The sequence below is a fragment of the Gymnoscopelus braueri genome (genome assembly GCF_963280865.1).
Source record: "Gymnoscopelus braueri genome assembly, chromosome: 21".
Taxonomy (NCBI): domain Eukaryota; kingdom Metazoa; phylum Chordata; class Actinopteri; order Myctophiformes; family Myctophidae; genus Gymnoscopelus; species Gymnoscopelus braueri.
This window is the reverse complement of record NC_137623.1, coordinates 9,747,861-9,892,039: the sequence shown is the minus strand read 5'-3', so window position 1 is coordinate 9,892,039 and position 144,179 is coordinate 9,747,861. Positions and strand designations below refer to the sequence as shown.

The following is a 144,179-nucleotide window of genomic DNA, read 5'->3' as shown; positions in this document are numbered from 1 at the left end:
TCCCTCTCCCCATCCGATCTGCCCAGTCCATTGGGGTTTTCTGATCCCTCCTTAAAACCCACCTATTCTCTCTGGCTTTTAATTGCCCTTGATCCACTATTGTGTCTTAACAATGTACTGTATTTGTCTGTGCGCCAATGGGCGCTTATTGATGCGTTGATGCTTTGTTTGTCTCAACCTTGTACAGCACTTTGGTCAGCTTCCGTTGTTTTAAATGTGCTTTATAAATAAAGTTTGATTTGATTTGATTTGATATAATCATTCGGATACTGCACAAAAACACAGGATAGGATATTAGAATAAACATTTACAATATGATTCAATACAATACGTTTGTCAAATCTAGCCTGAAACATCACATACATAATTACTTATAGCTACACTTGGAGCAACATAACGCTAAGTGATGCAACGGCATTCGTCACATAATGGCAACAGTAGCCAATCAACTTCCTGCAGTCATGTCAGCTGTGAGGAATAATTTGAAGCTTAATCACTTTCTGGTGTCCATATTTTGGGCATCATTATAGGCCAAATTGCTGTTTACATCTCTAAGCGTTGCTCCAAGTGTGGCTTCAAATATTTATGTGATGTTTCAGACTACATTTGACAAATGTATTGTATCTTCTTTTAGTGATCAAGTGATTGGCTAAGCGAATCGCTTAGCTAAAGTAAGTTCCTGATTCACCAACATGACTCATTCCGTGTCACCAATGTTAAGTGGCACTGTGTGCATGCAATAGAACAGAAAGTATGAGAGCTGTGGTCATGTGTGAAGGAAGTGAACGAAACATTAAAGCCAACCAAAAAATACAAAATATATAGATAAGTGGATATTGTGTGAAAAAGTGTCAGTATCAGGAAGAAAATGTTGTGTTGGTGACAGGTTGCATTCAGCTGAAACATATATTGTACCAGCGGTACAGTGGTAAAGAAAGTACGAGAGCTACTAATCAGTGGATAACTAATCAGAAGTGATAGTGCGTGTCTTCAGGAGAAGAGGCAGAAGCTCACCTGGCCCAGGGTACACTCCAGCTCCCCAAGGAAGTCATCATCACTCAGGTCTACGGTCTGGTTGTCAATGTCATAGAGGCCAAACTTCAACTTTTGGACGATCTCAAAGTAGTAATCGACCACAAACTTTTTGGCAAACTTTGGACTGAGGCAGTTCTGCACTTTCTCTGTGCGGCCCAGCTGTTGGGAAAGGACAGAACTTTTCATGTTATGGTTTCAAAACACACAGACGGGGGACACCCGTTGCAACATCAGCACATGTATTAGTCAACAAGTCCAGGCAGTATCTCATCATGATCTTAACTTCCGTTCCGTTGTTTATTATGCACTGACAAACTCAAGCAGTGCAACTCACTTTCGATTCACAGTGTCAAATTTTCCATTAAAAGGTTAATGTTTAGCAATCCTCGTGATCACAGCAGGGGCAACTAGTGTCCTAGCAGCAACGGTTAAGAGAAAATGACTGATTTCACACAGCCCACCTGTTCTATTCGAATAGTTGTTTGAGTTGCGCTCATAATAGGATCAGCGTTGGTATTCCATATTGACAGTCAGTCTAATAGTTTTTATTAGGGATATATTCCAGAGTAGCTTTCAAGTATGTAGGATTAGCTTTGGGATTCCAAATGGTTTTGAGGTAGTACCCCGCCCCAGTGGACAATGGAGAACAGCCGGAGACGTGTCATTGCTGCATCTGCCTCCCTCCCTCTCTCTCTCTCTAAATACAGTACACAAACTACTAACACAGTCATCTTTAAAACAAAACAAACTCATTCAACATTGCACTGATACTATGTTTCAAATCAGAAATCCCATAATAATGTTTCGATCCCTCCTCACCTCATACCACTGGGACTGTGAGCTGCTGGTGAGCAACACGCACAGAGGGTCAGACTTCGAGCCAATGTCTTTATCCAGCAGATTGTCACAGGTGACAGTCAGCTCCACCTTAGTTACACACTGGGCAGCCATGTCTGTTAACACAGAAACACCCACGCACACACACAACCAACACAGTCAGGGAGATCTTTCACATAGGAAATGAGTACAGGAAAGCCCCGTTTCCTGTACTCACTACAAGCACTAGGCCTGTCACAATTATTACATAATCGCCTAATCGCAATTATTTTGCATAATCGTTTCCATGTAGAAAAATGTTCATACATTTTCCAAAAATAGCAGAAATAGCAGATCTACATGCTTACAACACGTGACGTGTTGTAAGCTTGTAGATACAGTACTATTTCCGCTATTTCAAAACATTTTTGTATGTTTACATTATTTGTCATATCGGCCCTGAGCAATTTGTGATTATGAAGCCTAAAAAAAAACAAATTTATTAAATGTTCAATGCCAATAACACAATTAAATCGTTAATCGAAATTATTTTGTGTGACGATTAATAGTCAATTTAAATTTGTAATCGTGACAGCCCTAACAAGCACACTTGTACTAGGGACTATAGAGCATTGGTTCTCAAAGTGGGGTCCGGGGACCCCCAGGGGTCCTTGAGGGTGTTCCAGGGGGTACCCAGAACAAAATTGTAAATATAGCATCAGAATAATTATGACCTTTTATACTTTGGCTATTCAAAAATAGCAGATATACAAGCTCATAGCGAGGCACCGAGTGCCGCGCTATGAGCTTGTAGATCTGCTATTTTTGAAAAATCTTGAAAATTTGTGCAAATCTTTGAATGTATATTTTTTAAAGAGAACATTTGTAACTCAAATCTTTGCTTCTGGGGGGTCCCTGGAACAAAATATTTTTAGATGGGGATCCGCGGCCAAATACATATCATTTTGGGGGTCCTTGGCATGAAAAAGTTTGAGAACCACTGCTATAGAGGAGTAAAAAGCAGGTTCAAGTGAGGCTGATAGATACTACTATCTGCCGCATGCATCACACCTCGGATGATCTGACTGCAGTGGTGGAAAAAGTACTCAAATTCTTTACTTAGGTAAAAGTACCAATACTGCAATATAAAAATACTCTGTTACAAGTAAAAGTCCAGAATAAAAAATGTACTTGAGTAAAAGTACAAAAGTACTGGCATCAAAATGTACTTAAAGTACCAAAAGTAAAAGTACTAGATATTTGAAAATAACGGATCTACAAGCTCACAACGCGTCGCGATGCGACACGTTGTGAGCTTGTAGATCGGCTATTTTCAAATAGCCTAGGTATAAAATAGGTTTAAAGTGGTTTAATGTATGTTTCATTATATCATAATTTATATCTGAAAAGTAACTAGCAACTAAAGTCTTCAAGTAAATGTAGTGGAGTAAAAGTACAATATTTGCCTCTGAGATGTAGTGGAGTAGAAGTAAAAGTATTGGAAATTGGAAATACTCAAGTAAAGTACAAATACCTCAAAATTGTACTTAAGTACAGTACTTAAGTAAATGTACTTAGTTACTTTCCACCACTGACTGTGATGCATGCAGCAGAAAGTAGTATCAGCGCAGGACTGTGTTTGATGTATTAGTCTGCAACTTTTTTTTGTTTTGTTTTAAGTTTATTTAGACGGGACACCGCATATTAATGAACATTACATGACAATGCAACATAAATACACCGTATTTAGCAAATATGCTAATTTAAATCCGCAGTACCCACAGAAAACACATAAACAAAAACAGGCAGACGGTCACGGTGGGAGTACATCACATTCACATTACACAGCCTGGGAAACAGAGCATACAACATAAATACAAGAAGAAAGGTACAAAGTAAATCTATTTTAAGGCTAAAGACCTAATCAAGTTCCACTTGGCTCGTGTAGTATTACACTGGGAAATTAGCAGCGTTTTTAGAGGGCAATTTGTATACTAAAGTGAGTTGTGTATAAAGCGCAGCATTGCTTTCGAGTAGTAGGACGCGTTGTCAAATAAAGTGTATGATTATAAATGGTCGCAAGTTTGGTTATCAAGAAACCTTTTTTTTTAAGATTGTACAAAAAGGATCCATAATATTATACGTATTACGTACCAAGAAAGATGGACACCGCTGTTTGTCGTAAACACACACACACACGGCTCTGTGAGTCAGTTACAATCTACGCGGAGGCAGAGCCATTCAAAGGGTCTAATTTACGAGCTTATTTCCCTGGTTCTGTCATGGAAACAATGATGAGGTAAATAACGTACAGTCATAACACGGTACTCAACAAGCACCCTATAGGCCGGAAGGACAGTGGCGCGGTGATTGGCTAGTTGGTGGCCAGAGCCTCGAGCGCTACTGTGCCAGACCAGTGGTTCTCAAACTTTTTCATGTCAAGGACCCCCAAATGTACACTTATTAGCCCGAGGACCCCCATTTCAAAAGATATGCCAGGGAAGGCCAATAAGAGAAGATTTTTACGGCTCAACCATTTTAATTTCAAGGACCCCCAGTTTGACATGCATTTGGCTACGGTGGCGGGGACAGCGACGACGTCATGACTCCCCCCTTCCCCCCGCCCCCCACCCACTGCGTTGCGGGCATGTACGCGCGCGTTTCGATTTTTTTTGCTTAATTAATTCATGAAATGACCATAAAACAGTTAACAACACTCTACCCATCCCAGTGTGTCCCATCCTCAAATGTTTTACTTAAGTAAAAGTATCAAGGGTTAGAAAACTTTTTTTTCACATTTGAAAACTTGTGAAATGGGACCTTCTGCATAATGAGTAGCCTACTTTTACTTTTGGTACTTTAAATACATTTTGATACCAATACTCTTCTACTTTTACTCAAGTACATTTTGAATACCTTACTTTTACTTGTAACAGAGTATTTTTACTTCGCAGAATTGATACTTTTGTTTAAGTAAAACATTTGAGTACTTTTTCCACCACTGGTATTCAGTGCATGCAGTGAGTGACTGTTAGTGCACACAGGACGAGGGAGTTGAGGGACACAGCATAGCGACCCTTCATTTCAATAATGACAATAATGACACCCTCCCCAAAACCTGCAGAACATGTTTAGCACAGCCACAGTGATCAATACTTGTTTATTAGAGGCAATTAGCATGTCTGGCTGGGGCCGCTTGACAATGCGAACGGTGGGGTGGGCGGAGGCTGCGGAGCTACTGCGCCGGTAGAGAAAAAAAAAGACAGTTTTTTTTTATTTTTTATTTTTAAGTTTTTTTTATATATAAAAAAAAGAAGTCGATAGCTGAAAAGTGGGGGGACACAGAGGACCCCCATTTAATGGCATTTCTATCTCTGGGACCCCAATTTAAGATTCTCAGAGTTACAGACCCATAAGGGTCCATTTGGTTAATAAAATCATTTAGCTGGGGACCCCCTGGAACTCCCTCAAGGACCACTGGGGGTCCCCGGACCCCACTTTGAGAACCAAGGTGCTAGACAATCTAGACATAATGTTATTTATTTTACAAAACTGTCTTAATACGTAATGCCATCATGTTAGCCTTAAAATTGTGTTGCAGATACAACTTTTTAATATCAACTCTACAAAAATCCATTGGAGAGTTACCACAAATATTTGGCAGACCCCCTGTAATTACTCTGAGGACCCCCAGTTGAAGACACCTGGATTACATGATAACATTTTCTTGAACGACAGAGCCTACTACAGTAAACTGGTTGCCATGCGCCGTTGCCTGACAACCAGAAGTAATCACAGCGTCCCTCTGGGCTATGGGATCTAAAGCCTCCCAAGTAACATAAAGTGGGTGTGGTTAGAGAACCGTTGATACATACAGCTATGGTCCGAATCATACTACTACTACTAATAATAATAATAATAATAATAATAATAATACAAATAACGTTGAAATAACACTCAAACTCACCCGTCGGAAGAGGTCTTTGTTTAATTCAATCGTTACATAGGTAGTATAATGAAGACTAACTACAGCGCAGTTCTTCAGAGACTTCCAGGCAGCTGGGCCGAGATGAGAATGTGTGGGGCGGAGCTAGATGACGTATGGGGGTGCGCTCGTTTATGATTACGTCATGGATCTCCCCGTTTCTCCTGCAGCGCACCTGATTGATTGAATACTCTATTCAATCAATCAGTTCTATCTAATCATTTCTAATCAATCTAATCTAATCAGTTTGCAAAGACAAACACAGGGAAGTACAGTTCAATGCAAGGTCTGTTTAGAGGATTTTAAACCCAAGAAAGCACTGTGTGGCTTGTTTCCATTGGGGTCCACTCCTTTCTCCTTTGTACTCAATAGACCATATTCACACGGCGGCCATGTTTCTATGAAGTCAATGAAAGTAGCCACCCCGGGTGGCGGCACTTTCAATGTTAAATTCCAATATGGCCGCCGTGTGAATATGGTCTATTCAAGAAGAAGTTTAACAGGTACATGGGTGTCTTTGTGGTGTAGTGTATCTTGTAGACCAGTCATCAGGCCCATTGCAAGTTGCTGTACTCTGTACTCTGTCCTCTACCCTTAGCCTGGTAAAGCCCCTCCCTCCGGAATTCTCATTTCCATTAAATAAAATACAAATGAGATTTCTGGAGGGAGGGTTTACCAGGCTACTCTACCCTGACCAGTTTGTTTTGGGTGTTGTTTGTAACCTTTTTAAGGCCTTTTTGGTGGTATGGTACCATGAGGTGCATACATAGTCGAAGTGATATTGAATGCATGCTCGTGACATTGAATGCATGCCCCTGCTAGAGTCCTCTATGCATTCTTACTGACCAGTAACTAGTAACTAAAGTTGTCAAATAATTGTAGTGGCGTAAAAGTACATGTAGTGGAGTAGAAGTAAAAGTACAGAAATTTGGAAATACTCCAGTAAAGTAAAACATACCTCAACATTGTACTTATACAGTACTTGAGTAAATGTACTTTGTTACTTTATACAACTGACCTGGACTTTGCCTTCTTTATATTATACTTCAAAAATAATATTATTCTTTTGGTGTAAACCCCTGCATATACAGCCTTATATATTATGCTTTATACATTATCATGATTATTATTATACTAATAGACTTATGCTGTATCAAATTCAATACACAGGACCTCAATGGAAATAAGCCCTGGGCTTGTTGGGTTATCCGTTTAGCATCCTTTTGTATAAATATGTACCACTGACTGTACCCTTTTTTTTGTTGCAAAATGTTAATTAAGTATTCAATGTAACCTCTCCCATAGGGTGTAAACCTCTGCCTACACATCCTTACACAGTATTTATGCTTTATACCTCAGCTTTCATTCTCATATACATGTATTATTATATACACATTCGAAACCTCTGCCTACATATTTTTCTTAATATATTTTGTTTACAGCAAACCTCAGCCTACATATATTATGCTTTATACCTTACCTTACACACACACACACACACACACACACAGTATATTATCATTCTTCTCCTCGCATAAGAGAATAGTCTGCAACAGCAAGGACACCCCAGGATGAGATAAACAATTTTATTGATGCATTAGATAGTGCAGTAGACTTTGAAAGTTTGTGTTCATTTCAGAACAGGCATACTGTACTGTACATTGAATAGGAGAACACAAGAAGCAGCAAAACTAATTAGCAAGCAATAAGAGTTACTTTTTTCCCGCAACAATACTGAAATAAATAAATAAAAGAAATTACTATAAATCCAGTTTAACTTCCCAAACTGGAAGGGTTAGACATGGGTTACTATGCATACAATAAAGAAATTAATAATGCAATGTAATTGGCACAGTGGTAATATTTGCACAAATAACAGCCTCATTGCACAAAGATACAAGGTGTTACACCATAACACCAACAGTCATTTATTTGCAAATCTATTTGCATTTGTACTTTTGTACAAAACAAAAGTCTAATTAATTTGTTAATAATAAATCTAACAAAGTGTAATAACATATTCTTTTGTCTCTGTTAAAAGGTTTTTTAATATAATCGTAATGATGCCTTTACAGTTTGAATGATCAGTTTGAATTTACAAAAAAAAAAGTAACACGGTATTCAACAATGCTGTATAAACTAACATGGCAAAGGCATACCGCTATTTCTAAAACAAAAGGGCACCAGCTACCATTCAGATATGCTAGTAGCACCCAGGGGACATTAAATGTCACAAATAACCAAATACATGTAAGAGTAATATTGTTCAGCAGCAGAGGTACAAAATAGCATTCTGTATACTAACAAAAATGGCACCGTTATGTGTAAAATAAATGTTCTTAAAAAGCGCATTATTATCAAAGTCCTGTTAATTGTAAACATTGTTTAAGGCTAGTTAGTGTATTTGGTCCAGCCTTACTGGATCAACGTGTGGTAATTACAAATCATCTTCATGCTGTGAAATTAACAATTTTAAACAAGAACACTAAAATAACATTGCTGGCACTTAAGTCACATGAATTGTATCGAATTACTCATGTTAATAAATGAAAGTGGCTTTATATTATGATTAGTATACTAAACACTACCATGCTCAGCTTAGATGAAGACAAAAAGTGGACTGAAACGTGACTTTTACATTTAAAGGCTAACACATGTGGAATGTGACCATGCCTGACAGATTCTCTGGTGACTTCTAGATGCGGTAATATGAAAAACTAAAAAGATTGTCAGACCAAAGGGGGGAGTGATATGGAAAACATGCCAGTTTTCTGAGGATGCAGGTCCTTTGTCTGGGGGTAACATGCTTGGCTGGGGACGTGGAGTTGCTTGAAGCCAAGATGGGGCACCTGAGCTAAGAGTTCCAGACAGACAGATGTGGATTTCTAGTATTATGGTAGAAAGATTAACTGATTTGCAGACAGGATGAAAAGTGCAGTCCATTGGCTGGATATGGGATGCTTGGATGGATATGTGCAAAATGGAAAAAAAAAAGAAACCACAACTAACAATTGCATGTTTCATTATATACAAACATAGGACAAAAAAGCAGACAATGTTTTCAGTGTCCAAAATAAATCCAAGATATATGTCAGAACATGGATTTCCTGATTCCAAAAGATATTTTGAAATAACATTTTTGGCCAATTATTAGTACATTTTCAAATGTAGATTTGAGATACTTGCATTAGTTTCACGGGTACTGACATGGATATGCTTGACTAATGATGTGTGGGTCAACTTGTGACCCCGCGGGTCTCATGGGTAAACCCAGAATTAGTCCACAATTTGGACAGATTCGGATCAGACTTTTTCTCTCCGTTTTGAGATGTTGGGTGGGTGAATAGTTGGGTGAGCACCGGGCACCATGTTGGGTGGGTAAATAGTTTGGCAGGCACCACATTGGGTGGGAATATTGTTAGAGACGATGTAGTTACTTGAAGTAGGAGTGTTCAGGACACCACGGGAGGGGCTGTTGCGGAGGGGCTGACGCCCGGTGGCTTCAGCTTCATGGTGTTGAAGAAACCCATTACCTGACCTGGAACCTCAGCCAAGACATTCTGAGCCAGTGCTTCTTGAGGACCCTGTAGAGACAGAGACAGACAGAGAGAGAGAGAGAGAGAGAGGGTGTGTGTGAGTGAGGTGGAGGGTGGCATGTCGTAATATTTGACGGTTTAGACACCAGTAGCTTGGAAAACTGCAACCATGGAAACAGGCCAACTGTGAGATAGCAGATAGCAGCCATCTACAAGCAACACGTTGTTTAAGAGTTCTTTCCAAACATACAGCATATCACACATCACAGTGACAAAGATCAGGCAAACTCCTAAAACACTATACAAACAGATCTGTTTGCTGCATATACTAATGAAAGTGCACATATAGAATGAGATAACAGATGGTTAAAGAGTGATTAAACATTAAGAAGAAAATTATGAGGCTGCTGCATTCTACTACTTATGTTCGTCCAAAGTTTGTCGATTATGACATATATGCTGGGGTTAATGTGGTTAAGCCATGCAGCCTTGCATACAGGCAGAGCAGGGAGGGTTTGGGGGGTTGGGCACTGAAGCTGACTCATAGCGGGATGGTCCTACTGTACATTTCTAAGAAGGCCTGGGATCGTTGGGGGGCTTCAGCCGAAATATATTGAAGAAGGAAGCCACTTGGTCAGGCAGCTCTGCCAGTACACTCTGGGCAAGAGCTGCAGTGCCTGCCTGCAATGAGATATAGATATGTGTGACAAGATGCGTGCATTACATTCAAACATCAATATAGGCCTTGCAACTTGGAACGATACTATAAGTAGGTGGTGGATGTACAGTGAAAGATTTAGGCCTCTAGCAGACGTTCTTATCCAGAGCGACTTATAATTTGTTGCTGTCGGGCAGAAACCAGCTAACTAAATTTTTCCGCTTCTGCATTTGTTTTCCATAAATCAGTGCTAATGAAGCAATGAAAAGTATTAAAAAAGTGCTTCTGACAAAACCAGCTAACTCCATTGGATCCTCAAACATTCTGCTAAACCAGCTAAGTCCACCAAAGGGGGGTGGAGTTAGCTGGTTTTGCTGACTCCAGGCTCCACCCCCTTTTGACCTCCAACCTCATCGCGAGCTTGGAGGTCCATTTAGCTGTTCTTATCATAGCTCCGACGGAACCTCTCCCTCCGCTATGTAGCTCCGAGACGAGGTTCCTCGTTATTTCCTGCCGTTTGCGGTCGACATTGTCGCACATTTTCCACTTTACATGTTTCTTACCCCTTTCTGCACATCGTATCCAAAAAGTAAAGCATTTCCGCCACTCTCTCAGATGTTTTAAGTTCTAGCGGACCATAAAAGCTATCCAACGAGTTGAAGAAAGTATTTAATTTGCCTCGGTTTTCATCCGGTTACATGTTTTTAAGACATTGCGCAAGAGTTGCGCCCGTAGAGATAACATTACTGATTCGCCTACTGGTCAAATGTTGAATTGCATCTTCTAATGCAAAATTTTATGGAACGGGATGAAGACCGAGGCAAATTAAATACTTTCTTCAACTCGTTGGATAGCTTTTATGGTCCGTTAAAATTTTAAACATCTGAGAGAGTGGCGGAAATGCTTTACTTTTTGGATACGATGTGCAGAAAGGGGTAAGAAACATGTAAAGTGGAAAATGTGCGACAATGTCGACCGCAAATGGCAGGAAATAACGAGGAACCTCATCTCGGAGCTACATAGCGGAGGGAGAGGTTCCGTAGGGGCTATTCTTATCAATGATGAACAAAACCTCCTAACTTTTGTTTTTGTCATATCCTGAAAAAGGAACATTTTGGAGTTAGCTGGAGTCTGCCCGACAGCAGAGAATTGCAAGATCAGAGTATGAATCCTAGTCAACATATGACAGGGTAAATGGTCAAGTAAGTAAAAGTAGAGTGCAAAGAAACACAATGGAGTGCTTCTAGTAACTACGGTAGTATACCGGGTTAACATCAAACCTAGCATCTGTCTAAACAACATGCTATCTGAATAACATACATAGTATCTGGAGGTCAAGCAAACAGTATACATCCAAATAAACCAGCGGTTCTCAAACTATGGTCTGCGACCCAAAGTGGGGTCGTGGGAAGGTGCCGTTGGGGTCGTGCCTTGGCAACCAAAAAAATCACACCCAGTGTGAAGAGAGTGGTGCCTTTCATGAGTTCATTTCATTAGTTGCTTTTTACAGACTTTGATGACTTCAAGTAAGACTTTAAGTACTTTAAAATGTTTTTACAGATTTGTACGTGTTTTTACTCATTTTAACATCTTTTAAGTATTTTTACTCATTTTAAGTATTTTTACTCATTTTAAGTATTTTTACTCAGTTTAGGAACTTTAAAGTATCTTTACTAATATTTAAGTATTTTTACTCACTTTAAGTATTTTTACTCATTTTAAGTATTTTTACTCAAAGGTGTGTGTGTGTGTGTGTGTGTGTGTGTGTGTGTGTGTGTGTGTGTGTGTGTGTGTGTGTGTGTGTGTGTGTGTGTGTGTGTGTGTGTGTGTAATTACTGGTTGCATCTTTGTGTTGCAATCAGCCGCAGCTGGCAACATACAGAGAGGCCGTGCTCATACACACAGACACACAGACAGACACACAGACGGACACCAGGACAAAGTCAAGAGTAGGAGTGGTTGGCACCACTCAAAAAAGCGACCAACATGAAGGGGACTGTGATGAATGCAATTAGTGTTCATTGAGTACACCCATGCAGTAGCCTAGTCAGGCAGGGTTGTTATATAAGCCTGACCAGCTATACCCCCGAGAACTGTGAGAGTTCATGACAGGGACGGCAATTTGACTCCTCATACACAGGGGGGGGAGATGGGGTCCCTCATAATATGGGTGGATATGTCGTGTTATAAAAAAGTTTGAGAACCCCTGATATAAACAACAGTGAACAAGTAACCAGTCCAACAAATCTGCATAGTATAACTAGCATCTATCAAAAACATAGGCGTCGTGGAGGGATACAAGGAAAGAGTTGCCACTTAAGTGAGGTTAGCTTTAGACACAAGCCATATCAAGAAGCCACAGCACTCGTGCAGTACGTGTAAATGCAGAAGCCTGTGATGTTTAATGCTGTTGCTTACGTTCTGGAACTGTCTAAAGGGAACAAACTGGACGATGTCTCGCATCGCGGCTTCGCCCGTCGGCGAGCGCAGGTTACCATCGTCTCCGTCCAAGACATCCATGGCTTCAAAGTCGGCCCCGCCCACCCCGACGATGATGATGGACATGGGCAGGCGCGACGCGTTGACGATGGCACTGCGTGTTTGGTCCATGTCTGTGATCACTCCATCAGTTATGATGAGCAGAACGAAGTATTGCTGCAAACAGAGGAGAACAGTTAGGTGAGAGGGGGGAAACATTAGTATTTTCTTTTTATACATTTAGAGTAGCCGATTATTTCTAATTTTTTTCTCCCCAATTTAGTCCTTATGCCAATTATTTCCTCCCTGTACACTACTGTTGTAACCAACTGGCTCACTTGCCAGTGAGGAGACCCCACCGGGAGGACCTAGCACCTTCGTCCTACTCCTCCCGCCCAACACTCCCTGCTGACGGGTGCCGCCGCAGCCCGTAGGAGTATGCAGTAACAAATATCACCCTTCCCGCCTGGCTTCCTTCCCCCGAACATGGACCAATTCAATTTGTATTACAGTAGATGTTCGACAAATCCGGATGCACTGTGGTGGATTCGTCCCCTAGACTCTGTGGTGGTGGGCAGGTACTTTACATCCCCAATTCCCCACCCACACACACACACACACACACACAACCCCCCCACCCATCCATCCATCCATCCATCCATTTATCCATCGTCCGTCCGTCCGTCCGTCTATCTATCCATCTATCCATCATCACCCATTTGTCATTCACATTATATCCCAGTATTAACTCATACTGTAGTTGTTGCTTAGATGTGTGAAATGAGTTTAGGCACAAACAGGACTATTTCCCTCTACTTGAGCTACTCACAGAGGCGGTCTCCTGCTGGATAGCCTGCTTGCCAAACTGGGCTACGTGGTTGATGATTGGAGCAAAGTTTGTTGGACCGTACAGCTTGATCTGGGGCAGACATTGCTGGTAGGCAGCCACAACCCCTTCTATACCTGAAACACATCACAAAATATACCTATTTTAATATTTATCCATGTATGATAGGTGCTTCAAAAATATTATTCTATTATTAAATTTGCACACGTATATTTAAACCAGAAAAACAAAATGTGTCTGGCTGCTGGCTTTGATTTAACCTACCTGCACAGAATGGATTTGACGGATTGAAGTTGACGGGAAACTCATGAGAAACCTGTAAAGTCGCAAATGAGCCTTAGGCATCTACAACAGACCAAAGCATCCTAAATGAACAGAGTCGGCAGGATTGTGGAAGAAATAACTAATTTAATTCACAAGATTCATTGAAAAGTAACTCATGAAATTGGAGTAAATACTACATACATATCTTCAGTACTTATACGGGAAACTCAGTATTTGCACAAAGATTTAGCATTTCAGTACCTGCCCTGTGGGAGGGATCTGGGCTCCAAAGCCGAAGACAGGGAACATCTTGTCGCTACACAGGCAAGACAGAGTTAGGTAGTTAGTTAGGTACAAGCCAACAACCTAACTGCTTGTATATCTAAATCAATAAGCTACTACAATGAAAACTGATATCATGACAAAATAGAGTTTTACCACAATGCTTTTTAATCACTTGATAGGGTGCATCACTGAGCTTAAAAACTATGCTACAGTATCTTACTATCTTAGACAACATACACTCTGCACCCATTGTTTTAATTTGTTCAATCATTCACAGAATAAAATGTTCAATAGTCAAACTATGGTCAGTCCTGTATGGGAAACAAATAGGAAACTGTGGTACAGTGATTGAGATCAAAGTTTCAAAAAGGAAGTAGCACAACTTGTAGACAAATGCTACAATATTTTAAAAGGCACAAACTGCACACAGACTTCTTCTGGGTATATAGGAGGAATATATTTTTTGAGTAACCAAAATATGTATATTTTCTACTTTCTGGAATACATTTTAATTGAACTAATGTTCTGGCCAATATTGTATGAACCAGGGACTATTTATTGGACATAGAACACCACTTCAGTTACCTGTCATAGTCCTGGATAACACTGCCCACGGCCCAGATAGCCGACAGGTACTCATTATAGCCCTGGGGGTTGATGTAGTGGAGAGACCTGGGGGTTCTGGGGTCGCCGTTGGAGCCGGTGAAGTCTATGGCGATCTGGTGAGGGGTTGATTTGAAATGGTTTAGAAGTTTTAGAAAGCAGCTGTTTGTTTGGTATAGATAACAGGTATGTTACTCTATGGGGTGATCACACCGAGACATGTTGCAACAGGCGCTTCAAAAACGCCCTCGCAAAACAGCACATGGGACAAGAAATGATTGAAATCAAAAAATAATCTAATATCAAACTTGTCTACATTTCCACTGTTCCTACCACACCAACCTGCATCAAAACAGGAAGGAGGGGCACTTATGAAGCACTGACTGTAATAGACACTTTTTGTTTTTGACATTCGTATAGCGTTGCTCTGTATAGTTGATGCTTCATGTTTTTCTTTTTGCCTTGTATTGCTGTACAAAACACAGTTTTGTTGGCAACCCGTTTATAGCGACGAATCTCTGTGTGATCATCAATGAGATTCAGTACATAAGCAAAGCACATAAGCCCCATTTCAAAAACAGCAAAAATAGCTGCTATACAAGTATTTAACAGCTCCCAGCTGTGTATGTGTGTTAAACAGGGTGATTCCGTATGCAAGCACCAATGCACTATCAAGGTTTAAAACTGCATTGTGTAAATGTTTTTGACAATCAAACAGCTTGAAAATAATATATGCCGTATGAAGTTTTCATTGAGACATAACATTAATGAGCAACATGTTCAAGCAGCCATGCTGTTTTGTTCACGTCCTTTCTAAAGCATGTTGTTGCCAAAATAAAAAACAGCCCAACTCTAAGCTCCTCAGGGCTCCCGTCCCACACATTCTCATGAAATTAAATGGCTATAGTGTGGGGTGACAGGTGTAATACTGGTGTAGGGCTGGTGTAGTGCCCAGGATCACTTAGGAAATTGGCACCGGGTGAAAAAAAAATGGGTTACTGTTTAACGTAATCCGCTCTAACTCAAACATGGATGCCCCGTTTGACACGTGGTTTTCACTGGGAGATACAGGGAGATCGCGCGGATGTAAACAGACCGTGTAGCGCTCAATCTTAAGGATTTTAACAAGATCTATGGCGACATGAAAAAAACAAAAAAACAACAAAAACACCTTGGCACTGGTGAGTACATTATGAGATTAGCCCTTGGCAGTGGATGTGTTAATGAGCAACATGTTCAAGCAGCCATGCTGTTTTGTTCACGTCCTTTCTAAAGCATGTTGTTGCCAAAATAAAAAACAGCCCAACTCTAAGCTCCTCAGGGCTCCCGTCCCACACATTCTCATGAAATTAAATGGCTATAGTGTGGGGTGACAGGTGTAATACTGGTGTAGGGCTGGTGTAGTGCCCAGGATCACTTAGGAAATTGGCACCGGGTGAAAAAAAAATGGGTTACAAAAATCGTGGGATAAAAATTTAGAAAAAAAAAAATTAAATGGCTATAGGGTCCAATGGGAAGCAGACACATCCCAACAAAAATGTACATTGGAGAAAGAAGGGAAGTCCACACCCAAGACCCGCTTGGGTTGAAACGTTGTCAACAAATACATTTTCTACTGGGAGCTAAGACACCCGTCCCTTCCTTCTCTATTATCAGACGTAATCAGGACCATAGATTCAAGTCAGTAGGGACCTACTCAATTGCTCCGTAGGTAGTTATCCATTCATTAATTTGATCATGGCTTATTTCTCTGCTGCACATAGTACCGTTTTAAAATCATTCAGTCGGCCGTTATCATCTCCTTGATGTGTACCTTATACGCAGTCATCCTTTACCATTATGGAACACTTTTAGACCCCATTCCCCCCATAAAGTTTATACCAACCAGAAAACAGAAATAAAATACAGATTTCTTGCTAGAAATGTTATCATAACACATTGTAGTGGTGACAGTGACACTATCATAAAAAACTGTATATTCCTCTGAGAATAAAAGTTATAGCTGCTTTGTTTTTTTTCCGCTGCAGATAAATTGACCAGTCACGTGACGTGTCTGATCAAACGAATAGATGAGACGATAACGAGCGACTGAATGATTTATCCTATTCCCTGCCTAGAACGACTAAACGACTTTTTTTTCACCCAAAGACCAAGGAGATATGATTTTTCGAAGATCTAGACTCCCATCCACTTCCTTGTTAACTTAAAACTTAAAAATGTTGTATCTCGGCTACTGAGTACTTTTTTTTTTCAATGAAAAATCTCTGGCAGTGGGCAAACGCGGCCAGAAATAATTCAGGCAGTGAATGAGTTAAGACCCGTTCAAAAATAGCAGATGTACAAGCTTGTATAACTGCTATTTTTAAACAGCCAACACTTAAATCTAAGATGACACAGATGACAATGAAACGGTAATAAGGGCAGACTGTGGGAAACAAGCCATGATCAAATGAATGATAACTACCTACTGAGCCATTGAATAGATAGAGTATGTCAATACTGACTTCAATCTATGGTCCTGATTACAGCTGACAATGGCCATTTAATGTGCTGATAACATTCAAAGTGGGTGGTGTATCCACGTTAATCTTGCTTTGGCTGCTATAATAATAATACTTTGCGTGTGTGTGTGTTTGCACACGTGTGTGTGTGTGTGTGTGTGTGTGTGTGTGTGTGTGTGTGTGTGTGTGTGTGTGTGTGTGTGTGTGTGTGTGTGTGTGTGTGTGTGTGTGTGTGTGTGTGAGAATAGCAGAAGGCGAATTGACACACAATGCCATAATAGTGGGTAGAGAGGCCGTCTGCTAGCCCAGTAATACATGACAAAGTGTCCCTTAGCAAGACACTTAATCCATTACAGCTCTCCCCAAGCACTCATCATCACCATCTGCTGGGTGAAGCTGAAACTGAATTTCCCCTGTGGGATTAATAAAGGTCTACCATCTCCTTCTTTATGGGTCAGTAGTGGCAATCGCACAATGGGGCTTTAAAACCAAGGAAGACTAAAACATAAAGAATCAAAATAGTCTGTCCCTATTCTGGTCATAAATAATAGGCGAACATTCAGTGAATTTGACTAACATTCGCCAAACATAGCATTTTTACAAGCTCATAAGCTCACAGCATGTTGTGTGTAGTTGTGTGTGAACGCAGCACTCACCGTGAAGTTGATCTGACAGCCTCCCATGATGTAATCCAGAAAAGAATACTCCTTCACCACCTACATTAATGTAAAGGACACATAAGAAACAAGCTTACATTCAAACCATAATTAATATGCAAGTCTCAGTCTCATAGAACTAAACTAGATTCAACTGACCAAACCAGTTGTCTTCCTTAACTGGTACACTGGTAATCAAAGCTGCAATCCATAACTTTTGAATGAATACAATTATTATTTTAACCAATCTGAATAGTAGAAGATGTTAATAAAACATAACTAACACAACTGCGGAATTATTTCATGAACGAAACACTGACAGCCAAATCAAAATCCGCCAGAAGGCCATCTTCTGCAGTATCAGTGGTAGTTTTGTCACTAGGGTGCATCACTGAGCTAATAAACTATTCTACAGTATCTTACTATCTTAGACTCTTGTCAACATACACTCCGCACCCATTGTTTTAATTTGTTCACTGAGTGCCAAGCCAATCATTCACAGAATAAAATGTTCAATAGTCAAACTATGTTCAATCCTGTATGGGAAACAAACAGGAAACTGTGGTACAATGAGTAAGATCAAAGTTTCAAAAAAGAAGTAGCACAGCAAACCAATGTTTCCACCACACGAACCAGGGACATTGCATTGATATTGTATGTTGTTGCTTTGTTAGTTAGTTTTGCCACCAGTTTGCACAACACCAGCTGTGTATTTAGTGGACATAGAACAACACAGTTACCTGTCATAGCCCTGGATAACACTGCCCACGGCATTATTAACAGATATGAGGAGAAGACTATGAATAGCTAGCGATGGCTGGTAGGGTATCTGGCATTATGTCAGGGAGCCTACAACTATGGGGAGCCTCCTTATAATTCATAATCAGAGTCAGTTTATCCATATAGCCTAAAGCCTATTGCCTGTGTCTTTCAGCACCACGCAGGAGATCTCTCTCTGTCTCTCTTACACAACTGGACTGTTTGACTGTTTGTTGCCACTGTTCACAGAACTTGCCGTTCATCAGTGTGGAAGCCAACATACATTTCGTTATCGTTATAGTTATTGTGCTTGGTGCGAACGACCCTTTCAAGGCAAGTGACACTTAAGCTTACCTGACACCGTTTTATAATGATAACACCAGAGTTTTTATACGACTTCTTCTTCTGCTTCTTTTTACTGTTGACGCACTCATACTCTGCCTGAAAGTTAGAGAGGTTTGTTATGACACAGGTGGCACATGAATCGTTGATTGACATACCTTTACTATGTAAAATACATAAAGTATACACACTCATACTGTACATGTATTACATGCACACACAACTCACCGCGTATTCCCGTGATGCCTCCTCTATTTGGGTGAATGAGGTCTCAAATGCTCCTATGATGTCGTGAGACCCACTGCTGTTGTAGTCGTAACACTCCACCTGAGTACAGAAACAGAACATTTTGATCCTTTCCACTGGATCTCCGAGAGGCTTGAACTATGAAATGCACTCCATTTTCACTCATCGAGTCACTATCAATAAAAAAAATAAAGCATGCTAATAGGAGAGCAGCTTAAAATCGAATGTAATCCTACTAAAATGCATTGCCAGTGGACCAGTGAGAGAGACAAAACCAAATCTAGATCTGGAAACACACACGCCACGCTAAACAGAAAATGGGTATAGGCACGAAGAACCCATTATCTAGAATACACAGATCCCCATTCAGATTATGTGAAACAACCATAGTCCTTTTAGATTTAATTTGAAGATTAATTTCTCATTAGTCTGGTACAGATCTGTGTGATGGAGTACACACTTGCGCTTATACAGCAACGTTGTACAGTATATCCCAAAGGGGGGCTGGATGTCCAATTTGAATGGGTTTTGTGCATCCTGTACAATTTATGGCACGTTTTCACTGCTTAGTTGGTACCGGCTCAACTCCACTCAACTCTACTGGTCATTTTGGTTTTCCATTAGGCAAAAGTACCTGACACTTTTCTGGTATCACCTACTACACTGATGTTTCAAGCGAGCTGAAGTCAAACCAAAGCTGACATGTAAACACTGCAGACTACTGATTGGTCAGACAGAATCGCCACTAGCGTGATTGCGTCATCATGGCGGACTCCCCAAGCTGCATGGGAGCGCACAAATACATTTACAACGCGAGCCGTTGTAAACGTGACATGAATAAATATTGAGCAACTGCATGGGCTATTTATCGGCAAGTAAAAATTTTCTCAGAAATTTTTTTTTATTGGACTGTACAGATGAAGACAGCATTAGCGTTAGCTTTAATTTTAGCATTGTTCAGCACTCTGCTATGCAGAGGGTTGGATGCTGCTATGACAACCAGCTACATTGAGGTATCTGCAGTCTGCAGTTGAAAAATCAATAAAGCGAGTAGAGTTGAGCTGAGCTGAACCATGGTACCATCACTTGGGAAGCAACATTAGGAGTAATGTCTAACTAACTAGCCCAGCCTGGGACTGAGTTGCATGGAGACCATATGGTGACAACAAACAAACAGGATAAAAGACAAAATAGGTCAGCACACATCTGGAGGCAAACTGCATTAGGAACAGAGAAGACTAATTCTCTGATGACTAAGCAGTCATTCTGCGTGGAGTCGCTGCCGAATGCAGACTCAACAATACAAGCTCATGGGGGATGGCTGACAGTGACCCATCTACACAGTAAACATGGGTGCGGTTGCTGGATGCGGCTTAAACTCAAGTCGTTGATTCTATCACAGACACAGCATCCTTCATGTGAACGACAGACACAGACTGAGGATGGGTTGACTCACTTGTGCCGTCGCTTGGGAAGCATCCCTTCCTCACAAGCATGCTTTAAGAAGGGTGTTAAAAAGGGTGAAAACACATCAACTAATTATGCCGGTATTCATTGGCTTATTTGTCCTAAGGACACTTAATTCACAGAAGCCAATGCACCAGTGGCACCAGACACAACCCCTATATAAGACTAGGCACGAGATATAAAGGACCAACTTTATAGATTGTTACAAATCACAAAAAGAAAAATGATGGAAGCTCGTTTTTTCCCATGAATGTATATTGATGTCATTTTTGTAATTTGTCATTTAAATCCACTTAAAACAAAGTTTGTAGAAAAAACTAAACCGGTTTTGAACATTCAAGCAGTGTGTGTGTGTGTGTGTGTGTGTGTGTGTGTGTGTGTGTGTGTGTGTGTGTGTGTGTGTGTGTGTGTGTGTGTGTGTGTGTGTGTGTGTGTGTGTGTGTGTGTGTGTGTGTGTGTGTGTGTGTGTGTGTGTGTGTGTGCGTGTGTGTGCGTGTGCGTGCGTATGTGGTGTGTGTGTGTGTCTGTACCTTTATTGGACTCTCCGGGTCTCCTCCACAGAGAGATTGCAGGCGGACAGTGAAGGGTTTCCATGTTGGATTCAGGTTGTACATCACCACCTATACAACAGGACAGGTTGTATCACAGTGATTAATGCACACCACAATGGTTAATGTAACGTTTCTTTATGAAGGACCCAAATGTCACTTTAATAGAACCAAAATGTCCATGTGGGATGTTTTTTTAAGGTAGAAAGAATGCGAGCACCATTCAATCAACTATTTACCGGATGCCTGGCTCAGAAGAGTTCAATAATAGCAAAAGAATGGCAGCACTCTCACGGAAATGCAAACCACATTCCTGTGCCTTATCTGAATAAAAGTACCTGAAGGCTACTTCCGTGAGTGCTGCCAATGTTTCGCTGATGGATTTTAGGGGCCAGGTGCCCGCCCGGTAGCCTGGCATTGGCCAGACTGATAACGTGGATTCACTCTCACGTTCCTCCCCGGTATCAGTCTGGACTTAGGCCCATAGGGAGCGTCACTAAAAATACATTTTCACTGTCTGGCAATGGTAGATATTGACTGGCTTGGAAGAGGGCAAAGGGATCTTGTGCCCAAAACGATTGCCCACCCCTGCTGCAGAGCTTGAATAGACACAGCTGCACAAATGTGTCGCTGCACATTTTTCATACACTGGCACAACACTTTCTAGCTATCACATTTCTTCACTGTGTTAAATTAATTATGCATAGGCTCTGTGAAATGTACTAGTCTATGATGCGGTTGTCCACCTCTGTCCTGTGAGCCAGCTGCCACGTCGTTCCAGTCTGCCTGTAGATTTCCAGAAAAGGGTCAGACTTTCCAAAGAAGTCCTACAAATAAAAACAAGAAGTTGATATCAAATATTATTTGATTATTCACTAAAGAGATTTTCAAGATCAGATACAAGTACAATAGTTCCTTCATAGAATCTAAAAAACAAGACAGATTTCAAACACACTATAGTATACTCCAATACCAGAAAACACAACACTTGTGAGTGTTAAACAGAATCCACAAAGGTACCAAAGAGTGTACCTTTTTATCCAGTTTCCTTGCTGCCATTTCAAAATGCACCACTCTGTTGTCTGTTCTCTCTTCAGCACAGATCTACAAAACAAAACAATTCAATTAGATATGTAATCAACATGCACATACAGTAAAGATGCAGCTAAGTTAAAAGTGTCACTCATGTGCCATAATGTACTAAAATTAAATGGTAAATGGTTATGTTGAGCTTTTCTCCGTTCCAAAACGCTTTACCCTGTGTATTACATTCACCCATTCACACACTGATGGCAGAGGAAACTTGCTCATAAGGAGCAGTTAGGTGTTCAGTATCTTGCTCAAGGACACATCGACACTAACCCAGGGGATTGAACCAGCAACTTTCCATTCCCCAACCGGCCGCTCTACCTCCTGAGCGACTGCCGCTCCAATTCAGTAAATGCAAATGATTTGACAGTGGATTGGATCACAAAATATCACAGCTTGCTGCCATGTTTATTTTGCGGCATCTGTAAGTATTATCAGATCCAACAACTCACCAAGCACCAACCTGGCAACACAATGAATATGAAACGAAAAGCTACTTACAGTTATGGTGCCTTTGCCTGCAGGCGACTTGTTCTTCAGGAGCAGAGGCCTGGTCAGTTTACAATTGGACACAATCTGAACAAACAAACGAATACAAATAAAACAACGAAATAAAACACTAGGAACTGCTATCAATACTTCTAATACAGGTTATGACAGCTGTTTTAATTTGATGCTTTGCCCTGATATCGTTCATTGTTGCGTAAAAGCGTGTTTCTTTATGAGATGGAGCAACACATTTATATGGAGCATTCATGCATGGTCTTTACATGTTTTGCAGAATAACAAGATTATAACTCTGCTGTCCGGCAGGAACCAGCTAACTCCAAAATGTTTTTCAGGAAATGAAAAAAACTAAACAAAAATGGAGTTAGGAGGTTTTGTTCATCATTGATAAGAACAGCTGAATGGACCTCTTAGCTCACAATGAGGTTGGAGGTCAAAAGGGGGTGGAGCCTGGAGTCAGCAAAACCAGCTAACTCCACCCCCCTTTGATGGACTTAGCTGGTTTAACAGAAAGTTTGAGGATTCAATGGAGTTAGCTGCTTTTGTCAGAAGCACTTTTTAATACCTTTCATTGGTTCAATATTTTTTACCAACACACAGACGTAAAGGGTGTTCAATAGCACTGATTTATGGAAAAAAATGCAAAAGCCGAAAAATGGAGTTAGCTGGTTCCTGCCGGACAGCAACGAATTAAGCTCTATTAGAAACCCCTAGAATGCCATGCTGCTCCTCACAGCCCATGTAGTTTTCACTGTACAGACAAGTTTTCATGGCAATCCGCCCATTACATTTTGAGATATTGTGTGCAATGTGGAAATTGTGACCCATGTGTGGCACTAGAGGAAAGGGGTCATGGGGTCACCAAATGTCATCCTCCAGGGAGCACGAAGTTGCAACGCAAATCCCACGGCAGAGCTATGTTGTTGGGGACCAACATGATAAGATTTCTGACAAAATTAGTGGAGCTAAAAATAACCAAGAACTGGTGAAGAACAAATACAACCTTTATGTTATGCAGTGGTGGAAAGTAACTAAGTACATTTACTTAAGTACTGTACTTAAGTACAATTTTGAGGTATTTGTACTTTACTTGAGTATTTCCAATTTCCAATACTTTTACTTCTACTCCACTACATCTCAGAGGCAAATATTGTACTTTTACTCCACTACAATTATTTGAAAACTTTAGTTACTAGTTACTTTTCAGATATAAATGATTACATTATAAAATATACATTAACCACTTTAGCCCTATTTTATACCTAGGCTATTTGAAAATAGCCGATCTACAAGCTCACAACGCGTCGCATCGCGACGCGTTGTGAGCTTGTAGATCTGCTATTTTCAAATATTTTAGTACTTTTACTTTTGGTATTTTAAGTACATTTTGATGCCAATACTTTTGTACTTTTACTCAAGTAAATTTTGAATTCTGGATTTTTACTTGTAACAGAGTATTTTTATATTGCAGTATTGGTACTTTTACTTAAGTAAAAAAATTGAGTACTTTTTCCACCACTGATGTTATGTATACAATAGCTCACCTGGCCCAAGGTACACTCCAGCTCCCCCAGGAAGTCATCGTCACCGAGGTCGTAGGTGGCGTTGTCGATGTCGTAAAGGCAGAACTTCAGCTTCTGCACCATCTCAAAGTAGTAGTCGACGACAAACGTCTTTGTAAACTTTGGGCTGAGGCAGTTGTCGATTCTCTCTGTGCGGCCCAACTGATGCAAGCAGAAGTACAGCATCAGAGTCAATGCTTTGTTTTTCTTCAAACATCTTTTCTCCCTTTGGATCCTTTTGACTTTATGGTGTTTATGATATGACACTTTGGATTAATTTTTAAGCCAGGCCGATTTATAACCATGTTAAAGTTTAACCACTTTCAACCTGTCTTAAAGGACGACTTCACCGCTTTTCAACCTATCTTCATATAATTGGTCCTCACTAATACTCATGATAAAATGGTACAATTTTTTTCTACTTGGTCTGTGTCTCATAGGAGGCCTGTGGACAGTCCAGAAACCTGTCTACCAGTGACATCATCGTTAGGCATGATTTTTTTTTCCAACAAGATTTCAAATTTTGTATTTAGATTTGTATTAACACGAGAACAATGGCTTATTTTATTGCATTGCAAGTTTCCAGGAATAGAAAGCCTGCAGTTTCTATTAGCTTGGATTCCCCATTGATGATGTCACTGGTAGACGGGACTCTGAACTGTCCACAGCCCTCCTCTGAGACACAAACCGAGTAGAAAGAAATTGTACCATTTTATCATGAGTATTAGTGAGGACCTATTATATGAAGATAGGTTGAAAAGCGGTGAAGTCGTCCTTTAACTATTTTGGGCACATCATTTATAGGTGAAATTCTTCCAAAAATGTAATGTCAAGTGGGTCAGTGACAACTACGTACAGTATGTCACTGACCCATTTGAAAAATATTTGGGAAAATAATGGCAGCGTGCTTGTGAAATATGATGCTGATGATTGGCCTAGTAGTAGTAAGACTAGGTGCGGACAGACACACAGGGCCAAATGCATGAATCTCCTGGCGGAGATTTATCACGTGATACTGCAGTACAGTATGTTTATGTGATACTGCACAGCAGTATACACAGTATAATTAGTCATACAACAAAGCATAAATCAGGCTCAAGTGTTTAAAGCATTTGAATTAAACGGTACCTTAAGAGACGACTTTGGTCTTTCAATAAATACAGTAAAGACAGTAATAATCTCATTTAGAGACTACAGTACATAATAGCAATGGTGGTCATTACAAAGGGGAAACTTAATTGAGTAGCCTTCTCAAGCTAAGCAAGGCCAAGGGTTTCTGAATTTGCATGTGTTTTGTGTGTGTGTGTTTTCCGCAGTGTCGCGTTGGGCTATTTCTGCCAGCGTATTCTGACCTACTGACCTCATACCACTGGGACCCAGACGTGTTCATCAAAAGGACGCACAGAGGGTCTGACTTAGAGAACACGTCCATGTCCAGAAGGTTCTCGCAGGACACCGTCAGCTCCACCTTGGTCATACACTGCCCCACGCCCTCTGGGCCTGCAAACTGAGGCCCACCCGCTGCCATGACTCTCTGTAGATAGGACACACAGAGACACAAGCAGCCCACGTACACCGACGGTTACACCTGCAACAAGGGCAGACAAAACAAATACCCACGAGTCAGACAACAGGTTATACACTGTAACCACACAGGTTTGTTGTTTGTTTTACAAGCAGAGATAAACAGAGCTGCATCTTTCAGGCCCTAGTTAACTATGACTCTAGTATTCACCAATATTTCAGGTGTGGACGCCATACACAAAAGAAAATTAACAATATATTTAGAGTTATAGCTATAGTAATAGTGCTTGTTGTAGATGGCCCATTACTCAGTTCATCATTCTCTATACCAAGAATACAATAGTGGCCAAAACATATACACTTTGATCATTTGTATTTATAAAAGAGCAGAAGATATTTTGAGAACAATGGAAGAAAAAAACATCAATCACGTTATGCTAAAACCCTTGTGCTGCCTCCTTGACGGAAAACAAAAGGCCAAGCGCAAATATGAAAGAAAAACAGTCTAGTGCCTCTGATACATACAATAATCTAGTTGGAATTACTGACTTCTTGGTTAGTTACTAGTACATGTGAAATGGTGTATAATCTACAGAATAGCACTTTATAACATGCATTACGTCATGCATGGAAAGTATGCATGGAAAGTATTAGTAACCATGTAAGGCACAACCTGCTCTTCAGGAGCTGTTAGGGTTAAGGGTCACATTGATACTAAGCCAGGAAGAGTCTTGAAATAGTTCCAATTGCAAGTTGGCCGCTCATACATCCTTTGCCAGTGGTTATAACCACTGGGTAACTATAGTTAATCTGAAGTGACATTTTGAACCACATAATTATAAAGTAAATTGTAATATAAATTGGGTGCAGTGACATGAAGTCTCCTGTAATCTCCTGAATCCTATTTAGACACACACCACCATGCTTCATTCAGTCTTTCAGCATAAGCTGTGCATGTTGTTCATGGACTATAGCCTGCCCTGGATTGATTCATGGGTGAATACAGTGGTTTCATGTTGAGTCAACCAGAGTCTTGAACTAGTCTCATTTCCCCTTCTATGAATGACCTAACCATTTTTTGAGTGTTTTTGTGTCATGTGGTAGCAGTGGTGGTGGAAAGTAACAGGTACATTTACTCAAGTACTGTACTAAAGTAACATTTTGGGGTATTTTTTACTTTACTGGGGTATTTCCAATTTTCGGTACTTTTGCTTCTACTCCACTACATCTCAGAGGCAAATATTACTCCACTACAATTATTTGAAAACTTTAGTTACTTTTGTAGATTTTGATCATTATTACAAAACATACATTAAAGGGGAAATCCACCCATTTTCAATATTTAACTATGTCATTAATATAGCATAAAGGAGTTGTGTGGAAATAAGAAAAAAATTTAAAAAAAAATAACATTACAAAAAAAATTAACATTGCAAAAAAATTAACATTGCAAATTACACCATGATGAGTCATCACAGTGTAATTTGCAATGTTAATTTTTTTGCAATGTTAAATTTTTTTGCAATGTTAATTTTTTTTTAATTTTTTTCTTATTTCCACACAACTCCTTTATGCTATATTAATGACATAGTTAAATATTGAAAATGGGTGGATTTCCCCTTTAACCACTTCAGCTCTATATACATCTCAGCCATTTCATTATAGCAGATCTACAAGCTCACAATGCATGCACATTTTTTTATTTTTTAAATACATTTGAAGTACTTACTTTTTTTGTACTTTCACTCAAGTAAATTTTGAAATCCGGACTTTTACTTGTAACAGAGTATTTCTACATTTCAGTACGTATTGATACTTTTACTTGAGTAAAAAATGTGAGTACTTTTTCCACCACTATTTGGTAGGCCTATCACAAATACCACAATAATATATATAAAAATATAAATTAATTCAGCTGTGGAAGATAACATATAAACACACACACACACACACACACACACACACACACACACACACACACACACACACACGTAACGGCCAACTAATTGGTTGGTTGGATGAATTACTTTACTCTTTTTTCTTTCAATACATTTCAACCAAGACAACATGCAATTTCCACCAGTTTCTGTCAAACAAACTAGTAACAAAATACATATAAACCAGTATCTGTAAATCGAGTGATTTCGTAACGATGATGATGGATCATTTCGTCATTTAGAATAACGTTAACATCGTTAGGAGATCTGGCACCTTTGGCAAGTAGTAGAAGTAAAAAAAAACACACACACCCATAAAAACAATAACGTTACGTTATCCAAAAACACTGTTTAGGGTAACATTACACAAAGACACACAAAACACACATTACAAATATTCTTTGAATGAGTCATATTGACAATAATACCAAAGATTTGTTTATATTTGGAAGTCTGCCCACAAAACGCATTCAGACAGTTTAGGCGTTGCGTTAGTCTGGTTAGAGTATGATCACGACAAAAACATACATTCACAATGTCACTCGAGACACAATAACACAATCAATTGTAACAAACTAAGCTAAAATGTCACCAAAAAAGCATGGAAAATAAGAAAATCTCACCCTCTTCAGTCTCTGTGAGTTCAGTTGTTAGCAACACCCATGACAGGAAGACTGGTATGTGGTGGGCGGGGCCTTTAGGGTGCGTTTGTTGAACGTTACAGGGACACCCGGCCTCTGAAGAAGCCATATTGGAAAGAAATTGGGCCTCTCTGGCTTACTTCCCTCCCAGGTCTTACCAATTATACTAATTAAGGCTCTGTTCCATTTAGTGTGACACAGTGGTTCTCACACTTATTAATTTCAAGGACCTCCATAAACTGAGTGTACAAATGGAACCAAATGGACCCGTAAAGCAGTGGTTCTCAAACTTTTTCATGTCAAGGACCCCCAAATTGACACTTAATAGCCCGCGGACCCCCATTTCAAAAGATATGCCATAAGAGAAGATTTTTTTATGGCTCTAGCAGTGGTTCTCAACCATTTTAATTTCAAGGACCCCCAGTTTGACATGCATTAGGGCTACAGACCCCCATTTAATGGCATTTCTATCACTTGGACTGCAATTTATATTGTAAAATCTATGTCAATTTAACTCTGAGAGTGTACAAATGGAACCAAATGGACCTGTTAGGGTCCATTTGGTTCCATTTGTACACTCTCAGAGTTACAGACCCATAAGGGTCCATTTGGTGCCTAATCTATCATTTAGCTGGGGACCCCCTGGAACTCCCTCAAGGACCCCTGGGGGTCCCCGGACCCCACTTTGAGAACCAATGCCGTAAAGGTCCATTTGGTTCCATTTGTACACTCTCAGAGTTACACACTCATAAGGGGTTATTTGGAACCCCTTCAAGCAACCATGAGGGTCCCTGGACCACACTTTGAGAGTGACCACACTTTTGTAGCAGTGTTTCCAGTGAGCCAACATGCACAATATCAGCACCCTGACTCTGTTTGACCATAATGGAACAGAGCCTTAATTTGTATAATTGGTAAAACCTGGGAGGGAAGAAAGGAAGAGGCCCAATATTTTTCCAATATGGCTGCTGTGCATAGAGCCTAATAGACCAATTCTTTGTTTACCAACATTGAGACTGGACGCACAGGTGATTGTTTCATGCAATCAATTTCCAACTTATTGTTTCAGTTCATTCAACCTCCTCTTGTGTGTTGGCTAGTGAGGCGCGTCCTCCTAGCGAGACATGACAGAATGGGTTTCATTTGGTGCCGGCCTGCGCGCGCATACTGGTTCTTATCAGTGTGACGTCGTCTGTTAAGGGGGTCTATACCGCAAGGCTACAGACATTCAAGCATTGGGTCAGACTACAAATGTAGTCAGCTACTGAATAATACAAATTACATGGCCATTACATGGCCAACTTAATCCTCTGGATTATAATATCTATATAAAAAAAAAATCTAAACTGAATATTTCAAACATTGGAAATATTGCACCTTGCATGAGAACAAAAATTGCCATATTTGAAAGACAATCAAAAATGTAATCAAGCTTCCTTGACAATGTAACTATAATCTAATTAGACATTTGTCTGTATGAAATGTGGCCGGATTATGGTTACTTAAAAAAAAGTAATGTAGTCAACCCAACCCTGAGAACATGTACAGTATATTTAAACAATTACAAAGCAACAAAGCAAGCAAAACAATTAAATCATTGTCTTGTCATAAAATGTTTTGTGTGTACATACACAAAAAGGATAATATTTTGCATTGCAAAAAGCTGACATTTGTTTCAATTCAGTCTCACCCCATGTCTGCATTTGTATACATGTAAATTATTATTAAAGACATTTGGTGTGTAAATAAAAGGCAATGCAATGATGTGAGGTTAGAATGGTCATGCAATGACCCTAAAAGTAAAACTTCTGAAGACAGTGATATCTGCCATGCTAGTGAGGTTGAAGATCCAGGTGCTGTCTGCACTTCCAGATGCTCCAGTTGAGTTATTGTATCAGAGACAACAGCTTACCACCAACACACTGTAGAAAGAGAAGAGAGAAGAGAAAAGAGAATAATAAGAAAATGGTACATCACCATTATTATTACAATTATCTGTACAAACGTAGCATTTTGAAATTTACAACGGCAAGTAAAAAACATCAAATATTACAATCATTTCATTTTTTTTTACTAATCAGCACATAAGGAGACTCAGTGAATACCATTAGATTGTGAATAAACAATTACTTGGCCATGGGCCCATTAGCTCTGCTAAACAGCACATACTGTACAGACAGAGTTAACAAATAAACCTGACATTTTGTGTTATTTATTGATCCTTACCCTTATATAGGAGTAGAGAAAACCGATTCATTGGGGGGTTTCAGTTTGTACAAATTGAAAAAGGAGGAAACTTGGTCTGGCAACTCTGCAAGCACACTCTGCGCAAGAGCCTGCCTGTTCGCCTGCAATGACAAGATAAGGCATATAAAAGATGGGCCCTCTGGGGGTGACTTGTTAGACTTGAAGTGTTTGGTGTGTCTTTAACCTTAAAGGTAAAATGTTTAACAATGTACACAATGTATAACATGAAGTCTCTAATCTGTAAAATTCATTTTAAGAGCTGTTGCAAAAGGACATCTACCAAGTTAACATAACAATGTAAACCTTATATATATTTAGTTGACCAGGGTCCCCCAGGGGTCTATACTAGGTCTGCTCCTTTTCTCCTTCTACCAAATATCTTTGTCGAAGATATTTCCGCCGAATGTTGGCCTCAAAATAGGGACGCTAGGGTTCATGTGGTTACAGAGATCCAATGCAAGGAGAAAAGAATGTTCTACCAACCATCATGTCGCGCTTATTTACTTGGAACTGCCTGAAGGGCACAAACTGGACAATGTCTCGCAGGGCAGGATGGCCGCTCGGTGAGTACAGGATTTTGTCGTCACTGTCCAGGAACTCCATGGCTTCGAAGTCTGCATCGCCCACCCCGATGATAATGATTGACATGGGCAGCCGCGAGGCCTCCACAACGGCAGTGCGAGTCTGATCCATGTCAGTGATCACGCCATCAGTGAGGATGAGCAGAACATAGTATTGCTGCAGTGGAGAAGAATTAGAGTGGAAGCAGAAATAAGACAACTAAATAATCCATAGATTCAATATCTCACATAGTATGTTTTTATGGACCATGCTATGGATATGCATTCATACCTGCGTATCATAATACTATGGATATTATACTGATTAGTTGAATATCATTTTAGTGGCCTTACGAAACACCACGATGAACATCACACATCATCACACATTTCATGGAATGGATCGACTACTCACAGAGGCAGAGTTCTGCTGTAATGCCTGCCTGGCAAAGCAGGCGGCATGGTTGATGACCGGGGCAAAGTTGGTTGGACCAAAGAGCTTCACCTGGGGGAGGCACTGGTTGTAGGCCGCCACCACTCCCTCTATACCTAAAAAACACACGTGTGAACTTCATGCCAAAACCTTATCTACGTCACACTATGCACCAAATGGGACAAATAGCGAAAATAGCTCACAACGAGTCGCACCGCAGCGCGTTTGAGCTTGTAGATCGGCTATTAGTATTTTCGCTATTTTTGATCATTGTAAAAAACAAAAATTTTACAGATGACAGCAGTGTGGGTTAAACTTACCAGCACAAAATGGATTTGAAGAGTCAAAGTTGATGGGAAATTCATGGGAAACCTGTAAATATCAAAACAAAAAGGATGGATTTACCATCTGGTAGGTTCTGAGCTGAAATACATTTCTACGGTATCAACTTTTTGATATGACATTCCTATGTCCTTGGATGTTTACTTTTTCTGCATCAGGATTCACAAGCTAACTTTGTACAAATTTACTAAAATAAGCCAAATATTGCAAAGTGTACTTTGAGAAATAACATCCTGATTTTGTTCCCACCCTCGTACCCACCCTTTACTAATAAATCAGATGCGTAATGTCAACACAATTAAGAGGATGGGGAATGTCTCTTTTCACCAGTCACCAGCTTTATAAACGAGTGTTCTGTTTGAATAATAAGACTTAAACTATCCTCAGACATAGGAAGGATTGTAGTGAAATGAATGGGAAGTGATGCCTTTTCATTCATTTAACAGATTATTTATTCTGTAACATCCCATACTGCACCTACATGCCAGGTAGGTGGGATCTGGGCTCCGAAACCAAAGACAGGAAACATCTTGTTACTGCACAGGAGAAACAGTAAGAACAGTGAGTGGAAAAAGTATATTCATAATAAACAACAGTTATTTTTTCCCCTTTTGGCTACATGGTAGAATATCTATTTAGAGTGGCCAAAACAGAACATAGTGAAGAGTGAAAAATGTGTAATAGCATTAAAAAGTTAAAACTTTGTGGTTGTAGAACATAAGACAAACCATGGCTGGTCTCACCTGTCATAATCCTGGATGACACTGCCCACGGCCCAGATTGCTGTCAGGTACTCATTGTAGCCCTCAGGGTTGATGTAGTGGAGCGACTGAGGGGTCCTGGGATCCCCATTGGAGCCTGTGAAGTCTATGGCAATCTGTCAAGGGACCAAAGTAACAGTCATGGATCTGGATAGTGATGGCAGTCTGACAACAAAGCTCCAACACATGCAAAACTCCAAAACTCCAAACTCCCTTGACTATTTTATGTTAACAATTGTGACGAAACTTGCTTTGTGTGGAAAAATAATAAAGAAAATTACGTTAGAAGTGAACACTGCTTCAGTCGGTTAATCACAATTAATCATTTTTCCTGGTGGGATTCAGTATTTAAAGACTGAAGTCATTGAGGATTACTCGTGGGTTGTTTTAGTAGTAGGTGTAGTGGATTGTTAGCATTGTGGAGTGGATGAATTTGTGTGTGTTTAGTGAAGGAAGGCGCCTTTGAGAAAAACGTTCTGAAGTGTGGGAATTGTCAACAAGAGGAGAAACCATCTGATTTACACAAGTGAAAACATGTTTTGTAAAACAGAAATCTTTGAGCATTTTATTCCCATCACACATGATTTCTCCCGTCACCTTCACATGACCCCAAGCACACCCTCTGCTCTGTATATAATCACATTACCACGTCAACAATTAAATCAGTCAGTCAGTCAGTCAGTCAGTCAGCCAGCCATCAATCTTAATTTGTAAAGTACATATCTTTGGAAAAAAATGTATTTCAGTCAAACAGATGTTCAAACTCATGAATAATGTAGCATGTGCAAGTGTAAAGGAAGCCTAAAGTACTGAGACAATTTTCAATACAATGGTTCAGAGCTTCAAAAGCCTAGTTTTGGCCCTCTAGATATATGAAGGTGGACAGTGATAGGTTAAGAAAGTAAACGCACCATGGACACTAAAGTTGATGTTGCTGCATGGGTACATGGGGTAGTTTTTGTCTGCGTGATATTTACAAACTCACAGTGAAGTTGAGCTGAGTGCCTCCCATGATGTAATCCAGGAAGGTATACTCCTTCACCACCTGAAGGTTAAACATCAGATAAATCAAGTCATCTTGAAGTGATATACGCTGTATGATTATAATCCCATCTCACCATTAACCGAAGCAACGACAAGGGCTGACCACTCTCCTTTCAGAAGAGAAGCTGCATGGCAGATGGAATAACTGCATTACTGATATTAAGAATCAATACCTGACACTGCTTGATGCCTATGACGCCCGAGTTTGTATAGCCTCTCTTCTTGTGCAACTTCTTTCTGTTGACACATGGAAATTCAGCCTAGGGGAAAAAAGAACAGACCCATGTTTTTGTCAGTTAGTAGTTCTAATTATTATTATTATGTATAAATATAATATTAATAATATAGTAATACATAATTAAACATTAATAATACATTTAATTGCAATAGACATTATGTTGGAAGATTAATGGGGGTTCATGAAACTGTAAATGCTATCACTCATACACACTCACCGGGGAAAGGTGTGTTCCCTGTTGCATTTGTGGGAGTGTAGTCTCAAACTCGCCGATCAGTGAATGGGAGCCATTTTCGTGATGGTCATAACATAAAACCTGGCGGCAAACAGAAAAGCTTAGCAGATGACAAGACAAAAGATCCAGTAATGGATGGTTGACTTTTGCTACGATTTTTCTTCATGTGCAGTACTATTACTCTGATAATTATATCACCCTTACAGTATCTCAGTCCTATCCTATGTTTTTAAGTACTGCTTGTGATCATATAATCGTTTATTTAATTATGGATCAGGAATAAAATGTATATTGAAAAAGTCAGACTGATAGATCACTTTTGCTTTTCTACTAACCACGTTCAACCTGGTGTCTCTATATTGGGCAAGCCGTTACACTTGGAAATTGTCTAAATATTTCAAAAATAACAGATCTACAAGCTCACAACGAATTGCATCTGTTGTGTGATTTTTTTGAAACAGGAGTTTAAAATGCTGATGATGGCTGCTGAAACATGTCGTAGTTCATAGTTTTCGTACTATTCTGTTCTGTGTCACAATCTGCTCCTCAGTTACCCTTTTCAAACCCCTTATCATCACCAGCCCTCCACATTGCCCTTTGCGATTTTTGTGTTATCCTTTTAGCACCATTTGTATAAATCTGTACCACTGTACCTTTTTTGCAAACGGTTAATAAAGTATTCAATCAATCAATCCTCCTGTCTCCAGGCCTGCTCACTTCTCCCAGGCCAAGTATCTTCCTTCAATTCCCCAGACCTGCCATCCTCTAGCTGTCCACCAGATGTCCCCAGACCTTAGTTCCAGCCTTATCATCACCTGACTGCAGAGGCCAGACTGCCTACACATCCACACCACTGTTCTCATCAGCTCTGCAGTCACCTAAGCTTCCCCACCCATCTTCCCACCTCCACCCAAGGCTATGTAAAGAAGGAAACTTATGAACGTCCCTTTCTCGGTCCGGCATTACCAGCGAGCAGATTCATCGAGCTGGGAGGTAAAATGGAGCCACAGCATTCATTTAAGTCAATGAGAGCTGGGTGGACAAGTGTATGAAAAAATACATCCTTGAATAATTGAGACCTTACACTACATACTTTTAGGTATGAGGTATCTAAAGAGAATAGATTATTTGTTTGACTGGGCAGTAAATATGGGCTCATCGCTAGAATGTCAGTTACTGACAGCCTGACAACTCATTCTCATTATTACAGCCTTATATACTATACTACTACTATACTGCCCAGTCAGTCGCTTTGACTTCACCATTGAACCTCTGGCTCCAATTTGCCTCCCAGTGAATCAATGGTGCATGCTATGGCGTGTCACTGGATTGCATCAGATCTTCCTCAGCCGTCTGCGTTTGGGTGTTTCTTCTGTATTACTGTCTGTTACCCTGATAGCAATCTCGGAACCCAACGGCTAGCATCTGTCGATCATGCAGAGATCTGTTTATAGAGATTACGCTGCTATCACCAGTCGTTTCACTTCATTTGGACCATTCTGCTGCCCATACACTAAAGGCAACCATTGTTGGTAGTATCCGTGGGCTAGTAATTTCCTACCACTACTGGAATTATCAAGCTACACTCTCTGAAAATACATTTGAAAAGTTTTAAATGTACTCACAGAAGTTTGAATTGTACTCACATGCTCTATAATCAGGGGCATCATTTGGGGTACCAGGGGATGGCAACTGCCATCAGCTAGCATTTGCATTTAACCTCTAATTCAGTTCTTTTAGCCACTTTCAACCCCATTATACAGTAGGCGAGTAATTTCCAAAATGTTCAAATGTTTTATTTTATTTTAAAAAATAGCTCACAACACACATTGTGAGCTCGTAGGCAAAATTCACTATTTCTTAACTGGGGCCTAAGTGGTCACCTTTTTGCTATCTAGGTTTTTATTAAATGAATGACGCCTCTGACTACAATTACATAATAAAAGATACACAAACTAGAAAAAGTGCTCCTCGGAGCACAGGTCTCCGCCAGGTCAGGTAGGTTATTGTGGGCCAACAATGTTTGGAATTCTCCAATCCGGATGGAATATGAAAAATCGGACTTGACAGATAATGTGTACCAATATGTGTGATGTTTGGACAAACTTTGTGGGAGTAATATTTAAAGAATTGTTTTGCAAAAATTTGCCTCCTGGTGGCGCTATATTGGGGCAATGTTAAAAGGGTGGCATTTGTTCATCAACGTAGTGTGATTGTGCGTTCATAATTTGCGGCCACTCCTGCCAACTTTAGATGTCAATCTTAGCCAATCAGGATGGAATATGGAAAATCAAACAGATTCGTCTTGATCGCATGATATAGCCTCCTGGAGGCGCTATAACAGGCCCATGTGAAAAATGTGTGACAGAGGTTCTGCTCTGGCAGGACTGTGTGTGCACAGTTTCGTTGCCATCAAGCCGGACAGACGGACAGGGTGCAAAACATGTCTCGGCCATACCTTTCGGCCTGGCGGAGACAATTAGAGCCCATCTACTTGGAGTCTTGGACTATCAGCTACATTCCAAAAAGTTAACTGAAGCATAAACAAGCAATCACATTTTATGCACAGTACAAGACTTTAAAATACACAAAATGAAAGCTACAATCTGTGAGTTTGCTAGCCTGGTAAACCCTCCCTCCAGAAATCTCATTTGTATTTTATTTCAGGAGTGAGTCTGGCATGAGGGCTTGTTTGGCTTTTTGGCTGTGGGCTGGAGCTGGGCGGGAGTAATGTAGCTTTGATGTCCAAGTGGCCCTTTGATGTCCAATTAAGCCAATTTAGGCTGCAGTGATTATCACCAGGAGTAATTGGTTTGTCTCTGATGTTAACGAGCAGCTTGTATGAAAGGTGTATTGATTAATGATGTGTGAACCACTCGGGTTCCACCTGATTGGCCTACCTCCGCTGTCAATCACAAAACAATGAGCGAGGACGCTGATTGGAGAGTCCATTTGGTGGACGAGCAAGAAACGCCCAGATAAGCCTTCAGGCCAGACTCACTCCTGAAATCAAATGGAAATGAGAATTCCGGAGGGAGGGGCTTTACCAGGCTATGAGTTTGCAACAATGTCCGAACTACAATAAAGATGGCGTTGCATCTAATGTACAATCCAGTGCTTCAAATAACATTTATTTTCAATTTTATAATATGTTTTTTGAGCACTGTATGATCAAAAAAGTATTTGGACAGTTAAGGCCAGGCCGCACCAATGCAACTAGTTGCAACTCCTTGCTACAAAACAGTTTTAAGGCCAGTCCACACCAATGCAACTTCCGGCTGCAACTGCCATTGGGGATAATGGTTGTAAGTAGTTGCATGTTGCAAGGAGTTGCACAGAGCTGCATTAGTGTGGACTGGCCTTAAGAGAGACCGGAAAGGCGGGAGAGAGAGAGGGGATGACATGATGCAACAAAGGGCCTCCGGGTCGGATTCGAACCACGGCCTACCTACTGGGGCGGTCTTGCTTCAAATAATGACTTTAATGACACTGTTAACCGGTATGTGTCCTACCCAACACCAGGGGTCTACATTTCTCAAAAGAAGAGTGGGGGGAACCCTCTACTGTCTATATCCAAGTGTACCTGAGCAAGACAATTACCCCCTAACTGCCCCCGTAGCACCCACTGCTAACAATGTGTTAAATACAGAAGACAAATTTCATGCACAGGTGCAAATGTACAGTGACAAAGAAATACCCCAAAGAAGTGATTTGTTTATCATCACCTACAGCACCTTTAACATTCTATACCATATATTGGTTAAAATAACATTTCATTCATTATAATAAGTTATAATCTTATTATAATAAGATTGCAGCTTTAAGTTTAAATAAAAAGGGGAAAGAAATAGGACAAAGAAAAATGCGCACCTTCTGGGAATAAGGCATACACACACACATCCAGCCTGGCAGGCAAATGCCCCTTCGCGAAAAGCTTGCTTCAAAGGTGGGAATAGCGTAATGTAAAACATTTAATGAAAATCACATGAATTCAGTTCATTAGTATGTTAGTACGATGTTAACTTAAGCCATAACAAACTCTACCAAAAACACCAGAGGTAGTAGTTGACAATATGGTTTCAGGAGAATGCGTTGTTATTATGTTAAGATGCAATTTACATGGTCTGTTATTTTAAATAAATATGTAAATAGTAATGGCAGATTATTGCTAGACGCATGTGCGTGCGTTGTACCTTTATTGGCCTCTCCATGTCTCCATCACAGAGAGACTGTAGGGGGATCTTGAAGGGTTTCCATATTGGATTCACGTTGTTCCTAACCACCTGCAGCAAGAAAGGAACGGTAAAGGTCTTTGCATACATACATACATACTTTGAATGATGCAATTGTTTTGATTGACCAATCAGTTTTCTTATGCATCTGGAAAAACCAAGATCAGGCTGGGAAAAACACAGGACGTTTTTTCATGCAAATCAGGCAGACAAAAACATGCAAATCAGACAAACAGACTCTGTGTGCAAAGGACTTCATAATCAACAAGTCCATTATTATACTGCCTATTCCCTAAATTCCACCTCAACACCCAACTTCACATTTTATCCATTTTCTTTCTGACACTTTTCTTTAACTTGTTAGATTGTTTGTTACAGTGTCCCTGTGACAAGGTCTCCTATAAGATTCCTTCAGACTTGGCCAGAGTGTGTGAGTTTGTATTGAGTTTGTTTACCTCTGTTCTGTGGGCCAGCTGCCATTTATTTTCTGTCTTCTTGTAGATTTCCAGGAACGGGTCTGACCACCACAAATACTGAAAAATGAACTCACGTTAATATTGACAGGAAGCTGTTGTGAGCCTTAGCTGTCACAAATAAAACTTCAGTACCTTTTTGTCCAATTTGCGGCCAAATACTTCAAAATTGGCCACTCTGTTGTCAGTGATCTCATCAGCACATATCTATAAATGAAGAGACACAACATTTAAAAACAGGAAGTTACACTCATTTAATGTTATTTGAGAATGGCTTGGCTGCCTTTAAAACTAGTTAGCTACTTTCCCCATGCAAAATGGCTTTAACAACATGTCAGGTTGTGAGCTTGTAGATTGGCTATTTTCACTATGTAAAAAATATATATATACATTTTTTGAAGACTTTTTGACAACTAGAGCTCACACCTACAGCACGTCGCACCGCCGATCCGACCAATATGTCTGAGTCATATAGTGTCAAAGGCTTTGTCAGAGTACCCGTTGTACACTGTCTGTTTTGTGCCCATATATAGAGATCTCTGTATCTGTGTCTACCTGCATATCCGAAAAACACGGGCACCGCACTCCCTCGAGTCCTTGCCCATGCGTCGGTCGGTCCCATATATGCACATGGCCAAATATGGGCATAGTGGCTCTGGACAACCAGATCTCCATATGCCTATATATGGGCGTATCGCGTTTGTTTATGATTATGTCTGAGTCAGAGTGATGTGATCGTGGTTCGCCGGCCAGCCCTCCCAGTAGCCAATTTTGATATAGGATAAGGATATGCCCAAAATAGGGTCTTTTATTGAAAGTGGTTAAACTGGCACAAAAATCTTTAGTCTTGAATTTATTTATTTTTTCAAAAATTTAGAGTAGCCAAAAAATATTATATATAAAAGCCAAAAAATTGTATATTTTTCAGTGATTATTATTGTTATTATTATTCTTTTTTTCACCTCTCCTTTCCAATTGACTGTGGGCCCCCACTTTGTAAACCTGGGAGCTACGTAGCTCACTGTGATCACCTTGTTGCAAAATAATAGTCTGTAATTCTGTACAATTTGTTTTTCCTTTTTGTTTGTTTCAAGTTTAGAGTGTGACTCAAGAAAATTATATATATTAGAATGATATAGTCATCAGGTTGACAATGTACTCACTGTGATGGTTCCACGGCCCGCACGCTTATTGTCCTTCAGCTGTAGTGGTCGAGTCAGCCTCTTACAGGACACAATCTAGGCACAAAAAACACCTGTAAAAATCACTGAAGTACCATTTAAGGAACAGATACATACTGTAGGCTCACTTGACACAAGACAGCTAAGCTAAAAGAGAAAACAACTACTCTACCTCTCCTTTAAGCTCTTATCCACACTTTTATATACTGACATCTCCTTCTTATCTAGTGATAAAGAAAGAAATATACAACTATCTTGTATTTCTGAAATATAAGTAAGTCAGAGTGCTACCTGAACACAAAAAAGGACTTTCTGTTCTAAGAATCCAAGTGATTCGGGAATTTAGAAACATAAAATTACAGAGAGCAGGTCAATATACCCTAGGTGTGCAGCAGTAAATCGAACTAATTGGTTATAAAAAAAAACATGATTGATTTTAATAAAATAATCGAGTATAAAAAAAGCAGATCCACAAACTCACATTATGAGTGACAGCTGTGAGCTAGCTTGTAGATCAGATATTTTGGATATGTTTGCATATCCTGCAGGCTGCAGATGACTGCAGGCTAAATAGACAGATTGATTAGTCTAGTGTTTCTCAACGGCGCGGTACCACCCTCCCAGGGGGTGTTCAGAGAAAGTCGGGGGTCCTACGAGTAATATGTTTGAAAGGGCTGCACTAAGGGGCTGTTGGGTGGCGTTTGTATCAATTCTTATTTTTTATACGCCAGTTTAGTATATATGAGTGCAGATTTTTATCATCTTGCCATTTAGACTTCCTTTCATTACCTAAAACTGCAGTCAAGTGAGGTGCAGTTTGTGAATCCATGTCGTATGGTGAATGCATGGATGTATGGTTGAATGGGCTTTTGTACAGGTGGAATGATGTCTGGGACAGCTAGAAAAGACAGATTTATAGTGTGTATTATGATGGTGTCACTTGTGAAAAAGAACACATGTACAAGCCAACAATGTGCCGCAAATTGCAATATGATGTGTTGTTGGCTTTGTATACAGTACCTGTTCTTTTGGAGAAGCGACTATTGCAGCAATATTGTAAAATAGTAACAAGTTCCGCTGTCCCTGAAAACTGTCATTTGGACGAGCGTTCTCAAATCTCATGAAGTTATATGATCGGAACTACAGCTCTTCACCTGTTACTGTATTAGAATTTTTTTAAGACTCTACCTCTCCTTTAAGCTCTTTGTGGTATCGTTTCAAACATGAGAACATGGTATTTCCATGATATTCCATTTTAATTGGTAAACACTTGAAGGTTTGTATTTAGAATTGAGTTTGACCTTTGGTCGAATACTGTAAGCTAGGGAGAGACATCACCCAATTGGTTGTGTGGGCACAGCTGTAATGCAATCAGTTCAGAGTTCCTGGCCATTGTACTACACTAGAGAGTCCAGGTAAGAGGTGAGAGGCACAACAGTCGTTCTGATAAACCTTTTGTTCCTTGGTTCAGAGGCCTCGACACCCTCTGTCTTGTCTTGATCATCAGGGCAAGTCTTTTATCTTCATTTGAACTTATCAGAATAATCATTGTTCCTTCCTGGGCATCAGCCACAGACAGGAAATGTGTAGTGTATGGTTAGAAGCCAGGTCAAGATGATTGAGTAAACAGCTCAAATATATACCCTCTGATTATTCTTCTTTCTTAGGTCTGCAGTGTGTAGTTAAAATGATTAAAGTCTGGATAACTATGACTTGTGTGGTTAACAAAGAGAAACGACAGTTAAAGGAGAATTCCGGACATTTTAAGTGTTATCTTTGATGTCTCGTTACTCACCTACCGACGTAAAAAGTGGCATTGTTTTTCCCAGAGATTCCCCTGTAGTCATTTTTTCAACCCCCTCCGTTGTCATAATGGGAGCGCGTGGCTTAGGGAAATTCGTCTATTATAACCGATGCAAAGTTATTTTTTTCTCTACTACTACTCATTGTAGAGTCTCATGATAGTCAAACATGCGCTGAAAGTTCCTGAGAGGCTACCGGTAACGCCGAACGATTTAACACTGGTTGCTTGTTTCTCTACCTGGCAACACCAAGTTGCCAGGTTCTGGAAAGAAACAAGCAACCAGTGTTAAATCGTTCGGCGTTAAAAAACAATGCCACTTTTTACGTCGGTAGGCGAGTAACGAGACTTCAAAGATAACACTTAAAATGTCCGGAATTCTCCTTTAAAGGACGACTTCACCGATTTTCAACCTATCTTCATATAATTGGTCCTCACTAATACTCATGATAAAATGGTACCATTTTTTTCTACTTGGTCTGTGTCTCATAGGAGGGCTGTGGACAGTCCAGAAACCTGTCTACCAGTGACATCATCGTTAGGCATGATTTTTTATATGAGTGCAGATTTTTTATCATCTTGCCATTTAGACTTCGTTTCATTACCTAAAACTGCAGTCAAGTGAGGTGCAGTTTGTGAATCCATGTTGTATGGTGAATGCATGGATGTATGGTTGAATGGGCTTTTGTACAGGTGGAATGATGTCTGAGACAGCTAGAAAAGATTTATAGTCTGTATTATGATGGTGTCACTTGTGAAAAAGAACACATGTACAAGCCAACAATGTACCGCAATATGATGTGTTGTTGGCTTTGTATACAGTACCTGTTCTTTTGGAGAAGCGACTATTGCAGCGAATATTGTATAATAGTAACAAGTTCCTCTGTCCCTGAAAACTGTCATTTGGACGAGCGTTCTCAAATCTCATGAAGTTATGTGATCGGAACTACAGCTCTTCACCTGTTACTGTATTAGAAGCATTTTTCCTTGTTAGATCCTATTGACTGCACCGTCTGAGTTACATAATTTGGTAGTTCACCAATTTCACTCTAACAGCACCATTATGTTTTCAGGCTGCAGCCAACATTATGGAAATATTGTATTCACTCTCCTGTATTCACTCTCCTGTCTCTCTTCACTATTCTTATAAAAACAAATGAAATGGCATCAACATAACTACGTTAGGTCAATTCTGCTCACCTGGCCCAATGTGCACTCCAGCTCCCCCAGGAAGTCGGCTTGCCCGAGGTCATGGCTGTCGCTGTCGATGTCGTAGAGGCAGAACTTCAGCTTCTGCACCATCTCAAAGTAGTAGTCCATGACAAACTTCTTTGAAAACTTTGGGCTGAGACAATTCAGGACCATCTCCGTGCGACCAAACTGCCATGAAGAAAACAAAACGTAAATTAAAGTTATTTAAAATACTGAGCACATAAATGCTCAGTGTACTGTTAACTGAGACAAAATGTTTAACCCCTCTGGCCTGCTACTAACCTCATACCACTGGGACCCTGTGGTATTCATGTACAGAGCGCACACAGGGTCAGACTTGGAGAAGACGTCCATGTCCAGAAGATGTTCACATGAGATGGTAAGCTCCACCTTGGTCACACACTGATTAGGCCCCAGGCCAGGCACTGGTCCTCCACCTGTAGCCATGGCTGTTGAACACAACACAGGAACCGTCATGATTTAAAATAATTGGTTATTAATCGAAAAGCTCTCCTCTATTAAGGGTGGTGATGACTTCAGTCGAATTACGCAAGCGTGGGCTGGGAGAACAAGATGTCACACAGCTTGTACTTACGTTTTATGCACACAAAAAATATATACATTTGTACAATAGGAGTCCTGACTGATTCACGAGTTCATTCTCAATACAAGCAAGCAGCACCCCTCCATCCACCCAGAACCCTCACCCGCCTCTCTGGACCCAATCAGCCTGTTTTGTTACCGTCCGCCTCGCTAATCCAACCCAGTCATCACAGTCCTGACAGACAAAGAAGCTCTGGAGGTCAAATGCCATTCCAGTGCATAGCCAAGGGACGCCAAAACCTTTCAAAGCATGGCATCACGCAATGGACGATGTGACTGTCATGCTATACAATCACCCTGGCTGATGCAGAACAAGGGAGAGAGTAGCAAGGCAAGCCTATAGTTATGACATCACCACAGGTAACGTTATGGAGGTGCTATATAGCACCTTTGTCAAATGATACGTGCTTGGAACCTGCGGTCCACAGACTTGGACCTCCTCTCTATCATCCAGAAGCAAACCTTTGGGCACTCTCTCCCAATGGAGATTCACCATGCTCCAACTCTGGACACCTATTCTCTCAGGCTTAATATGGTTGTTTGTTGTTTTGTTTGGTTGTTTGTTTGTTGGTTGTTCATTGTTTTTAATGTAAAGCATCCTTGGGTTCATGAAAGGCGCTATATACATTCAAGCTATTGTAATTAGTATTATCATTATAGTACCAAAAGAGGTTCCCCGTGATTACTAGCCAAATAACCACTTTTAATGCTATTTAGCGCCATTTCCGTTTAGTGCATTATGTTATAAACATAAGATGCTAGGTATGTTGTTCACTTTTCAGTCTATTAAGTTCGTTGTTCGCTCCTACTTTTTAAGGTCCTTGGAAGCGATCTGCTAAGTGCCAAAAAATGTAACAAATTAAACTGAAACTGTGGACACGACAGTCCGACAGACCCATACTCTGTTGTCTGCAGGTAAGCAAAATAAAACAGGGAAGAAACAGGCAGATTCGGTTCAAACTGTATACTGTAATAAAGAGAAAATGACATACACAAACACATTATATCTGTTCTGTTATATGATTATACAGCTTAAGAAGAGTGATTAAGTATAGTTAGAAGATTACGTATGAATACTGGGATGTGAGTCAAACCTCATGCATATTACAACATACTGGAAAATACCGGTACATTCATTGTACAATGTAAAACATTGGTTCTCAAAGTGGGGTCCAGGGACCCCCAGGGGTCCTTGTGGGGGTACCAGGGGGTCCCCAGCTAAATTAGTTAATTAAGTGTCACAATCATTTTAACCACTTTATCCATATTCTATAGTTTGGCTATTCAAAAATAGCAGATCTACAAGCTCATAGCGCACTATGAGCTTGTAGATCTGTTATGTTTTTAAAGTCTCGAAAATGTGTCAAATCTTTCAATATTTTTTTAAAAGGCGAACATTTTGAACTCAAATCTTTGCTTCTGGGGGTCCCTGGTACAACATATTTTCAGGTGGGGGTCCGCGGCCAAATACATACGCAATACATACGTCCGCATACAATACATCAGTTTGGGGGTCCTCCTTGGCATGAAAAAGTTTGAGAACCACTGATGTAAAACACATATAAACCCCATAACACACACACACACACACACACACACACACACACACACACACACACACACACACACACACACACACACACACACACACACACACACACACACACACACACACACACACACACACACACACACACACACACACAGTAGCACTGTATACCCCTCCTTGACAAAAGCAAAAATAATGCAGTTAACAACACTAGCTTGTAAACTAAGGTTGACAGTAACACATTGGCTAGGAATTAGCAAAGCAGTACAGATATAGTACAAAACCCACCCAGACACCCAGACAAAACTGACAACAAATTAAGTTTACACCCCGGCAAAGTTCCCAGAGGCAATTATATTCATTAGAGCAGAATTCTTACCCATAATGTGCTTCCTTTAGGCTTGGAAATGTAGTTAGTGTTGTGGTGTTGTAGCTTATGGGACTCCCCAAGCACTAGCAGCCTGATGCCAAATAACAGCTGTGTGTGTTTGGGTGGGTGGGTGGGTATGGTTGGGGTGTGACGTGACTTACCGCAACCCTGGAGTGGGCGTAGTTCTGGTCCAGAGAGTTAGTGAGGCTCTACCAGCCGCGCTGCTCTGCTCATAGACCGAAAATTCCCCTACCGTGCGAGGTCTCCAACTTTTGTAGAAAATAAACAAAACTATTTTGCTATTCACCAAAACAAAGGCAGTTTTATTTTGTTTAAAGACTATTCTCTGTGGTGGGAGACGTCTCAGGACCCCACCTTTTCTGTATAATATTTTTTTGGGGCAGAAAATAAAATATGTCCACCAGACGGAAATTATTTTAAGTATTCACCTGCGCCCTCTACAGACCTGGTCAATATAAATTACCACTGACCAGATCTGTAGGGGGCGCAGTGATGTAAATAAAATAGTTTTATTTTCTGCTCAAAAAGTGTAATATACAGAGAAGGTGGGGTCCTGAGAGGCTTGCCACCCTGGAGAATAGACTTTCACCAAGACAAAACAGCCTTTTTTTTGGCGAATAGCAAAGTAGTTTTGTTTACTTTTACTAAAGACAGAGACCTCGCACGGCAGTGGAACTTTCAGTGCGCCTGGCAGGGCGTCAGAGAGAACTCACTGGACCAGGGCTAGAGTGGGCGTAGCTCTCAAAGTCAACACATGACCAGTATGACTAATAGTCACGCGAACAATATGTACGAGCAATTTCTATATGTTATTGTTGCAGTATTGCAGAGGTCATGTAAACCTTTCTGGGTGTGTGGTATATGAAAATAACAGTAACAACAAAGGGAAATGTTATATAATATATATTATCGTGGGCTAATGTACCCATGTGAACCCGGAACCATATGTCTCGTCCTTTGTTTCCCATCGACGGAATATTTTGGGGAAGCAAACGAATCCGGGGTGCATTCAAGAGACACACAACTGTTGCGATACATCAAAGTAATCAGTGGTGGAAAGTAACTGAGTAAATGTACTCAAGTACAATTTTGAGGTACTTTTACTTTACTGGAGTATTTCCAAATTTACTTCTATTCCACTACACCTCAGAGATAAATATTGTACTTTTACTCCACTTTGTAGATTTTGATTATTACAAAGTATACATTAACCACTTCAACCCTACATATAGTTCAGCTATTTGAAAATAGCAGATCTACAAGTTCACAATGCGTTGCATTGTGACACATTGTGAGCTTGTAGATCTGCTATTTTCATTTTTTAGACATATGAAAACTTGTGAAATGGGACATTCAGCATAATGAACATTTTCTACTTTTGGTAAGTACATTTTGATACCAATACTTTTGTACTTTTTAAGTCAATTTAGAATTCCGGACTTCTACTTGTAAGAGTAGTATTTCTACATTGCAGTATTGATACTTTTACTTAAGTAAAAAAAATGGAGTACCTTTCTATTGGCTATTGCCGTTTCTCAACGTTCTGAGTTCATTGAGCTCTTGAACGCCTCACGAACATGTTAATAATAGTCTACCTGGCTGTCTCAGTTCTGTAGACAGTAGTTATATTGTTGACACTCATCAGACAGGATGTCTGCTGCAGCTCTCTGCAGAAGTGCTGCTGTTGCCAGATCTTTGGTCTCACTGAATGTCAGCCAAACAAACTGGCTTAAATGGAACAATCTGCATCACTGGAGAGCTTTGAAGAAGATCACAGCTACTCTTATGGTAAGTGTAAAAATAAATATGATTCTAAAACAATCTAGTTTGTTTTCCTAAAATTCACCTGCTGTCATGATGGTTTCATTTATTTCCTATCTTCCTTCATTGGCTGACTGCACAGAGGTAATATTAGCTGCTTGGAGGGGCGTTTGGAAATATTTTCAAACATTTACTTTGATGATGCAGTTTAGTGAGCTACCGGTATGTAGGTTAAAGTGCAGTGGGGTATTGTTACAGCCAGGGAGGGCTCTGTAGCAGCAGTGTTAATTACCTTAAGAAGATGCTTTGAGGTAGTCATGCAACCTTTATTATTTTGTGACTGATTTTTTAAAAATAAAAAAATGATATGACATGACATGAATGCAATGTTAATTTGATTTGTGCAGTCTGTTTGATATTATATGCCACCCATGCTTATCCCTTAAGCATGGGTGCCAACAGTGGCACAGGGGAGGGTGATCACTGGCACACTGGCATAATTGTGATGAGAGAGAGGTTTTTTCTTTTAAAATGTAATATTAAAGAAAGGTTTAGTCAGTTAAAATAAGTCCTCTCGCATCTATATACAAATGACATCCTGCACATTATTTCTACATACATTCAAACTCCCAACTCTGACTGGGGGAGGGAGTCTGAGAGATCGGTGGGGTTATTGCTCTCTGAGTCTAATGATCATTACATCCTGATGTGAAAGAAAACATTTATAAAGAAGAAAACCATAAAGGTTGTTATGTATAGCCTATGGAGAATTCAAATCAGTTGGAAATATTTCATTTTGATGATGTGGTGTCATATGGCACACTGTCACTGACTATCAAGAAAATGAAAACTTGCCACCTTTGCCACAAAGGTTGCCGACCCTATTATATGCCATCATCTGTGACTGTGATCATTGCTATCATTGGTCTGGAAGAAAGCCTAATAACAATAAATAACACAATCAAATTCCGAAGTCTAAATGGGCTCTGATAAAAGAACTGGCCCCGGTGCCTTGCTCCAGAGTTACCTATGGCCTTGCCTTGTCCTCCTCCTAGTCAAGCAGGCTACAGCACAGTGTTTCTCAAAGTGGGGGGTCCAGGGGGGTCCCCAGCTAAATGAGTTAATAGAGCATCAAAATCAGTTTAACCACTTTAAACCTATAGTATATACATTGGCTATTTGAAATTTAAATAGCCGATCTACAAGTTCTCAACGCAGCGATGTGACATGTTGAGAGCTTGTAGATCTGTTTTTTTCCCCAAAAAATCTTGAAAAAACGTAGAAAAACGTAAAAATGTAGAATATATATTTGAAAAATAAATCAACAACACAAATCTCTTACTGAGGTCCCTGGCACAAAATATTTTTAGATGGGGGGTCCGTGGTCTAAACCATGGGCTCTGATAAAAAATAAAAAACTGGCCTGGTGCCTTGATCCAGAGTTACCTATCATAGGTAACTCTGGATCAAGGCACCAGGACAGTTTTTCCGGCTATAGGTAACTCTGGATCAAGGCACCAGGCTAGTTTATTTTAGGTAGGTCTATTGGCCTTATGGGGTCAAAAGAGGACAACGATCGCAGTGGCTCTAAAGATAGATACTACATTAATGGTGGAATAGGTCAAGAGTTGTTTATATAACTTAACCTGAAAATTACAGTACGTTCTGATGTACAAACATTATACTGTTTGGTTTGTCTGTCCGTTTGTCTGTTTCTTTTTTATTACTCTTTTAATTATATTTTTTTTACTATTTGTCTATTTACTTATTTTTTTGCTGTTTTGTTTTATTTTTGTCTTGTCTGTACTTTACTGTTTTTTGTCTTGTTGTTATGACCTTGATGGGGGGTTGGGGGGCTGGGGAAATAACATATCGGATACAGTACAATGTACATTGTATCATTCCCACAGTAGAGTGGAGTGTGTCTTATGTTATTATTATCTTTCTGTCCTACACTCACCTACGCAGGGTGGGAGAGCTGCATTCTTACTGAGCCTACCTACGCTCTCTTATCTGGGGTTTGAGGCTCACCAGAAGGTACACGGTGGTACATCTGTGGTCCTTGCATTAGAAAAAGGTAGGCTGTGCCTATTGCTGTCTGCACAGTGAGATGTCATGCAGCAGATTTTGCCTTTTAAAAATGTGCAACCTAAGCTTGGTATTGTCTTTTGCATGTGAGCAGAGGAGGTTTTGGAGCAGGCGGACTATCTGTACAGCTGCGCAGAGACAGAGAAACTCTATCAGCTTCTGATACAGTACAAAGACAGGTAAGAGTGTCACTTTTTCACACTATTACCACACAGTTTCTCCCTTATTTAAGCCAGGTTCCTTACTGCCTTTATAATTTCTTCTGTTAAAGGACCACCATCCTTTTTGTCATTCGTCACTCTTACTTTCAGTTCATTGATTCCTCAAAACCATGTTTTGATATACAGGTATGCCTATTCGTGATTGATATTCATATCACTACGTCGTCCCATCATGTCACCATGACTCAGCCATAACCATATAAGGAGCTACGCCCACATGTGGAGTGTGTTGTCTAACCCCAATGTGTCGTCACAGCATCAGGCGCAAACAAATTGGTCAACTCCATATATGGGCACAAATGGGGGCATGACCATATATGGGCATATACTGATGACATCAGGGATCTCCATATATGGGCATATCAGTTGGATTGGTGGTGCGACGTAGGTGTGAGGGCGCGTAGCGGCCCGAACCTCTAGTAATGCAAAACGTATTACTTCATCAAATGCTATTCTGAAGTGTGTGTTCTTACTTAGATTTAGTAATTTAGGTCCATTGTGCCATAGGTTAAACACCCCATTGCTGTGCATGCATATACACAGTACATGCATATGGGACTTATTTATGGACTATGGTATTTGCACTGAACTCCATAATGTGCATTCGTCTTTGTAATGAGGGGTTTATGCGTTGGCTGAAACCCTACTATAACATCTATTTATTTGGTGACTTGCTAACAGTCTTTGATTTGATTTATTTATTCGCATTTTAACATTATTAAAAAAAACACAGAAATAAGTGCAGATGAGAAAGGAAACCCTTATAGGGCTTATACAAGGTTCTCACCTATAATAATAATAAACAAGTAGTAAGTTAAACATAGTAATCAAACATAAGACATGACAAACAACGTGTGTGTGTGTGTGTGTGTGTGTGTGTGTGTGTGTGTGTGTGTGTGTGTGTGTGTGTGTGTGTGTGTGTGTGTGTGTGTGTGTGTGTGTGTGTGTGTGTGTGTGTGTGTGTGTGTGTGTGTGTGTGTGTGTGTGTGTGTGTGTGTGTGTGTGTGTGTGTGTGTGTGTGTGTGTGTGTAGGGCTACATTATATGGTAGAAGCAAGTGGAGAGGCTTGATTCATCTGCTCATGTCTGCCTTTTCGGAGTCACTTACATCTTTTTCTCTTTCCATCCATCTCAGCATTTTTATTCATACGTAACATGCCCCAAAGCATGATAGTATGTTAATTGTATCATGCAGTATATCTGTAAAGATTCTAGAAGAATCTGCATTTGTTATGTTTCTTCGCTAATGTAATTTTTAGTTTTTCCTTTAATTTGTCATCTGTCTGTATATACCTAATCTCTCAAGAACAGATTCTGCTCTGCGTTGGAGAGATAGTACAAACAGCAGAGGGCGCTGTTTTTCATTCTCACTGGCTCTGGGTTCCCAGATTGGTATATACCAGGCCAACCCAGTCACACAAAGGCTCATAAATAATCCACTCTAGTAAGCCACTATGATGAGTAGGTCTATTGTGCTGGAAAAATTCCTTCCTTCATAGAGAACACACACACACACACACACACACACACACACACACACACACACACACACACACACACACACACACACACACACACACACACACACACACACACACACACACACACACACACACACACACACACACACACACACACACTCTTTCTGTCTAATTACATCACAGTGTTAGTTTATATTACACTGAAAAAAGAAACCGGGCAATTATTTTATTTGACATATTTATGATGATATGACAGACAGTAAACACCCTTCGGGTCCTCATGTTGTTGACTATAAATCCTGGCTCATTACCTTATAGATAGCTGGGGGGGGTTTGGTATACCTGAACTGGAACTGAAAACCATGATCAAACTACACGCAACATAACTTAATGAACAAGCTAGGACAGGGTGCAAACACAAGCCTTAAATAGACAGGGAAATAATAAGACACAGGTGAACTCAACAGACATCAACACCGGGATAGGCTGAGGGACTAAGAGGACACAGGAGGAGAACAAGACTAATCACACAGGAGATGAGACAATTCAATTCAAAGGGCTTTATTGGCATGAGAAAACATACGTTTACATTGCCAAAGCACAATACAACAATACAGCAATACAACAAAACAAAAAATATGTACATTTGAAAGTCAGAATCTTCAATAGATCAATTTCTATGTACCAAGATCACTGGGTGCAGGTATAGTGCCGGAATATACACAATGATTAGTCTTTAGGGTGGTTGTGTTCCGTTTGATATCCTTCTCCTATCACAGCAACTCACGAATCTTGCTGCTGTGTTTGCACATTGTTGTACTTCGCCCAGCAGATATGGGAGTTTTTTGTCATTGGTCATGTTTTCAAAATCTCTGTGTGTGGTTGTAATCTGTGGGAAGTATGTGTCTCTGATGTCTTGGTACAATGGACAGACGGTTAGGAAGTGTAGCTCGGTTTCCACTTCATTTTGTGTGCAGTGGGTGCATAGTCTGTCTTCTCTCGGGATACAGGTCTGAGACAAGACAGGTAACAGTAACTAAGCAGAACAGGAAATACTACAAAATAAAGGAACACAAAAGCAGGGCAAAGGCAACAACAGAGTAACACAACACAAAAGGAACGATACAACATAAGTCCTAATAAGTCCACAACCTTATAAGGGCAGGAAGGTCTAAGTAATAAAGTCAAAGTCCAGGGCTCGAGGAGCGGACCGTGACACTTCTATTTTGGATCATGAATGATCCAAAATAGAAGGATCTGGTTATTTATCACAATAAATGCAAGGTATATACCCACCTCTCAAGAGCTTTTAACATCACTAGAAGTGTCAGCAGCCAAAGTGGGCCTTTTGCTGAACGCCAAAAAGACAGAATGCCTGCTTCTGAATGAAGACTCTGATCACCCAACCATCTGCTCCATAAACGGCAGTGACATCAAAGAAAGTGAGGATTTCAAGTACCTTGGATCGTATGTAGTCAGTAGCAGAAAGGACTTCCTGACTAGGAAAGGTCAGGCCTGGAGTGCTTGCAATAAGCTACATCAAATATGGCAGTCAGACATCTCAAGAACCACCAAGATCAACCTTTTCAAAGCCTGTGTGGAAAGTATCCTTCTGTATGGTGCCGAAACATGGACAATGAATAAGGAGCTACGGGATCGTCTGGACGGAACATACACAAGACTCCTCATGCGTGTCCAGAACCTTTCATGGAGGAACCATCCCACTAAAGCTCAGATTTATGGTGGCATCCCCTCCATCTCAGTTGTTGTGGCACAAAGAAGACTCCGCTTTGCTGGACATTGTCACAGAGCAAAAGACCAGGTCATTTCGGATATTCTTCTGTGGAGACTACCCTGCCCATCAAGAGGAACCAGACCACTCACATTTCCAGATGTTCTGAGTAGAGATACAGGACTGACTGTGAATGAACTTGGGGTGGCAATGAGCAACAGAGACCAGTGGAAGCAGCTTGTGTCGCAGATCTCGAGGGCACTCGAATGATGATGATGATACCCACCTCTAATCAGTAAATATTCATAGTCATGTATGCTGTTTAGATAGATGTATGCTGTTTGCTGGTCTATTTATGCTAAGTTTGTTCTTTTGTTTTGATGCTAGGTTTGAGGTTTATCTGGTGTCCTATGACTGTACTTTGTAGCATTCAATTGTTTCCTTTACACTCTTATATTCTTGACCTCTTAGGCTATGTTCTAAATAGCTGACTATTTTAAAATAGTTCAAATAGCCTACAAGCTCACAACGTGTCGATGTAGATCAGCTAGTTGAACTATTTTAAAATGTTTCTAAAAATAGTAAAATATGGCTTATAAGTTTAGGGATAAGTGGTAAGACGCACGCAAGACCAGTTTAGCCAGTTCGGCCCTTTATAGAGCCCTTAGGGCCCTATAAAGGGCCGAACTGGCTAAATCCACTAATTTGGGATTTAGGACAAGGCAAGGGGCGTTCCCCCGCAAAAGTTGCTATTTTGAGACACCTGCCTTACCCGCAAAACACCTGCACTACCTGTTAGCAGGCATAGCGGGCGCAAAATAGCGTTTAAGGACAGTGCCAGCTTACCTTATCCCTAATTCACGGATAATGGGCAGAAATTCACGGCTAGTGGGCAGCAGGTGAGGGTTTAGAGGTGCCAAAAATGGAGCCCCATCTATAGTAAGGTTTATGCTTCATAAATCCTGTACTGTACCTACACTCATACCATATTGTGTGTGTGTGTGTGTGTGTGTGTGTGTGTGTGTGTGTGTGTGTGTGTGTGTGTGTGTGTGTGTGTGTGTGTGTGTGTGTGTGTGTGTGTGTGTGTGTGTGTGTGTGTGTGTGTGTGTGTGTGTGTGTGTGTGTGTGTGTGTGTGTGTGTCTGTGTCCGTCCAGTGAAAATGCAGAGTTCCTGTGGCGTTTGGCGCGGGCATCTCGTGACCTGTCCCAAATGTCAAACGTGGCCGCTGACCAGAAGAAGCTGCTGAGATACGAGGCCTTTGAATATGTCAAGAAGGCCCTGGAGAAGGATGAAGCCTGCTTCGCAGCACACAAAGTAGGACTGTCCCCATGCTATACCATAATACCATAATTTCTGTTAAATATTAAATGACAAAAGAAAGCATTTTCCATGCCATTCAGCCAATTGGACATTAACCACTTTATACTATAACGCTTTATACTTCATTGACTAGTATAGACCCCAGGGGTTCCCTCCTTTTTCCCTCTTATGACAAGTCTCTTCACCGAAAAAATAGCTGATCTACAATCTCACTTGTGCTGCGATGCGTTGTGAGTTTATAGATCAGCTATTTTTGCGGAATGTTCGCCACAGAATAGGGATGCTAGGGTTCACGTGGTTTTATATCATACTTATTGTAATCTTTCAGAACCTCTCTCTTTCTCCTCCTAATGCACGTATAGTGGTACGCGATATGTCTCAGTGATGTTGGCGACTACGAGGGTGTAAAGGTGAAAATAGGAAACTCGTACATCATCAGGGAACATTTGGAGGTAAATCCTGTTTTGGTTCATATCACAATTACAGCAGAGAGAAGGACTCACTACTCGTTGCCACGATGCAAAAATAATGTTATTGAAACCAACGTTTCGACAGTATCGTCTTCTTCAGGGTTTGAGGGTTCGGGAAACCCTGAAGAAGACGATACTGTCGAAACGTTGGTTTCAATCAAATCATTTTGCAGCGTGGCAACGAGTAGTGAGTCCTTCTCTCTGTTGTAACGGTGTGCGCTCCTCCTGTGTTTGGTTCATATCACAGAAACAAAGTGGCACATTCAGCAGAAATCTGACACAAACAATGAACTTTTGCCACAGAGAGCCGTAGAGCTGAACCACAAAGATGCTACCTCAATCCACATCTTGGGTCACTGGTGAGTCTATCATTTAACCGTGTGTGTGTGCGTGTGTGTGTGTGTGTGTGTGTGTGTGTGTGTGTGTGTGTATTTATATGTGCAAAATGTATCCAATTGAAACACATTAGTGCAAACATGTAATGTAAACAAGAAAAACAGGACTAAGAGTCTGAAAGCCCATCATTATTCTTCATTTAAACAGGTGAAAGTCTTGTTGAGATTAAAAGATTTCCAAGAGTGACCTGGCATGAATAGTGTTATAATAAACACAAACAATTCAAACTGACAATATCTACTGTCACACTATAACAGAGTGACACAATATCCTGTAAAAATGCAAGTGTGTCAAGAACAAAAGAAACAGTTAAAAAAAACAGGTTCAACAGGTTTAAAACAATTTCAGCTAAAATGTTAAAGCAATCACAGTGACCACTTTGAACTTTGAACCCATCTACAAGCTCACTGTCGTGAGCAAATTTTGCTCTGAATTCTTTTGACAATAATGACATGCCCAAAATCGGTATGCCAGACTGAACGTGGTTAAACTATTACTATTATTTATTTTGTTCCCCTCTCCTTTCCAATTAGCCCCCCTGGCGGTCCTTAATTTGAAAACCTGTGCCGTAAATTATGGTACTAGGGGAAAGTTCAAAATTCAGCCCTGGAATTTTGGTCCAAGCCCCCCCCCCCCTCAATGGAGGGCGGGGGGGGCGTTTCGCTGTTTTAACCCAGCAACCCTATGTAAATTACGCCACTGCTGAAAAGCATCCCAGCCCAAACAGTAACGTAACTAATAATTGGGCCGCGCAACCCGGAAATGACCATAATAATCCTAAAACGGGAGCAAAATTATTTAAAAAAACGTCCGTTTGCCCTGTCTTGGCGGCCTGGAATTGTCCCAAATTTCCCAGTGGCCAGCACTGGCTACAGTAGCCAACTACAGTAAACAGTGAAAACTAGAAAGAGTCATCGCTCATAGTTTCATACTCGTAGTTTATTTGCAGAAATATTTATTTAGGATTGAGAACTAAAAAGTGATGCAGCAAGGCTATGTCGTTGCTTTAAAAAAAAAACATATATTTTTTAGTTCCGTCGTAAATAATAAAATAATAAATTGGAAGCTACGAGTGTGTGTCGACTCTCTCCTCTAGTCTGAGGAGCATGAAGGCAGCGGCACACAGCAAATTCCGTGGTAATCAAGCTAGTTGTTTTTGAGGTGTATTGTTTGGCCAAAGTAGTGGACATTACCATCTGACCTGCTGATTATATTCTGGGAATTAAATTCAATCTTATCCATCTACTCTTTCCTAGGTGCTTCGCTTTTGCTGAGTTGCCGTGGTACCAGCGCAAGGTGGCAGCTGTGATCTTCGCATCACCTCCTTCATCCACATATGAAGAGGTGAAGACCGCTCAAGTGACAGTGTGTTTGTCCTCACAGAGAACCGTGTGGCTCAAAGGAGCTCAGTAAAGCAGCCTCAAACTCCCACGATGTCTATCATCACTTACTATTCGCTCAACTGGTTTACAACTTTTGAAGACAATTCTCCGTATTTACAAATCAACCACTAACCGTATTCTTTCTGCTTCCTACAGGCTTTGGCATTCTTCCTGAAAGCTGAGGAAGGTAACACATTGCAGGCTTGTTGTGGTGTCACAAGGAACACTTTACAAGGCATTTACACAGCCTGTTATCTTGTGCTTTACTGCAACATAAATCATTGCATTGTGTAAAAGTGTCACAAGGCTTTCAGAAACGGGTTTGTCTTTATTTTGGCTTTCCCAGTTGACCCTAACTTCTACAGTAAAAACCTTCTAATGCTGGGGAGGACTTACATGGCCATGAATGACAAGGAGAGTGCCTTACTATGGCTGACCAAGGCAACAAAGTACCCTCCGCACACAGAGGAAGACAAAGAGGTAACGAGCAGCAATACCAACCTTTTGGTAGCTAACTAGAAGCTATTATCTATCTAACCACTTGAAACCTAGCGTCTGTATTCTGGGAGCGAACATTCAGCAAAAATAGCAGATCTGCAAGCTCACAACCTGTCGCGTTGTGAGCTTGTAGATCGTCTATTTTGGTGTTGAGGGGGAAAAGAAACGGATATAGTAGGTATATGGGGTTTAAGCAGGGGTCATCACCATGCAAGCTTGTGATGGACATTTCCATCAATCTTTTGTTTTTGCCACGGACATATTACCAGATTCTAGGCCTGACCTCGACTAAGTCGACTAGTCGACTGGTTAGTCGCGGGGGGTCCGAGTTGACTAAGTGTCTCTTAGTCGACTCTAGTCGAGAAAAAAAAAAAAAGGGCCAAAATATTTTAAATTGTTTTTTTGGCCAAGTCTACACCTGCAACCACACGTAACTTCCACTTTATTCTTCTTATTCCTCGTCTTTGTATTGGTATTGTTTGTGTTGGAGCGCCTCAGTGCGGCTGCAGAGTTCATGTGCAACCTCTTCCAGAGAGAGATAGAGACACTAGAAACTCTGCTGGAGACAAAACAAACTGTGTAGACTTGGCCCTTTGAAATAAAATTTATTTTGGCCCCAAAAAAAAAAAAAGGTTTTTTTTTTTTTCAATTTCAATTTCAATTAGTCGCCAATTAGAGTCGACTAAACAAATCCTTAGTCGGGGACAGGCCTACCAGATTCACGTCGACCTAGCCCTAAATGTACTAATGGACTCCTGATGTGCCATAGTGTCTACTCTATTCCACCACGCTACACATTTTAAAACGAGCCACTTATCAAATAAAATCTAAATGATTTTGTGGGGGAAAGACGATCTACATGCTCACAACACATCACAGCATGTTGTGAGCTTGTAGATCAGCAATTTTATTTTTAGCCTTAAATGACATGCCAAAAATTGGAATGTGCTTCCATCTTACATTGCAGGAGCAAAAGGGTCATACTTGAGGACAGGAAGAGTTCTACCAGCTAAACTAGGTTTTTTTGTGTCAACTTTAATAGTTGTGGTTTCCATTAAGGTGAACAGGGGCCTGTTTCCCAAAGGCAGAATTAAATCATCCTGGATGTAAGCCAAATCCAGGTTTGACAAAGTCTGCTCAGTACAGCCTGGTTTATTCCGTTCCACTAACGCCAAGCCAAGCTGAGAAGGAGCGACTTTGTTGAGCCAGGATGGTCAAGCCAAGGTGAATGCATGTTCACGTATTCCTTTAAAAGACCATGCGGTCGAGCACAGATTTACTGATCCTGAAATGGGAAATAAGCGCTTACGAAATAAGCGCTTAACTTAAACTTCATAATGAAACTGTCATATGAATAAATATAATATAACAGAATCCTTAATACTGTAAGCATAATAGTATTAATATGTTATATAACAATCAGTAACATTTAGTAAAGTCTTTTTTTTTACAAAAAAATTAAAATAAACGGTATGTAGACAAAAGTAATCCAATAACTCGAGAACCAAGGGAGTCTACCGGTGCGCCTCATCCTAAAACGGCCAATCCGGTGCGTCACAGGGGCAGGGACAACAGATGCAAAAGAGATCAACGCTGGAGCAGCATGGACAGTTTTAAGCCTTTTATTATTTAGGTGCAAGTATACAGAGTGACTGACGTTTCAGTCACTCTGTATACTTGCACCTAAATAATAAAAGGCTTAAAACTGTCCATGTTGCTCCAGTGTTAATCCAATAACTCCTCAGGATAGATCAAATCCATCCAATAAAGAATCCATAGTCCAGGAAATAATCTGACAGGAGCTAATCCACAACTCGCCAGCGAAAATAAAGATCTCACTGGTATAATGACTCACTGATATCTATATTCCTGTGCGTATTCTCCAGTGATTGTGGCATTCAGTTAAGTATTCCACAAATAGGCCTAGGCCTAGCAAAATGGATCACCCATAAGCGGTAAACTATGGTCTATCATAGTACGACTTCACAAATAATTTAAAAACGATTTTTTTTTCAAAATGTTTTTTAATAGCGAAAATAGCCGATCTACAAGTTCACAAGCTGTCATGATGAGTTTGTGCAGCCTAAATAATGAATTATATAGGTCTTAAGTAGTCCTTTAATGGCAACAACCTATACATATGTTTAAATACATACTAATAAAAAATAAGGCAACAAACACATAAGAATTGAATAAGTGTGGAAAAACTCATTGGTTTATAACAGTGGTGGCTGGTCATTTATTTTACATTTTTAAATGTTGGTTTTTCTTTTTTTCTCTCTCTCTAATCTAGCTAATTTGACACTGTTATGTTAATTCTTCATTATTAATTACTTATGTTATGATGCATCTCTTTCTCTTTCTCACAAATCAAGCGGACATGTATCATCACAGTGGAAGGCTTTTTATTTTTTCTATCATTGTCAGTCATATGACTTAGCCACCTTGTGGCTTAACATTTCCAAAACCAACCAAAAAGTGCCTTCATAAGGGTTAATGAAACCTGACAATAGCAAAAAAATTAACCAGTGCCATCCAAAAGTGCAATAAAAACAGAGAAAAAGTTGTTTTGTTTTATAAGTTAGGCTATACTATATTATGTTTACAATCTATGTCTGAAAGCGGTATGAAAGCCAGAATAATCCTGTATCATTCAAACCAAACCACGTGTAAATTGGTTGAGAACTGAGTGAGTTGTGGTGCTTTTCATGCCATAATAAGCTTGGTTATTCAAACGCACAACAACTCGCCTCCGCGACGTGTTGTGGGCTTGTACATCGATGATCCCGTCGTGTCGTCTGTGTAAGCCGGGACCGCACCTCCAGAGCAGGGGGAATTTGGGAAGCGAGGGCGAACCAATCACCACAAAGGTCACACATTTAGCAGAAAAGGCCTTTTTCCCCCAAAGCCACACCCCTTTTTGCAGGCTAAATAGATAGTGAAACGCCCCACATTTGAAGGGCATGCGCTTTATTTTGCAAAGAAACACCTCTTTCTTGTGGAGTGTTGGATTGTTTCCAGTCAAATATCTCATTCTAACCCCCAATCCACTTGCTTCTTGTTCCTCTCCAGGTCCATAAAGAAGCTGTTGATCTTCTGAAGAAGCTAGGATGAGAAGACACTACCACAATGACGGATGGGATTCTTGTAGTACTGTAATGAACTATTCCTAATGAAATGTATTCAATCAGTAGCCTGTTTCTGGCCTTACACAAAGAAATGACCCATATTCTTATCCTCTAATCCTTCTTATCCAAGCATATGTGGGCACGCGCGCAGGACACTCCTCTCTGTGAGAGAAGATATAGCTTGCTAACTATACCTAATATATACAGTGTATTGAAACATAATTTAACCGTCCAAATTATATATTCATGTGGTAGGGTGAAAAGATGAGTCATTGAGGCAATGGAAGAAAATGCCGCCTAGGATTTCCCTCAATAATCATAAAATAAATTAATTGTATTTTTGTACTTTTGTCTAGAGATGGGGTTATGATGACTTGTCCTCTGGGGCACAAACCACAAATGAAGTTATGATTGTGGAATGCAGTTATGATTTAACAATTGTACACTTGAGGATTCTTTATTTGTATGAAGTCCAAACTGCTGTAAAGATGGTCAGATACATTTATTAAATATGGTTCTTTCCACAGGCAAGATCCAACCAAAATAAAACAAGAGAAAATAACGGCATCTTTTTTCTTTATGAACAGAATAAAAATAGCCAACATTTATTTTTTTGTCTGAATCCTGAGCAGAATGCATCTCATTCCCTGTCACTCTCACAACAGAAAAGCATGGAAGGCAAGGGTTGGTGGGGTTTATTTCATCCGTTTTGTTTTCTCATAAATCCATCTGTCTCTTCATTAAAACAGGTCAGGAGATTAAAAATGATTCTTATCTCTATACACAGTCTCCAGTAAAGGGGCATTCTGTACAGTTACAGTGTGTATCTACACGCGATATGTTACAGTTCAGACCCGTTCCAGATTGCCTAAAGTGCAGCCATCAAAATCTCATATCACAGTATAATCACAGATTGATATATCATCATGAATCTTGTTTGTCATGTACCTATTCAGGTACTGTTAAATCTACTGTTGCAGTTGGCAGCGCTGAAGGCAACCTGGAACGTGACCTATTTTTGATAAGAACAAAGGCATCACAGATTTCCAACAATGGAACAGTGTCTGTGTATTTAATTAGAATAGGTATTTAATTTTTCTTATACAATGAATATGCATATACACTGAGTTCTATGAGTATGGATTTCTTTTTCTTTTGTTCAAAAGGAAAGCATGTTATGCAGTTTTGTACTTTTCTCTAGAGGAGGCTCTGTTGGCCTGTTCATACAAGAGTACATTTTATTTTCTTGTCGTCCCATATTACATGTCGACAGGGACAGGTGAATAGATGTTATATACACAAATGGGCATCTCGACTAGTCGTCCTCTCAATTGTCGAGATAGACCACCCTTCAGTGGTCTTAACACATCCAAAATACATCCAAACAACCATTCCGGATTTTGGGGTGCAAGTATCCAACAGTTACACGAGGAAAGAATGCTCTGCTATAGCCCCTCCCCCCACACACACACACACACACCTGGTTTTGGATTGCAAAATGAAAGTATAAGCATCAGAGTTGTTGGTTGAAATACAAAAAAAAAACCTGATGCACCAAAGGAAAAAGAAACGGCAAATAACTAGGGTGCATAAAAATAAATAAAAATAACAGGACAATCTAAAGCAAAAGCATTGCATTTTCAAGGTTGGCATGTTTCCACTACCCTGGCAGCAAGAAAAGGCCTTGAGCTGCCCAGAGGAGGCACACTGTGGAAGAGCTTCCACAGATGTTTCCATTTGGCCCGTGGCACACTACATTGTCCATCACAGGAGATTTGTGTTTATAAGATACATTTTCTGCTACCCAGCTCTGACTTATACACGCAAAATGTAATGAAACTAAAGCCTGAGTTCTATTTAGTTGCGCGCGGGCATCGCACACTGAAAATGTATTTACCGCGCGCGACACAGGCACACAACTAAGTATAAATCCGGCATAAGGCTTATGTACTTCTCAAACGAGAAAACAAGAAAGTGACATGATTGAACATAGACTTAATAAATTAAATAGGCAGATTATCATTTTATTTTAGAGAAGAGAAACGAGGCGCAGCTCTATGGCTTCAGAAGGCATGTTCTAGTTCAGCCATAATGCAGTCACACTGAGTCGAGCTTTTAGGGGTCAAAACTCCTGGTGGATTTATCAAGCAAACCAGTATTTACTGTTATTTGCCTGAAAAGTTTACAACAGAATTATTGTTGTGCCTGTGCATTCATGTTATTCAATATCAGAAACAGTTTTCTTTAATTATTATATTTAGTGCCTTAAATTCTCTCTTGCAGAAAAAAGGAAAAAAACAAGAATGTTCAAACAGGTTTTTGATTTAAACCCATATAAACTCCCAGAACTCCTAAACGATTGCTTAAGGATTTCAAAAGCAAAGGTCTGATTTGTGAGGCTAGATTAGCTAATGGCTATCATTGTGCTCTTTGATAAACTATCAGCCAACATTTTGCAACTATTTTAGCAATCCTCCACTGTATGCATATAATTTATACATGTTTGCATGCCGGTGTGACGCACCGAAAATAGCAGATCTACAAGCGGGCATGCAACTAAGTATAAATCAAGCCGTTGCTCTAATGCAGTGGTTCTCAACCTTTTCACCCTCCCAAATAATATTTGAACTGGGGACCCCAACCCTGACAAGCACTTGGAATTGTAGGAGTTGAAGAATTACATTTAGTTTTGACTTGGTTCCACAGATAAATATTGTGAAAATATCCAAACTACAAGCTCATTGCGAGGTGTCGTGAGCTTGTAGATCTGCTATTTAAAAGAATGTTGCCTCTTATATTATTGGACGATTTGACCAATGTTTGACCAGTTTTTATAGTATAGTTTGTTGATTACTTTTGATGCAGTAATGTTTTTTCATGTTGTCATCTCGGGACCCCCCCAAAAGCATGTGGGGACCCCCCTGGGGGTCCTGGCCCACAGTTTGAGAACCACTGCTCTATTGGACAAGAGTTTAATTATACTGAAATTGTGGGTTCCAAGTGCTCGAAAATACTGCAAGTTAGGCAAATGATGACATTGGTGTATTTTGAGTACGGTAGGTTATCCATGGAGGACATCACTGTGGTCCGTTCATCACTTGCTACACTAGGGTCACACTCTTCAAGTTGATCTAAGCACATTTATTCAGAGGTCTTCTTACCCACCTACTTTGTGGTGAGATGGGTTTTATGTACTCCTACATTAAAGAGCATGTTTAGGCAGCTTTCTAAGAAGTCATACATACACACACATACAGCACACCAGTCGCTTGACAGAATCACATGAAGATTGCATTTTTTCCCCCAAAGCTGCATTGTGCGGTATGCTGCCCCCTACCGGTCAAGAAAGGGACTTACAAGAACAAGCTGTTGTGTTTACCGTCTCTCCAACCTAAATTAAGCCTTACTTTATAAATGCTGTATTTTGTGTGTAGGCCTTGTTACTATAAAAATTGTTTCACAATGTAGCTGTAAAATAACACAAGACACAAATAAAATACCGAATGAAAAATATTGGACTTTGTCTCTCATTGCTAAAATGGTTGATTATATTTATAGTCCATCTATACAAATGGTACTCATGTGCCACAAAGGTCTGAATGCATTGAAATCAGCTTATGTTGGGTTGGAATGAAATCCAATATCCTCCGACCTCCACGGCACAGAATTGAACACCACTGGTGCAAATAAGGATGTACGTTTTGGTTCCAGGTCTTTGTCCTCAGTTGTCTGGGAACATTCCCTGTCCAATACTGTACATCATCATTGAGCAGCACTGCTAAAACAAAGTGGCTACAGCCGCACACCACCGCAGACAGTGGACAGTTATCATGGAACCTAAAATGTGTGGAAGAGAGAGAGAGAGAGTGACTAGAGGTAACAGCAGTGTATGTATGCCACTCCTAAGCTTTGGGTATGTTTCTTTCCACCCAAGAACTGTTTTCAACAGGAAGCTCACAATTGGCGACTAATACAAAATGAATACATGCCCCGGATTTATACAGGTACCATGGCGTGGATTTCGTTTGCCAGCCGCAAGCTCTTCACAAATGCCTTGTTTTGAGTTTCTCAGCCTACATGGCTGAGCCACTGACCCCACACACATTGCACTTTTCCAGTGCATGGTACAGTACTGGCTCAACTTAACTCACGTTCTTTTGTTTTCCATTGTGCAACCTACTGTACCTACAGTAGCAGCACTTTCTTGGTATCATCTCTGTCGAGCTTCCAACACTGCAGACAAATGGTCTAAACTCTGGTCTAAATTGGATCAGTCACCTTTGTGAACACAGATTAGACAATCTTCATATTGACCATTCTTCATTGTCGGGCATCAATCTGCCACCCTGTAGCTAACATTAGTAAAACACTGTTTCTAGGTTTACCTATATAGCTGTGTTTTTAAGTTAACCTATATACAGTATCTGCATTTTGACAGTTCCTGCAGTTTTGTGGATTTCCTGCAATAACTGTGTTAGTAGTGAAATACACAGCCATTTCAGGTATTTGTCCCTCTTAATATCAAAACAATTAAGGTGAAGAACTTAAGACAGTTGACTTTTTCTTTTATTACGCAGAGGGTTGGACGTTGCTACAATGAACAGCTACATTGAGAGGGACCTATCCCACGTCACGGAGGTTAAAGTGAGTAGAGTGTCGTCTGTACCATGCAGGGAAAAAGTGCCCATATACACCAATCACTGCACCCCAAAACATAGCATCCAAACGGCAAATGAGGACTTAGTTGATTCCTCACGTCCACTTGATTGTTGACCAAAAATTGACAGGCTGAAGAGGAGGAGACTTTCTTTACTAAATGAAGGCCAGTGTCCATTTTGTCCACCATAGCTCTTAGGTGAGGCGAGGGTTGTCCATCGTGTCATTGGATGAACACTGGGGTGGGGGGGGGCACACACACAATAGGCCCCTTTTCCACTTCTCATCTTTGTGCAGTAGTTAAAGAAGATGGAGAAGAGGGCAGGCTGGTCAAATACTGGGCTTTGTTGATGATGATAATAATATTATGAACGATGACAGAAATGTTACAATACTGACAGAGGGATAGCAGTCTACAAACTGTGAGTGAGTGTGTGTGTGTGTGTGCAGCCTGATCTCCAGAGAATACCGTAACATTGCACGGAACAGTGCACTTCATTCCGTGGATAGTCGCCTCGGAACTCCCAAATTGCGTGCATATGTACGGCGAGTCCCACGGTGGGCGTAACCAGTCGCAACACGGAAAAACCCGGAAGCAGAGCAGTCCGCACAATAAAATTTACGATTCTGTGCCTATCGGTACATAACTCAAACGGCGCTGAGTAGGCACAGGCGAATGTCCCACCGTTCAGGACGGCAACTCGGTCGCCTTAGCTCCCTCGGTGGTCCTTCACGGGGGCCTCCGAAATGGTTTTGTCACAAGGCAGCGCCGTACCATATGCACGCAATTCGGGAGTTCCGAGGCGGCTATCCACGGAATGAAGTGCACTCGTTCCGTGCAATGTTACGGTAATCTCTGGAGATCGGGTTGGTGTGTGTGTGTTGGTGTGTGTGTGTGTGTGTGTGTGTGTGTGTGTGTGTGTGTGTGTGTGTGTGTGTGTGTGTGTGTGTGTGTGTGTGTGTGTGTGCGCGGCAAGATGTGGATACAACAGCAGTCCACCATTCTTCACAGGAAGTTAGTGCATTGTGTGTGTGTGTGTGTGCGTGTGTGTGTGTGTGTCTGTTTGGGAGGGGGGTGGGGTTGACGGTATTCTCTTCTCCAGAGGCAGCCATGCAAGCGCGCAGCAACAGACGCAACAACAGCTACGGGTCCAACAAAAAGCATAAGAAATGATGAGAAAAACAATTTAAAATCAAGAGGGGGAAAAAAAGTCAGGCACCGGACCCTGATACTACAATCACCCTTTAAAAGCTCTATAGAACTAGAGCCATAGAAGAGGTTATCACTTGGACTATCAAATTGTCTCTACGATGCTTTCAGTCTCCTTTTAAAAGCCCAGCTGGGACAGAGAGAGGGGGCGGGGCAATCAGCATCCGTGATTTACCTTCGCTTTGAAATGTTTGCATATTTTACGATGGGGTTCAAAAATAATATTTAAGCACTGTTGGTAGAAAGGAGCTGGGGCAGGGATACTGCAAAAATGACACTAAGAATTAAGATTTGGTTTAAAATGACAAAATAGCTTATGTAAATTGGTAGTTATCTGTGCAAATTATTATTTTTTTCTTTTTCTTTTTTTTTTGTACTTGGCTGGATAAACAGCAGTAGGTAGAGAGATGAAGGACTCCTTCCTCTCTCTGTCTCCTTTCTACTCTTGGCCAAATCCTTCCGTTTCGTCGATGGCAAACAATAGTTTCTCTTTTAGCTGGTCGAAGCTTTTGTAAGGGGGCAAGTCCAGCCGGTTGAAGCTGTAACAGGCAGAGAGAAGGGGCAGGTTAGCGTGAAAGAAAATTACTTGAAGTTTATAGTTATAGCTATTACCTAGAACAACTATAGCTACAGTAGCCAGTAAGAAACAATGAAGAGCAATTTGTAAATACTAATGTGCCTTCCACACCAAGCACTACAACTATAAAAATATATAATTAAAAAAATTGTTCCTACTCAAGTGGATGGCACAGTCCACACCACAACTTAACGACATCAGTCGTTTAGATGCTCAAATAATTATCGTTACAGAGTGCTTGGTGTTGACGTCCACTCAAATATAACAAAACAAGAGATTAGCCATGGACACACAGACACATACAGTACAGAATAGACGGCTCGGCCCCTATAGGAGCCAAGCATGTGATGACTACAGCAGTCCACTCACCATGTGTGGCTTCTAGGAAGCCAGGTGTCCTTCCCCACCTTCTCAATGCAGAACTTCTGTGGCCCGTTACTCCCTAATATCCAGACAACAGGAAAAACGTTAAAAGATAAGGTGAAAGATTGTAAAATTGTATACTGGACCTGTTCAAAAATGAGATCCCTTTGGATATCCTTATAAAATATTGTCAAATTGCTTGGGATAACAAACAAAATCCTCCTAGATCCTGACTTCATTATGTCCTAGGGAAGTGATTTTCACACCAATGGGCAAATCAAAACCCGAAGGCACACCTGCATTCATAGTGAAAATAAACGATCACGTTAGTGATGTGCGGGTCGGGGTTTTTTCATGACCCGCCCCGCCACGGAAACCCAACCCGCCTCAACCCGCCCCGCGAACCCATATATAAAGCTATGGCTCAACCCCGCCCCACGACCCGCGGCGGAGAAAAAAAGATAATCATCATCATAATAGCTCAGATTTATATAGCGCTCTTTTAACCCATTGATACCTGGAACGCATCTGTGTCACTTTAGATTTCTTTAGGCTATTTTTGAAAAATCGTGAAAATTATTTTTAAAATATTTTTTTCAGATTCTTTTTTTAGGATTTTGAAAATGTTTTTTTTTGAGCGGCTGACCCGCTCACCCGCAGCCTGCATAATTGCCCTGAAATCCTGACTCGACCACCCGCGCCGCGGGTTGACCCGCGGGACCCGTGGGTTACGGGTCGGCCCGCTCATCACTAGATCACGTGTATTTTCGCTATTGTTTGACAATTTGTGAAAAAACGTATACAATGCCTTTAATGACATGCCCCAAATGGGTAATTTTTCTAAACTCTCGGCTATCGGTGCCCCCAGGAAATCAACACTTTTTAAAAGCGGCCGTCCTGACAGAAATGTCTATCTATTAGTTGAAGACATACAGTTCATATATTTCATCATCTGCCAAAATGCATTTCAACTGCCATGTTCAAACTGTGCAATAATGAAAATGATGCCTTTTCAGATGTTACAGCTAATACACCAGATGTTGTTGTTGAGGAGGACAGTAGAGAAGTGACCATTCTGGAAGTGGGATGTGCATTCGAGTCTGGAAGAGGCATCCCTTACCATGGTGCTAAAGTACCAACGTCTTAAGGATGCTATTATACAGCTTGGTTACAAATGTTAACTGCTTGTGTTCATATTTGGAAGCCTCTGTAATGTCAATAAACTAGTTGTGAGAGGCCTGCAGATTGCAGGAATGCCCAAGCCAAGAGCTAAGGCATTGGCTAAATTCTATTCAGTGTCTGTGATAATTGGCAGTCGCCACATATGGAAGAAGAGAAAAAAAACTCCAGCAACACCATCAGAGCTGGGGGACCATAGAGAAAGATGGCCAAAGACAGATGGAAGTGGAGAGACTTTGTTGCTGCCCTATGCGCCAGCCAGCGTAATGGGGATAAGTAAGTAACATTTGGAAGAGATGATGCTTCCTGTATCCGTGATCTGTATCCTGAAACACTTGTTGTTGAGTTTCCCAAGCTTGGGCATGTTAAATGCGTGTGAGGCTGTGTGCGCTACTAACCCATGAGCTCAGCGAAGCCCCCTAGTGGCAGCCTGCAGGTCCCTGTGACGAACTGCATGAGCCGCAATCGAACCTCGTTGTCCACTTCCTTCACCAGCTGCAGAGGGAGACAGAGACAACACACACCATAATTAGGATAAAAGGAATCTTTCATTGGTTGTCAACGTGGGTTTCCTGGGGGCCCCCAGCTAAACGATTCATCATTAGAAACCAAATGACCCTAAACAGGTCTGCAATGGACCTTTTAAAAACCTATTGTACTGCACTATATACAGCCCACTTGTGGTGCCGTTATAGTAATGCAAAAATGAAAAAGAAACTTCAGGTGGCATATAATGATGCATTTTATATACTGCTGAAACTCCCAAGATGAAATGTTTGTGAATACCAGTAATGTACCCACCTTTAAAGCTGTATTGAGGAGTCTTATGTACAGATGTATGTGTAGACTGATGTCTAGAGTCAAAGAATGTGTTAATTTGGCCTTAACAGGGATCACACATGGGTACATGGTATTCCTCGTGCTTCTGGAAACACTGGCGGCAACGTTTTTATATGTTTTTAACTGATCTGGGCTTAATGGAGTGAAATCAGTCTGGTTCTTCAGGCTATCTCTGTGTTGCTATTGTCTGTTTTGTGTCTCTGTTTTTGTATGGACCTGTCGTGTCTGAAACGAAGTTCATCTAATCTAATCGATAAGTCTGAGAATGTACACACGGTTCCATTTGGACACTCTCAGAGTTAGATAAGATACAAGACCTTTATTGATCCGGCCGGGGAAATTCAGGCGCCAAAGACAGTACAGCAGTTAAAAACAACTTACAGGGCAAGGGGGTTAAAAAAGGTACTGTAGATACAGCATGATGGAGAGACATCACAGTCAAGCAGTGGTGGAAAAAGTACTCAAATTCTTTACTTAAGTAAAAGTACCAATACTGCAATATAAAAATACTTTGTTACAAGTAAAAGTCCAGAATAAAAAAAATACTTGAGTAAAAGTACAAAAGTATTGGTATCAAAATGTACTTAAAGTACCAAAAGTAAAAGTACTAAATATTTGAAAATAGCCGATCTACAAGCTCACAACGCGTCGCGATGCGACGCGTTGTGAGCTTGTAGATCTGCTATTTTCAAATAGCATAGGTTTAAAATAGGTTTAAAGTAGTTAATGTATGTTTCATTATATCATAATTTATATCTGAAAAGTAACTAGTAACTAAAGTTTTCAAATAATTGTAGTGGAGTAAAAGTACAATATTTGCCTCTGAGATGTAGTGGAGTAGAAGTAAAAGTATTGGAAATTGGAAATACTCAAGTAAAGTACAAATACCTCAAAATTGTACTTAAGTACAGTACTTAAGTAAATGTACTTAGTTACTTTCCACCACTGCAGTCAAGGCAACGGCATCAGTAAGGTGGCAAAAAGGGTGGGAACCTCACATGTCCAAAACAGGATTTCAGGATTCGATTAAAAACAAATAGCAAAAGTAGCAGATCTGCAAGCTCAAAACCGAGCGTTTCGAGCCGCTTTCGAGCTTGCAGATCTGCTACTTTTGATGCTTGTGTGAGACGCTATAAAGTATGATCAAGTAGGGCATTCATTTCCGAAAAAAAACACAAAAAGGTAAGGAGATAAGAGGGATGACAGCAACCATATATCTAAAGCCCTAGTGTGTGTGTGTGTGTGTGTGTGTGTGTGTGTGTGTGTGTGTGGTCAGTAGTACCTGCCAGAACCAGATGATCTGTTTGCTGTTTCTGGTGTAGTGGCGGTACACTGTGTTCCTCTGCCAGTCCTGTAGGTCTACCTCCTGCATGCCACACAGCATCACCTGGAGAACACACACACACACACACACACACACACGCAGTGGTGGAAAAAGTACTCAAATGTTTTACTTAAAGTAAAAGTATCAATATTGCAATGTAGAAATTAGCAAAAGTCCGGAATTCAAAATTCACTTGAAAGTACAAAAGTAGAAAGTACTCAATCATCCAGGGGGTCTTCAGCTAAAATTATTGATAGTCAGAAGCCAAATGGACTCATAATGGTCTGTCGATCTGAAAGTGTTCAAATGGAACGAAATGGACCGTTTGTACACTCTCAGAGTTATAGGCGTCCGTGGCCTAAATGCATGCCAAAATGGGGGGTCCTTGAAATCAAAACGTTTGAGAACCACTGCAGTAAACTGTAATCGAGTGTTGAGGTACTCTATGCATGGACCTCTGACTGACACCATAGAAACTCTTAACCCATTAAGACCTGAAGCCGATTCTACAAATGTCTTCTAAATCCTAACTGTTTTCTGAAAAACCTATGTTTCTATATCAGTGGTGATCAAACTTTTTCATGTCAAGGACCCCCAAAATGATGAATATTTAGCCGCGGACTCCCATCTCAAAATATGTTGTTCCAGGGACCCCCAGAAGCAAAGATTTTAGTTAAAATGTTCGCTTTAAAAGAATATAAATATATTAATTTCCACACATTTTCTGGATTTTTCAAAAATAGCAGATATAGCAGATATAGCAGATATACAAGCTCATAGCGCGGCACCGAGTGCCGCGCTATGAGCTTGTATATCTGCTATTTTTGAATAGCCAAAGTGTAAAATAATGCTTTTTAGTTCAAATCAAAAAATGACACAGACGCGTCCCAGGCATGTAATTGATGTTCACACTGGAATATTCTCTATCAGACATGATCAAACTACTATACTGAGGGTCATTAATGGGCTACATACTGTACTATTATGTTTGTGTGAATGCTGCAATACTCCCACAGGTAATAAAACATGACCCCAAACAACAAGCCAAGGCAAGTCACTAAAGATGGTTAAGGACTGTATAAATCATAAAAAGTGGGCTTTCCTGAAGAAAGTTCAGCTAAGGTCGCCAGTATGAGCAGCTAAGCCAGAAATGTAGGTCAGCTTGGAAACAATTCAAGTACTCCTCCATTGAAAGTGATTTATGCGGTAATAACTCAAAGAAGCTGTGAGCTACAATGAAATGCGACTTCACACTACGGATGAAAAGACACTGGCAAACAATCATTTCAAACAATTTGACACCAGTAAAGTAGGGATGCATGATTAATCGTTCATATCTGCTGGCTTGTTTTATTTTTCTAAAAATGTTGCCTTACAACCCATTAACTGCCAGAGGTATTTACATATTTTTTTAGCCAGTGCCAGAGATTTTTCATTGAAAAATAAAAAGTACTCAGGAGCCGAGATACAGAATTTTTTAGTTTTAAGTTAACAAGGAAGTGGATAGGAGTCTAGATCTTCGAAAAATCATATCTCCTTGGTCTTTGGGTCAAATTTTGTTTTAGTTCACGTAGATCTACGCGACTGGCACATGGCGGCTTTAAATAGGTTCGCATAGATCTACGTGATTGGCAGTGAATCAGTTAATGACATACCCAAAATAGGGACGCCAGGTTGAAAAAAGTGGTTTAAAAGACAAATAAAGAAGATTAAAAATATTAAGGGGAATTATGTGGCATCAGGGGGGTTAAAGGGGTCGAGGCGTTGGGATTTTAAAGTAAAGGACTCAAACATCAAAACAGCATCCTGCCTACAGCTATAAATCAAAACACGTCGCTTCGCGCCACGTTGCGAGCTTGTAGATCTGCTACTTGTGATGCTTTTGTGTGATGCTGTGTGATCAGAAAAACAGAAAAGGTTAGAATAAGGAGATAGGAGGTTTCTGCTCGACAGTGACGAAAGAAGAGTTTGTTGCTCTCACCTCAAGCTCCTTCTCATCAAAGTACTGGAGCCACTGCAGAGGAACCACCTCGTTGAAGCCATCCAGGAAGGCTTTGGTCTGACCTTCCACCCCACGGGAGAACCTCCATTCTGCCATCAGACTGCAAACAGACACACACACACACACGTTTGTATTACTATTGTGAGGACATACAGATGTTAGTATGGCAATTTTTATAAAAGCCCTTTGTAACCTTAACCGTAAAACCTGAGTTATACTCAGTAGCGTCACTGATGTCAGGCACCAAATAGAGCCACTCTACAAGCTCACACATGTCGCGTTGTGAACTTGTAGATCATCGGTGTGCGACACCAACGTGCAGTATATAACGTGCAGTATATAAGTATACTGTAAATCAGAATTAACTCTGACCGTAACCCATTAAGGCATCTGTGTCATTTTCAGATTTCTTTGGCTATTCAAAAATAGCAGATATACATTGCAGATCTGCTATTTTTGAAAGAAATCGTGAAAATGTGTGTATATGTTGAATATATATATATTTTTAAAGAGAACATTTGTAACGCTTCTGGGGGTCCCTGGAACAAAATATTTGACAAATGTTTGCTTTGAAAAATATATATTTAAAGATTTGCACAAATCGTCACGATTTTTCAAAAATAGCAGATCTACAAGCTCGAGCTTGTAGATCTGCTATTTTTGAATAGCCAAAGAAATCTAAAATGACAGATGTGTTCCCGGATTGAATGGGTTAACCCCTAAACCTAACCTCTACACGCCTAATCCTCGTCTACAGTACCTTTCATTATGTTACATAGTACACAGTGTCCCCTCAGCTAAACAAATCCCCTTCTGACTGGTGACCTGGTGGATTTGGTGATGTCTGCTCGTTGTACCTGATGTACTCCTCTTTATTCTCCTCTGTGACCAGGAGGTCGGCGCCGTCAGGTTTCAGGTCGTGGGACGAGAGCTTCCCAAGGATCTCCATGTCCACAGAGAAGAACATCTCTAGACCGCACTCCTCAATGTTGTTGTCCCTGTAAGACATAGGAGATTTTTGCTTATAGATCAGTGGTTTTCAAGCTTTTTGTGCCCAAGGTGCACACGGCGGGCAAGTTAAAATCTCAAGGCACACGTATTCATAGCAAAAATAGCCGAGCTCACAATGCGTCGTATCGCGACAAGTTGGTAACTTGTGTGTTCAGTAGTGTGCAACCATGACTGTGTGTAAATGTGTACAACATTTATTCATCTGGAAGGAGATGAAAACCCTGCATGGTGCAGCAGCACATTATCAGTCATTTTCAATATTGTGTGTCATGTACAGTAACTGCTTTACAGCACAAATTATATTAATATCAGGAAAATATAGTGTTTATATGAGGGACTGAAATAAACAAAATTCTCAAAGGCAATAACATGGTTCGGGTCAGCTGTGGGATTGACATTCACCAAAAGTCAATAAACTGGAGGGTTACCCTGGGAATGTTCCTTGAATGTTTCATGCAAATCTTTTTTTTTTAACCACATATATACTTTGTTGACAGGAGTCCCGCAAGGGTTTATACTAGGTCCCCTCCTTTTTTCCTTCTACATCAAAACCTCCTTGCTGAAGATAACAGACAAACACACAGACAGGACTGATTATTACAATACCCTGCTGCCGGTAATGACCATTGAATTTTTATATTTGTAATTTCTTCATTCATTAGATATCTAAACCAGGCCAAAGGAACGGAACTGCAGCATGAAAAACATCAACCTTAAACGTGCATTTAACAGCAGTGATTTTAGCCGTGTCACTAGCAGTCAGCGGTCTCTCAATACCTGATCCAGATGAGTGAGTTGTAGAACTCTGGGTCAATGGACTCCAGGTCCTTGAGGATTAGCTTCTTATTGAGCATGCGTTTGTAGAAAGGCAGCGAAAAGCCCGTGTCGATGAACTTGCCGTGGAACAGCGCCTGCACACGGGAGAGAGTGTGATAGAGAGAGAGAGAGAGCGAAAGAGACAGCAAGTAATGTAAGTCTGAGAGGGAAATAATAATAATTTACTGTACCATACTTATATTCAAGTGATGGCTTAACCCATTAACACATCCACTGCCAAGGGCTAATCTCATAATGTACTCACCAGTGCCAAGGTGTTTTTGTTGTTTTTTTGTTTTTTTCATGTCGCCATAGATCTTGTTAAAATCCTTAAGATTGAGCGCTACACGGTCTGTTTACATCCGCGAGATCTCCCTGTATCTCCCAGTGAAAACCACGTGTCAAACGGGGCATCCATGTTTGAGTTAGAGCGGATTACGTTAAACAGTGAAATGCGAGGAGAAAAAACTACAGGAAGAGAATTGAGTTTCAGTTTCGTCTGTAGAATGGGAGCGGGCGTGAGCGTCAAAACCGGATCCCAAATAATTCTATTTCCTGTCATCAAACCGGAAACGGAAGTGGATCAAAAAAATTCCGAAAGTGCACCCGGACCGCGCATGCGCGAAAAGACCGCAGCCCGTAGGGCTACGGTCTCGGCGCTTAACAGTTGGATTTAACGGCCCGTAGGACTACGGTCTTGGCAGTTAATGTGTTAAGACCCGGAACGCATCTGTGTCACTTTAGATTTCTTTGGCTATTCAAAAATAGCAGATATACAAGCTCATAGCGCGGCACCGAGTGCCGCGCTATGAGCTTGTAGATCTGCTATTTTTGAAAAATCTTGAAAATATTTTTTTAAGATTATTTTCAAAAAACTGTTAGGATTTAGAAAACATTTTTAAGAATCGCCTCAGGTCTTAATGGGTTAAGTGTGTGTGTGTGTGTGTGTGTGTGTGTGTGTGTGTGTGTGTGTGTGTGTGTGTGTGTGTGTGTGTGCACTCGCCATGGCGATGAAGCGTCCTATGAAACAGAAGTAGGAGAGGTGGTCGGGGTTGATGGTGGAGGCGGGGTTGATCTGCAGACAGTAGTTACTCTTGCCAGCGTACTCAAACAGACAGTACATGGGGTTCAACACCTCATGAGACAGCAAGAAGAACCACTCCCTAGAGAGAGAGACAGAGAGAGAGAGAGGGAGAAGTAGAGAGAGAGGGAAAGGGAAACAGTGTGAGAGAGCGAGAGAAAGACATGGAAAGGGGAGGGAAGGATAGGGGGATTAATTGGTACATCTAGTACACGTGTTTCATACTGTGTGTGTGTGTGTGCGTGCGAGTCTATGTTACCTGGCTAGTCCACCATAGTCGAGTCCCTCTTCCCCTCTGAAGATGACATAGAGCCTCCTCCTCAAGTCGTAAGGCTTCAGGGCCATAATCTGAACACATACATACACACAGACAGACACACACACGCACATAATTTGCATACATAGAAGATATGTAATGTACATGATGTACTGTGTGTATATATATGTGTGTGTGTGTGTGTGCACGCAAGGAGTCAAAATGTTTAGTGAGAGGAGGATAGTGGTTGAGAGGCAATTTACACCTGCCATTAAAATACATCTTGGGTGATCATAATATATAGCAATATGATTGCACTTCACATAAAAATCCAGGTGTAAACGCACCTGAGAGACATTGTGGACAGATTGAAATACGATTACTGAAACTACCATGGGCAGGAGCTTAACAAATTGAGTGCCAGGGTCTTTTTAAAACAGGGTACAGTCGGTGCCTGGATTTTTAACAATTTTTGAACCTTTTTCAAGTAGTCACAAAATATTTTCAGTGGTCACCGTCCTCAAGGTGATCCCCTCATTACACACAATCGGGGGGAAAACATTTAAAACATTAGGTAATCCGTTCCATAGTTGCAGCCAGTTGAAAATAGTCGAAAATAGTCAAAAATACATATTTTAGAAAAAAAGTACACAGGAGCCGAGATACAGGTTTTTGAAGTCATAAGTTAACCAGGAAGTGGATTGGAGTCTAAATCTTCGAAAAATGATATCTCCTGGTGCTGAGAAGAAAAAAAAATAAAAAAAATAAAAAAAAATAATGTTTTTTAAATGTTTTTTAATTTTTTTCCCCAAAAACGGTCATAACCGTTTTTGGCACACAACGCATGGCTTCTCAAAAACGGTCCGGACCGTTTTTGGCACTCAATGTGTTAAGCTGGCAACGTTCTGTGATGCAGGGGCATCATGTGTGGATGTTCTCATAACATGTCAAATACACTTTAATGATGACCTTGCTGTTCTTATGTTTTCAAGTCTGGTGATACTACCAAACCACGACTTCTGCAAATCGCTCTTCAAACGGAGCCATATCCCGCCTGTGTTCTGTCAACTTGTCGTTACAATGACCTTAATCGTTTCCCTGCACAACCACACTAACATTTTGTGTGAGGACTGCGGATGAAAATTAGCATCTTTGCTAAATCCAGTGTATTTACATGTGACGTTCATTAATATGCTCTGTCCTGTCTAAATAAACAAATAAAATAAAGTTAAAAAGTAAGATTTCAAAGGTGTACGCCTCTGTCTGCAATCCCCTCAGCCAGCAGGGTATTATGTTCCAGCCTTAACACATTTTGATAACATGTATAAATATTATGTCAATAAAGAAATCCTATTCCAGATGCAATCTGGGTACATGTCACATAACATGTAAATGAACACTCTCTCTCACCTGCTGGAAGGAGTCTTCAAACAGTGTCTGTCTGGAGACGTTGATCTTCACATGGCTGGGGAGTGCATTGGACTGCAAAGACAGAAAGACAAAGAGCATGAGTCAGATGAGACATTAAACATGATTAGCTTGTAAACCTTGATGAGACAGAGGAGGTTTGTCTAAGATGCCAAGAGCAGAAAAGTCACAATGAGAGCGAAGTGGAGAGAGAGAGAGAAAGAGAGAGAGATGGGGAGAAAATTAGATAAAGACAGACAATTACCTGGCACAAGTATCGGAAATGGGCAAGCTTCCATCTGAAGCTGCGTTCGTAAGCAATTGAAGGGCCCTTGGTGCTGAAGGAGAGCGGAAGGAGTCAAAAGGTTTAGACATCAATCTACTCTAAAATGGCTGATCAGTTTCCCCCAAAATCACATTTTATGCATTTAATAATCTAATCCGTCCATTCTAATATATCAGCGTTAGAAGCCAGTGCACGTACACATAACACTAAAATCACAGTCCTTGTTGTCGCTATATAAGACAGAGCTGACACTATGCATTGAAAGGTGTCTGAGTAATCAGATGGTTATCTGATTGTGTCTGACCATATAAAGTGTAAACTCGTCGAAGACACATTATACAGACTGAAATCAGATTGCTTGTTGAGGCACCTTTGGCGGTGGTTTGAGCAATTTACTTTTTAATACTACATTCACCTGTTTCCTAGGCTGTGTGTTTTCCACTTCCTGTCGATTTCATTGGATATCATTGGTCATCTGACCAGTTTCATTGGATTTCATTGGATCAAATCGACAGGAAGTGGAAAACACACAGCCTAGGAAACAGGTGGATACTTTCAGTCTATTCCTATATATACTTGTTTGTCCAACATTGTTATATGAACATTTTCTAATAGAAATGGATTCTTATTTGATTTATAATTTTATTTTACACCCTTTTCTCCCTGATTTAGTCTTTAGATAGAACTTGCACGAAAACGAATTTCACCCACTTTTTTTTACTTTTGCAAACCTGTGATGTGACAATAAACCAGATTCCGATTCTGACAAAGCAGGATGCACCACGGTGGATTTGAACCCACAACCTCCGTGGTGGTGGGCAGGCACTTTACCACCTCGCCACCCGAGCGCCCCTTATTGGAATTTTGATTCAAATTCTGATGTGGAAAATGTGATTACAAATGCACAGGAACATGGGTCATATTATCAAGGTGTTTGGTCTTACACAGAGGATTTTCCCGTGCGCGGGTCGTTGAAGGTGGTAGTTCGCGTGTTGTGATCCACAAAGTAGCGGACTCCTTCCCTTGTGTACCGAATCTCCCAACCCTCCGGAAGAGGGTCCTCATTCTGTAGCCTGTACAAGCACGCACGCACGCACACACACACACACAACCCAAAAGATCGAAGCCAAAACATACAATATTTAGTGAACAAGTCTGCTATTAAGCTGGCCACAGTCTGTTCAGGATAGGGTGTAATGTGTTGACAAGTCAGCGGCTAAATGGGCATTGACAGAGAGACCAGATTCTGGTTCTGATGCTGCAGTACAGCCACACTCACCCTTGCGTTCGAGGGTCTTCCCACTGTGTGGTCTTAGTGCTGTGGTTGACAAAGTACACTCTGTCATTGGAGTCCACACGCCTCTCTGCTTGTGGACACGTATGTGCACACACACAAACACAAACAAAAAGACATATTAGGACCTTAAAACGTAAGGCCCTACATATTTTGTTTGTTTTAGCAAAAACAGTTACCTAAATATTTTTGGACAAAATGTATATGATGACATCCACAAAATAGGGATGGGAAAAGTGGTTAACAAATGCGTAACATCTGGTAGGCAGTGTATCACATTGATATCTCTAATCTCTGTCACAAACACAGAAGAAGAGGAAGTTAAACAGAGCATGCAATGGTCAGGAGTTTTACCAAAGCTGCTGAACAATATGGATTTGAACAAGTTAGTTCTAACTTTTACAAAAGATTACACATACATTAGACTGAACGGGCTAGTTTGAGAGCAATCTCGAAACCCATTGACTATCATCTAATGACGATTTAGCCTGTGAAGGCAAGGGAAGATTCTCCACACGGACTGTTCACCTGGATGCTAACCTTGTGTCACCAAAGCCTCCTTCGTGATTGGTCAATACTACTCAAGACTACAAATTGACTACAAACGGGAACCAGAACACTTCCGACACCAAAAATATTGTCCCTTACAGTACCTACAGATTCTGTGTTAGAGTGAGGGTGCTAACGTTTATCAGCAGCAACTGATGAGGTTGGAGGTTTGACATTAGTACAGCTGGTCTTAATGGACTGAAAAGGTGGGCCTAATGAAAAGGGACAACCCACCACAAGACAAGATGGAGACAACACATTTTATGTCTCCATCTTATTAATCGGTCTATGCGTACTAACCAGTCTACACGGTTCTTCAAATAAAGGGGAACAGGGGCATAATATTTGTTTGCCACTTAGATATGGATCTCAATATTCAAACTTGCACATTGTCAACAGAATATTGCTGACACACCCAAATCTAGAATACAACCCATATCCAATCCGTCTGCATAGTCTCACGTAGCCCTGCAATCAGATATCTCTCTGCCTACCGATACGTCTGGTGACATCTAAATTCAATGTAAGGGCTTGAACTTGTTGGAAACAATTCTTGAGATTTTAAAAACTGCATTTCAGAATCATTGCAAAGACTTTAGGATGGCCCTTTATATTGGCACAGAATAAGGATTGGTTTCCAAAGCATTAGGCGTAGGTTTTTATTTTTTTAATTTTTTTAACCCTTTAACACATTGACAGCCAGAGGTTAATCTCATAATGTACTCACCAGTGCCAACGTTTTATTGTTGTTTTTTGTTTTTTTCACGTCGCCATAGACCTCGTTAAAATCCTTAAGATTGATCTGTGCACTGTTTGTAAACATCGCGGACATCTCCCTGCGTCTACCAGTCCAAACCACGTGTCAAACGGGGCATCCATTGTTGAGTTAGAACGGTTTATGTTAAACAGTGATCAGCGAGGAGAAAAACTACAATCGAAGAAAATGGCGTCTCAGTGTGCGCTTTAGAATGGGAGCCGGCGTGATCGTCAAAACCGGATCCCAAATAATTCTGTTTCCGGTGGTGTTACAATGAAATGTGCCGTACTAGAAAATTGAAAAAAGTTTTTTTTTTCGAAAAAAAATGAAAAAGCACCACAGCCCGTAGGCTACGGGATCGGCGCTTTACCGTTGGATTTAACGGCCCGTAGAACTACGGGCCCGGCGGTCAATGTGTTAAGACCTGGAACGCATCTGTGTCACTTTTTGATTTGAGGTAAAAAAAAGCATTATTTTACACTTTGGCTATTCAAAAATAGCAGATATACAAGCTGGTGCCGCGCTATGAGCTTGTAGATCTGCTATTTTTGAAAAATCGTGAAAATGTGTGCAAATCTTTGAATATATATATTTTTAAAGCAAACATTTTTAACTCAAAACTTTGCTTCTGGGGGTCCCTGGAACTAAATATTTTGATGGGGGTCCGCGGCCAAATACATATAATTGTGGGGATCCATGACATGAAAAAGATTGCGCACCACTGACATAGAAACATACGTTTCTCAGAAAACTGTTGGAATTTACAAGACATTTCTAGAATCGGCTTCAGGTCTTAATGGGTTAAACGGGAAAGCATCCGTGACATTTTAGATTTTAGCGTTGGCTCTTCAAAAATAGCAGACATACAAGCTCACAGTGCGTCACTTTTTTTTGCCACGCTGCGAGTTTGTGCATCTGCTGTTTTTGAAGATTTTTGAAAAATCTTGTAAAGTATGAGAACTACCGGATTTAGAAGGCATTTGTAGAATGGGCCTTAAAGGTCTTAAATTAAGGAGCTGAACTCACCCCAGCCAGGAGGCAGCGGGCCCAGAGGGTCGTTCTTAGCAGACATCATGGAGGCCTGGAAACAAAGCCATGCATCCATTCAGACCCACCAGGAAAACACACCAATCAGGTTAGAAATATGACACATAATCCAAGTTAAAAAATATAAAAAGAAACTAGAAAATATTTATTCTCTATTGACCACTTAAAGTATTGCACTTCAAATAAAACGTTTCGCATTCTGAGCTTGTGAGATAAATGTTCTTCTATTTTTGCAGAATGTCCACCCATTTTTGCTGAATATTATGACAGGCAGCCCAGAATGGGGACACCAGGGTTCATCTGGTTAAGGAATTTCCATTTGGTAGATAATCCAAAAAAAACCTAATAATTTGCTTATTAACTTATTTGCTAACGTATGTTGCTGATGACACGGAGAGCAGCCTGTCGAGGTGATTTACCAAACACAGTCCAAATCATTTCCTGTTTAGTGTTGAAAGCTAGTCAGGGTAAGATTCTCTCAAGACAGATTCAGCAGCTCGGCAGCAGATTTAGCAGCCGATGGGTTCCCAGATTGGGGTCAGGGTAGATGAATGGGAAGGGTGGTGGTTTGTGGCCTCTCTCAGACCACCAGATCAATGGCTGCCCTGACAAGAAGTTAGACCCTCCAGAAAAACGCGGGCAAAAATCCTTGATTATGCGGGCTAAAACTCTTGATTATGCGGGCTAAAACTCTCCATTATGCGGGCTAAAACTCTCCATTATGCGGGCTAAAACTCTTGATTATGCGGGCTAAAACTCTTGATTATGCGGGCTAAAACTCTTGATTATGCGGGCTAAAATCCTTGATTATGCGACGAAATATGCATTTTTTTTTGCAATTTTATGCGGTGAAATTGCGGGAAGTTGCGAAATATGCGGGAAGTTGTGAAATATGCTGCAATATGCAGAAATATGCGAAATGTTGCGAAAAATGCGAATTATGTTAAAAGTTGCGAAATATGCAGAAATATGCGATGCGAATCGCATATTATGCGATGCGATGTGCGTATTATGCGATGCGGCCTTTTTGAAAAAACGTTACCCCCGCATAATTATGCGCCATTTTGCTGATTATGCGGTAAATTCTGCGATCGCATAAACGCATTTTTCTGGAGGGTCTAAGAAGTAGGTTGCAAACACTGGGTCACCCAGGGGTGTAAAACAACTGCACCAGGAGAATGAAAGTAGAGGATGAACGGGTCTGGGTTTACATTTACATAGCGTGTGACCTGTGTGAAAACTACATGCCTACATTTATTAAGATTAAGATTGACATGAGCCAATAACCCCAGCCCAATAAAAGACAAAAGCACAATCCCAGCACAGTTTGCGATTAACGCTCAACGCCTTTAGATTATCTACATTGTGACATTTTGAGAGCTCAACTTACAACAGGAATGTAGGCCATGGCATAAAAACAAAAAGTTATTGAGCAGTTACAGATGGAGTCAAGCCACATCTTCTACACAAATGCACATAATCCATACAATATTCGCCAGGAAAAAAAATCAAAGCAATATCTACATCATCAGACCTGCTGTGACTGAATTATCTTCGAAGACAATTTTAAGAGCTGTTGACCGTTAGCTCTGATTTGGGGGGGGGGGGTGGGGGTGCTCGGAGCTGAAATGACCTGTGTGCACATTATGTGATGTGAAGGGCGATAAAGGCTGCAGCTGCAGTCCGGTGGGGAAACCGGGTACTCCAATGACGGCAGAAGGTTTGCATTGTGTAAAATGGTCAGATTGTGGCTCTGCTGGTGACATTTTGGAGAGGTTAGCCAGCAATCTTTTTATTTGGAAAAGATGTAGAGCAGATTGCTGTGGGTACGGTACATAGTGAATATATAAAGTCAATATAAATATAAAGAATGTAAAGTGTCTTTGGAAATCAGACAATTTACCTAGATAGTCTGGGAGTGTACTAAACGAAATGTTGCACTTTATAGACATTTTATAGACAAAATGACGTCGCGTACTGTAGCTCCTCAGCCTGAAGTCGCTCTTAACACATCCACCGCCAAGAACGTAGTCCTACGGTCCGTTAAATCCAACTGTTAAGCGCCGAAACCGTAGTCCTACGGTCCGGGTGTTTTTTCCTTTTTTTCGATTTTTTTTTTTTTTCAATTTTCTAGGGGGACCATTTTCAGTGTAACACCACTAGAAGTCGACCGGAAGTGCGATCACGTTTTTTGTTTCCCGTCGGCCTCCATTCTAAGTCGTACACTAAAAGCCCTGTAAAACCTATGTAGTTTTTCATCCTCGCATTTCCCATGTTAACATAAACGGTCAGAACTCAAACATGGCGGCTCCGTTTGACACGCGGTCTCGACGAGTAGACACCAGGACATGTGCCCGTTGTTTACAAACAGTGGATCGCGCAATCTAAAGGATTTTAACGGGGCCTATGGCGACCTGAAAAAAAAAAAAAACAACAATAAAACCTTGGCACTGGTGAGTACATTATGAGATTAGCCCTTGGCGGTGGATGTGTTAACTGTCCTACTTTATGTGGCATTTGCCAAGACAAATTTGGGATGCGAGATAATTGCTAAATAATTGCTTTTCTTGTTTTCCCATTTGAAATCCCTCTGGTTTCACTGAAACGGATAGTAGAAAGTATGTCGTTTTTCACGCTAACCACAAAATGACTACAAACTCCATAAGGGCGCTCTCTCACCGCACTTTTATTTTACCTCTGGGGCAGAATCTGCCAATGCATTGTCAATGTAAATGCGTGGATTCACGCAAGAGCGGATGTTTCCGCCTGTCGCGCAGACCTTGCGTTTATCTGCTCTACACGACTTGTCCATTGTAAGCAGAAAACTGCTGGAGGCAGGAGCTGTTTTTCCCCCTCTGTCCAATCGGGTGAGTCGAAGGCGGACCGTCCCAAGACTCAGGAAGCACCATGGTGCTCAAGGCAGCAGGCGGTGCGGGCTACGGGGACGGTCTTGAATGTGAGTGACAGGTGCGTCACAGTGTTTTTTTGAATCCGCTGGCTGCAAAAAACTGTGGCCGCGCACAACCTGCGTTTAACAGCGGCCAGCCAATTTTTGGTGAGAGCGCGTCCTAACCAAGTAGATCCCCCAGGATTCTGCGATTCCGGAAATTACCATCTGATTACTCGGAATACAAGGCACGGTGCAGAAAACAAGCATAATGACAGATAATTGTTGTCGTTTTCATCCCGGTCGTGGTCAGATCGTGTGCAACGTGTGAGCATGTGCTGTATTGTGTGTGTGTGTGTGTGTGTGTGTGGATAAAGTTTTGGAGAAGGCGGGTTCTAAAGGCAGGCTTTTCACAGCGAATTCAGTACGAGTCTCGAGTCATATCATAAGTTTTGATTGAAAGCAACGGGCATAATTGAGTGATTTCTGTGTGTGTGTGTGTGTGTGTGTGTGTACTTACAATGGCTGGACTTATGCTGCTAAATAAATCTGCCTAAGGGGGACAAAGGAAATGTTGATTATTTTATAACCAGTAACATTGACTCAATTACTAGGTTCCACAGTGTTTTAGAATGGTATTACAATCAATTGTATCTATTTTATCGCGGATTTTACTAATTATTAAAACAAAATCAATTTTTGCTTGATTAATGGTGATTTTAGTAGTTTAGTAGTTTTTTATTGTACATGGAATATTAACTGTCAAGCCGCGGATTCCGGAATCAAGGATTGTTCTCAGCAGAATCAAGACTTTTTCTCCGCGGAATCCTGGGGGAACTAATGGAGGCCTTTTCTTCAAAAGCGAAACAAAACACACACAAAAGATAGAGGGTTGATGTCATGCGTTATTCCTTGATTTGTCTTGGCCGACCTGCTGCCACAGCCAATTAAAGGGCCAACCGCATAACAGCAATGTCCCTGGCAGGTTTGATTCCTGCCTCATGACCTCTAAAAAGGAGCAGTCCTTTCCCACTTACAGAGTAGAGGCATCTCTGGTTGAACTGGTGCATTGCTCCCTGCAGCTGATTACGCTGGCTCTGCCACGCCTCAAAGTTGCGGACCGACTCCATGGTGGGCCTCTGCCATGTTGTGGTCCGGGTATTGTGATCCACATAGTAGATCCTGCCCCGGTCATCAACACGCCGCTCCCATCTGGACAGAGCAGAGAGAGAGACGGAAGGATTGAGAAAGAGAGTGTGCATCAGGTATGTTGATCAAACACCAGCTCAATGACACAGAACATTCCGTCTTAGCAGATAGATGGAGAAGGCAAGGAAAGATGCAGGAAATACACCCATACAACACAATACACTATGATAAGTGTTTCCCCAAACAAAGGGTTGGGAACCATTTTAGGTCATGGACATTGGGTCATTTTTAATGAGCATTTTCCCCAGAAATATTCAAAGAAATGTAAAATAAATTGCAGAAATGTAAGTTCAAAATGAGGAAAAATTGCTCATCTGTAGGCTCAAAATATGCCACGTGAGTTGTGACCTTGTATAAGCAATTTTTAAAACGGGGCTTATGTGGTTAATTTATATAAATAATATATTTGAGTAAGTTTGGGTGCTGTGAAGACACCAAATTGGGCTTCGAGCTGAAAAGGTTTGGTAACTCCTAGACTATGACCAAAATATATATCAAAATAATAAACACCTAGACCATACCCTTCGGGGGATATGAGCACCCAAAGCGCGTCATGGTCCGCTTGTTTCACGGACGTGGCAACACCGGCGCTTGTTGCACGCACATGATTTGGCAACCCGGGAGCCAGCCAACACAAAAACGCTAATAAACAGCTGACATTCGGGGAAAGTGAAAAACGATGATGATGATGATAGTATGATGATGATGATGATGTATAGTATAGTATGATGGTCAAATGATACAGCTGATTTCTGTACAGAAAGAGCTTGTATATTGAGACCCCTAGTTTATCCATCTTATTAGCCCCTGACATGTACTCCATAATGGAGATGGTGTTTTGGTGGGCTAACCAAATATAATTGCGGACACCCTGACTTGTTAGTGTGTGAAACTGACCCTGGAGGCAGTGGCTGTGGTCTCTCCCACGTGGTCGTCCTGGTGTTGTGGTCTACGTAGTACGTTCTCCCATGGGGGTCTTTCCTCTGCTCCCACCTGAAAGACACATCTAAGGTCAGTCAAAGTTCCACACGCTAAACTCACAGATTGTTGTGGCATTGGAAATGAACAGAGATCAGTCAAACGCTGGTACCCGACTGTGGCTGATTAGTTTGTCTTTGTACTGGTGAAGCAGAGACAACCCAAAACTCAGTTAACAAAACACTAATAATTAACTGCTGACAACGTGCATGGGCATAGGACTCACATTTAGGGCGAAGACATACTTTTATAGAGGTTTGTAGAGGTTTGGGTTGTGTAGTTACCTTGCCATGATGTAACTCCAAAGGTGGACAAGAAATCAAAACTAATTGCTCCATTGATTAGAAATTGATAATTCAAAATATGCTCCTCATTGACTTACATTGTATGGTAAAACATCTCTCAAAGTGACTCTTTTAGCATATAAACAAACGCAAATAAAGTTGATTCAGACAATATAGAACATCACCAAACCCAGTACTGTTTGTTTTTTTAATAAAAAATGTTTACTTCTTGTTGATTTTGCTATTTTTATTAAGAAGAAAACCCGGACTGGATTTACGGATCCGGATCTTCAAATAGTAAAATCAGCAGGAAGTTAACATTCTTATTAAAAAAAAAAACAGTACTGGGTTTGGTGATGTTCTATATTGTCTGAATCAGCTTTGTTCGTGTTTGTTTACATGCTAAAAGAGTGACATTGAGAGATGTTTTACCGTACAATGTAAGTCAATGAGGAGCAAATTTAGAATTATCAATTTCTAATCAATGGAGCAATTATATTCTAAGAATAAATTAGCTCTCTCTTCCTTTACCTTCATCTTTACCTCCCAGTTCATCCCTATGTCCATTTGCCATGCCTACCTCTTCTTTGCGTTTACATGCACAAAAATACCACTATTACTGGGAATAATCCTAATTAAGCATGTTGTTAATGTGTCTGAGACATACTGTACCATCATCACTAGTGTTAAGTGTCATCGAAATGAAGCACCATCTGCATTGTGATTCTTGTCCAGCAGATACCGGTCGGACAGGAACCACCGCCATGTTGGTTTTGGGTTTCAGTACCCGACCATAAAGTCAATAGTCTGGCCTGGAGGCTAATAACCTAGTTAACAAGCCTAGGGCCGATGCATCAGTGCAGTGGTTCTCACAGTGGGTTCCAGGGACCCTTAGGGGGGGGGGGGGGATTGTACAATTGAGATTGTACAAATGGAACCAAATGGACCCGCAACATTTGCACAATCTCAAGAGTTAACCCATTTAAGACCTGGAACGCATCTGTGTCGATTTAGATTTCTTTGGCTATTCAAAAAAAGCAGATATACAAGCTCATAGTGCGGCACCGAGTGCCGCACTACGAGCTTGTAGATCTGCTATTTTTGTAAGATTGTGACAATTTGTGCAAATCTTTGAATATATATTTTTTAAAGCGAACAAATCTCAAATCTTTGCTTCTGGGGGGTCCCTGGAAGGAAATATTTGGAGATGGGGGTCCGCGGGCAAATACATATCATTTTGGGGGTCCTTGACATGAACAAGTTTGAGAACCACTGATATAGCAACATGCGTTTTTTTCAAAAAAAATGTCAACTGACATTTTGTAGAATCGGCCTCAAGTCTTAATGGGTCTTAAAAGGGGGGTCTTCGAAATGAATACGTTTGAGAACCACCGCATTAGTGTGCATGTGTACAGTACATACTCTCACTACTGTCACCTGCCCCCCCCATATCCCAGTGGTGTTTTTACCCTGGTGGCAGGGGGTCCGGGGCTCCAGCGTTGGGATTCTCTTGCCTGGGCTTTGCCCCGTCCGTAGCTGCCGTTCCATCTGCGCCTCCATCACCGTCACCTCCACCTCCTCCTCCTCCTCCTGAGGCCGGCGCCGTCTCGCCGGAGGCTACTACGGAAGAGGAGGCCGAGACCGCGGCCGGTGGTGCCTGTGCTGTGGCGTTGGAGGCGGAGGGGTCGGTAGCAGCAGCAGCAGCAGCAGGAGCAGCACCATCATCACCACCATCATTAGCAGCAGAGGACGAAGTGGCAGGAGCTGGTGTGGAGGAGCTGGTGGTGCTGCCGGAGGAGGCTGTAGGGACGGGGGTTGTTGTGCTATCTGGGTCTGACAGGGCGGTGTCGTGGCTGCAGTCCTTCGGGATGTCTGCAGGGGGCAGCGCCTCGTGTGCTGTTGTGGTGGCGGCATCCGGAGCAGCGACGTTGTTACGCGACTCTACGTTGACTGCGGGGGGAGAGAGTACAGAGGGGAGAGAGACAAAGGGCACAAGAGGGTCAAACTCAGTGGTGGAAAAAGTACTCAATTTTTTTACTTAAGTAAAAGTACCAATACTGCAATATAAAAATACTCTGTTACAAGTAAAAGTCCATAATTAAAAAAATACTTGAGTAAAAGTACAAAAGTATTGGCATAAAAATGTACTTAAAGTACCAAAAGTAAAAGTACTAAATATTTGAAAATAGCCGATCTACAAGCTCTCAACGCGTCGCGATGCGACGCGTTGTGAGCTTGTAGATCTGCTATTTTCAAATAGCCTATGTATAAAATAGGGCTAAAGTGGTTAATGTATGTTTCATTATATCATAGTTTATCTGAAAAGTAACTAGTAACTAAAGTTTTCAAATAATTGTAGTGGAGTAAAAGTACAATATTTGCCTCTGAGATGTAGTGGAGTAGAAGTAAAAGTACTGGAAATTGGAAATACTCAAGTAAAGTACAAATACCTCAAAATTGTACTTAAGTACAGTACTTAAGTAAATGTACTTAGTTACTTTCCACCACTGGTCAATTGTAGTATTGAAATGTTTTATCTATCAGAAAGTTTTTGTGATTATTTGTATTTATTTAATTGCTTATAAGTTAAATGTTCTCGACCAGAAACTTTAATAAAATCAATGTTTTTCAAATTGATATTGCAATTATTATTATTGATTTTTTTTTCTAGAACACTCTTCAAAATCGGACTGGCCCCAAGAATTTCTAATTTAATATTACAAATATTATATTTGACATGATTTTGATGGTACTTTTCATATGGTCAATTGTAGTATTGAAATGTTTTATCTATCAGAAAGTTTTTGTGATTATTTGTATTTATTTAATTGCTTATAAGTTAAATGTTCTCAGCCAGTAACTTTAATAAAATCTAAGTTTTTCAAATTGATATTGCAATTGTCATTATAGTTTTTTTTCAAGACACCCTTCAAAAATCGGTCTGGCCGCAAGAATCTGTCATCGGTCGGGCTGTAGCTACAACAGCGCAGACCAAACGGAGGACTGCCGTTCCAAAGTGAGCACACCGCTTACTGCAGTGCAATGATGTATCCCCTGAGTTAATGCTTATGGGAGGGGAATATAAAAATTCTTCTGTACGTCAGCCCTGACTTGGCTGTGTGTGCTGTGAGTGCCCTGCTTGCCCTGTCCAGCATTACTGCACTCTTTTTAAAAACGTTTTGCTGACAGCAGCAAAATCCGGTGTTCTTTTAATGAAAACGAATGTACTGTTCCTGAACCAAGTCGGCCGTGACTGTCCCTGATGATAATGGCAGCAGTGCAGTGGGGCAGGCCACTCTACAGAGTGAGCGCCCATCGGGAGGGGACACGTTTTATCTCGGCACTCTGCGGGGTAATGGCCACATTATTACAGCTCTGATGTGGGCCTGTAAGGTCAAGACATACATTCTGTAGATGTATTCTGTGTTGGTTTCTCCAGTCCCTCCCTCCCTAGCAGCGATGTACTGTGGATTTTTTAGCTAGTGGAGTGCTGCGGTCACGCACACGTGCATACACGCGCAAGTGAGCGATCACCGATTGAAATAACCTGTTTAACCCTTTAAGACCTGAGGCGATTCTTTAAAAAAAATCTAAATCCTAACAGTTTTTGGAAAAAAATCAAAAAAAAAAATTTTTCACGATTTTTCAAAAATAGCAGATCTACAAGCTCATAGCGCGGCACTCGGTGCCGCGCTATGAGCTTGTATATCTGCTATTTTTGAATAGCCAAAGACATCTAAAGTGACACAGATGCGTTCCAGGTATTAATGGGTTAATATGTAGGCCTGTTTATTAACCCACAGTATACTGTATATCACATTTTATTTGTTGATCCTTTAGCGTTGTCATATGCATTTACCTTGCAGACGTCACCTCTGTACTTGAATTCGTTCATGATTTCCATCAGCCACTGTGATCCAACTCTTTTGACTGCTTCAGACAGAACATCTGACACCTACAGTACTTAGCAGGTCACACAAAGGACCAATGATATGCATCCAGCCATGTTGGTCATTTGTGTTAATTCACGCTGTTGACACTCAGCGCCGGCAGCTTTTATAAGCGAGGTACGAAAACTTCCAACGGTTGTTTTTGATCAATACGCGACACACGCGGGTACATCGGCTACCAGTGGTGGAAAGTAACTAAGTACATTTACTTAAGTACTGTACTTAAGTATAATTTTGAGGTATTTGTACTTTACTTGAGTATTTCCAATTTCCAATACTTTTACTTCTACTCCACTACATCTCAGAGGCAAATATTGTACTTTTACTCCACTACAATTATTTGAAAACTTTAGTTACTAGTTACTTTTCAGATATAAACTATGATATAATGAAACATACATTAACCACTTTAGCCCTATTTTATACATAGGCTATTTGAAAATAGCAGATCTACAAGCTCACAACGCGTCGCAGCGCGACGCGTTGTGAGCTTGTAGATCGGCTATTTTCAAATATTTAGTACTTTTACTTTTGGTACTTTAAGTACTAAATATTTGAAAATAGCAGATCTACAAGATCGGCTATTTTCAAATATTTAGTACTTTTACTTTTGGTACTTTAAGTAAATTTTGATGCCAATACTTTTGTACTTTTACTCAAGTTAATTTTTAATTTTGGATTTTTACTTGTAACAGAGTATTTTTATATTGCAGTATTGGTACTTTTACTTAAGTAAAGAATTTGAGTACTTTTTCCACCACTGTCGGCTACTAAATAGCCGATGTAAATACTAGGGCTAAAGTGTTTAAACCAATTTGATGCTACGTATATTAACTCATTTAGCTGGGCACCTCCCTAGGTCCCCGGACAGACCCCACTTTGAGAAGCACTGCCTTAGATAAAAATTCAGTCCTACCAGTTGTGGCACTGTCCAGGGATTGGTAGGCTGGTGCGTAGGTGGGCGCGGTGTCTCCGTTGACGACGGGGCCAGGGGCGGGGCTAGAGGAGTCCGAAGGCGCCTGGCTGTCCACGCCATTGGAGGGCGAACAGGAGTCGGACACCGGGCCGTGATCAGACGCCAAGTCTGTACCGTTAACTGTGCTGCAGGGAGGACACACACACATGTTTGTATTACTTTACTTGGGAGGACATCAACATTTTAGGACATATTATTAATGACATAACCCTATTTTTACACATTTCTGCCAAACCCTAACGCCGGACATTGCCGATCTACAAGCTCACAATACATGTTGTGAGATTGTAGTACATGCAGAACTCTAACCCCTCAAATTTAACTGTAAATGCCTAATCTTAAAATCTTATCCCCAACCAGAATATTTTCCATAAAACCATAAAACAAACATTTCTCTTGGAAAATTGTCTTCACAGAGTCTTTCTCAAATGTTCTCAGACTTCTCACACACAAACCACTAATGTCCAAAAGTAATAGAAAACAGAGCTTTTGATAAATTACCTTTTAATTATTCTCTGCTAGCCTCTAAATTTAATATCTTCAAAACTACGTATTGTCAACAATGGCACAATAATGTTTTTTTATTAGGACCAAAAATTTCATTTTTTTAACCCCCTGACAAAACGCAACAACCAGCCTGAAACCCCAAATTCTACACCTCAGACTTTTTAACCTCTAATGACCCAGAGTGCTGCCAAAGATCAACTAGCATTGCCCTTCACCCATGACTGCGTGGCCACGCACAGTTCCAACATGGTGATTAACCCATTAAAACCGGGAATGCATCTGTGTAACCACTTAAGCCATTATTTTATACTTATGCTATTCAAAAATAGCAGATATACAAGCTCATAGCGCAGCAAGATCGTGAACATTTTTGCAAATCTTTGAATATATATATGTTTAAAGTCCCTGGCACAAAATATTTTGAGATGTTGGTCCACGGCCAAATACATATAATTTTGGGTGGTCCGTGACATGAAAAAAGTTTGAGAACCACTGATATTATAGAAACATAAGTAAAAAAAAAAAAAAAAACTGTTAGGATTTAGAAGACATTTGTAGAATCCCCAGAAGCAAAGATCTGAGTTAAAACATTTCGCTTTAAACATGTATATTGAAAGATTTGCAAACATTTTCACAATTAAAAAAAGAAAAAAGCAGATCTATAAGCTCGTGCCGCGCTTGTATAGCTGCAATTGTTTTTACAGAGCCAAAGTATAAAATAAGGGTTATAGCTAAAAATCGAAAATGACACAGTATGCAGACGGACCTTCTACAGAGGTTGTTATAACATTGTGTACATACTACTATAGACCGCCGAAGTCTGACGTCATTTACACATCCTTTGTTTGTCTACCTGGTTCGCAGTTTTCCACCCCCGTTCTGAATCCCATAGACGTATTTAATATCGCGTCAAATAAGAACTGTGTTCCAAAAATAAACAAATGACCACGGCGGGTTGACTCTTATGGATATGAAGCATCAACTGACGGTGAGAAAACGCTAATGTTACTTCCGCCAAATTAGTTACATTTTCGCCAGAAACAGACTGTATCAAATATAAGTGACTGACTATCATAAACTATACAGAACCTCCTCCCTGACAATAACGCCGACACGCGGTGTTTATTTTTGGACCACAATTCTTATACGAGACGATTCTAAGATGACCCAATGTTATTCTCCATAGAGAAATTACTTCCGCAAACCTGGGGATGAACGAGTGACGTCAGGACTTCGGTGCTCTATAGCCTATGTAACATCGTTGTTATACATAGGCTTATTACATCTGTATGTAAATCTTCTTTTGATTATTTAACCCGTTTCTTTTTTTTTTCTAATTTTTTATCCCACGATTTTGTAACCCTATTTTTTACACCCAGTGCCAATTGTCTATGTAATCCTGGGCACTACCTTCCCTCTGCCAACCTAGGGAGGCCAGGGCCGAGCTCATGCCTCCTTCAATGCATGAGAGCCAACTGACCTTCTTGTCACCTGACAGGGGAGAGTTTCCCTGGTTGGACGTAGCGCGTGGAAGGAACACGTTATTCCAACCAGTTCCCTTCCCCTCCATCAGGCGCCCCGGCTGGCCAGGGGGAGGCAGTATAGTGACCAGGATTACTGCATGTTTTTGTGAGGGTACCTACCCTAGGAGACACGGGGAGAACATGCAAACTCCACACAGAAAGGCCCTTTCGCCAACCCCACCTAGGGTATGGGCACTGATGACGCGGAGGAGAGAACACACCTCCAGCGCCCACAGCGTCCCCTGCGGGAATCGAACCCAGGACCTTCTAGCTGTGAGGCGACAGCACTACCGACTGTGCCACCGTGCCCCCGATTTAACCCGTTTCTATCCTGCGTTTCCCTCCGCACCCCCTAATCTCTCCAGCTCTCTCTACCTCTATCCTCTCTCTTCTCACGGAAACAACAAAATGATGAAGCGCACGCAATTATTTTTTGTTTACGCACCACCTTTACACCTGTAAACCTGTGAACAATAAAGCTGATTCTAATTCTGTTTCACATCGACATGCACTATTGCAGCGTAAAGCTGTGTCAGCTGTTCCCTCTTTAGATTTGGCAAATGTAATGAGCGTTGCATGCATTCAACTCATTTTTGTATTAGTTTATTTATCAGGGACACTGCTAAAACTAAACATTTTAACAGGTTAAAATAAAATGAAACAGATGTAGTGCATATGGGGTTTCTAGCCAAGGATAATTTACTCTGTTAAAATTACTCTAGTTATAATAAGCGCAAAAAAGTAATAACATTCTTTATATGATCATACAACGATCACATCAGATTTACATACGTTGTGCATGCGTGTAGAACCCATACGCCGGAGGTGCAAGTTGTGCCCGACTGGCTAGCTCCGCTCCCATAGCCTTGCCTATCCCATAGCCCGGAGGTACTATTCACAAAAATTACGTAGTTGTCGTTGACCGATTTAAAAAAATATTCATAAAGTGAGGTCATTGGACTGCTGTCAGCGTGCTCAATAAATATGACACCGATCCGTTTAGTTTGCAAGATTAGATGCAAGAGAGAGATGCAAGCCGCAGACAGACACACACAGGAGCGATCGCAATATCTCTGGCTGCCATAATCATAACAATTGCGTTATTTTGCTGCACAACAAAGCAGGCCAAAAAGCCCACAAATACTGGAAATATATTGGATTGTGTAACTTCACATGCAATAAAATAACAAAGAAGTCTGCTTCAGAGTCTAGACACATTCTGCAGTCTACTGCCACCAAACAATGTGTGAATGGCAAGGAACTTCCTATTGCAGAAATCACAAACATAGCTTGTGCATAAAACCTTGTGTGACACGCTGACAGCTGGGGTAATAGAGAGAGCAAAGTGCAAACAAGACCACCCCGCCCTCCTCCACCACACACCCACTTACCCCAATGCAGAGTACTTAGCCAAACCCCCCCCCTCTCCCCTGAGAGGCCTTCCCAGACCGCGTCTCCTCCATTACAAAAGAGCCCAGTGACAAATTAGCGTCTGAGGGCTCGGCTAAAAGGGCCCGCTGTCATGTCTAATGCTGTGACAACAGGGTCTGACTGGTTGGAGGCTGGGGCTGTATGTCTGCTCGCCCACAGGCGGAGAGAGAGAGAGCGCTAGAAACGCAGATGGACAAACACAGAGACAAGAGGATGTTTTGTGGGTGCGGGCTAGTAATCGTATATCTGCATAGAGTGGATCACTACTCCATAATTATAACCGTTTTACAGCCCAGATGTCCAAACAAACACAGAACAGATTTCACAAAATGTTCATTGTGGCAATCCTCAGGTTACCTACGGTAGAATGCCTAATCCAGCGGGACCTGTGCAGCGCCATGTTGCGTCGCTTCCCGTTTTATTACCTAGAAAACCTCTAAACCTCTTCCTGTTTACGCGTGCAGACCGCAAGCTGCTTTGCAGGAGTGCAGTGGTAGCACCTAATTCCAAGTAGCTGAGCAAAATATGTGCAACTTATTTGCCACTGTGTGTGTGTGTGTGTGTGTGTGTGTGTGTGTGTGTGTGTGTGTGTGTGTGTGTGTGTGTGTGTGTGTGTGTGTGTGTGTGTGCGTGCGCACGCACGCAGCCTGTTGCATGACAAGATAAAAGTCATTGTGTTGTGGTGGAGACTATTATGTCGATGGACAGGGAATGCGCTGTGTGTGTGTGTTAGTGTGTCTGTCTCTGTATGTTTATGTGCATGCATGCATTTGCAGTGAGGGTAGAATTGGGTTGGCATGATGACGTCAAGGGTCCCACTGAAGGAGATCCATTGTTTCCCAGCCAGCAGTGTTCAGTCACTGCTACTGTCCAAGGCACAACCCAAGGCCCCTGCTAGCTCCAGGGACAAAACTCTGCCATGTGACTCAAGTCTGGGCCCCGTCTGAGCAAGACGGGACAGTAGGGCTTCCCCTAAAAGTCCACAATTCAGTCGGAGAAAGCTCAGTCGACTGACATTCTCTCAGTCGAAATGTCAAACGTGGGTAATGTTAGCCTAAGATTTTAAAATATAACGTCATACTGTGTGACAATCATTTTAATAGTCTTTTTTTGTGACTTGAAGCATTCATTTCAGTAGTCTTTTTTGCATCTTGTAGCTCCGTTGCCAGTACAGCGTTTGTCTATACGGAAGAACAGGCCAAAAAAATTATCCTGCTAGGTTCTAGCACCCGTGTATATCTTGAACACAATGCAAAGTTGTCAGAAACTGTATTTTTCTTATCATTAAAGGGATAGTTCACTTTCAAAATGGATTCTAAACACCTTCTAAATCCTAACTGTTTTCTGAAAAAAATCTTATAAATAGCTAAATCTAAAATGACACAGATGATTTACCGAATTGAATGGGTTAACCCATTAATACCTGGAACGCATCTGTGTCACTTTAGATTTCTTTGGCTATTCAAAAATAGCAGATATACAAGCTCATAGCGCGGCACCGAGTGCCGCGCTATGAGCTTGTAGATCTGCTATTTTAGAAAAATCTAGAAAACATTTTTTTTAAATATTTTTTTAACTGTTTTAAGAATCGCCTCAGGTCTTAATGGGTTAAGGCATTCCCCCTTGGAGGCATCCAACATTGATCTCGGACTTCACTGGCTAGCGTGTGACATCTGTCATCTATGAAGTCAGTCGTCCATGACATATCTATGGCGTATGATTCCAAATTCGGGCAAGGTTTCAGTCCAATCAGAGCCCCATGGAGTTCAATTATAAAAATCAAAGTGAACTGGTAAACAGCCAAAGAAGCACACTGTGTGCGCAGCGGAAGGCACGAACGCATACAGACACAGTCAGACACACAGAGTGCAGTGGCTTCCAGTGGGTGACCGTTCAGAGTGTTTTAACAGGCTGTGCGACCCAGGGCAACTGGCTCAACAGGAAAGGGTCTCCCTCAGTTAGTGTTTGAGGGATAAGCAGTTGGGAGGGAGGGAGGGAGGGAGGGAGGGAGGGAGAGAGGACGAAGTGACGGAGAGAATCATGGAGGAGGGGGAACACTCAGAGACGACACAGTGAGACAGAGGAGAGAGGGAAAGCAAGAAATGTAGAAAGAAAGAGAAGGCGAGGACAGCGGAGGGGGCACGAGAGAGAAAAGCAGGGACATCGAAAGAACGAAAGTCGGGGGAGAGAGAGCAATAGTGATTTGATTTGAGAAATTGAGCTCGTGGAAGAGTGGAAGGCAAAGCGAACAATGGTGCAGAGAGAGAGAGGAATAAAACTACACACGGATCAAAGATTGCAATGAGCTAGTGGGAAAAAACACCAGAGCATAACAGTGAGATAAGGCAATGACTGTGTGTGTGTGTGTGTGTGTGTGTGTGTGTGTGTGTGTGTGTGTGTGTGTGTGTGTGTGTGTGTGTGTGTGTGTGTGTGTGTGTGTGTGTGTGTGTGTGTGTGTGTGTGTGTGAGAGAGAGGGGGATATGAGAAGGGCATACAACAAAGTCTAAAGTTGCCCTTGTGTGTCGTTTTGCAGTCCTCCTAAAAGGCAGCAGCAAGCAACTGCAATGCAGATGGCGGTGAGCCACTACCCCTCTTAAACCCCCCCCGCCCCCCCCCCCCCCCCCAACCCAAACACACACAAACACTCCCCTCTCTCCCAACCCCCTCCCGTCTGGTTGTGATCTACAGACTGCTACTGTCCATGATTTCCCCTATAAAAAGTGATGTTGGCCCCGTGGAAGGGGGCACCTTTTACACAATGTGACAGATAGGATTGGCACCAGTGTGGCAACCACTGGAATTGAGAACGGGGCAGACAGCTGAGAGAGACAGACAGACAGACAGACAGACAGACAGACAGACAGACAGACAGACAGACAGACAGACAGACAGACAGACAGACAGACAGACAGACAGACAGACAGACAGACAGACAGACAGACAACGGAGATGGAAAACAAAGGCAACAATGGAAAGAGTGAGAAAATGCTGTAAACCAAGAATGAGAGAAAGAGATGGAGAGAGAGAGAGAGAGAGAGAGAGAGGAATGAGAATGATTTTCAAGGTAAAAACCATGACAAGGACAGAGAGCCAGACGAGAAAGATAGAAAAAGATGAATGGAGACTCAGGCAGCGACAAGGTAAGAAAATGCTGTAAACTGAGAACTAGAGAGAGGGGGGCATACAGAGAAAAAGGTCTCAACAGACAAATATAGTTTGGGGCAGGATACAGGATGCTGCAAGGGCACCAATCTGTGTGTGTGTGTGTGTGTGTGTGTGTGTGTGTGTGTGTGTGTGTGTGTGTGTGTGTGTGTGTGTGTGTGTGTGTGTGTGTGTGTGCGCTGAGAGAGTAGAGAGAGCACTTTCAGTCAGAACCCCCCCAGCCATCCTCCTTCGATGTAACTCGGCGGGATCAATTGAGGTTTGTGATCGCATCTCGGCCAACTATCCATTAGCATGGGGTTTCTTCCGTCTATCGGTCAGCCCACTAAAGGGCACCATGAAAAAAAAAACTTGACAGGCTACCAGACCTTTTCTGGCATAAAGGTTGATTGGTTTCCAATAACTTTCTATTTGCTCACAAAGATTCTTGTGAGTGTTGACATTAATGAAGACGGGTGATGAAGCTGGTGGCCAAGTGCCAAATGTGTTTGTGCAAGAATAGGCCTCGCTCTGTTTGTGGTTCAAAAAGTCAAGTTAAGATGTAGTTAGTCGCCTAAAGGGAGGCCACTCGTATTATTATTATTATCTGTAATCAAGATTTATCTCGTCTTGGGTTGACAGAGACATTTAAGTGCTGTAAAAGAATGAAACTGCAACTCATCACCGTTTCACCCACTTTTTATGTGATGAAATGGCACCGTTTAAATCAACAAGTCATTTTGAAACACAATGATGTCATACCGGAAACAATTTGTATAATATGGTGAATTAATAAAAACATATATTTTTAAGATTAAATCCTGGCATGAATACTAAAATAGCTAAAGATATAAATAATATAAATGACATTATATAAATTAGAGGCTGAGAGGAGTAAATGTACACTTTAGATATTTCTCCATCCTTCAGTTGTCTCTAAATAGTAACAGTCTCATTCATACTCATGCAAAAAACAGGGCACAGGAAGCCAAAGGCCCCTTCAAAAGGAATGCTAATAATATCAAATCATGTAAAAAATGTCACCTTGTTCCATTTAAGTACGTTCTCCCAGCCAGGGAATAATCCTGGTTAACCTCTTTCAACCTGGCTATTGTTGAAATTTGTGGAATTTGGGCTTTAGGTGGTTAACTGTCTCACCTGTTGGCAGCCCTCGAGGAAGAGGAGGATGAGCCTTCTCCATCTTCATGCATGGCATCGCCATTTTGCTGGACTTCTGTGGAGGAAAGAGATCCTGTAAGATCCCCACACACATCCTGAAATACAGGGAGCACTTCATAACATTTCATACGTTTTCAAAATATACCAGTGACTAAAGAATGTATATAATCAAGACGGGGTTTAATAGCATGGCTCCTTTTGCGGGTTAAGGTTAGCATTGGTGGATCTATGATCTTCTCCAATTGTTTTGCTCCCTATGCAGCCTCATGTGTTTGTTGCGCCCTCTACGCTCTGCCCATCACGGTGAAATAACACGGATTACAAGTCCGTAAATACACAACATAACAATTTAAAAAAGACACAAAAAGAAAAAGCGTTCGCTTCCCGCGTTCGCGCGTCGTACTTGTGTAAAAATGCACACTTTTTATCATTTATTCTGGCATATCAATTATGTCATTTTGATGCCGTCAGTCATCTTAATTTTCATCATCCCACATATATTTATTTTAAAATGTGTGTGTTTAGATCGAAGTACTAGTCTGTATCATCACGAACCATGTAACCACCAACATGTTCATACTTCCAGTTTCCCGCATGTGCTTGAGTGTGTCTGAGTGCGAGTGTCTCCTTGTGCACAGTATGCGTTTGTATGACCGTGTCAATGCATTGAGCTCACTGGTGGCACTGCCGTTGTTGCCGTTGGTGAGCATTGCCAGTGGCTCCTGCTCAGCGACCGTCAGTCCATCCAGGTAGACGGTGAGTTCGCCCGTTGCCACGGCGGAACCTTTCTGCTCCACGCTCAGCTTCAACACCTCCTTCACATTCTCCACTGGGAAGACAGAGGACGGACACACACACACACACAAGACATTGATTTGAAGAGGAAAAGGTCAAGCCAAGTCGTTTCGGAGGAAAGGTTAATTGATGGCCGCACGCTCTCTACTCACCTTCACTAAATACCAATGTACACACACACACACACACACACACCTATTTACATACAGATACACGCACATCCTCGGAAAGCTAGACACTAGGGGTGTGCCGATATATCGTCCCGCGATATATCGCGATACGTTTTCGTGACGATATGTATCGTTTTGAAAAAAAAGAATATCGTTTTCAATTTCTTTTTTTTTTTTACAATAATAATAATCAGGCATGCAAACAGCCCCGAGGTGAAAAGGGTGACAACATGTTGTTGTTTTTTTCGGGTCAGGTGTCACACTATTGCTCTATTTGGATTCAAAACGGCTATTGTAGCTGAAAAGCTACAAGTTCGCATATCTGAATAATGCAAAAACAGAATTATTTGTTTGCATTTGATTTTTTTCTCCCCCATATATTTTTCATAATAAAAAAAGTGCGTATCGTATCGAAATCGTATCGAAGTTGTGAGCCAAATATCGTATCGTATCGTTTGGTGAAATTAGTGTATCGGCACACCCCTACTAGACACACATAATTACAACCAGAGATGATGCATGTAGAGGTCATAACTATAATAGATGTAATAGAGGAGGGGTAAGGGAGAGGGCTGTGTGTGTGTGTGTGTGTGTGTGTGTGTGTGTGTGTGTGTGTGTGTGTGTGTGTGTGTGTGAGTGAGCGAGATACAGTATATTCATACATTTTCTGTCGTGCTGCTCCAAGGCTTGCAGAAGGTCCAGTGTGGCTTTGCCAAGCAGAGCATCTGCCTTTAAGGTGTGATGGCTCCATACCTTGAAGTCCACCTGTGTGTGTGGCGTTACATTCCTGGAAAAACACAACACACAAAATATAAACTCCAGGGAGCAGCAGACACATCGTAAATGAACATATAAATAACGATAATCAAATAATAAAATCACTTGTGGTGTGTGACCTCAACAAAGTTGTGTATCCCCAAGAAATACCAGAATCACAAGCACACAAACGCTTAGCAGTCAAGTTTAAAAGGCTTTCGATAAACCTCTGAGGTTTGCACTTTCATACAACTGTAACAAACTTACATTTACCCATTTAAAACTGAAATGACCTGGCCTACGTTCATAGAGCTATGCTTACATTACAAAAAACAAATATGCCACCAAGTGTTATCCAGAGATTTAACCCATTATGACCTGAGGCCGCTTCTAAAAAGTTTCTAAAATCCTAACAGTTTTTCAGAAAAAAATATTTAAAAAATATTTTCACGATTTTTCAAAAATAGCAGATCTACAAGCTCATAGCGCGGCACTCGGTGCCGCGCTATGAGCTTGTATATCTGCTATTTTTGAATAGCCAAAGAAATTTGAAGTGACACAGATGCGTTCCAGGTCTTAATAGGTTAATAAACAACTTGAACCCCTATTGTGGGGGGAACATTAGCCAGAAATAGCCGATCTACAAGCTCACAATGTGGCGCTTTGCAACACATTGTGAGCTTGTAGATCAGCTATTTCTGGCAAAGAGATTTGGTACATAAGGAAACAAGAGCAGATCAAGTACAGAGCCAACTCGGGTGCGTTTCAAGAAGTAATCAGTAACTAAATAAAGACGGCGCGTCCCCTCTTTCCCCCAGTATTCATTCAATGTGAAAACAAAGCATGGGGACTCATCGATCTCACTTGACTTCTCCTTTCCCTTCCTGTCCGGTGAGACAGGGAGTGACCCCAGCGTCAGTCCTACACCCTGCAGGGAGGTTTTCATGGGAAAAGAAACCGCAGAGGGAGCAGTTCTTGGCACCGGGAACACAAATGTTAGTGTTTGGAATGCTCAGGAGGATTAAACGGCTACCTATCCATTACAGTGGCTTTAATGAAACATGTCTCCTTCTCCTCACTCTGTGCCCTTTACCTTGCATCTCTTATAGCTGGTCTGATCTGTACGGGCATGCGTTATTTATTTTTTAAAGGCGGAGCCATCTGTCTAGCCGATCTACAAGCTCACAAAGCGTTGTGATGTGACTTTTATCATTTTCTTTTACTTTTTTCCCAATAGAGAGATGCCCATTGGGAACGCATGCACCTCAGATGAATGAGCAGATACCGTTTGCTTAATTTATAGAGATAATAATGACATGCCAAATTATGGACGCCAGGGTTAAAATTGTTAATATACCTAAAAACCAGGGTGGGGAGGAGAAAGTTGAGATACTGCCATAGTACTGGAAGTGTGTACTTTGGCACAATACAACCCATTCTCTCTGTATTAGCTTCCTCATCAGAGAACAAATACAGTTCCTGGGGCAGACAACTGCGTACAATCTTGCCAAAACAAGTTCTATAGGGACAGAAAAAGATTCCATACGGAAACATTTGGTTCTATTAACTACTTAACCCCTATATACTTTGTTGTTCGGGGTCCCCCAAGGGTCCAACCATGTTCCACACCTTTTTCACCCTCTACTCCAAATCTCTTTGCGAAACATTATGAGCTTGTGGATCGGATATTTTCGCAATGTTCACCGAATATAACATGCCCAGAATAGGAACGCTCGGGTTCGAGAGTCTAAAAATAATAACCTGGATTCTGAATGAAGACCCATTTGAAATGACTCCAGATTGAAGGTCAGGGGTTATCATTTTGTTTCTTTTCTTAAATCTGGACCAGTGAGGCCCTTTGAGACCGCGACTGTGATTAAGGACGGTACAAATAAGGTCGACTACAAGAGAGAACCTTCCTCAGGGCCACAAGATAAGCTAAAACTGCATTCATCGATTGTTGACTGAGTAGTAGCCCAAAGTAGGTACCGCTGAAAAGTACCAGAGCTACAGTGCATTCTTCGGTTTCATATAAAGAATCGTTTTGGCTTAAGAGTGTATGAGAACATTTTAACATTGCCATAGATTAGGCATAGGCATTGTACTAACAGACAACACATGCTCTCTTGTCTCAAAAAGCACAAAAACAGTAAAGTAGCACAGTACTGTCTTTATATTTAAAGGATATACAAGCAATACAGGATTACAGCCTAAAGGCGTATTGTTAAAGAGACCTGACCAGCTACAATACTTCCGCAACAGAAAAAAACATGACCACCGACACAGCAGCACACCGTTTTGTCTTGATTATCCAATCAAGCCAATTAGTTTCCATGATGACATGTCTGGCATTCGGCCATGTGCCATTCAGACGCCAAAGAGCTGCAAAGTTCTGCCCACTTACAAGCCGTTGTTGACTCCACAGGTCTTCTCTGACTTAACCACTGAAGCCCTATATACTTTGTCATACATCGGGTAGCGAAAATAGCCGATCTACAAGCCCACAACACGTTGCATCATGATGCGTTACATTTTTTACGGCATGGTTTCTACAAGAGGGTCTGCTTATCTGCCTGTCCGTCTGTGTGTCCGGAGCTAATTTCATAAACCGCTGGACCGATCAGCGGCACATTTCCAGTGCACACTTCCAGTAGGCCACAGAAGTAATGGGCTAATCCATTTTCAGATATTTCTTCTACTTTTTAAAGTATATAACTTTAATCTTATGATGGAAGTCAATGGGGCTCTGAATGGGCTGAAAATATTGCCCACATTTGGAGTCATGTCATAGATACGTCATAGACGACCGTAAAATTATAAGTGACTGGTACATACACAGGGATGTGCGCGCCCGAACTATATGCAGACTTCGGGACAACAACCGCAATTACAACTTTGAACCAGCTCTCTCTTCTCTCTACTGGCATTCTCTCTGCTGCTGTGTGTGATGACTGTAGCCTTGAAGCCAGGGCAACCAACCATCCATCCAGGCGACGGGACTGCGACGACTTCTGCGCTTTATTTCATTTAAAACAAAGTCATTCATAACTTTGTAGTGCTGAGCAAGCTCTCTCTGCTGCCGTTCTCTCTCTCTCTAGCCCCGAAGCCAGTTACATCCGACGCCCGGCTAGGTTATGGGACCACAACCATGGCTACAGATCCTATAGCCTGCGGGGACGGCAACCGTGACAAAAGAGCCCATGGCAAAATGCTAATAAACAGCTTAAATTTGATCAAAGTGAAAAATTGGCTTCGTCACTCTCTTCATATGCCAGCGGTCAATGCCTGTGTTCAAGTTCAGATCGATTGGTCAACCCACTAGAGGAGAAAAATGGACGAGGACAGAATGACTGACAGAGGTTTTCTCATTTTATAGTAGGATAGTAGGATGTATGAGTTGGACCCTTGCACATCCAGAGTAGCTTCACATCTTTATAAAGAAAAAACTTGAACACATGGTTGTGTTATGCAAGGAGTCCATGCACAAGTTCCACTGACCAGTGTTGTCTTCAATTAATGAGCGCTGTCGTCAGCATGTTAACTTAAACAGTTCTCGTGCTATTGACAAGCTTTATTATATTAATATTTCGTGTCCATATTGGGTAATGATGTTTCATTATAATGGGATATACAAAATGGTCATACATAAAAGGGCTAGTAGAACTGGAGACAGGCCCTGTATAATTTTCTTGTGGGTTGTTTCAGGTACATAGATCTATTGCAGACATGCAGTAATATATATCATGAGAAGAGATGGTCGGCACTCATAACTCAAGATAAAAAATCTTCAAGTTTATTCAACATGTTTGGTCCATGAGGGTTTCTTCAGTGTCAATGTTCAGTAGTAAAATGCAACAAGTCACTCATTTAATTAAGCTCTGGTGGGCAGTACCGTGATTGGAAGAAAAAAAAGAAAAAATAACATCTCAAATTGTGAGAGCAGACGTTCCCTTCCTATAAAAGAGAATAAACAGAAGAACTTACAGCACATAGGGCTACATACAGTATGTGACGTGAGTAAGCAAGTGGAAAGAAAGAGGGAGATTCATGGTTATTTCAACAGAGAGAGGTTTGCCCCCATCTGTATTCCTCATGTTCTCTAGATACCATGGGGATTCATTCAGGCTAGTCTCCCTTATTCCTGGAACGCACCGGGGCTGCATGTACAGTATGCCTTATAGAGCAAATACACGTAGCAAGTTCATGTGCTACAGATGAATGAGGGAAGAGAGAGGTAGCGGAATAGACACAGACGTATAGAGAGGTAAAAGCCAGCAGAGAGACAGAATTGAGGCGTTGTTTACCAAAAATAACAGATTTTCAAGCTAGCGATGTGACACACATACAGTAGCTTGAAAATCTGTTGTTTATGACAGGCAGTGGTGGAAAAAGTACTAATTTTTTTTACTTAAGTAAAAGTACCAATACTGCAATATAAAAATACTCTGTTACAAGTAAAAGTCCATAATTAAAAAAATACTTGAGTAAAAGTACAAAAGTATTGGCATAAAAATGTACTTAAAGTACCAAAAGTAAAAGTACTAAATATTTGAAAATAGCCGATCTACAAGCTCTCAACGCGTCGCGATGCGACGCGTTGAGAGCTTGTAGATCTGCTATTTTCAAATAGCCTATGTATAAAATAGGGCTAAAGTGGTTAATGTATGTTTCATTATATCATAATTTATATCTGAAAAGTAACTAGTAACTAAAGTTTTCAAATAATTGTAGTGGAGTAAAAGTACAATATTTGCCTCTGAGATGTAGTGGAGTAGAAGTAAAAGTATTGGAAATTGGAAATACTCAAGTAAAGTACAAATATCTCAAAATTGTACTTAAGTACAGTACTTAAGTAAATGTACTTAGTTACTTTCCACCACTGATGACAGGCTTAAGATGATCAATATTTGTTGCTTACAGAGTGAGTCTCTCATCCCACTTGGGGTTGGAGGAGCTGTGTGATTTTGCCGTTCGACATGACTCCCCCTCGGCGGTCACCTCCACATAGATGGCCGTTCCGAAGAGGCTCTTCTTCCTCTTGAGTTTGGCACAGGAAACTGGCCACAGCAGGACGAGGGAAGGAATGATAAATCGGCCAAACAGCAATGACATTCACAAATATTATCATTTACATCACTACATGGTCATCTGTCCGTCTTACTCTGATGTCAGACGAACTATAATACAACTCATCAACATAATGGAGTTCATGGAGGTCTACAGAGAACCTGAGGAAACACCCAGCTTTGCAACCAATTTGTCTGTACATGAAAATGTGACTGCAAATAAAATGTTATTCACATTTTAAACTACATGAAATAAGGTGTCTTATTCACCAGTTCAAATAAGCTATTCACTCCTATTACATTACACGTATAACGGTGCAATGTCACTGTAGGGAATTAACAGAAAACAAATCTGTTTGTTTGGTCATTAGCTGTGCATGTGCACCCCAATTAACTTTTGGTTCAATGTAGGTCAAGCTCAAAATGACATAATCACATTAGTCAAATCTCAGGTAGAAATGGCATGCACTCTACTGAGTGCAATCTTTCTAGTTAGGAAAGATTACACTTAGTAGTTAGTTAGTCACACATACACACACACACACACACACACAGTGTGGTCCGGGGACCCCCAGGGGGCCTTGAGAGGGTTCCAGGGGGTCCCCAGCTAAATGATTGATAGTTAGAAACCAAATGGACCCTTACAGATCTAGAACTCCTATAATGTACCCATTATAAGGATATAATGACCCATTAAGAGTCCAATTGGCTTCATTTGCACACTTTCAGAGTTACAATTACAGTGTAGATTAGGGTCCCAGAGTTAAAAATCGTATCAAATGAGAGTCCATGGCCTAATGGCTATCAAACCGTGGGTCCTTGAAATCAAAAAGGGTTGAGAATCAGTGCTGTTGCTGATGTAGCTGATGAGGTACTTGATAAGTAAATATTTGAACTCACCAATGGCATGGAGCTGTTTTGTTCCTCCGTGGTTATTGCTAGACTCTGTTCTAGACGAGGCCGTGGCCATGTCATACACCACAGTGGAAGCCTAGAAGCATGCACACACACATACAAAAATCAAATGCCAATACAAAAGCAATATAAACACACAAAGGTCAATGTATGGCAGTATATTAAAATAAATTACTCACTGCCAAGTCAGACTCTGGAATATGGACCTTCATTAAGACTATACTAAAATGTAACGCGTTTGCGCTTTGCACTCTTCAAGGTGAGAACAGGTTTCTCCCTCACCTGTGATAATGTCTTGAAATTGATCAAATTAATTAAATACTGAGCTAACAAGTTTGCCACTTGGGCTAGTCACTGGAAGTGAACTCAGGACACACTTCCAAAAATAAATTAGTTTTGGCCCAAGTACAGGATCTTACAAGATCGGTGACATGCGTCACCAAGCTTGACTTGCTCAGCAAGGCTTTGCATTATTTAAAGAAACCAGCTACTGTAGATAGATAGACTTCACTTTTGTTTGTTATGGCTTATCTTAAAAATAAATAAGTTTTTGCTCTCAAACCGTAGCTGGTAAATAGACAACTAGGAACACAAAAGTTATTCCATTTCTCCTCCGCTCCATTCAGTACCGGGGACTGCGCCGTGCTTTTCAAGTTGTTTAAATGTAGAAGATCTGTCACTCATAACTATGGTGTTAAATTGCCAGGGTGCAATGCACATCTGCATGTACAGTTGTCATCTAGCTCTCAAATATGATTTATGAATCATTGCTTTAAATAGATTGGACAGCAACCACTAGAAGACGGCTTAATTGTAATTTAGGTTATTGCAGTCAGTCACCCCTGATTTGTTCTGTCTCTTTGGAAATCAATGCAACAAGAATGTGCACTGCATAATATGGCCCAAATTGATTTGCATTTCACGCACGCTTTGTATTGGGCTTTAGGCAATTTTTGCTGAGTTTAATTGTCATTACACTAGCAAAATAAAATGACACAAACCGTCCCTAAACATCGCCCAATAAAAACAACCATTGATTGGACTCATCCAATCGCCAATCGGACACAGCCAATCACCCAAGCCTAGTTTATATTAGGCGCCCTCATTTTTTCCCTCTGCACCAAATCTGTTTGCCGAAAATAGACGATCTACAAGTTCACAATGTGTCGCAACACGTGTTGTGAGCTTGTAGATCTGCTATTTCCGTCGAATTTTGGCCCATCATTTTATTTGTTTCGAACATCATACAAAGTCACAATAAAACAATAAAAGTACAAATACTAAATATATTAAAAACAAATCCAACTATCTCAATGAACAATAAATCATAGATGTGTTCGAAAAAAAAGCAGGAAGAAGCTAATGCTCATAATGTCCTACCCCTTCAGAACAGTTTTATATTAACACAAAATCTTAAGAGAAAAAATATATTAAAAAGAAAGAAGAATAGAAGAACCAAATTTACACTTCAAATTCAGGGTTCATGTGGTTAACCCATTGAGACCTGAAGCCGATTCTACATGTCTCCTAAATCCCAACAGTATTCTGAAAAACGTATGTTTCTATATCAGTGGTGCTCAATATTTTTCATGTCAAGGACCCCCAGAATTATATGTATTTGACCGCGGACCCCCATCAAAATATGTTGTTCCAGGGACCCCCAGAAGCAAAGATTTGAGTTAAACATGTTCGCTTTAAAAATATATATATTCAAAGATTTGCACAAATTTTCACGATTTTTCAAAAATAGCAGATCTACAAGCTCATAGCGCGGCACTCGGTGCCGCGCTATGAGCTTGTAGATCTGCTATTTTTGAATAGCCCAAAGTGTAAAATAATGCTTTTTAGCTCAAATCTAAAAATGACACAGTTCCAGGTCTTAATGGGTTAAGAATAGAAGAACCAAATTTACACTTCAAATTCAGGGTTCATGTGGTTAAGAAAGATCACATCGTATACTCACGATTGGTGTGTGTTGCTAGGCCCTCCCTGTCAGCCTACTCCGTGTCCCATGGTTCCCCTGTGAGAGGAAATAGGAAGGTGTCACGGCATTGGTTTGATTCAGCTTGTAACCACTACAATGGTTCAATGACCGTGATCGTGGCTGAAGTCTCTTCTCCATTATTTAGGATATAGTCTGTTCCCATACAATTCTATGGTCTGGGATTCAACATGCATATGCACACACATGCACACAGGGCAAGTGAAGTAATCTGTTTCAAACAAGTCATACGGTACTTTCAAGTCTCACTAGTACCATGATGTGTCATTTTGAATTCCGATCTTAAAAAAGGCAAACCTTACATTTGAAATCTGGGTATAAAATGGAATGTAAAATGAATTATTCAGTAGTAGCCTTTTTAACACCCATCTCCTTTCAAACAGTGTAAATATGGCACTGGTCACATCAAAGCAGCCCCCACCCTGTCTTCTTTTTAAACCAGCCTCAAAACCCACATCTGCATTCTTGCCTTCCGTGCCTATTCCCGTTTCTGCTATTTCTATCATTCTATTTTTAACTGTTGACTTTTAGTCATAATTTGTAGCATAATTTGATGTTCTTTTATTTATTTTTGCCTTAATAAATTATTTTGTTTCGTAAAGTATCTTAGTAACCACAGACTAGGAGCACAGGTCTCCGCCAGGTCAGGTAGGTTATTGTGGGCCAGCAATGTTCGGAATTCGCCAATCAGGATGGAATATGAAAAATTGGATAGATCTGTCTTGATCACATGACTGTAGAGATACTGTGTACCGATTTGCGTGATGTATGGATAGAATCTGTAGGAGTAATATAAAGAATCGGCCTCCTGGTGGGTGGTGGCGCTTTAACAGGACCGATCTGAAAAATGTGGGAGATTAGCTGCTCGCAGACAGACCGACGGACAAACGGACGGACGGACAGGGTGCAAAACATAGTCTCTGACACACCTTCGGGGCCTGGTGGAGACAATAAGCGCTATTATAAGTCTGAAGTATTATTATAATTACTGTGACACCCAAAGTAATTGTACTGCTCCCAGGGTTTCGGTTCAGCAGTTAGATACAGAAGCAAGCTGAGTTAACAGATCATCATGGAAGGCTGTATACAAATTCCAGGCAAAATACCCATTCATTGACAGACTTTCTGCTTCAGATACCAAAACTCCCACTCTTTTCAGATCCTGTACAGAGGTTCCAATTACGTAGTGTCAACCTTTGTATATGACTTTGAGCATCACACACACACACACACACACACACACACACACACACACACACACACACACACACACACACACACACACACACACACACACACACACACACACACACACACACACACACACACACACACACACACACACACACACACACACACACACACACACACACACACACACACACACACAGTTTGAGCAGGCTGCGTTTAAGCTAGGCTAATTAAGAAGATAACGGTCATAATATAAGCGTTCAGTGGGCGGACTGTGGGGGAGAGAGAGAGCTAGAGAGTAAGAGTTTACATGCCAACTAATGACGATCTTACTTCGGTTAAGGCATTTCTGTTCATTGATATGGTTGTGCAATTAGGGCTGTGAAACTTCTGCTATCTCACGATTCGATTAAATTTTTTTTCAAAACAAACGATTCTCGATTCAAAAACGTTTTTTTTTCCGATTCAAACGATTCTCCATTCAAAATGATTCTTGATTCAAAACATAGGATTTCAGTATCTACTCCAGTCTGTGGCATGAGAGTAGAGTACATTTATGTAGCTTTTATAATTGTAAAGGTTTTATCAACTGATAATAATGTAAACACACAAAGGTAAATCCAAGATCCCCCCCCCCCCCCAAAAAAAAAAAGAGAATCGATTCTGAATCGTCCAACAGTAGAATCGCGATTCGTATTCGAATCGTTTTTTTCTGACACCCCTATGTGCAATCACCATTCATCCAAGCTCCAAAACTAGGGTAACCCACCTCTTCAGGAAACACTACCCTTCCTCTTTGCCGTGCCTACTTGTTGTCAATTAGTTGTACGAGCTATTGTCTTATTGGTTCTTGTTTATTCAATACTTATTTGTTTTAGCTCTTGCTCATTTGATTCTCCTACTTGTCTCATCTGTTTAAGAAAGTAGGTAGCTGATATATTGCACTTTTACCTTAGCGCTAGGTATACTCTTAGTTGCTTGTTTTAGAGGAGAATGCACTTAAGACTTCTGGTGATTAGTAGTTTCCTTGCCTACCTATGTTGAATGCACTTATTGTAAGTCGCTTTGGATAAAAGCGTCTGCTAAATGACTGTAATGTAATGTAATATAATGTAGGGTAAGGGTAATCGTGGGAAAGGAAAACCTGATTAAGATGGCAGACGTTTCATGTTGTCTTTGTTTCTTCAAACCAAACAGTTTTGTCTCTCTATTTATTTATATATAAACTTGCCAAATGCTTGAATGAAATTATTGCTTGGCATAACCTAATTATTCCCAGAAGCGTTCACACTGAGCACTATAACTATAAAAATATAGTTTTAAAAATAGTAAGTAATACCAAGTCAATTGCAGAGTTTAGTGGTGAACGATATAGTTATAGTTATCGTAATAGTTATAGTGCTCAGCGTGAACGGCCCTTAATCAGGGTATTAGTGTACATGTCAGCGCCACAGATCCATGGTGCCAGGCTGCCAGCCAAGGTTACCACTGTTCCCCATGGTGATCTTTAACATTAAACACTCAAAGGGTACCCGAGTAACTTCTACATGGCTCTATAGGCACAGAACACTTGATAAATACCATGTTCTGTAATACTGCACAGAAGTAAAACAGATTCTGAACACACACACACACACACACACACACACACACACACACACACACACACACACACACACACACACACACACACACACACACACACACACACACACACACACACACACACACACACACACACACACACACACACACACACACACACACACACACACACACGACTAAACTTCCCAAGCCATAACCATAATATTTAAAATTACAGCAGAGCGCAGATAATTATGTTCTCATTCATGTTCTCAGACTATGAGCCAGCAGTGACCACACCCTCAGCTCAATATGACCATCATTAACCCTATGAGACCATAGGCTATGACCCTCCCCTGAGAGTTCAGGGGAGACAAAAACGGGATGTTCAATTCAAGTTCTTTTTGCCCCCAATCCGAGTCATTTAATCCAATTTGTATTTACTCCAAATTAGGGCAAGGTTTCAGTCCAATCTGAGTCCATTCCATTACGAAATTTCAAACACATTATGTGAAAAAAACAGTGAAGATACTACGTTAGCTTACTGGAGTAAGCCGGTGGTCTGAGTGCATGCTTAACATAGAGAGAGAAAAAGAGTAGAGCCCTGCATGGGCCCAAAACTCAAGCCCGAGCAACTCTCTGATGCACGCTCACTCGTAAAATTCCTGCAAACACAGACAGAACACACACGTCAAATATGCTATTAAGGTAAACTTAATTATGTAATTAAAACTTTATGGTCTACCTTTCTTTGGTGGACTGAGAACTGTAAAGAACGATGCTTCAACAGTCCCAGCTTGCGTACGTGTATAGTATGTGTGTGTGTTTTGGTACAGCATGTCCCTCATTTCATTCGGGTCGGTACAATGCGATTCAAATTAATAATAATTGTGGTGCAGCCTGAAAATATACAAACTATTTGACGCTTCCAATGTGAACATGATGTGGCCTAACTTGGCACGCGTCAGTGACACTCGTGTCAATCAAGCTTTCAGGGTGACAGGGCCTTTATAGACAGCAAGCCTCCTGCAGAGCCACACCGTGGTATATGGGCTTTCACGTCAGACTTCGTTACAATACATCTAATCCTGCATTTAAAGCAATAGTTTCAGTAGCCATGTTGCAATGGAAGGGTTGGATGCATCTTCCCCAAATGTACCACCCAAAGCCAAGTATGATGTAAGACTTACATCTGTAGTTGTCCAGCAGCAGCGTGTGCTTACATTGTAAGTGTGCTTGCTTACATTGTAAGCACACACTGCTGCTGGACAACTACAAAACTCACACGTTTAAAAATGCACCCACCATACCAAACTCTTCACAACAGACAACAGACCCTTTCTGCCAAGTTCAACAAAACATACAGGCTGGTTTGGTTTGTCTAGTCAAAAACGTATATTCTTATTCTCATAGTAGCTAGGTTGGAGGGCAAATTATGGACTCAAAGATAATAAAATCAACTGAGTAATTTTTTTTTTAAACTGTTCTGATTCTGACTGAGGAATCACTTTCACTTTGCCTTACTGCCATTCAAAGTAAGGAGGCTCACAACGATTAGCAGCCCCGAGGGCAAACCAGGCAGGGGGCTGGGACTGGAGACCGGGTCCAGTGCTTGTCTGCCACCACTCTCCAAGGCCCTGACTAATGAAAAGGAATATTAGCCAGGCAACAGACTGGTTGCTAATCCACTCTCCCCCCCAAGCACTGCAGATATGGGTTGAGCGGCACCCAGGGGTCAATAGGTCAGGTCTGGTTACTGATACACTATACCGTCTAGACTAAGGACGAACCAGAATGACACAATATTTCACATCTCTGGAAGAGGCCAATAATATTCTTATATACTTCCTGGGCTAAATATACACAGTCCTGGGCTTGAATCTACTCAGCATAATCAGCAAGGGTAAAATGTAAATTTACTGGTCTATTTTTACACTTTTCAGAGTTAAATGAACAATTCAGATTGCACTGTGTAGTTGGAGCCACAGTCATTGCATGTGATCCCGTCTCTATATCACGTTTTAAACGAACCGAACTGAGTCCTCTTCAAGTGGACCAAGAAGAAGTGCGACCACAGAAAAGGCACTCAGTTCTTTTTGTAGTCACACTTCCTATATGCTCAGACCTGTACCTGCTTTGACTTATTACGGGTAGTTTTCACCTGAAACAATATGGCTGTATCGCTGTACCTTGCTGTACTTCCTGATGTACATACAGTGAATATTAGTTCAGGCTATGCACTTCAGTGCAGTTTTGTCTGCTAAAATATTGGATAAAATAAATAAAAATCGCTTTGTATTGCTAAGCAATACAAAGCGATTTTTTTTATAAGGTGTGCATTGGCACTGCCCTCACGATTCAATTCGATTACGATTCACCAGGTAACGATTCGATTCGATTACAATTAACCTTGTAATAATTCGATTCGATTCGATTCAACGATGCATCGCGATGCATCACACTTTTCTATATTATTGTACAACATGGAAACTTTTTCATCAGTCAATACAAGCAGTCAGATATACTGAACGACATATAAATCTGCCTGCTTCTCTGTGCAATTAGCAACATGATTAAAAAAAATATATATATATATATGTATTAAAAAAATATATATATATATATATATATATTTTTTTTTCAAAATCGATTTTTCGATTAATCGATTGACATTTGTGAATAGATTCATAATTGTCCATGTCCGCATTGCGATTAATCGATTATTCGATTATTTTTGACACCACTTTGCTACAAAACTATTTGGTAACACTTTATCGCTACATTTTACTGTAAAATGTAAACAAACCTTGAGAGTGGCTATCAATAATAGCTGATGGTGCATATCTACAAGCCTAGACGCAGGGGGTCTTCAACGTTTTTTCAGGCCAAGGACCCCCTTAGCTGAGAGAGAGATGAAGCAGGGACAGTGGGACACCCATCATTTTATACTTTTTCATAGGTTTCATAGATAACTTCATAGACTCGTTTGACAGCACTATTACGTGCTGCAACGTATTGTGAGCTTGTAGATCCGCTATTTCGGCAAATGTTTCCCCCAGGATAGGGATGCTAGGGTTCACAAGTGGTTAACCCATTTTGGGCGGGAACCCCTATTTGTAACTATACCTTTCAGGACGGGAACCGCTTTTGGGGTTCTTGTTGCTATGTACAGTATATAGCAACATACATTTGTTGTAATTTTTGAATAAAATTTTGAAGTTTTTCAGAAAACTTAGGTCAGGATTTAGAGGGCGTTTTTAGAATCGGCCTCAGGTCTAAATGGGTTAATGTAAAAGCAAAAGGTTCCCATCACACAAAGATTTGGCGACCTCCCTGCACAGTAACCCCCTGTTGAAGTCCCAGGGTTAAAACTGGCAAAAGGCAAAGTGAACCTGGAGTGCTTTGTGTTCACACTTCACATGTTAAGTGAGGCGATTCTTTAAAAAAATCTAAATTCTAACAGTTTTTTGAAAAAAAAAAAAAAAAAAAAGTTCAAGATTTTTCAAAAATAGCAGATCTACAAGCTCATAGCGCGGCACTCGGTGCCGCGCTATGAGCTTGTATATCTGCTATTTTAGAATAGCCAAAGAAATCTAAAGTGGCACAGATGCGTTCCAGGTCTTAATGGGTTAAAGGGAACCGCACCACCCAGGGACTAGAAGAAAACCGTACTTAGACCACCTCCTGAGGTGGTCTGAGTTTGGTTTACTTCAAAGGGGTCTGAGTCCTTTTGGAGTGTTCACATATACAGTATGTGCAAAAAAATCCCCTGAAACGGTTTGAGTACGTTTTGAGGGCTGAAACTAGGGGCTCTATACTATGTGAACTCCTTTTTATTCCCTCTACTCCAAATCTCTTCGCCAAATATAGCCAATCTACAGGCTCAAGAACTCGACACAGGCCGATGCGTTTTGAGCTTGTTGATCTGCTATTTTCACCTATGTTCGTCTATTATGACATGCCTAGAATATGGACACTAGGGCTCATGTGCTTAACTTAACCCATTAAGACCTGAGGCGATTCTTAATTTTTTTTTAAATCATAACAGTTTTTGGAAAAAAATCTAAAAAAAATGTTTTCAAGATTTTTCAAAAATAGCAGATCTACAAGCTCATAGCGCGGCACTCGGTGCCGCGCTATGAGCTTGTATATCTGCTATTTTTGAATAGCCAAAGACATCTAAAGTGACACAGAAGCGTTCCAGGTAGAGCAAACCTTGTGAAGCTGTGAGCGAAGCGCATCGTTTGCCCTTCACCACACATGCAGTAAGGAAATAAACATTGTGTGTACGTGCAGTACTGCAGTCAGCGATTTCCTTTTGTGAAAAGTTGTATCAATCCTGCCATCGACGGCACCAAGGAATACATGTGCGGTTTTACACAAAGCACCTGGTGGTTTTATATTAAAAACACCAGACCATACTCAATGGCTGAAAAACAAAAGGCTGTGCTAATGTACTGCCTGTTGCCTGTTTGAACAAAAATCAATGTTTAAAATGATTTGTGTCAAAATTGCTATTCTGCAGCAGCTTAAATCAATGAACAGTACATTAACGCATGTTTATACAGATACGATAGACCACAATTGCAACTGTTGGTTCCAAAAGAAAATTATTAATGATCATATAAAGACCAATTCCACAAGTCTCATGGTGTGGTTTAAATCTTCAGAAAAATCATTGCTGTTCAATGAATGTATTTTTCTACCCCCCAAAAAAACCTTTTCTCAGTGAAACAAGCAGGTAATTATAGATTCTCAGCTCAGAAATTCCATATTGGACACTCTGGACAGTTAGTCATATAGTATACAAGACCTTAGTAAGGTGTAAAACATATCTGTCCAAATTATATCATAACAAAAGAAAAACAAACACAAACTAGTCTCAGTCCCCTCTAATCCCCCTAGTCCCTTCTACAAGCCGGTCATCCATCCATAATAAAACAAAAAACACAACAACGGCTCTGGAAGTATTACAGGCAAGTTCCCCACACCTTCTGTAACTATTTGTTTGACTTACACACTGAGCATCAGAAAAGATCCGATAGACAGGACATAATATCCCTCAATCACCGAGCAAGGCGAGCATCTTAGTATTACCACACATCTGGCCAAGAGGGAAGCAACGGCTGGTGCATGACGATGGCAAATGGACCTTTGCGATCTCGCCCTCTCTCTATGAATATTGTGAAACGAAGTGGGATGGCGGTAGACTGGTAATCACCATAGAGACACAAGAGTGGACTGCCACCGTCTCCAACCATCTACTCCAGTTTGTCTGTGTCCCCAGTGCACACTGACAAACGATGCCATTCCAGTCAAAACAGTAGTGCATGCACTGCAAGCTACTCCCAAGTCTCAGCCCAATACTCATGATCATCCCAGGAGCTGATAATGGACAGAAATGGTGTGTGTGTGTGTGTGTGTGTGTGTGTGTGTGTGTGTGTGTGTGTGTGTGTGTGTGTGTGTGTGTGTGTGTGTGTGTGTGTGTCGACATGTGCATTTTCCCAGCTTGCACAGGCCTCAAACCAGAGCCCCCACTAAGTATGCCCCACAAATCTCTCACATACGCTATAACTATTACAGTGGTTGGAGATGGTCTCCCTACTCATGTAGACCCTGGTGTTCTGTTGGGTAGGGCTGGTTGACAAGTAGCCCTGCCTGAAGCTCACACGCCAAATATATCCCTTGGCCAAGGGGGATTGACTCAGCTGTAAATGTTTTTTTTTATCACCTCTCTCCGTCGAGAGAGGTGACACATTGAAACACATTTAAAAATGTGTTGCAGGCTTGCAGCTATGTAAATGTGACTGAACGCAGCATGTCATTGTGTCATTGAAAACGTTTACAGATACATCTATAGTATTTTCATTTCATATTAAATCAGAATACATCTTTGGAAAAAATACTTACGGTTGATATTATATTTAGTTACTAGTCATTTAGATACCATCATAATCATGACCATCTGAGCAGCCATCAGCTGGGTGAAGCTGAAACTGAATTTCTCCCGCAGGATTAATAAAGGATTGCCCTTCCCTTAAATCTTATCAAAATAACTGCCAAGTATGATGTTCATACAATGAATATTCGTTGCCACATGTTGAACAGCCAATCACTGGCAAAACATTAGGCAGTCATACAGTAAAACATAGAACGTCTCAAACTGTAAAAGAGCATCTTGCAAACACAAGCAGGATGGACAGCCTAGGTCAGCGACCAGGGCGAAGGCCTTACCTAAGTCATCATAGCACGATTACCTGAAATTCTACAGCAACCGTGCAAGGCTTCATCTATTCACTAGCTCTGGCCTTTATTGTATTGGTGATGCAAGGCAAGATCATTATTTGAGGAACTTTGCATCAGTAGGTTTAAGGTCAATTCTGAGGGACATGATGGGATAGACTTTGATCTCAACTGAGTTTTTAAGAGTCTGCCATGCCAAAATGTTCTGCAATTCCTTTTGTACTAATGCAAGTCCTGTCCATGTGCTTTGTGAGTAGACCTGTGTGAAGTGCAACTTGTCATATACGTAGGCCTAGTAGTAGAAGTAGTAGTAGTAGTAGGCTGTAGGTTCTGTACCTACAGCATACTAACATAATTCTCTAGTTTGAAATGTTACTTAGAAATCAAGCAAGCATCATGTTGTTCCGCCTTCAAAGGTTCGCCAAGGTGGCAGAGTTAAGATAAAGTCTAACATGCAGTGAGATATTGACATACAAAACCAAACACAGCATGTTTGTATCAGAATCACTTGACCTTCCATTTGATCACTGTAGTACTGTATGCCTAAATAATATCCTCCGATATGCACACTTGCCCTTGAGGGGGGAAAAGCATTGATTGCCTGCCTTAGCCGTGTGATGATCATTATCACACACACATACCAGCATCAAATAAACCCTGTTATTAGGACAATAGCTACAAACTTGGGAGTAATTTAACCATGACAGAACTGGGAATGACATTTTGGAATATTTTCAGCTTTTATTCAGCTTATCATGAAAGGCCTGTATAAAATAAGAATGTTGTGAAAGGCTGGGTCATGTTGTCCCGATGCGATAGTCAGACAACAAAAAAAAAAAAAAAAGGAGAAAGCCAGCAGTGTGTTCTGTGGGGGTGGGTTTGCTTACAAGACAGATACTGCTCTGCTACACAATGCAGAGCTCCACAGTCCACATTATAAATGGGGGGCTGGCCCGGACGCACTATTGAAACACTCTGGGCCCATAACTAGGGATGCCACAATCTGACCACGATCAAATTCGAAAATCGGACAGCCCTGGCGAATATTTTTCGATTATTAACACTAGATTACTATTAGCATATATTTTGGTTGAAACTAAGGCATACAAAAGTAAAAAGGAAAAAATAAATCTTAAATAATAATAAAAAAATATATATAAATAAAATCGAATTTTAAAAATAATTTTCGATTATGGAGACTGTAACGAATATTTAAAAAAATCGGTGGCATCGCCGCGGGGCGAATGTAATTCAACACACTGCTGATGGCTGGATTCGAACCTGGGACCTTTGTCTTCCCAGGCGGGCTCTCGAACCATTCAGCTATGGCCGCTATGGCCATATCAACATACTACTAGGACCACAGCTAGTAGAAATCTGCCACAAAATCTATAATATTAACTCACAAACCAGCTTCAAAAGGTTTGGTTTTTAAAAGAAACTAAAGATTTAAACTGTATAGCTGATAAAGAGACGAAGTAGAAAAACGTAAGGTAGTGTAACCCAAATTTTCTTGGTAGCATTAGTAAGTGTCTTACTATGGGAAGCTGGGAACGCCCCTTGCGTGACCCACAAGGCAGTGGAAAACATTACCAGAAAGACAGATCACGGGTTAATTTTATTTGACCCTTGTTCAACTTGTAGGCTCCGACCATACAGAGACGGTTGGCTTGTCCACTTCAAGTAAGGTACTACTGATGTCTGTTCAGTTGCACTAGAATACAACTCAATTTATCTTCAGAGAGGCAATTGGGTGTGCAGGAGCTCAAACACCCAAGGCAATAAATAAGACAAGCGTACGAAACACTATATCTGAATCATTACAAACTTTGTCAAATAATCGGTTCAGGAAAATAAAATAATACATATCAGACATTGTTATCTGATATCTTGTTTTTCAATGTGCACATTGTGTTATTTAATTGAGTCATCTAAAAAGCACAGACCGGACTGTACGGCTGCCTGTCATCGCGAGACTGAAGTTGTTGACAGGCTAACAATAGGCAGACTCACGATGTACTGACAGCTGTGTTTTTTTGCGTTTTAATGTGGAGAGAGATTTGTTTATGAACGTGCTCGTGTAGACGGGATATTCTTTTTAAACGAAGGAGGGAAAACTGCAGTTTTAAAAAAAATACCTGTAGACGGGGAAAGTAGATTTGAGAAATGGCCTACTTTCCCTGCAGGGCAAGTAACGCATGGCCCTCCGCTTACGCAATGCCCGTTGTCACTTGTCAGAGTACCCATTGTACCCATTGCCAAGTAACCATTATCATAGTACTTAGAGGCCAGCCTATGATGTCAAATTGGTGACATAAGGGATCTCTATGCATGGGCATAAAAAGGGACACAGACAGATAATAGGGGGGGGGAAATGATGTCAAAACCCTGTTTTTTTTCTTGTTTATTGTAGGGATTCTACACTCGTAGAACGCTCAACAAGGTTTGACCCGCATGAAAACACAATATACAGTAGATGCAGGCTACCAGAATAAATGTTCCAACTGAGAATTAGGTTTTTAATAAATTGCTAATGCATCAGATCGGTTCATTTTCTTCATTACGAGGTTCAATTCTTGACTGTTATTTGCTGAATGAAGTAATGTTCCTGGGCTAGAGGTTACGATGGTGGTGCAAGTTATTTTGAAAGTAGCAAATGTACAGACAGACAGACACAGAGATCTCTAAATATGGGCATTAAACACACACACAGACAGAAACTCAGACAGATGGAGAAATTTATGGATTTGTGTTTCACAACCGTGATCCAATCGAATTCGCACTCGGCACAAAACACCCTTGGGTCCTCGTCGATAGACACGGCAAGTTTCAAGTTGATCGGTCAGACGGTTCCCGAGTTATGTACGAGAAAGGCAGACAGACCGACACACAGAGATGCAATAAGCATTTCAAATTTTGCAGAGTGTGTGCTTGCACGTCTGTAGTGCAAGATCATGCACAAGCTGCTTCTTTGCTAGGGAAGGTTGTTGACAGACCTAAGCATTTGGGTTCATACAGTGAGCTTAAAGCTCTCTTATTTCACCCACATGACAGTTTATACACGCACGCACGCACACACACACACTCGCACACTGCGAGAGCTGTGCTCACCACAAACATCAGGGGAGACCATGATGTCAGTGGGGTGTTCCCTTACATGAAAAGGGCTTAAGTCTCCCCTTCTCTCTCTCTCTCGGCCCACACCCCAGCTCTGCGAATCCAGGCAGCAACAAAAAAAAAAGCTAAGTCATAACCTCAGACACTATCAGATTCAGAAAACAACTCGTACGAGGCAAAGTGTGCCATCCTTGCAGCCCTGCAGCTCTGTTGTTGATCTGTCGGAGTGACTATGGGCTTGCGTCTTAAGAATTTTAACAAGTTCTCTGCTTAACCTTTATCCCATCAGAGGTGCAGATCAATCCGTCTAGACAGCTCAGGCTGCACTGCAGCAGCTTATTGCAGCCATCCACCTCCCAAAAGTTCTCAAAAGTGGTTGGTTTTAGCCTCAGTAATGAGAAAGTGACTTAACTGTCCATCTTGTTCGCATCGTTTGTGCACTCCTTGGGTAATTAACTTAAATGCTAACCCAACTTACAACAACCTTACAACAACAAACAGACGCCTTTATGCCCAAATACCATGTTTCTAGCTTCGCTGCTTGGCACACGCCACCAGCTTCGCACAGTGGGGGTGGTCTACAGCTTTCCCAACAGCTTTCCCAACAGCTGTTTCCTTGCTTTGCAAAAGGTCAGAGAGAAAGAGAGAGAGTGTGTGTGCGCGTGCGCGTGTGAGAGAGAGAGGTGTGAGAGAAAGACACAAAATAAGTATTATTTCAGGGCCAGCCAGCATAAGTTACTGCTCAAGTGACAGCTTCCAGTAAATAATTCCCCCCCAGTGTGACACAAACACAGTACACCTTTGCTGTGCAAGCCAGGGTTGACCTGGCTTTGTTAAAGGTAGTTTAAGTGATATGTTTTGGTAGAAACAAAACATTTTTTTTGTTAAAAAAAAAGTTAAAGCTCTATATTCAGATTCTTTGTGATGATTGCTATGGAGTGTTTGTTCAATAACGGGTCTCCCTGTCTCTCCAGCTCTTTATTAAACAGAAAATGCATTAGATGGGATGTAAATTTCTGTCTCGTGATTGGATAATTGGTAATCCCTACCTGAAAATGCATTTTCTGTTTACTAAAGAGCTGGAGAGACGAGGAGACCCCTCTTACTGAACAAACACTATAGCAATAATTACTATTAGAATATAGAGCTATTTAACACTTATTTTAACAAAAAAATATCACTTACTGCACCTTTAATGGTTGGGTGAGACAGCTGGATGTGCCACAAACTGCCGTGGTCCTGAAACACAGTAGCCCAATTTGCATGGAACAGCTTAGTAAGCAAGAAGTGAAACAAATTTAGGTAGCATATACATGACATTTAAATCAATCATGTTTGGAATCTTGGCACACTAACACGCCTTCACCTGTATCATTAGGACTGTTCAGTTTATACTAAATCTGAATGAACCTTAACTTATGTCTAGTAACACATTGCACTAATTTTCTCCTCTGTTCTTCCTACTCGGCAGCAACATTTTTCTTCTGCCCTGTTTATGTATGTGATTTTGCTAATATGCACTAGCTAGGCAGCAAGAAATAACAGCGTGCCTAACATCAGGCCTATGTTTATCCATATTGACTCAGCTACAGTGACCAAACACAAACCGACCAACAAATCACAACTCTGTGGGAAATATGTGCCAGACAGGCACATCAGCAGGAGTAGTCTGCTTTCCTTCTTTCTTATCATGTAATACCAACAACAGTACAACAAGAACAAAGTAATTTGGAAATATAAGGCACAGGTCAGTGGTACTTGTGGAGCCCTAAAGCTAAGAAGTTGTTCATATTCCAAACCACTCCCAACAACTGACTTAAGTTAATTTGAGAACACAAAATGCAATGGACTGAACTTATCAGATACATCTAATACATTTGTAATCTACACATTTAGTTTTGACCTGCACCAAACCAGTGGAGGAACATTTGAGCAATCAAAGCTAGTTAATATGAGCTCATAAAAGTATAATTTGTAGATGAACAGGTTGATATGCCAACGTTAGCTAACAAGCAACGAGCTAAGTTGATGTTACAGAAAAATAGGTGACCCATTTGCAACTGTGAGCTCAGAGATCTGATCTGAACCTTAAGTAAATTGACATAATTATTATGATAATTGTCAGATTCATGCTGAGAACAGCGAGAAGTAGTATTATTTCATACTAAAAGTCAATAAAAAATACTATGTCCCACAAGTGCCATCTAAAACCCCCAACCAAATCTTTTCACAGCCAACTTTAAGAGACACAGTATTCGACAGGCCACCAATTGTGGTGTAACGGTCCTCTACCTGAGTGAGTAGCTTTAGCAACCTTTAGCCTACCAGGCTGCCAAATAGAAACAACTTATTCACTTTAAATATGAAGTGAATATTCATATTGACTTAACAAGTTATAAGAATAACTGTTTTATGCACCCGAGTTTTATACTATTAATTTCAAGCCATGTGAATAAATAAAGCTAAACAACACCAGTTCATAGTTACATCCAACTGCTAGTTAGCAGCAGGGTTGCCAGATTCTGCGAGAGAAATAAGCAACCAGGTGTATGAAAACAAGCCCCAAAAGAAGCAACTATTAGGCCACATGAGCACTTTTTAACCCTATACGCATTGGCTATTAGAAAATAGCCGATCTAATGTTTGAGAACCACTGGTAACAACATTAGGAAACAAGCCCAAATACGCAACTACACTTTTAGAAACAAACCCAAAAAACACCGCAACCCAATATTTACAAGCGACTCTACAGAAATATAATCCCAAAAGTTTCTTATAATAAGCTGACATGGCAACCCTGGTTAGCAGCTTTGGCTTCACCGTGCGACCCCCTTTATCAACGAATGTCGCTCGACAAAAAATTGACGCATTTTCACCTGGAAAAAGTGTAGCCGCGCGTCGCGTCGACACTCATCGCGGGTGAAACTGCGTCATTTTCGCTCGCGGCCAGCCTTCGCGAGACGCAGTTCGTGTTGTTTAGCCCCTGAACCGTCCGCCATCACAGAGCGTCTAAACCTATACTTCAATGGTTAAAGATCCAGTCAATATGTTTCTGTCAACGACAGAAAGTCATTCGTGGCGAAGGGAACGAAGCTAGAAAGAACACATGTCTCTTTTTGGTTTTTTACCGTCCGGCTCCTGTTTTTTTGTCGGCTCCCAGTGTGTCCTTTGAAGCTGGTAAAAATGCCCCCAGACTAGACGTGTTGTTTCTTTCAGGCCGGTTGTTTTGCCATCATCATTCTCCAGCAGCCCCTTACAGACAGACAGACACACAACAGCAGCATAGGCTGGGACAAACACACCAAGGTTTCGTCGGTGATGTCATCACCATTATGCGGAAGTGCTACAGACTTTTTGTTTTGGGTGTTTTTTTTTTTGTCAAATAAGATTTATTGGAGAAGCATGAGTACAAAATGTAAGGTTATACAGAGTAGAAATTGCCAGGCTTTTCAAATATATGCAAGTTATGCAACATATAAATCATTGGTTCTCAAAGTGGGGTCCGGGGGACCCCAGGGGTCCTTGAGGGAGTTCCAGGGGGTCCCCAGCTAAATGATAGATTAGGCACCAAATGGACCCTTATGGGTCTGTAACTCTGAGAATGTACAAATGGAACCAAATGGATCCTAACGGGTCCATTTGGTTCCATTTGTACACTCAGAGTTAAATTGACATAGATTTTACAATATAAATTGCGGTCCAAGTGATAGAAATGCCATTAAATGGGGGCCTGTAGCCCTAATGCATGTCAAACTGGGGGTCCTTGAAATTAAAATGGTTGAGAATCACTGCTAGAGCCGTAAAAAAATCTTCTCTTATGGGGCTCCCTGGCATATCTTTTGAAATGGGGGGCTTGACATGAAAAAGTTTGAGAACCACTGATATAAATAACATTAAAAAAAACAATGAAACAACAGTCAGAACAAAAAACAACAACACTTGTAAAAAAAGAACAACACTGACAGGAGAAAAGAAAACATAATACGGAATACAAGACAGGTGGGCACTAGGGACATCTAGGCACCATATTTTTGGGATTACTGGGCACCTGGACGAGTGCACAACCATCTGGGCACTAGGGACATGTTGGCACCTGGACGAGTGGGCACTTAGGGGTGGAGATAACTGGGCACCTGGACGAGTGGGCACCAGGACAACTGTACGTTTGACCTCAGCACTATTTTGGCAAATAAACTCTAAATGTTCTTTTGAGCTTGTTGTTGTGTTGTGTTTGGGGGTTTAAAGAACAGTGGGTTAAATATCACTCACAATACCAATAACAAAAATGTAAAGTTACACATTAAAAAACATTTTAGGGCAAATAAGAGCTAGTGGACACCTCCTCAAATACTGCTGACTGACACAGAAGTAGCCTATATCACCGTTTATTTTAATACACAATGTATAGAAATACAGCAATAAAGGATTTAGGACTCTAATAAAATTAACGTGAATTGTGACAGAGTAAACACTAAAACTACATGACAAGCAGCCTAAGGGAAGTAGCCTAATTTATGACCTCTGAGTGTAACATTGAGTTTGGCAAGAGGTTTTGTATTTCTACTGTAACACAATGTTTTCTTTTCTGAACCATTAAAAGGATGTCTTTTGGTGAGGTCTTTCTTGACATGCCCCTAAAACAGTACAGCTTCAAGGACTCTGAATCTTCTTCCTCTATCTCTCCTCTCTCTGCTGGATCTTTTTCTCAAACACTCCCCCTCCCTCCGTTCTCCTTATTTTGACAGGCTTGGGATGGCCAGCTTGCAGCCTTTTGTTATAACACCATGTACATGTGGGAACACCAGCCTCAGCAGGCGTTAGAAAACCAACAGCCAAAGGTCAAACAGCTTCCATGGACACTGGCTTCATTCTGACCGCAGAATGCTAATTCCTCTATCCTCTAAAATGAAAAAAGATATCAAGTACAGTATACATACATTATCATGATTACTGTTTACCTTTTGTTGTGTACTGTCTGATTTCTTTTTTAAATGCCCTTTTCTCCCAATTTAATCATTATTATGCCAATTGCTCATGTAGTCCCTGTCACTGCTGACCGGGAGGGTGTAATGTGTGTGTGTGTGTGTGTGTGTGTGTGTGTGTGTGTGTGTGTGTGTGTGTGTGTGTGTGTGTGTGTGTGTGTGTGTGTGTGTGTGTGTGTGTGTGTGTGTGTGTGTGTGTGTGTGCGTGCGTGCGTGTGCGTGTGCGTGTGCGTGCGCGTGCGTGTGTGTGTGTGCTTGCGAGAAAGAGAGATGTGCCCAGGCCACCAGAGGACGCCATGGTCTCTATTTTCATTTTTCCTAACACATAGTTAAAGCACCAGCTTCCATGGATTTGAAGATGCCATTAATCATTTTCAACTTGGCATCCCTATTTTGGGCAATTCATTATAAGCAAAGATGTTCAAAGAATTTCAAAAGTCCTTAGGTTTTTGGTGCTTAATCTAATCCCTGAACTGTGCATTATACTACCCGTTTAGTCCCTCTTATTATTTATTATTTTATTCTTCTTCTTGAAGCTTATCTATCTCTTTAAACCTATCTGTTGAAAAATATCTATTTTTGTTGCACAACAAACGATATAAGGCTTAAGTGGTTAAGACAATACAATCATTCATTGGTCAGGCCTGAGCAGCGCCTCTTAAGAGTCCACTTTCTCTGCCAGATATTATAAATAAAGAAAACAGAGTCCAATGTGAACATGCAGTTTTTCAAACTCCCACGTGAAAACCACTTGTAGGGAACCTTTTGTGATTTCCCCATATGTTTTATAAATACGCTACTTCAGCTACATTGCATAAAGTTGGCCAAAGTTTCTGAACATCTCTTACTGCGGATGCCCCTGGGGGTTCTTCCATTCCGTAATCTGGTGCGAATTACGTAGGTATTATGTCTGTATGAATGCCCAGTGGTTCATAGTAAACAAGTCAAGTGAGGGAGTCAACACTTAGGTATGCACTGCCTAAATGTATTCATCTCCACGGTACTGGGCATCTAAGCAAGATTCCATCTTTGATGTTAATGCAAGCCAATTGAACAATCCTCTAAAGTCTAAACTGGAAAAAGAAAGGGGGGGGGGGGGGGTTAAAATTATATCTAAAGACGCAGATTTATTAGAATAAAGATTCAGTTTTGTTGTTTTAATGTCCTTTCCGCACAGTTGTATAGCCTATCGCCCTATCTCATGCCAGTCCAACCGGGCAAAACAGTGTTCACTTGTTAAGGCAAGAGGACTTTTCAGTATCTGTTGTACATTCCCACTCAACATCTCTTCTGTGAGCCGTCTGAATGGTGACAAAATGTTGGCATATTTAAAGTTCATAAGATATCCACCTTGATATCCATCTTGTTTTTTATACATTTTACGGTCTGGTCACTCCACAAGGTAACCGGAACGGTCGGCCCAAAACCTAGTCGGTGAGAATAGACTACAGCCCCTAATATTAAGTTAGGAAGTAGTTAGGCAAAAAACTGTTAAAACGTTGTGCCGAACGTTGTGGAGCCCACTTCAGCCGACTCAGCGCCGTTCGAGTTACGTCCCAATGGGGACAGAATCGTAAATCATCGCCCCCCCCCTAGTCTTCGAGACGTCAAACGTTTGCCGTCTTGGGAGTGAGAGTGAGTAGGTTCTAGTGAGTAGGTTCTGGCCGACTATGTAATGGTTTTCGCAAAGTCCTTCTGTTTTATGTTAATTTAACATTTAACCACTTGAATTCTAACGTAATATTAATCATTTGTATTATTTATTTATTTTTACCAATCAATTATCCAATATACAGTACACACAACAGGTAAATGAAATGTGTATTTCGCTCCTCCCAGCTAGATACTTTAGTAATACGTGATACATATTACAATTTTAATACGGTGATAATTCTACCTTTTTAACCACATTCAAAAAAAAATCATAGATTTTCAAAACTTTTACAAATATAAAAGAAAATGCACACACTCACCCTTACTTCTTCTTCTTCTTCTTCCTCTTTGTCTTCACAACTCGCACGCGTAGGCAAGCCTATCCTGTCCATAACTGAACAGAATAATAGGTTGTCTCACCCGCTTAGAAGTGATATGTTTACATTTTCTGGAACCTCTTCCAGACATGTTCTTTGAAGTAGGCAGTATTTTCTGCCTGGAGTGCATTCAGTCTGGTGTCAGATGTTAGCCAGGAGATCCACCTGAACAGTTCCTAACTAGGGTTTTAGAGTTTAGGAGCCAACTCCTCAACATTATATGCTATTTACAGCGGGTTGTTATAAAGCCTTGCCACGTATGTGCAGGCAGACACTGTGACTGGTACTATGATTCATATCTAACTGATAACCATATGGCAAGCCATGATCAAGACTCCTAAAACAATAACTTATAGCAATGTAATCCAGTATAATACTCCACAAATAAAGCATATAATACGTAGGTCAAACCTCAGCAGATAATAATGAAATCATAAATCAACACCCCATTCAAAGTCTCAAAATTTAGAGCTGATTTTAAAGTTTTATTATTTATTTTTATAACCTGACCTCCTGTGCCCCCATTCCACCGCTAGGCCACTTAGATCCTCTGACCAGATGCTTCTTACTGTCCCACGAGCCTCGCTGAAGCATAAGGGTGATTGTGTCTTTTATGTTGCTTTGCTATGTGGAGTACCCTTCCCTGTACTGTAGGTCTGCCCCTTCTTTGTACACTGAAATCAAGACAAATACAGTACAGTACTTTTTTTCTCCCAGGCCTTTAAATCTTTTTGAAATCATTTTGCGTATCATGCACAACTTCTGTTCCGTGTGTTATTCTGTTTTGTTTTATACGGTTTTAACTTACATGCTGTAAAAACTCACATGCTTTTAATCCAAAACAAAAATGTGCTCTGTGTACCATGCATGTCTGTTTGTCTTCTGTTCTTTGTGTTATTGTCTATCTGTTATATCTTATGCACTTTAGCCAACTCTGGTTGTTCTTAAATGTGCTTTATGTAAATCAAATGTACTTGACTTTAATTGAATTGACTTGTAGAACACTTTCCATCCCTACGGATGGCTGGACTTGGCTTCCTCTGTTAGTCCATCTGTTATTCCTTGAATCCATCAATATGTCCTACTTTTTAGCAAACCCTTACTGCCCATACACACATGCATGTCCTGTGCATACAGTATGCACACACAAATAGACATTAACACATATGTCCAAGTACAGTATGTAATAAATCAATATAATGTGTGTGTGTGTGTGTGTGTGTGTGTGTGTGTGTGTGTGTGTGTGTGTGTGTGTGTGTGTGTGTGTGTGTGTGTGTGTGTGTGTGTGTGTGTGTATACTTAAATCATGATTATGTTAGTTTCAGTGTTCTATTCTGCGAAAGAGTTGAGTGAATGTTCTAATGCATTCAGAATTGTCCTTTGGTGTACAATAAATGAGCCGAATGACCCTTGGAATGTGACACAATGTAGCTTCACATTTATTGCATTTAAATTCATGATGGGATGTGCATCTACTGGGTGGTCCCTGGTTTTACAACCATTAGCAAGAAAACGTTGAAAACCTCTGGTACAAACCACTACGTGGGCGGCAGTGGTTCAGGGGTAGGGTGGCCGGTAGAGCGGTCGGATGGGAACCACAAAGGTTCCCAGTTCGATCCCAGGCTCCCCCAGAGTTAGTGTCGAAGTGTCCTTGAGCAAGACGCTGAACCCCTAATTGCTTCTGATGAGCAGGTTGGTGCCTTGCATGGTTTCCTTCGCCATCAGTGTGTGAATGGGTGAATGTAATGCACAATCTATGTAAAGCGCTTTGGATAAAAGCGCTATATAAATGCACCATTTACCATTTACTACGTAATTTCTGAGAAAAGCAGCAAATCAGCAATTATGCTATAACAGTACAATGGCTCTCTCCTAATCCCCTTTTCCTGGAATAATTCTGGTGGCTATTGGGTTAATCATATCTTCTGGGGAAAAAAGTATTGTATTTCTAAGAAGAACCTAAGAAATAAAACTTTATTCTATGAAGGCCCCACAATGACTTACCAAGTTGATAGTATGTAAGAAATCAAGTTTAGCTTTTTTCTTCAGGTATTTGTCTCTATCCACTATCCCCCCTACAGTATTTCTTCATCCACCAAACTGTTGTTTCTGTGTGAACTGTTTTCACCCCACATAATTTGACGTCATGCACATCCCTTGACCCAGACTGATCCTAAAGAAATACTCCTTCTCTGAGGTGAGCACATTACATTACATTACAGTCATTTAGCAGACGCTTTTATCCAATGCGACTTACAATAAGTGCATTCAACATAGGTAGGGAACAAAACTACTAATCACCAGAAGCATTTAAGTGCATTCTCTCCTAAAACAAGCAACCAAGAGTATACCTAGCGCTAAAGTAAAAGTGCAGTATATCAGCTACCTACTTTCATAAACAGATGAGACAAAATAGGAAAATCAACTGAGCTAAAACAAATAAGTGTATCAAATAAACAATATCCAATAAAACAGTAAAACAAGAGTTCATACAACTAGTTAACAACAAGTAGGAAAGGCGAAGAGGAAGGGTAGTGTTTCCTGAAGAGGTGGGTTTTTAGCCTGCGGCGAAAGATGGGCAGTGACTCTGCTGTCCTGACATCAGTGGGGAGTTCATTCCACCACTGTGTGGCCAAAACAGAAAAAAGTCGTGACCGTGTAGATCGGCCAGAAGGACCCTTGAGCGACGAGGCAATCAGTCGCCCCGAGGTGGCCGACCGAAGTGGTCGGGCAGGGGTGTAAGCATCGACCATAGCCCGGAGGTAAGAAGGAGCTGTTCCTTTCACTGCCCTATAGGCTAGCACCAGGGTTTTAAACTGGATGCGAGCTGCTACGGGGAGCCAGTGTAGAGAACGGAGAAGGATAGTTGTGTGGGAGAACTTGGGACGGTTGAACACCAGACGAGCCGCAGCTTTCTGAACAAGCTCCAGAGGTCTGATGGCAGATGCCGGAGCACCTGCAAGGAAGGAGTTGCAGTAGTCCAGGCGGGAGATGACAAGAGCCTGGATGAGCACCTGGGCTGTCTTCTCCGTGAGGAAGGGGCGAATCCTCCTGATGTTGTAGAGGAGGAATCTGCAGGACCGTGTCACTGATGCGATGTTTGCCGAGAACGACAGTTGATCGTCCAGGGTCACACCCAGATTCTTCGCAGTCCGTGTTGACGTCACCACAGCATTATCAATGGTGATAGCCATGTCTCGGTGCGGACAGCCCTTCCCCGGGAGGAACATCAGCTCAGATACTCTGACGCAAACTCCGCCCCATTGTATCTTGGTTATATTTTTGTCTGTGTTCAATTTTGTTTTGTTGTTTGTTTTAGTTTTAGTTAGTGTGGTTGCCCTAACAGGGCAACCAGACTATAGTACTCTTCCCACTTTATTATTCTAGATAAACAAGTTAAAATGTGAATATATTTCCGTGGTTTTGTCTGCTCCGCGGACGCTATTGTTAAATTAGTTTCGATTTGTTTCGAGTGGGGAAGGATCGACGGACACGTGAATCCCGCCCACTACATTTGATTGGGTAAAGCGCGGCCTGCTTCCTGATCTGAAGGCACGCCCACTTGAAACCAATGCGCACGGGTTGTCAACACGGCTTTTTTAACTAGATTCCTTGGGTCATGCCGCAACTTCCCATATAGGCCACGCCCATTTGCGTCAGGATAGATTTTCCGCCATTTAGAATTTTCTTCAAAACACACTTTTTGCTCCTTTTCCTACAAATTTTGTCCAAATTTCACACAAATCGGTACACGTCATCTCTGGACCCATGCAATAAATATATCCAAACGGCATTTTGATAGTCCTTACCGTTCGTCCGTAATTGGCTTCCAAAGTTAATGGGAGGGGCCCGTTTTACCAAAAATGCCAAAAATCACAAACAAAACGTCCAATCGATCCCAAATTTGAATCACATGTCGAGGGTGGTTCACTCAACAAATCCCCAAAAGCATTTCCACTTTGATCCATAGGGGGCGCCACAACTGTGCAAAACATAACCGTTTGATGCAAAAACATGATTTTTGGGGGGATCACTCCTCTCAAAATGAAAAGCAGGTGATATCAGGAGTTACATGACGATGTCATTGGCCCGCTACATTTGTGGGAGGGGCCTATTTATTTAGTGGGAGGGGCCTATTTCTTAAAATCAAAACGCCATGTATCACGAACGCAGGATCCAATCGGCACCAAATTCGAATGGCACGTCGCGCGGCCTCCGACGGTATTCCTCCAAGCGTATTCCTCAAGTCCCGGCGGCGGCGACCCGCGACTGGCGTCGGCGCAACCACACTTTGCAATTGCCCTGAATTGCGACGCGTCTAGTTTTTTGTTGTTCTTGGTCAATTTCAGTCCTGTCTGTGTCTCGTCATGTCCCATAAAAGTAAAAAAGAATCATGGTGATATGTTAATATTGATAACCAACCTTCGTTTCTCTGTACCACCTGTTTCACCAATAAAAGATATATAAAAAATACAACAACAACAATTTGACGTTATGAAATGTCGTGGAAAGACATACATTTTTACCCTAATGTACAAAGGTTTTTGTCATAATGGTTATATTCTGAGCCAAATTAACAACGCTAAAATAATTTAGCATAAAGGGGAACATGGTCAACATGGACGCCTTAATGACAGGAAGGGAATGGAATTAATCAAAGACACATTGTTGTCTACAATGTGTCAAAGACAGTTTTCAAAGGAATGTGAAAGAGAGAGGTACAGTAGGTGCAATGCTGGCCAAAGGTTTTTGGGGCCCCTATTAAAACAAAAAGTATTTATGGGGCTCTCTGTTTCGGTCAAAAACTACCCCCAAGCCCCAGCAAGCAATATTTGACACCAATAGAAATATGTTCAGATAAATTCAAAACTAGCACACAATATAAAAACGTGTCAACAATATTAAGCAAAAATAGCCAGCTCGCAACATGTCTTAAGTTACAATTATCACAGACTATATTAAAATTGTAATACGTATCACGCTATTAAGCCATCCTCTAAATCTCTTCGGCAAAAATAGCTGATCTACAAGCTCACAACGTGTTATATAGCTACGCGTTGTGAGCTCGTAGATAAGCTATTTTCCCCGAACTGTCACCCCCAGAATAGGGATGCTATAGGGTTCATGTGGTTACAAAGTAAATTATATATGGGAGGAGTGACACATACCACATTGTTATGGTTGTGTGTGTACTGTGTACAGATACAAATTATTATCTTGGACTGAGGGGGCCCCAAAACAAATGTTTACTTTGCTTAGCGGGTAAGGCCGGCCCAGTGCCCAGTTATGTGGTCAGTAAATGATAGGGCGCTCCAAGAATGCATCATTTTAATCAAGCAAATTCTTATGAGCAATGTTGGGTCAACTGACAGTACACATCCAAATGAGGAAAGCATTTCTACCTTATGGAACACCATACATACAGAACATCATATGGATTATGTAACACTGTTTTTGCACGGAACACCATACAGAACGTCTCCCTAAAGGCAATCTGGGAACCCATCGCCAAATGAAAAGGAAAAACAGTGCCCTCTGCTGTTTTTGACTATCTCAGTTGGCTCTGGGAGGAAGTTGACGTAGCACGGTTTTGGTCTGCCTTCAGCGCATCACTTCCGGTGGTGCGACTATGTTTTCATTCCCACTAACAATATTTCTACACGGAACACTAACACCACTTCTCCCAGAGAACATGGATCGTTTTGGTTATAAGCCCACTTGTTTCTATGATGAAAGAGCAAGTTAAAATGTGAATATCTTTCCGTGGTTTTGTCTGCTCCGCGGACGCTATTGTTAAATTAGTTTTGGTTTGTTTCGAGTGGGGAAGGATCGACGGACACGTGAATCCCGCCCACTACATTTGATTGGGTAAAGCGCGGCCTGCTACCTGATCTGAAGGCACGCCCACTTGAAACCAATGCGCACGGGTTGTCAACACCGCTACCGACAGATTCAAACGCAGAGCAGAATCTGTTCTTGAGAGATTACCCTAAAGGAGACCAATATGTCAGTGACTATCCACTGCTTTAGCTGGGTATTTCCAACCCAGCAATATTATTATATTATGGAATCCATGTGAGAATGGGGCTTTCCCCATACAAAACAATCAATGCTACAGAATATGCATTAGTCTGAAATGCTATGGGATAACGGTATTCACAAAAAAAAGAAAACACAATAATGAATTAATAATTAACAAATGTTAATGATGAGTTATTCAAAAAGTATACAAATAATAATAATAATATAAAAAAAAAATATGCCCCATCTGTTCACATCACAAGACTCATCGATAACAATCCTCTGACTAGGTTGTATTCATGAACAGCCATTCAACTGAATACTAGGCCAAGCTGAAATCATGTGGCTGCGACAAACACCCTGTAGAGAATTGTGGATTGTGTACATTGTTGTTGATAACTACAGTACCGTATATAATATTGTAATTCATCTCTTGCCGGAAACGTGGTTTCATTTTGTATTTGATCTTTTTCTGAGCCTTTATTTGATATGTACTGTACAGTGTAGAGAGACAGGAAACACGCATAGAGAGTAGGGGAATGACATACAGCAAATGGGAAATGTCAGCTGAATCGAACCAGGGACTTGCTGTCAAGCATTATGTGGTATGCGCCCTAACCATTCGGCTATCGGGTCACCCAAAATTAAGTGGTTTCATTTGCATAGGGGGCTTTATCTGTGGCGGGGGGCATAATATGATACAGATGTATCAGGCAAATCCAATCCAAATGCTTTTTATTAATCAATTATATGGTAACGGAAATATATGGTGAAGAGATTGTGCAAACGTTAAAACAGCTGTCTCTCTGAAGAGGTATTAAAAGAGGTCTCCATGAGAATGTTTTCTCATTACCAGCTAATTTTGGAAGCAGTGATATAACCTGTCCCCTCCACATCACATACTGCAACTGGTGTGATGTGCTTCATTCACTCTATTACAGTGGTTGAACAGTACCAGGCATTTGTAGGCACAGGCAACCTACAGTAGGTGGGCGGCCTAGGGCGCCACCTGTAGGGCGACATCATCTGGACGAATATAAAAGACAAACTAGAGAAAGTGCTCCTCGGAGCACAGGTCTCCGCCAGGTCAGGTAGGTTATTGTGGGCCTGCAATGTTTGGAATTCGCCAATCAGGATGGAATATAGAAAATCGGTGATCAACAATCTTGATCACTTGACTATAGAGATATACTGATTTGCATTATGTTTGGACAAAATTTGCAGGAGTAATATAAAAAAGATGGCGGCTCTATAAGATGGCTCTATAATAGGGCAATGTTAAAAGGGTGCCGTTTGTTCTTCCATGTAGTGCGAATGTGCGTGCAAAGTTCCATCGCAATCGGACGCTGCGTTCATGATTTGTGGCATTTTGTTGAAAACGGGCCACTCCTGCAAACTTTAGATGTCAATGTTAGCCAATCAGGATGGAATATGAAAAATCAAACGGATCCGTCTTGATCACATGACTATAGAGATCATGTGTACCGATTTGCGTGAAATTGGGATAAAATCTGAAGGCTTAATCTAAAAAAATGTGTTCTACATAAGTTGGCCTCCTGGTGGGGCTATAAAAGGCTAATGTGAAAAATGCAGGGCAGATGTTTTTCCTTGGCCTCTAGGGAGTATGCGTGCAAAGTTTCACACAGATCGGTGCAGTTATAGTTAAAAATGCAAATTGGCCTTTTATAGCGCCACCATGAGGCTGATTTGAACATTTTCAAGTGGCATTTCTTCCTCTGTCAAGTGGGAATGTGTGTGTGAAATTTCACGGAAATCGCAAGCTGCGTTGATGATTTGAGGCATTTAGTTCAAAACGGACCAATCCTGCAAACTTTGGAAGCCAACCTTAGCCAATCAGGATGGAATATGGAAAATCAGACAGATCTGTGTTGATCACATGACTATAGAGATAATGTGTACTGATTTGCGTGATGTTTGGATAAAATCTGTAGGAGTAATATAAAAAAATGGGTTTTGCACAAATCGGCCTCCTGGTGGCGCTATAACAGGGCCATGTAAAATTGGGGCAGAGGTTCTGAATTGGCATCCAGGGAGTGTGTGTACTGTGCACAGTTTCGCAGCGACTGGGCCAACGGTGCCGGGGATTAGCTGTTCACAGACAGATGGACACACGGACGGACACACGGACGGACACACGGACGGACGGACGGACTGACGGACGGACACACGGACGGACGGACGGACAGGGGGTAAAACATACTCTCTCGCCAGGCCTTTCGGCCTGGCGGAGACAATAATACACACATGCCCCCCTCAATTGCATTGTAAATGCAATGTGTATCAAATCCACGTTCAAGAATTATGTAAACATAAATAAACTTTTGAGTATGAAGATCAAACTACTGCAGTACTGTACTGAAGTATAGGCTAATGTAATCCACAAACAGCGAGGTTGCATATTACTACCAGCAGCATCTACAGTAACATACTGTAACATGGATTCCAAAGTCCATATAATAACGTAACAGGATTTACCAGACAGTGTGAGAGGAAATGAAGAAAACAGCACACTTGCGTGCATAAAGCAGATATGATCTCAGTGTTAATATTGGTAATGTGCCAGGTGTAAATATAATCCATTTGAATTGTACTTACATTATCTGGATATAAAACACATGTTAAAACCAGGTGCAAATGTGGCCTACGTGGACACGCATCTACTGGATGTATTTTCTGAATGCATGTCCATCTTTGCAACTACTGTAGGCGTGCTTGCGTTCCTTTAATATTTCTTCCTGCATTGCGAGTTTGTCTTCCGGCAGTAACAAATAGCGTTGAAGAAGTGACAGTTGCACCTAGCACATGGGTCACAGCAATGGGAGTGGGGCACACAGCTGTCCCCAAGCACGGAGCATCTCGGGCTGATGGGGTTTGGCATCACCTTGGGAGGGCGTTCAGGGGCCGCTTTGGGATTCTGTAGTGAAAAGAAAAGAGACAAGGAGCCAACATGAGACAAAATGAGACGACGTCAACAGTGATTATAAACAAAACACAAGTCTGGTATGTCTGTTCCTTGTCTTTCTGACATATGAGAGGGTTTATAGTGAGCTGCAGAACCTGGCACTTAAGGGTACACACTATATACTTCAAAATAATCCTGGAGTATGTATTGGGCTTTGGACACTTTCCAATGGTCAAATGTTAATCTGCAGAAATGAATCACCAACATTTCAACATAAACTTTTGTGCGTGCATATCAAACTAGGACGTACATGGTGTAATCCAGGGGTTCTCAAACCTTTCCACATCAAGGCCCACATATTCATCATTACAAATAATACAAATATTTCTCAAGACGTGTTTGGCTACTACTGTGTCATTCATTAATTAAGTGCCAAAATGCAGTGCTTAAATTAACCACGTAAACCCTCTAATAAACTGGACTTGGAGTTGGCTCTGTACTTGGACTGCTTTTTCAAAATGGCTTAAATTAGGTCACTGTGCTTAGTTTGTAAATGCTACTTTAGTTTATTAGAGGTTCAACAGGTCATTTGAAAGAGTCAAACTATACCCAACACACTGGACTTATGGTGCAGTGTCATAACCTCCCCGGCCGGGCAAATTAATATTGAATGAATTCTGGAATATACTTTCAAATGAATGTAGTCTAGAATAATATACATTCAGAAGAAAGTCATTCTGTACAATTAGCCGCATTGCTGTTTGGTTTTTGTTTGAGAGACCTCTAACATTCAGTCACATTCCAGATGTGCATGCACCTGCCCAGTGATGTCTCAAAAATAATGATTTAATGATATGATTACTCCAGAGATAGACATAATTATTAACATTTTTATATTGATATTTGTATTTCTTGCCTTGAAAACATATTGCCATGCTGCCAGTGATCCACTAAGGACCACTACCTTCTAACCAAGTATTATTCTGCGACTATAGGCCGGAGTTCCTGTGGTCGAGAATCCCTGCTGTAAATCCACAAACTGCAGGTTGCATATTACTACCAGCTGCAGATCATAGGTTCTCATCAGTTAAGAAAAATGTAATAAAGTCCTATATCATATAACATTACAGGATTTCCCCAGGTGTCACCATTTTCTGGAGACTGTACAGAAAGTGGAAATGAAGAGAACAGCATGTTGCATGTGTAAAACAGATCTGATTTCAGTGTTTATACTAAATCTGTTTGAACCTACACTATCTGGATACAAAACACATGTTAAAACCAGGTGCAAATGGGGCCTATGTGTACACGCCTCTACTGGATGCATTTTCTGAGTGCACGTCCATCTTTGCAACTTGTGTGTTTCATTCTTTATGTTTTCTTTCTAGATTGCGAGTTTGTCTTCCAGCAGTAACAGATAGCATTGGAAAAGGCCACAGCGGTAGCAAACGCAAGAGTCACAGCAAAGGGAGTGCGAGCTGTCCACAAGCATGGAGCAACTCGGGGCTCATGGGGTTCGGCATCACCTTAGGAGGGGCCAACTTTGAAGGTTCAGGGGCCACTTTGGGATTCTGTGGTGAAGAGAAAAGAGACCAAGGAGCACAACATGAGACAAAACAAAACATACGTCAATATCTGTTCCTCGTCTTTCAGACAACTGAGAGCCTTTTTTTGCTGGGTTTATGGTGAGCTACAGAACCAGGCATGTACAATGCTTTGGACACGTTCCAGGAGCCAAATGTTAACCTGCTGCAATGAATTACAATCACGTGGCTTATTTCCAAATGTGGTATATGGCAATGAGTTTGTGCAACATTTGACAGGTTGCAGCAAAGCAGATTACGTATACACAATATCAAAGCAAGGATAACTCCTTTAGCATAACGTTTGACTGTACTACATGTACTGTTAACAAACGTGTTAATAAAGTATTTAATCAATCAATCAATTAATCAATCAGTCATTCAACCAAAGAGACAGGAAAAGCCTGAATTGAACGGAAGATGTTGCGATAATGTGGTCAACACACCAACCAGTAGCTAGATGCAGGTATCGATACTTCCATTACAGTAACTAATTTCCTTTAAAAAATCAACCCAAAGGTTGTCTTGAAGTTTATATAAACAAATAAGAAAATGACATATCCACAGAGAAAAGAAAGGTATGGAGTAACAGCATTTATCCCCCGACCAAACATTATTATGATTGTCAAATAATAATTTGAATGCTTTTCTTTTCAGGTTGCAAATGATTGTTTTTGTTTGTACATTCACTTCTCAATTTAGGAAGCGAAAACCTCTTACCCATGAAGCGATATACTGTACAGCCTTGAGCTGCTACAACTAAGCAAAACAACTTATCATACTGTATCACCAGAAATCATTGTGCCCTCCATGCTGATAAGATTTATCCCAACTTACCGCCGCATGTAGCCTCTGACTATCATACACTCTTCTAGCAAACAGCGTTCGTTGTCTCCCTTTCATCATAGGCGCTGTGGGAAACAATATGGAGTCTGTAAAGGTGCGGAATGTGGTGAGATTCCTCTAGCCTGGTAAACCCTACCTCCGGAAATCTCATTTGTAATTTATTTCAGGAGTGAGTCTGGCATGATCGCCCATTCTGCAATTTTGGCCGTGGGCATGAGTTGGGCGGGAGTAATACCGTTGACTGACAACCCCTTCAGCCAATCAGCAGTGTTCCCCTTCAGCCAGTGCATTTTTACCACCTCCAGACTAATGTGACGCAACGGGACTTTTGAGACGGCTATGCCCAAAATAGGTTGCCTTATTCGGATACGTGCGTGTCACTGCCCGCCCCTGCCGGTTCTCTGAATTTTTATTTTTAAATAGGCTCTGTCATGATTAATTGACCACATATATGAAGTTAAACAACTAAATTCTATCCAAACGATATCTTAAAAGTAAATTCCGTGCCTCAAAAAAGAAGTTGAGAGCGTTTTAAAACCGAAAGTAAGAAGTAAATACAACGCACAAAAAACAATGGCTGCCGTTCGTTTTTGGTCGGCTGCACTCGGTTCCATTCGGGCTCACTCGAACTCGCCACCTGATTGGCCAACTTTCGCTGTCAATCACAGAACGATGAGGGACGACGCTGATAGGCTCGTCCATTTGGTGAATGGGCTAGAAACGCCCAGACAAGCCTTCAGGCCAGACTCCTTCCTGAAATCAAATGGAAATGAGATTTTCCGGAGGGAGGGGCTTTACCAGTGCTAAGATTCCTCAGGATGTATGTACATTAGAATGTAAGTCATTGCTATAGAGTGTTTGTTTAATAACAGGGGTCTCCTCATCTCTCTAACTCTTTAGTAATCAGAAAATACATTTTCAGGTCAGGATACCAACTTTATCCAATCAGGAGAGAGAACTAATACGGGATACATGATAAACAAGTACGTTTTTTCTTTTTACAAAAACACCTCAATTACACCCCCTTTAATATAAAGCATCCTGTTTACACTTTGTACACACAGTACATGAGGTGCTGTCCAAGAACATTAAGTTACAGAGAAACAAGAGCTAAGGTGATGCTCAGAATACTACCAGCTTGTTGGAAATATAATAAAAAAAATATGTACTGTATGTTGGATAATGTTGTCAATTGATATAAGCTAATTTAGGTCAAATAGCATAGTTTTACAATGGACAGCACAGTATCGCAGTGATGTGTTGCCGGCCTGGTATATACACAACCCCTCAATACCCCACCATAGCCTGCCCACCTGCACCCCACAAACTCTGCTCACCGATATCATTGCTCATGTTTATATTTTGAGTTAATGAAAAAGAAAAACTTGCAGGAGGTGGAGAATGGTAGGGTGCCTTAAAGGTAGAGGTGAGAGGTCAAGGCATCTAAAGTTCTCCTCGGGTGTGTCAAATAAAACACAGTTCAGTTCAACAAGTTATATGTCCAAAATATTCCCAAACAAATATGCTTGCTCGAAAATTGCACCCAGAACAGCTGATTCTGTATAATATACAGAATAAAGAGATAAAATATATTATGTTTTTATACACTCTTCTTCAATAAGCACTGTCAGGTTTACATAGTGATGTGTAAACTTTAAATGTAAGCTTTAAATGAGTGCCATACATTGAAATCTGAAAATAGTTGAAGAAGATATATTTATTTGAATGTTGTTAAAACCTCATATCAAGAAGCTGAGCCGGGGTACCTCACAGCTATATTCTAGGTCCACTATCGTATTTCCCTCTATGCCAAATCTCTTTGCCGAAAATAGCCGATCTACAGTACAAGCTCACAACGCATCACAAAGGCAACGTTAGCTGGTTTTGCTGACTCCAGGCTCCACACCCTTTTGACCTCCAACCTCATTGTGAGCTTGGAGGTCCATTTAGCTGTTCTTATCAATGATGAACAAAACCTCCTAACTCCACTTTTTGTTTTGGTTTGGTCATTTCCTGAAAAATGAACATTTTGGAGTAAGCTGGTTTCTGTCCGACAGCAGAGATATAGTTATTATACTTATTCTATAAAAAAAATATCACTCACAGCACCTTTAACAAAAACCTTTTCATCTATTTAATCCTGACTTTGACCATGGATAATTATTTGATTATTTCAGACATTTTCAGATATTATTTCAGACATTTAACATCTTAAACACTCAAGATTTTACCTTTGGCTCTGTACTTTGCTCCTTTGTCCCTCTACACCAAACCTCTTTGCCGAAAATGTTCCCCTCAGAATAGGGAGGGATGCTAGGGTTCAAGTGGTTAATGTAAATTTGTAAATTAAAAAAATCCACAAAGATTTGGCGGACCCCTGTAGTACTCTGAGGATCCCCTATGGGGTCCCGGACCCCCTATTGAAGACCCCTTGATAGGCAACTTGACCCACCCCAAAGTATGTCAATGAAATATTTCAAGACTTTAGACCAAACAGATTTTTTTTGGTCCTTTTTCCTCATCACACCAAATACTTGGGCAAAATGGGTTAACCTCGTATCATCCATCAACCCACTCTCTGCCAAAAGAAAACATGCGAACACGACACGCGCATACATGCGTAATTAGCTACCTTGACCCACAGTTTAACTTAATTCTATAAGGCTTTTTTTGTATCGTTTATCCTAGTAGGCTATTTTTAAAGCTTTGTTGTTTATTATGTAATTACACTGTGGTCTAAGAGAAGCGGTATTTCGATCCTCTATGACTCAGGAGCCTAGGGCAGAGATACTCAAATAGCTGAACCTGTGGGCCACATTACAAAAATGGCAAGGGGCCAGGGGCAGGTGATAAAATTACAACATTAAAGGGAAAGTTCACCGAAAAGAAAATCATAAATATCAATTAGTCACCCCAGGGAGACTTGAATTCATAGACATTGCTGTTTCAATAGGGTCCTTTGTACTCAATTCATATTGATATTAAATGACAGACAGATTTTTTTTTATTTGTATTGATTGATTGATTGGATTGGATGAGTTTGAGTATCACTGGCCTAGGGGGTCCTCAGAGTTAAGGGGGCCACCAAATCTTTCTGTGGTATGAACTTTTTGTTGTTTTATTACATTAAAGAGGTGGTGCCATGGTTTTGCACTTTTTCTGTTTTTCATGTGTCTATGAGGTTGATAGAACTTCATTAAGCCCCCTGGTGGTGTTTTTATGGTGTTTTATGTCTTCTCTGACTATTTTGAATTTCTTCCTGGAGGCCGAAACCTTGAGGGTCAAACATGCCAATAGAGAAACAGCACTTTAATGACACAGTACAATTATACCCTCCCCCTCATTATCATAACACAACAGGTGTGGGCATGAGGAGGAGGAGGAGGGACTAGGACAGGTGGGTGGTGCTAAGGTGGTGGAGGAGGTGCTAAGGTGAGAACCAGGTATACTTAATGAACTGGAGGCGTGTCCACATAAAAACATAATTTTAACACTTTCTGTACACTTTTTTGAAAAAGATCTTCCTCCTAGTATAACCATAATACCTGATGATTATGTTTTAGGGGGGGGGGATCACTGAAAATCACGGCACCCCGTCTTTAACCACTTCAACCCTAGAGCATCCCTATTCTGAGGGGAGCATTAGCCGAGGCATTTTTTCCCCTATTTTTTTTAGCAAAAAGGTTTGGTGTAGAGGGGGGAAAAGAGCAGAACAAGTACAGAGCCAAGTATTTAGGGGTTTAAGTGGTTAAATGTCTAAAAATACACATGAATCCAAGATGATGTGTTAACAAACACAAAACTTCAATTGACACAACACTGATGATAGTGCTGCAAGTACGAAGCTATCTATGAAATCTATGAAAAACTTTAATCTTAATCTGGGGGGGGGGGGTCCCTGCTTCATCTCTCTCTCTCAGGGGTCCTTGGCCTGAAAAACCTTGAAGACCCCTGCCCTATGTCTATAGGCAATACTGGCTGAATTGACAAGGTTATTTGAGTTGAGCATGCATTAAGCATATGGCCTATGTGTTACACATAGGCCATATTATGCTTGTTCATGCATGTTCTTACACATAATGTGTAAGAACATGCATGAACACACTTAGCAAAGCAAGTATTTTGTTCCTTCTAAGCTTTAGTTACGAATTATATTTACAAGTAGCCTAATAATAATAATAAACAAATCTTGCACTCTGAATAATAATTAAGAAACCAACGTTTTCCCACAATTCACCCGATTGTTGCTTTACTTTTAGAATAGACCATGTAAGAAGCTACTCACATGATTTACTTAAGTAAAAGTATCAATACTGCAATGTAGACTCTTACAAGCAAAAGTCCTGTATTCAAAATGTACTTGAGTAAAAGTACAAAAGTATCATCATCAAAATATGTACTTAAAAAGTAGCTACCAAAAGTAAAAGTAGCCTACCCATTGTGCAGAATGTCCCATTTCACAAGTTCAAAATATAAAAGATCTTTTGAAAATAGCAGATCTACAAGCTCACAATGCATCACATCGCCACGCATTGTGAGCTTGCAGATCTGTTATTTTCAAATGGCTGAAATGTATAGGGCTGAAGTGGTTACTTGTTTTGTAATAATAATCAAAATCTAAAGTTGTAAAGTGTTCATCTAATTGTAGGCTGGTGGAGTAAAAGTACAATATTCTCTGAGATGTTGTGTGGTAGAAGTAAAAGTATTGAAAATTGTAAATACTGAAGAAAGTAAAAAATACCTCAAAATTGTACTTATAAGTACAATACTTGAGTACATGTACTTCGTTACTTTACACCACTGGAATAGACTATAATAAATAAAAATCATATTTCACCTGAAAAAACAAGCAAACTGAAAATTGCATTGCAACATTAAATTGACAATCAAGATTAATTAAACGATCATGAACACATGTATGTACAGTCTGTGTGACCCGAATGGAATCAACAAGCCATAGTGCTTTCTTGGGTTTAATCCTTTTAGCATCCTTTTGTATAGAACTGTACTTTCTGTTCTTTTTTTTTTGCAAACTGTTAATAAAGTAGCCTACTCAATCAATCAATCAATCGAAGCGCTCACCTGTCCGTTGTTTAATCTGGGAGGCTTGATCGTCGGTGATGCTGTTGTTTCTAATGCGTTGGCTCCGCGAAAAAAGGCTAGATCTGA

General features: G+C 40.9%; 5 protein-coding genes across 14 annotated transcripts in view; 1 reads left to right on the top strand and 4 right to left on the bottom strand.

Moving 5' to 3' along the window:
- Positions 1–5,941, bottom strand: part of LOC308077127 (copine-3-like) — a 21,572-nt gene extending 15,631 nt beyond the window's left edge. For 2 of the 4 annotated variants that reach the window (XM_080417690.1, XM_080417693.1), the window contains exons 1-3: positions 5,819–5,941; positions 1,855–1,988; positions 1,015–1,194 (exon numbers count right to left, since the gene is read on the bottom strand). In XM_080417690.1, the coding sequence (XP_080273816.1) occupies positions 1,015–1,194; positions 1,855–1,986 (312 nt within the window). In that variant the 5' untranslated portion in view covers positions 1,987–1,988; positions 5,819–5,941. Of the gene's footprint in view, positions 1–1,014; positions 1,195–1,854; positions 1,990–4,005; positions 4,151–5,818 lie in introns of those variants that run through there. The other 2 variants (XM_080417691.1, XM_080417692.1) reach the window with 2 other exon arrangements.
- Positions 5,942–7,408: 1,467 nt separating this feature from the next.
- Positions 7,409–28,555, bottom strand: LOC308077126 (copine-3-like). 2 transcript variants are annotated; one of them, XM_080417689.1, is made up of 17 exons: positions 28,269–28,555; positions 25,545–25,772; positions 24,167–24,346; positions 22,617–22,691; positions 22,059–22,130; positions 21,773–21,853; positions 21,009–21,098; positions 18,994–19,092; positions 18,778–18,864; positions 17,665–17,724; positions 14,490–14,623; positions 13,881–13,935; positions 13,620–13,671; positions 13,338–13,471; positions 12,449–12,685; positions 9,939–10,053; positions 9,282–9,420 (listed from the first exon to the last, which is right to left on the bottom strand). In XM_080417689.1, exons 2-16 carry the CDS (start codon positions 25,710–25,712, stop codon positions 9,943–9,945), a joined length of 1,635 nt encoding a protein of 544 aa, XP_080273815.1. In that variant the 5' UTR covers positions 25,713–25,772; positions 28,269–28,555; the 3' UTR covers positions 9,282–9,420; positions 9,939–9,942. The 2 variants fall into 2 exon arrangements, with proteins under 2 accessions (XP_080273814.1, XP_080273815.1); XM_080417688.1 differs by lacking the exon at positions 9,939–10,053 and having other exon boundaries at positions 7,409–9,420; positions 28,269–28,551.
- A 1,264-nt stretch (positions 28,556–29,819) lies between these two features.
- Positions 29,820–45,700, bottom strand: LOC308077125 (copine-3-like). 3 transcript variants are annotated; one of them, XM_080417686.1, is made up of 17 exons: positions 45,581–45,700; positions 43,328–43,497; positions 43,034–43,213; positions 40,015–40,089; positions 38,987–39,058; positions 38,834–38,911; positions 38,340–38,429; positions 34,129–34,227; positions 33,847–33,933; positions 33,615–33,674; positions 32,612–32,745; positions 32,350–32,404; positions 31,847–31,898; positions 31,509–31,642; positions 31,017–31,271; positions 30,513–30,634; positions 29,820–30,208 (listed from the first exon to the last, which is right to left on the bottom strand). In XM_080417686.1, the coding sequence occupies exons 2-16, from the start codon at positions 43,490–43,492 to the stop codon at positions 30,515–30,517; spliced, it is 1,656 nt and encodes a 551-aa protein (XP_080273812.1). In that variant the 5' UTR covers positions 43,493–43,497; positions 45,581–45,700; the 3' UTR covers positions 29,820–30,208; positions 30,513–30,514. The 3 variants fall into 3 exon arrangements, with proteins under 3 accessions (XP_080273812.1, XP_080273813.1, XP_080273811.1); XM_080417687.1 differs by having other exon boundaries at positions 31,038–31,271; positions 43,328–43,494; positions 45,577–45,682; XM_080417685.1 differs by having other exon boundaries at positions 43,328–43,494; positions 45,577–45,681.
- Positions 45,701–47,217: 1,517 nt separating this feature from the next.
- Positions 47,218–65,513, top strand: rmdn1 (regulator of microtubule dynamics 1). Its single transcript, XM_080417805.1, has 10 exons — positions 47,218–47,376; positions 49,318–49,426; positions 49,532–49,616; positions 54,026–54,185; positions 54,554–54,643; positions 54,965–55,020; positions 56,314–56,401; positions 56,596–56,626; positions 56,786–56,919; positions 60,010–65,513. Exons 1-10 carry the CDS (start codon positions 47,239–47,241, stop codon positions 60,049–60,051), a joined length of 933 nt encoding a protein of 310 aa, XP_080273931.1. The 5' UTR covers positions 47,218–47,238; the 3' UTR covers positions 60,052–65,513.
- Positions 65,514–65,802: 289 nt separating this feature from the next.
- On the bottom strand, positions 65,803–123,852 carry wwp1 (WW domain containing E3 ubiquitin protein ligase 1). 4 transcript variants are annotated; one of them, XM_080417799.1, is made up of 26 exons: positions 123,754–123,852; positions 108,452–108,508; positions 106,474–106,564; positions 105,426–105,564; positions 100,414–100,538; positions 99,463–99,615; positions 98,766–98,841; positions 90,945–91,129; positions 87,548–88,028; positions 85,714–85,809; positions 84,645–84,819; positions 84,128–84,160; positions 80,700–80,754; positions 78,353–78,440; positions 78,018–78,146; positions 77,053–77,125; positions 76,791–76,862; positions 75,384–75,472; positions 75,047–75,206; positions 74,005–74,138; positions 73,074–73,214; positions 72,196–72,316; positions 70,173–70,277; positions 68,449–68,545; positions 66,878–66,950; positions 65,803–66,470 (listed from the first exon to the last, which is right to left on the bottom strand). In XM_080417799.1, the coding sequence occupies exons 3-26, from the start codon at positions 106,541–106,543 to the stop codon at positions 66,371–66,373; spliced, it is 2,970 nt and encodes a 989-aa protein (XP_080273925.1). In that variant the 5' UTR covers positions 106,544–106,564; positions 108,452–108,508; positions 123,754–123,852; the 3' UTR covers positions 65,803–66,370. The 4 variants fall into 4 exon arrangements, with proteins under 4 accessions (XP_080273925.1, XP_080273926.1, XP_080273927.1 ...); XM_080417800.1 differs by having other exon boundaries at positions 78,353–78,437; XM_080417801.1 differs by lacking the exon at positions 84,128–84,160 and having other exon boundaries at positions 123,754–123,851.
- Positions 123,853–144,179: the final 20,327 nt, after the last annotated feature.

Bases quoted from the DNA above. Each gene is read 5' to 3' on its own strand.
- LOC308077125 (XM_080417685.1), bottom strand. The intron at 33,934-34,128 runs GTGAGTGTGTAT...TTTTTCCCCTAG, and splicing joins AGGGAACACACCTTTCCCCG to GCTGAATTTCCATGTGTCAA. The intron at 33,675-33,846 runs GTATTGATTCTT...TTTAACCTTCAG, and splicing joins TAGGCATCAAGCAGTGTCAG to GTGGTGAAGGAGTATACCTT.
- LOC308077126 (XM_080417688.1), bottom strand. From the start codon at position 25,712: ATGGCAGCGGGTGGGCCTCAGTTTGCAGGCCCAGAGGGCGTGGGGCAG. The intron at 21,099-21,772 runs GTGGACAACCGC...CCTGTTGTATAG, and splicing joins AGCTGGCTCACAGGACAGAG to GTGGTGATGTACAACCTGAA. The intron at 13,672-13,880 runs GTACTGAAATGC...GCGACTTTACAG, and splicing joins AGATCCCTCCCACAGGGCAG to GTTTCTCATGAGTTTCCCGT.
- wwp1 (XM_080417799.1), bottom strand. From the start codon at position 106,543: ATGGCCACGGCCTCGTCTAGAACAGAGTCTAGCAATAACCACGGAGGA. The intron at 98,842-99,462 runs GTGAGCTCAATG...TTTCCTCCACAG, and splicing joins CAACAACGGCAGTGCCACCA to AAGTCCAGCAAAATGGCGAT. The intron at 68,546-70,172 runs GTACTACTGACC...CTCCCTCTGCAG, and splicing joins AGATCATCTGGTTCTGGCAG to CTGGTGAAGGAAGTGGACAA.
- rmdn1 (XM_080417805.1), top strand. From the start codon at position 47,239: ATGTCTGCTGCAGCTCTCTGCAGAAGTGCTGCTGTTGCCAGATCTTTG. The intron at 55,021-56,313 runs GTGAGTCTATCA...ACTCTTTCCTAG, and splicing joins ATCCACATCTTGGGTCACTG to GTGCTTCGCTTTTGCTGAGT. The intron at 56,402-56,595 runs GTGAAGACCGCT...TGCTTCCTACAG, and splicing joins CTTCATCCACATATGAAGAG to GCTTTGGCATTCTTCCTGAA.